The sequence below is a fragment of the Notamacropus eugenii genome, chromosome 3 (assembly GCF_028372415.1).
Source record: "Notamacropus eugenii isolate mMacEug1 chromosome 3, mMacEug1.pri_v2, whole genome shotgun sequence".
In the NCBI taxonomy this organism is placed as follows: domain Eukaryota; kingdom Metazoa; phylum Chordata; class Mammalia; order Diprotodontia; family Macropodidae; genus Notamacropus; species Notamacropus eugenii.
Genome location: NC_092874.1, coordinates 347,119,760 through 347,263,938, shown reverse-complemented (window position 1 = coordinate 347,263,938; position 144,179 = coordinate 347,119,760). Strand labels below are relative to the sequence as shown.

At 37.5% G+C, this 144,179-nt stretch overlaps 2 long non-coding RNA genes and 1 pseudogene across 2 annotated transcripts; 1 reads left to right on the top strand and 2 right to left on the bottom strand.

Annotated features, from left to right (window-relative positions):
- The first annotated feature begins 52,204 nt into the window (after positions 1–52,204).
- On the top strand, positions 52,205–94,945 carry LOC140496866 (uncharacterized). Its single transcript, XR_011964426.1, has 4 exons — positions 52,205–52,709; positions 53,985–54,048; positions 84,726–84,803; positions 93,250–94,945. It is a non-coding gene; the product is annotated as an uncharacterized lncRNA (long non-coding RNA).
- On the bottom strand, positions 93,961–114,052 carry LOC140496867 (uncharacterized). Its single transcript, XR_011964427.1, has 3 exons — positions 113,357–114,052; positions 99,868–99,927; positions 93,961–95,027 (listed from the first exon to the last, which is right to left on the bottom strand). It is a non-coding gene; the product is annotated as an uncharacterized lncRNA (long non-coding RNA).
- A 16,931-nt stretch (positions 114,053–130,983) lies between these two features.
- Positions 130,984–131,840, bottom strand: LOC140531630 (glucosamine-6-phosphate deaminase 1-like; annotated as a pseudogene).
- Between the last annotated feature and the right edge of the window lie 12,339 nt (positions 131,841–144,179).

The following is a 144,179-nucleotide window of genomic DNA, read 5'->3' as shown; positions in this document are numbered from 1 at the left end:
TAGTATTCCTTCTTTGAGTCAATTCTTATTAGAGTAAGATTCAAGCAATACCCATTGCCTACCTTTCCATCCTCCCCTCTAGTACACCTCTTCATGTGAAATAATTCACCTCATTCTACCTCTCCCCTCCTTCTGCACCAAGTGTACTCCTCTTTCTCCTCCTTTAATTACTTTTTTATGTCATTCCTCAAAATCACCTTGTGATTTTGTCTACATATGTTCCTTTTAGCTGTACTGTTAGTGGTACAATTTTCAAGAATTGCAAGCAGTTCAACTTCATTTTTATATTTTATTTTCCTTTTTTGCCTTTTTAAGCTTCTCTTGGGTCTTGATATTAGAGATCAAATTTTGTGTCCAGTTCTAGTTTTCTTCTTATGAAAACCTGAAATCCTTTTATTTCATTGAATGATCATTAAAAATGGTCATTGAAGTATTATGCTTAATTTTGCCAGGTATATGATTCTTGGTTGTAGTGCTTAGTGCTAGCTCCTTTGCCTTCCAGAATATCATGTTCCACAACCTCTGATACTTTAATGTTGTAGCTGCTAAGTACTGCGTAATCCTGACTGTGGCTCCCTGATATTTGAATTGTTTCTTTCTGGTTACTTGGAGTATTTTTTTCCTTGACCTGATAGTTCTGAAATTTGGCTATAATGTTCTTTGGAGTTTTTGTTTTGTGATCTCCTTCCTGAGATGATTAGTGAATTCTTTCAATATCTATTTTGCCATCTGGTTTCAAGTTATCAGGGCAATTTTCCTTGATTTCTTTTTTTAAAAAATCTATCTTAGCTTTTTATTTTTAAAATTTCCCCCACCTAATAGTATTTTATTTTCCCACCAATTATATGTAAAGATAGTTTTCAACCTTCACTTTCATAAGATTTTGAGTTATGAATTCTTTTTCTCCCTCCATGTGCTTTCCCCTACCCAAGACAGCAAGCAATCAGATACAGGCTATACAAGTACATTCATATTGAACATATTTCCACATTATTCATGTTGAGAAAAGAATCAGAACAAAAGGGAAAAGTCACAAGAAAGAAAAAAACAAATAAAACGAAAGAAAATAGTATGTTTCTACCTACATTCAGACTTGATAGTTCTTTCTCTGGATATGCATAGCATTTACCATCATGGGTCTTTTGGAATTTGCTTAGATCATTGTATTGATGAGAAGAGCTAAGTCTATCAAAGTTGATCATCACACAATGTTGCTATTACTGTGTACAATGTTCTCTTGGTTCTGCTTACTTCACTCAGCATCAGTTCATATAAGTCTTTCCAGGTTTTTCTAAAGTCTACCTGCTCATCATTTCTTATAGCATAATAGCATTCCATTACATTCATTTACCACAACTGGTTCAGCCATTCCTCAATTAAATAGACGTGCTCTTAATTTCTAATTCTTTGCCTCCACAAAAAGAGCTGCTGTAAATATTTTTGTACATGTAGGGCCTTTTCCCTTTTTTATGATCTCTTGAATACAGACCTAATAGTGGTATTACTGGAGCAAAGGGTATACGTAATTTTATAGTCCTTCGGCATAGTTTCAAATTGTTCTCCAGAATAGTTGGATCAGTTCACGACTCTACCAACAATGCACCAATGCATTCATGTTCTGATTTTTCCACATCTTCAATATTTATTATTTTCCTTTTTTTGTCATATTAGCCAAAATGGATAGGTGTAAGGTAGTACCTTAGAATGGTTTTAATTTGCATTTCTCTAATCCAGGCCTGCATAGCCTGCCTGTGACCCTCAGGCAGCTTACAGCCAGCGGGTCACTTGCAGCATGCCAAAGGATTTCTTCTACATACAAAAGATGTTTTCCTCTACATTTTTCATGGGCCTCTGGAAATCCTTTGGCATGCAGCAAGTCTGTGAGCTGCAGATTGTACAAGCCTGCCCTAACCAATAGAGATTTAGAGCATTTTTTCATACGACTATGGATAGCTTTAATTTCTTTGTCTGAAAACTGCCTATTCTTATCCACTGATCATTTGTCAGTTGGGGAATAACTTGTAGTCTTATAAATTTGTCTCCATTCTCTATAGATTTTAGAAATGAGGTCTTTCTCAGAAACACTGGTTGTAAAAATTTTTCCCCCAGCTTTCTGATTCTCTTCTAATCTTGGTTGCATTGGCTCTGCTTGTGCAAAACTTTTTAAATTTAATGTAATCCAAATTTCCATTTTGCATTTCTTAATGTTCTCTGTCTCTTGTTTGGTCATAAATTCTTCCCTTCTCCATAGATCTGACAGGTAAGTTATAATTTGCTCTCCTAATTTGTTTATGGTATCACCCCTTATATCTAAATCATGTACCCATTTTGACCTTATCTTGGTATATGGTATTAGATGTTGTTCTATGCCTAGTTTCTGCCATACTGTTTTCCAGTTTTCCCAGCAGTTTTTGTCAAATAGTGAGTTCTTATCCCAGAAGTTGGTCTTTGGGTTTATGAAACAGTAGATTACTATAGTCATTGACTACTGTATCTTGGTACCTAACTTATTCCACTGATTCATCAAATTGTTTTGATGATTGATATTTTATAATATAGTTTTAGATCTGATATGGCTAGGCTACCTTCCCTTTTATTTATTTTCATTAATTCCCTTCATATTCTCTTCCTTTTGTTCTTCCAGATGAATTTTGTTTTTTTTCTAGCTCTATGAAATAATTTTGGGGAGTTTGATTATCATGGCACTGAATAATTAAATTAATTTAGGTAGAATTGCCATTTTTATTATATTAGCTCAGTCTGCCCATGGGGAACTAATATTTTTCCAATTATTTAGATCTGACTTTATTTGTATGAAAAGTATATTGTAATTGTGTCCACTTAGTTCATATAGTTTGTAGCTATATTCATGTAGTTCCTGGGTTGTCTTGGCAGGTAGACTCTCAAATATTTTATATTGTCTACAGTCATTATAAATAGAATTTTTCTTTCTATCTCTTGCTGCTGAATTTTGTTAATAGTATATAGAAATACTGATGACTTATGTGAGTTTGCTTTATATCCTACAGTTTTGCTAAAGTTGTTAATTATTTCGATTAGTTTTTTAGTTGATTCTCTCAGATTCTCTAAGTATACCACCATTATCATCTGCAAAAAGCAATAGCTATGTTTCCTCATTGCATATTCTAATTCCTTCCATTTATTTTTCTTCTCTTATTGCTATAGCTCACATTTCTAGTACAATATTGAATAATAGTGGTTATTATGGACATCCTTGTTTCACCCCTGATCTTATTGAGAATGTTTCTGGCTTATCCTCATTACATATAATGCTTGCTGATGATTTTAGATAGACACTGCTTATCATTTTAAGGAAAACTCCATTTATTTCTGTGATCTGTAGTGTTTTTAATAGCATGTAACAGTAACATACACGGAGGGGGAGCTTCTATCACAGGTTCTTAGATCTGCATTCATAAAAGGAAAGGCAACTTTTGAAGGGTTAACAATCTCTTTAATCAAGCACATGTATCAGTCCTTTAGTCCAGCACATACATCATTCACCTAGTTCAGGGGAGTCAACACCCTGAACCCCAAAGTAAGCAACAGACATAGTTTCCTCTGTCTGACCATAATTCAACAAACAGAAAGCTTTCTGACCATAATCACCAGAGAGGGAAGCATGACATTTGGGTTCTCAAAGACTGGGGGCTCCTTAGCAGCTTCTCAGAGTCCTCCTCTGGCACTCAAACCTTCTTACCAAAACTAAGCTCCAAAGTAAAGCCTCACCCTCAGAGTCTTTATACATTTTTTAGTCAGAGGATATCACATCCCATAAGAACCAGTGCCTCATTAACAAAAAGCTTGGACCTTATTACAAATCCTTCCAGGCCCAACAATGGGTGGGAAAGATCCTCCTCAGTAATATTCAAATAGAGGTATTATACTTCTTGATTATGCTAAAACAAAAACAGCAAAAGATACTACTTTACTTGCCATTACATAAGAATAGTTGCTGTATTTTGTCAAAAGCCTTTTCTGTATCTATTTTGATAATTTTGTTATTGATACAATCAATTATGCTGATAGTTTTTCCTAATATTGAACCAGCCCTACATTCCTGATATAAATCTCACCTGGTCATAGTGTATTGTCCTCATGATAAGTTGCTGTGATCTCTTTGCTAATATTTTATTTAAAATTTTTGCATCAATATTCATTAAGGAAATTGGTCTGTAATTTTCTTCCTCTGTTTTGGCTCTTCCTGGTTTGGGTATCAGCACAATATTTGTATTATAAAAACAACTTAGCTGGACTCTTTTGCCTATTTTTCAAAACAGTTTATATAATACTAGAATTAATTGTTCTTTAAATGTTTGGTAGAATTCACTTGTAAATCCTTCTGAACCTGACGATTTTTTGTTAGAGAGTTCATTGATAGCTTGTTCAATTTTTTTTGTGAAATGGAGTGATCTAAGCATTTTGCTTCCTCTTCTGTTAGTCTGGGCAATTTATATTTTTGTAAAGACTGACCTATTTCCCTTACATTCACATATTTATTGGCATACAATTGGGCAAAATAATTCCTAATTATTGTTTTAATTTTGTATTCATTTCCGCTTTTCATTTTTAATACTGGTAATTTGACATTCTTTTTAATCAAATTAACCAAAGGTTTATCTATTTTATTGTTTTTTTTAACCAGCTCTTAGTTTTATTTATTAGTTCAATAGTCTTCTTAATTTCAACTTTATTAGTCTCTTTTGGCTTTCAGTATTTCTAATTTGATATTTAATTGGGGATTTAGAATTTGTTCTTTTTCTAGTTTTTTTTAGTTGTATACTCAATTCATTGATCACCTCTTTCTATATTTGATACATGTAAGCATTTACAGATATAATTTCCCTATATAAACTGCTTTGGCAGCCTTGCATAACTCTTGATTTGTTGTCTCGTCATTTTCTTTGATGAAGTTATTGATAGTTTCTATGATTTGTTGTTTGACTCAGTCATTTTTTAGGATTAGACTATTTAGTTTCCTATTAATTTTTAATCTGTCATTCCATGGATCTTTATTACAAGTAATATTCATTACATCATGATCTAAAAAGGATGCATTAAGTTTCTGACTTTCTGCACTGGATTGTGAGGTTTTTGTGCCCTAACATATGGTTAATTTTTGTGTAGGTTCCATGTACCACTGAGAAAAAGGTATGTTTCTTTCTATCCCCATTCAGTTTTCTCCAGAGGTCTATGATATCTAGCTTTTCTAAAATTCTATTCACTTCCTTAACCTCTTTCTCATTTATTTTGCAGTTAGATTTATCTAGTTTTGAGAGGGTGAGTTTGAAGTCCCTGATTAGTATAGTTTTGCTATTTCTTCCTGTAACTCACTTAACTTGTCCTCTAAAAATTTGGATGCTACACTACTTGTTGTATATATGTTTAGTATTGATATTACTTCATTGTCTATGGTATCTTTTAGCAAGATCTGGTTTTCTTATCTGTCTCTTTTAATTAGATCTATTTTTTCTTTTGCTTTGTCTGAGATCAGGATTGCCATTTCTGGCAATAATATATTCTGCTTCAGCCTTTTACCTTTACTTTTTATCTACTTCTGTCCTTCAAATGTGCTTCTAGTAAACAGCATGTTGTAGGATTATGGTTTTTAATCCACTCTGCCATATGCTTCTGTTTTATGGGAGAGTTCATCTCATTCATATTCACAGTTATGATTACTAACTCTGTTTTTCTCTCCATCCTATTTTCCATCCTGTTTATACTTTTCTCTTTCCTTTCACCTTTTCCTTCTTCACCATTGTTTTGCTTCTGACAACTGCTCCCATCAACCTGCCCTCTTTTTTAGTATCCCCCCTCCCCTTTTTTCCCTTTCCACTACTAATTCTTCCCTCCCTTCTGCCCTCCCTTGTACCCATCTTCTTCCTTTTTTCCCCTTTCTCCTCCTACTTCCCTCTAGAGTAAGATAAATTTTTATAACCGAGTGTGTATATTATTCCCTCCCATCACAAATCTGATGAGAAAGATTCAAACAATACTCTACCCCCTCCTTTCTTTCCCTCTACTGTATAGGTCTTTGTGCCTTTTAATGTGATATAATTTACCCTATTCTTCTCATTCTTTCCTTTTCTTCCAGTAAAATCCTTTTTTTACCCTTAATTGATTTTTTATCATCACACTAAAGTCAACTTATACCCACACCCTCTGTGTATGTATACCATTTCTAATTGCCCTAATAAAAATGCAGAACTCAATAGTTATAATTATCATCTTCCTGTGTAGGGATATAAAGAGTTCAACCTTATTGAATAACATGATTGTTTTCTTTCATTTATCTTTTTATGCTTCTCTTGAGTCTTATATCTGAAGATCAAATTTTCTGTTCAGTTCAAGAATGATTAAAAATTCCATATTTAATTGAATGTCCATCTTTCCCCCTAAAAGATTATGCTCAATTTTGCTGAGTAGTTGATTCTTGGTTATAATGCAATCTCCTTTTCCTTCCTGGAATATCATTCCAAATCCTCTAATCCTTTAATGTAGAAGCTGTATACACATGTATGCACATCCTGCATAATCCTGACTATCAGTCCATGATATTTAAATTGCTTCTTGCTAGTTACTTGCAATATTTTCTCCATGACTTGATAATTTTGGAATTTGTCTACAATATTCCTTGGAGGTGAGGAGTATTAGCAGTTTCTGCAACAGAAGGAAGGAATTAGCATTAAGAGAAAGAGATTTCTTTCAGAAGGTGGTATTTTAGCTGAGATTTGAAAGAAGCCTGAGAAGTCAAGAAACATATACAAGTAGGGAAGCATTCTATGCATAGGGTAACTAGTAAAAATGCCCCTAAGTTTGGAGATGGAGTGTTATATTCAAGGAATAACAAGGAGGCCAATATCTCAGAATCAAATAGTACAGGGAAGGGAAAAGGTGGAAGATGACTAGAAAAGTAGGAAAAGGTCAGATTATAAAGGATTTAAAAGCCAAACAGAGGATTTTATATTTGATCCTAGAACTAAGGAGTCACTGGTGTTTGTTGAACAGGGGTCAAGGGGGACTTTCAAAGTAGAATAGATGGATATTCAGACACAAGATCCTAAGTGGTAAGAAGACAAAACATATTATCCTGAGAAGTGCTCATCACTACACTCTAGTAACAGAACTATTCTGAAAGAGAACCATTGTTCTGTTTCCCATCACTTTAAAGCAAGATTCATAAAACTGTAGAAAAGAATAGCAGGAAAATGACTAATGAGTCAAAAATTATAATGCACCACTGATTACCAGTAAGTAGATTACTTTCTCATGAGCCTCCCTAGGAAAGGACCAGGGCTAGTTATGTGGTTGGTAAATAAGAATGTCACAGGATTCACCCTAAAAAAAATTTCTATTCCTGATGATTTTGATGTCTATTGACCACTCAAATGAGAGGATCTGTTTGTGGGGGGTGGAAGATGAATTATATATAAGCATATTTTAATCACTGAGGATAATATTAGTGAATGGTAGTTGAAAATAAGTGAGGAACAAAGCTCCTTTGAATTAATTTCAACAAATTTTAAGTGCTTAGTATGTGCCAGTCACTCTACAAGTGGTGGGAATACAGAGACAGAAACAACTTCTGCCTTCTAAGGGCCTTACATTCTACTTGTTTATTTATAACATCAATATACCATTATATATATATGTGTGTATATATATATATACATATATACACACACATATATATATAATTTTGAAGTTACAATTATAAAGTATAAAAGTGAATTTAAAAACCATTGTTTAAAAAAAGTAACACTCTATCTATAAAAGCAAAAGCCTTTGATCTGGAAGATTTGATCAATAGAGGTGCCTTAAGAATCCCAGGCCTCCCTGAAGTACATGACAAGTCAAAAAACAAGAATACCACAATTCAAGAAATAATGCAAGAAACCTGCCCCAAATTTCTGAATACAGACCAGTCAAAAGAATCCATTGACTGCCTCCAGGAAAACAAACAAACAAAATAAACTCAAGACATAGAGAGGTTACATTTAATAACTGTTACTAAGATATGGTCTTGAGCACTTTTCCTGAGGATATCAAATATTAGAGGGTGTAGAAACAACTGACTTTAGCATGTCATTTGCAAGAATATAATAAACAACAAATTTTTCAACTGCCCGGGAGAAAGTCTTTTTTTTTTTTTTTTGGCAAATAGTATTTAATTTTTTTCAATTATATATAAAGATAGTTTTCAGCATTCATTTTTGTAAGATTTTGAATTCCAAAGTTTTCTTCCTCCGTCCCTCTCCTTTCCCTTCCCCAAGAGGGCAATCTGATATAGGTTAAACATATTTCTACGTTAGGCATGCTGTGAAAAAAGAAACAGAAGAAAAAAAAACATGAAAAAAGTCAAGGAGAATGAAAATAGTATGCTTTGATTGACCTTAAGACTCTGCCAGTTCTTTCTCTAGATGTGCACAGTATTTTTCATATGTCTTTTGGAATTGTCTTGGATCATTGCATTGCTGAGAGGAGCTAAAGTCTTTTGTAACTGATCATCGCACAATGTTGCTGTTACTGTGTATAATGTATCCCTGGTTCTGCTCACTTCACTCAGCTTCAGTTCATAAAAGTCTTTCTAGGCTGTTCTGTGCATCTTGTCAGACAATAGCAGCTGGTGGGGGCAGGGTGCTGAGTGAAGGTGTTACGACTTCACATTCTGACTGTTAACTCATAACTTATGTTGGGCTTCTTCCTTTCATGTTCTGTGCATTCAATTGTAATTGCTCTTTCCTCCTACGCTTAGCTTTAACAGGCTAAGTTGTTTTGGTTTTAGGTCTATAGATTTGTCCTCCTGTTTAGTGTAGATACTGAATGATGCCTTGGTGCTTAAATGAATGCTTTCTGGGTTCTTGCTGCATATTTTTCTTTGATGTAGGAGCTCTAGATTTTGTCTATGACATTCCAAGGACTTTTTCTTGGCGGTCTTCTTTTGCAAGATAAAAGGTGAGTTCTTCCTATCTTTATTTTGTCCCCTGATTCTAATAGATAGTTTTCATTTATGACTTTTAGAAATAGTGTTCAGAGAAAAGTGATGCAACAGGAAGAGACAGTTCATTGCTTAGAAGTCTATGAAGAATTGTAACTATGATAAGTTTGCAAAAGTAGGATTCACTTTTATTCAGAACCAGCAACTGCATATGGGTTACTGCAGACATTTCCCTAGAACATATCTATCAGTTGTGCTCAGAGTCCCTCTATGACTGAAACACCAGTATCACCTGTAAAATTGTCATAATTTTCTATTCTGTAGAAATGATAAAAGAAGTGGTTAAAGCAATAATGAATATGCTCATCTAAATGCGTCCCATGTAAGTCCACAGAACCTATTGAAAGCCACAGAAATCTTTGCTTCAAATAGATAAAGGGATAAATAGACAGGAGAGAGAGAGGGGGGAGGAAGGGAGAGAGAGAGAGAAAGAGAGAGAGAGAGAGAGAGAGAGAGAGAGAGAGAGAGAGAGAGAGAGAGAGAATACTAAGTACTTACTCAGTAGCAGACATTACGCACTGAGACTAGAAATATGAGTAAAAAGAAAGTCCCTGCCCTAGAGGAGCTTACATTCTAATGTAGTAGAACTGGGAGAAGAATGACTGTGAGTGACTTGAACTTTTCCTCAATGAATGTTCCTGGGTGGAAATCACCAATAAGAAGTTGGAGCAGAGCATCTTTGATGGTGAAAAGGCTGCAGAAGTGGAAGTGGAGAAGTCTGGAGCAGAAGTGACAAAGGAGTGATTCCATATTCTCAGCTAATCCCATCATCTGTCAGCTGTATCAAAGAATTTTACATGTGGTTTGCAGAAACTCCAACCATGGGCTTATTAATTAAAAATGAAATCCAGAACTGAAAAAATTTAGAAAGAAATTTATTAAATCATCCACCAGAGGGAGAGATCCAAAAAGAAAGGGGTAGCTTCCTCTCTGCAGTGTCAGTAACTTACACATTATTGTGTTTGTCCTTCATTGCCAAATAAGACCATGCCATCAGAGAAATGATGACATGACTTGCACTTGACTTTGTTTTGAGAGAGGGAGGGCTGTGCAGGTCACCAGCCTCACTTCTCCTCCAGAGCCACCTGAATCCAGTGACCAGATATTCATCAGGATGAATGGAGATGACCCAGGATGCGCTGGGAGACCTTGGGTCCTTTAGGCCAAGGTCTTTGCAGGTACTCACTTAGGGTGAGGCAAGGCCCATTTATTGAATAGGCCTATTTAAGAAGGACCCAGGGCATGACCCCTTTGGGAAGGGAAGAGAAGGGAAAGGAAAGGAAGGATTCAAACAAAGGAACACACAACCTGATTGGCCAGTACAGAGGCCAGATGAGACATGTAGGTTACATAAGATGTCAGCTCATATTCCTTGCAACAGTCTCTGAATCTGACCAGTTTTCTGGTCAGTGTAACCTAGGTTCTAAGTTAAATATTAAACATATCTGGTTTCTAAGTAAGTAACAGGTCTGGTTTCTCAGCCGCACCAAGGTAGGTTCAAACAATACCATGAAATTTTCCTATAGAACAAAAGATATGGACCTCAGGGTAAATTTTGGCATGGAAGCTGGCAAAGCTCATGGTTTCTTCAAGAAAGATGATGTGACTGTTCTACCGATCAGCAGACTGATCTACTGCTATTTTGATTTGGGCTTCATCGGCACTATGGTTGTGCTATCATTGCAATAAAAAGGAACTCAGACCTCCTTGTATGTCCAGTACCCTGCCTTCCCTACCCCAGTCTGAATTCACTGGACCATCATCTGCTTATAGCGCTATGCATTCATGGCTGGTAATGGCTTTAGACACCAGAAAAGAAATATTGATATATCTTTTCAAGTATTAGAACTTCCTTTCCTTCCTTCTCCTCTAGTGCTAATATTCTATGATTTGTGTGAAAGGCAGTTTGGCATAGTGAAAAGAGAGAAAGCCTCAGGGTGAGAAAGACCTAGATTTAAGTACAACTTTTGGCATATTTTGGCTTAGTCAGGTCACTTAACATCTCAGTGATCTCAGGTCCATTGAAAGTAGGTTCAGCCCAAGTGGAAAAAAAAAATGAGTCTCCAACAAGTGCAGTGAAAATGAGTGAGAAGAGGGAAATGGAAGTGATGAGGAGAGAGTAGAGAAGTGGGTGGTTGGAAGGTTAAGGAATGAAAGGAGCTAGGAGAAGACTGTCCAGGATTTTCATATAAGATGTGTATTGATGGGAGAAAAATGCCCTACTAGGATACAAATGAGAAAGAGAATAGGAAAAGAAAATGGATTGTTATTACTATTATTTTTGAAATAAAAATTTATAGAACATACAAAAATCTTAAGTAAAAATCATGAATGTCATGTTATTATAATTCTCATTGCAGTTAGTACATAAAATAAAACTTTACAAATTGCAATTTAATTGCAAATTGCAACTAATTGCAAAATATAGCTGCTTTTTGTTTTTTAACAGAATTTAATTTTTAAAATTTTTACAATTTCAGCTTGAGTTCATGTTTATTTAAAAAACTAAGATAATACAGTTGGAAATATTTTTTTAAAAAATAGATTGTGTATTTTGGTAAAAACAAATGTAGGCAATTTATCCTACTGTAATAAAAGAATGACTAAAATGATAACATATTTTATCTTAATCAGATTTTATTCCAAATTATCAATTTTCAACTTTATTCATAAAAAGCAATGATTCTGGAAAGTTGGGTTGGCAGGGAACAAACCAAGAACTGAAAAAATTTACACAGAAGTTTATTAAGTCATTTAGCAGAGAGGAAGAGCTGAAAAAGGTGGCCCATTCTCCCTGAGCCTCTGTAAATTTTGCATTATATAGAGTTCAAACAAAGGAACAAGGAAGCAATAGCTAAATTGAGTCAGTTTCCAGACAAGATATGTGGATTGCTTGAGATGTATAATGGGAGAAAACTCCTCACATCAGTCTTTCAGTCTGGTTTCCTTGGAAGGGTTTTGGGTTCAATATAACCTGGAGTTTGAGTTAAACATTAAACAAATTTGGTTTCTAGCAACAGGTATGGTCTCTCAGCCATGCAGGACTAGGTTCAAACAATGCAATAATGTTTTCCTGGTTTTCCCCCTTTGAAGTTTTCAAAATTCCAGCATTTCTACATTAACTAAAGCACAATTTCAAGAGCAAATTCTAGGCCAAAGTTTCAAAGGAAGTTCAAGAGTTAGTGAAAGCATCTCCTTCATTGTTCATTTTGTCAAGAGAGTGGTAGAATTACTTTAAGGAGTGATAGGGGTCAGATTAGTGGCAAACTTTTCTCAACATCTCATAGTCAGAGGTGTCAAATTGAGTAACCATAAGGGGCTGGAAGTCAGCAGACTTAGACTTTCATTAAGAAACAAATTAACTGGGGGCGGAGCCAAGATGGCGGAGTAGAAAGACGCACATACACATAGCTCCGAACCCACAACGCATAGAAGATCTGTAAAAAGGAACTCACGGCGAATTCTGGAGCAAGAGAGGCCACAGAACAGTGGAGCGAAGGAGATTTCTGTTCCAGAGAGACCTGCAAACCTCTCGCAAAAGGTCCGTCGCGCCACGGACTGGGAGCCAAGCACAGCCCTGCCACGCCCACAGCACCAAGAGGAGCAGATCCGAGCGGGCTTCAGGGACAGGATCTCCAGCGGCTGCGCGGGTCCCTCCACCCACAAGTGATGGGGGTCGGTGAGAGGGTCTCTTTGGTGGGTTGAGAGGGGAGTGGGGTGCCCCCATAACTCAGGCCCCCTTGGGAGGCAGCAGCTGAGGCAGCGGCAGACCAGCGCTCCCCAAGCAGGCAGGAGCTGGGATCCATTGTTGAAGGTCTCTGCATAAACCCCCTGAGGGAACTGAGCCCGAGAGGTGGCCCTGCCCCCACCTGAGCACCTGAACTTAATCTCACCCTGAATAGCAGCCCTGCCCCTGCCCAAAGCCCTGAGGCTGGGGAGCAGCATTTGAGTCTCAGACCCCAAGTGCTGGCTGGGAGGATCCGGAAGGGGAAGTGGGTGTGAAGAGAATATTCAGAAGTCAAGTCACTGGCTGGGAAAATGCCCAGAAAAGGGAAAAGAAATAAGACTATAGAAGGTTACTTTCTTGGTGAACAGGCATTTCCTCCCTTCCTTTCTGATGAGGAAGAACAATGCTTACCATCAGGCAAAGACATAGAAGTCAAGGCTTCTGTATCCCAGCCCACCCAATGGGCTCAGGCCATGGAAGAGCTCAAAAAGAATTTTGGAAATCAAGTTAGAGAGGTGGAGGAAAAACTGGGAAGAGAAATGAGAGACATGCAGTCAAAGCATGAACAGCAGGTCAGCAACCTGCTAAAGGAGACCCAAAAAAATGCTGAAGAAAATAACACCTTGAAAAATAGGCTAACTCAATTGGCAAAAGAGGTTCAAAAAGCCAATGAGGAGAAGAAGGCTTTCAAAAGCAGGATTAGCCAAATGGAAAAGGAGATTCAAAAGCTCACTGAAGAAAATAGTTCTTTCAAAATTAGAATGGAACAGATGGAGGCTAATGACTTTATGAGAAACCAAGAAATCACAAAACAAAACCAAAAGAATGACAAAATGGAAGATAATGTGAAATATCTCATTGGAAAAACAACTGACCTGGAAAATAGATCCAGGAGAGACAATTTAAAAATTATGGGACTACCTGAAAGCCATGATCAAAAAAAGAGCCTAGACATCATCTTTCATGAAATTATCAAGGAAAACTACCCTGAGATTCTAGAACCAGAGGGCAAAATAAATATTCAAGGAATCCACAGATCACCACCTGAAAGAGATCCAAAAAGAGAAACTCCTAGGAACATTGTGGCCAAATTCCAGAGTTCCCTGGTCAAGGAGAAAATATTGCAAGCAGCTAGAAAGAAACAATTCAAGTATTGTGGAAATACAATCAGGATAACACAAGATCTAGCAGCCTCTACATTAAGGGATCGAAAGGCTTGGAATAGGATATTCCAGAAGTCAAAGGAACTAGGACTAAAACCAAGAATCACCTACCCAGCAAAACTGAGTATAATACTTCAGGGGAAAAATTGGTCTTTCAATGAAATTGAGGACTTTCAAGCATTCTTGATGAAAAAACCAGAGCTGAAAAGAAAATTTGACTTTCAAACACAAGAATGAAGAGAAGCATGAAAAAGTGAACAGCAACGAGAAGTCATAAGGGACTTACTAAAGTTGAACTGTTTACATTCCTACATGGAAAGACAATATTTGTAACTCTTGAAACATTTCAGTATCTGGGTAGTGGGTGGGATTACACACACACACATGCACACACGTGCACATACATAGAGACAGAGTGCACAGAGTGAATTGAAGAGGATGGGATCATATCTTAAAAAAATGAAATCAAGCAGTGAGAGAGAAATATTGGGAGGAGAAAGGGAGAAATGGAATGGGGCAAATTATCTCTCATAAAAGAGGCAAGCAAAAGACTTATTAGTGGAGGGATAAAGAGGGGAGGTGAGAGAAAAACATGAAGTTTACTCTCATCACATTCCACTAAAGGAAAGAATAAAATGCACACTCATTTTGGTATGAAAACCTATCTTACAATACAGGAAAGTGGGGGAGAAGGGGATAAGCAGGGTGGGGGGGAGGATGTAAGGGAGGGCAATGGGAGGAGAGAGAAATTTGAAGTCAACACTCTTGGGGAAGGACAGGATCAAAAGAGAGAACAGAAGTAATGGGGGACAGGATAGGATGGAGGGAAATATAGTTAGTCTTATACAACACAACTATTATGGAAGTCATTTGCAAAACTACACAGATTTGGCCTATATTGAATTGATTGCCTTCCAAAGGGAAGGGGTGGAGAGGGAGGGAGGAAGAGAAGTTGGGACTCAAAGTGTTAGGAACAACTGTCGAGTAATGTTCTTGCCACTAGGAAATAAGAAATACAGGTAAAGGGGTATAGAAAGTTATCTGGTCCTACAGGACAAAAGAGAAGATGGAGACAAGGGCAGAGAGGGATGATAGAAGAGAGAGCAGATTGGTCATAGGGGCAATTAGAATGCTTGGTGTTTGGGGGGGAGGAAGGGGATAGAAGGGGAGAAAATTTGGAACCCAAAATTTTGTTAAAAGGAATGTTAAATAAATAAAAAATAAATAAATAAATAAATAAAAGCAAAAAAAAAAAAAAGAAAGAAAGAAAGAAAAGAAAGAAACAAATGAACTATATAATAGAGTGGGATTTCCCAGTTATTGAAAGAACATATATAGCCACAAGTACCCAAAAAGTTTTTTTTAAAGAACAGATTCGTAATCCCATGCTTTCTTCAATGCTATAAAAGTTGAAGAAACTTAGTTAAGTAGAGTCATAATCTCATATATACCCTAAGGAAACAAACCTAATTAAATATGTTCCTTATGTAAACTAAATCAGGTTACAAATTAAACTACATTTAATCAATTAACTTGTTTCACCTTGACCATCCCATGTAGCTGTCTAATATTTGGAAACATTTTCTCTTGGAAATTTGAAATAGATCTGATTTCCAGGATGCATGTTCCTTATAAATTTGATTATCCAGTGACTAGTTCACATAGAAGAAAACCAATTCAAACCTTATGGTATTAACCTAATATTTGTCCTTTTATCATTATTATTAACAGAAACACTTAAAAGTCAATCATATTTATATCCTTGTTCTTAGGAAAACAATCTAATCATGTTGCTTTTTCAAAGTGAAGTTTAGTACTCCACTGAAATTTTAAACATTTACATAAACTTTGAAACTTCAAACTTATACACCTTTACATCTTTATCACATCACATTCTCTCCCTTTGAGAATATATATTATCCTCAAATAATCCATAAGGAATGAAATATTTTAAGAACCTAATCTTGTACATGAATATATAAAATATATAACTATTAGTAATCACAAGTTCAGAATAGAAAAATTAACAACAATAAGATTTTTCATATTATATCCTATTATAGTAACTCAGATATATTTAGTATTGCAACTACAAGATTTATCATATATAAAAACTTTTACAATTTGCCTCTCTTTGTTATAGAAATTTACTATGAGAGGGAAAAGGAGTGTGGTTATAACAATATCAAGACTGTCCCTTCAATGGTACAGATTGACATGACATAACCATAACAGGATAAAGCTTCCTTAGCTCTGTTTAATTCCAGGTAATAGTCAGAGCCAGTCATACAGCAAAGTACCACATTTTTCACAGGGTATCATAGCCAGGCTCAGAATTAACCAACAGAAAAATTTTCTTTTTCAGAAGGAAAAGCACAGTGGGGAAATTGAATCAAGAGGATCCAACCATTGTATTTGTCATCTTCTCAGCCTTCCCAGATACAGACATTCACCTGTAGCAACTGCAGTTCCTCTGAGTAACATATGGCATTTCCCTTAAATGGTAGATTATCGACTTAATGACAGTTCAGATAATCATACCTGAAATCAAAACTCAAAACATTATCAAATTATACTCTCAAGAGATATTTTCTTAAATGACAAATCATAGCTTGGGGCTAAATATGGCTATTTTTTCTAATATTGTTGCAATAGCAGTTCATAATAAATGCATATAATATTATCTTATTAATCCTTTCTAGTTTAAATCCATCTTGGAGCAGAAATCAAACATTAAAAATTAAGAAAATAATCATGTTCTGTGATTACACATATACAGTGAATACATGATAGATAGTTCACTCAAAATCCAGAAAAACATTGACTATTGTTAGCCTTGAGGATGACAAAAATCATATCTTAAGATATTGCATATTAACCCCTAAGGCAAAAAATAAAAATTTTAAGTCTGAGATTTGTCAATACTAAGTTGGCTCAAAGATATGAATTCAATACATACTATTCCATGTATAGTCTCCTAATTTCTATAAGCAGTAACTAAACAATCTATCAAATAAAATTCATTCTTTATAAAATAAACTTGTTAGTCTTCTACATTAGCTATGGGAGACCTTAGCTTCTTATGAAATCACATTATTTTGGAAATTTAGAATATTCTTTCAGCAATTTCTCTCATAGAGTTGATAAGATTTTTGATCTTGAAATAAATGCAAAAGTGGAATAAAGTTTTTCCACAGTTGCAATTGTGCCCAATAAGATGACACTGTAGAGTGGCAAAGCATCATTGTGAATATTTATGTAAAGTACCAATTCTCAGAAATGTTTAAATCATGACATTAAATTAATAATCTATTATTCAGAATTATGTGTGCATTTAACATAAAATATATCTATGTATTTGTTAAGATTTACATTAAAATTTGCACTTACTAGATTCCAAAATGATGGAAGGGGAAAATGACAAATGTTGGATAGAACTGATCTAACAATTTTATAAATCAATTTGGAATTATGCCCAAAGAGATACTAAACTACCTATACCCTTTGATCCAACAATACCACTACTGCGTCAACTTCCAAAGATAATTAGGGAGAAAGGAAAAGTAAATATATATGTTCTAAAATATTGACAGTAGCTCTTTTTGTGGTGGCAAAGAACTGGAATGACTAAACAAGTTGTGTTATATGATTGTGATGGAATATTACTGTGCTGTAAAAAATGATGAACTCAATGATTTTAGAAAAACATGGAAAGACTTACACAAAATAATGAAAAGTGACATGAGCAGAGCCAAGAGAACATTGTGTACAGTAATAGTAACATTGTTTTAAGAACAACTTTGAGTGAATAAATTATTTTGACTATTACAAATGCCCAAATTAATTATAAAGCACTTGTGAAGAAAGATACTATCTGCATCCAGACAACTGATAAATAGAAGTGTTTGTAGAACAAATTTACATATAAATACCTATTTGTGTCTAATGGTAGCCATCTAAAGGGCAGGAACAGGGAAGGGAGAGGGAGGGAAAAAAGAGAAAAAAAGAAATTTACATGGTATTTTGTTGAATATTTGAAAGGGATAGGGAGATGTGGATAGTAGATTTGTGGTTTCATGTGTAATCATCTTTTTCAATTGTACTATGTTACGGAAATACTTATTTTATTCCATAAATTAAAGATACAATATAATTAAATTTTAAAAGATTTACATTAAAATATAATTATATTTTGTTCTTAATATGCAACTAGTAGTTCTGTGGTTGATGAGAATCTATATTGGATGATAACTGACAGAATTTTGTATACCATTATTATTTTCCTTAAAATACACTGATTTTATAATGGATATAAAAAATAATCTATAACAATGCTACCTAAAGAGACAGAAACACACACAACAGAGTAGGGTTCTGGATGCCCTCCCCAATTCCAGGGCCCAGGAAATTTGTATCAGCTTGTTCTCTCAGGCCCTGAATGATGCCAGGCAACTCCCTAAGACTTTAAATTTCAGGAGTTGCTAATCTGCCTTGTTAGAGAGGATTTTAGAAGATTATGGCATCATAGATCTTCAACTGAAAGAAATCTAAGCAGCCACCTAGCCCAACTCTCATTTTATTGATGAGGAATCTGAGACCTAGAAAATTGTAGATTCAGACCAAAAGAAAAAAAAAGGGAAGAAGGATGTCTGGATCTGCAAGCTACCCCAATGTTATGTCTCACAGAAGCATAAAATTACATAGTTGCAGTGACCATCCAATCAAGCCTGTAAAAAGAAAGAATATATTCAGTATCAGTGGTGTCAAACATGAGATCCACTCCAAAATGTGAAACAGATTAAAAAATAATTGGAAAACACTTAATAAAATAAAATTTAACATGCAATAAAACACTGGTAATAAATTAGAATTTGATATGAAGTCAATATATGACCTTCAGGGATCCTTATGTATGGTTTAGTAACCCCCTCTCAGGGTCTGATGTCATTGTTCTGTATCACAGAGTTTCCACAACTTGTGAAGAACATATTGCATCAAGCAGCTACAATGTGGCAAGAATTTACTGAAAATCACTAAATGTATTGACATACAATAAAATTTATAATTTCTTTACATCTTAAAATATATTAAGCAACATTTCATTTCTTTTGCTGCAATTGTTTCACATAATTTGGCATCTGGTTCACAAAATTTTAACATATATTCTTTTATTTTTCAACATTAAATCACATTTTTATCATGTTGGATTATTTAAAAAAAACTTTGATAAAGTAGCTATTTTTTCAAGCCAATTATACCTTATAAGTTAAATCAAATTCCATGGCCACTGAAACATGATAAAAGAAGATAAACATCTTCTTTTCCTAGGTAAATTCCTTAATCTTTCAAGACATGTGGCATTGTATATCTACAGGATTCCCCTTCCATTTGGGAATCTCTTTATTTCTGGAACTATTCTCAGAGTTGGTATGTTCAGGAATGCATTTGGAGCAGAAGAATCTGTTAGTAGAAAGGTAATATGTTCAATGTCCCAGGATCCTGGCTCTTGCAGTAAGTCTAATTGAGGTTAGTGCTAGGAGAGTCAGTTCTACAATGAGAGAAGGGTGGGAATAGACGCCCTTTTCTCACACTCTTTGGTTTGTAAAATCCCCACATTGGCATCCTGGAGACAAATTATTTAAAGCTTAGGTCTATTTTCTTAATAATTTTGCATTGATGTTTTCTATTTCTTATGTCACCATATATCCCTCTCTGTCCTCATTGAGAGCCATCCCAAATGACAAATTGTTTTTAGAGAGAAAAAATTCAGCATAACTGATCAATACATTGAGAAAATCCAGAAACATGTGCAATGGGTAACACATGAGGCCCTCCCACCTCCACAAACAGTAAGTTGGGGGTGTTTTCTCATATCTCTTCATTCAAGTCCCAATTGATCTTTATAATTTTGTTACATTTATTTTTCATTTTTGGTGTGTTATTCTTTCCATTTCCATTGTTATAGTTACTTCATATATTGCTTTCTGTTTTCTGTTTATTTTACTCTGCCTCAGTTTATATAGGTCTTTCATGCTTCTTTACATTCATCAACGTTGCTGCTCTTTTCACTTGTTCCTTCATTCTGAATCTTTGTGATTCCATCGTACCATAACAAGCCAATAATGTCCACGGGGTTTTCTTGGTAAAGATGCAAGAGTAGTTTGCCATTTCCTTCTCCAGTGGATTAAGGAAAATAGAAGTTAAATGACTTGTCCAGTGTCATGCAGATAGCAAGTGTGTGAAGGTGTGTTTGAACTTGGGTCTTCCTGGCTTCAGGCTCATTGCTCTGTCCATACTAAGGGCACTTACCTGATGTGTATTCATCATAAATACAACTTATTAGGGTGTAGTCATACTCCATTACATTCATGTACATTTGTTGAGTTATTTCCTAATTATAGACGTCTACTTTGTTTCTCATGCTTGGCTATCACAAAAAGTGCTGTTATAAATATTTTGATGCATGAGGGGACTTTTTTCTTATCAGTGGCTTTCTTGGGATATAAGTATAGGAATGGAGTCTCTGCTTCAAAGGGTATGGACACTTAAGCAACTTTTTTTGTGTAATTCCAAATTGCTTTCCAAAATGGCTGTACCATTTTACTGCTCCACCAACAATGTGTCTATCTTCCCATAATTCCTCCAGTATTGACTCTAGCTATTTTTTTGTCATTTTTGCCAATATACAGAGTGTGACATGAAACCTCTAGAGTTGTTTTGATGTACATTTCTCTTGTCATTAGTAATTTGGAGCATCCTTTCATGTGGTTGTGAATATTTTACAGTTTTTTTGAGAATTGTTTCTTTCTATCCTTTGACCATTTATCTATTGGGGAATGGCTACTAGTCTTACATTACTTAATTACAATTACATTACTTAATCATTATTTGCATATATTGGATACCATACCTGAGGTGCTATGTATTTTGTTGTTATTTGGAATAGGATTTCCTTTCTATGATTTCTTCTTGTGTTTTGCTATTATACAAAAATGCTGTTGATTTTTGAGGATTTATTTTGTAGCCTGCAACTTTGGTGAAGCTATAAATTGTCTCAATTAGTACCTGCTGATTCTTTAGGGATTTCCAAGTAAACTATCATGTCAGCAGCAAACAGGGATAGTTTTAATCTCCTCTTCACCTGTCTTCCAGACTTTAATTTTTTTCTCTTTTCTTATTGCTATTGATAAAATTTCTATTATTATATCAAAAAATAATGGAAAGTTTGGGCATCCTTACTTTATTTTTGTATCTTGGGGAAAAGGTTCTACTATATTCTCATTGCATATGATGATTGCTTTTGGTTTTGGATAGATACTTTTACAACATTAAAAAAAGGTCTCTATGACTAAACTTTGTAGGATTTTTGGCAAAAAAATAAAAGGGGTGCTGTACTTTGTCAAAGACTTTCAGCATGAATTGATATGATCATGTAGTTTAGAATATTTGGGGTTTTAATATGTTTACTTATGTTGTTTTTCTAATATTGAAACATTCTTGTATCTCTAGTACAAATTCTATTTGATCATAGTAAATGATTTCCCAGATAAATCTTTTTAGACTCTGATAGAACTTTGTTTAAAATTTTTAGTCAACATTCATAAATTATATTGGCCTATAGTTTTCTTTCTGGGCTTCATTTTTCCCCTAGCTTAGGTATTAGGACTATATTTGCTCAAAAAAGGATTCTGGTAAGGTTCTTTCTAAATTTTGAAAATGATATGTGAAGTATAGGTACCAATGGTTCTTTAAAAGTTTGGTAGAAGTCTCCTGTGAATCTATCATGTCCAGGGTTCTCTTCCCCCCACCTTCTGGTAGTTCCTTTTCAACTATAGCTATTTCCTTTTCTGATATTGCATTATTTAAGATTTTTATCTGATCTTCTGAGAGCTTGGGCATTTTATATGTTTGTAAGTTTTATTCTATTTCTTTTGTGTTATTAGTTTTGTTAACACTTAACTATGCATAGTGTGAAAATATAAAAATTAATATTACCTCTTCATTGATTTCATCTGTATTAATACTACAATGTAACTGATTTCAGGCTACATTAATTTTACAGTTAGATCTTAATTCACTTGGTTTGAGTTTAGCTCAGGAATCCAGCTGATTATTCAAAGGTAGTTTAGTTTCAAAGAAAAATTGTTATCTCTTACACTGTTATCCCCTAAGATACTTCATGGACATCTGTTTGTTTCACGGGTGGGGAAGCTGTGGTCTTGAGGCCACATGTTGCCCTCTAGTTCCTCAGGTGTAGCCTTTTGACTGAATCCAAACTTCAGAGAATGAATCCCCTTAATGAAAGGATTTGTTATGCAAAACTTGGACTCAGTCAAAAGATGGCATCCAAGGACCTCAAGGCCACAGGTTCCCCATCCCTGTGCCCCCACAAAATTACCATCCCCAAAAGATATGATCTGTTCTTTCCTGTTTTTGTGTAGTTAAAGGAGTTTCTGTCTGGAAGAGATAAGAAGACAGCAAGTTTTCTATTTGTGATCTCTTAGCAAAGACTACAGGATACAGATGGGCCCCCATAAAATAATTAGCAATCCTTAATTGTCAAAGAAGGTCATGATTAGCCTAACCTGAATGCTGACCCATCTTACCTGAATGCCAGCACACCTTTCCTAGTATGTTCCTTTCCTGACCCTACAACCTATCACTTTTTCTCTATGCCTACCATGATCTCATTTTTGATGTGTGCTAATAAAAAGGACCTCCTCCTTATCTGAAGGTCACTGGCTTTGTTGAAATGGTCAGAGTGACCCACTTTGTTAAGTTGTATGCATCATTGTTAATAAACTGATTTTGCCTAAAAAATATACCTCAGATTACATTTATTGAATTTTACCTGCCACAATTATATGTTCTGATTTTTCTATTTCTTCTTATTTTGTTGTTTTTTAAACTTTATTCATTTGTTATTTTCTTGATTTGATTTTCTTCTCTCTTTTTAAAAATCATATTAGCCAAGGGTTTATCAATTTGTTAGTCCTTTGGGAAAAAAAGTTTTTAGTTTTATTTACCGCTTACATTTTTTGTTTCCAATTTATATATTTCGTCTCTTAATTTTTTGATACCTCCTCTTTTGTGTTTATTTTAGTTTATTTGCTGATTCTCTAATTTTTAATGTGTATTCAGTTCATTAATGTTCTCTTTATTTTGTTAATGATTATAAGGATATGATTTTTCATCTGAGGACTGTGATGTATAAGAAGTTGAAGAGACAGTTTCTGGATAATTAATCATTTTTATTAGTCATTGCTACAATATAATGAATAAAAGGGTCAGTGGCATTGACTGACAAAGATCCCTCATGGAACTCATTCAATACTTATATGCCCTTGGAATAGGTTTATGTCTTATCCAGACTACCGCTGCTTAGGGAGATCTGTATAAAAGAGGGCCCACCTCTGTTCAGACCTGGCTGAATGTAACACAGTGAACTGGAATTTACCTTAGATAAAATTCTCTGTAAGGTTCTCCAGTTGAATGGAGTTTCCCACTCAGGACTGAATGGCATGTACCCCAAAAAGCACGTAGTCAGGGATTTGGGCAATCTTATCCATCAACAGGGTCCTTCAGAGACTGAATAACCTACAGGTTTCTGAAAAAAAATCTTGGTCCTAATTCAATAACTGATTATTAATGTGAGAGAAATAATAATTTCTTTCAACTTCTTTAGCTGCATTTAAGAAATTTGGATATGTTTTTATATATTATGTTTGTAAATTATTTCATCATTACAATTTTTTACATAGTTATTGTTTCTAGGATTTGTTTTTTAGTTCACTCATTACTTAAGCCTTCACTGTTAAGTCTCTATTTGGATCTGTATCTTTTGTTGTGGTCTCTGAACCAATTTCTATTATTATTGCATATTGTAAAAGATGTATTAATTATTTTTGCCTTTTTACATTTGTTTGTAATATCTCTGGGGCTTAGTACCTAGTCAGTTTCTGTGAGAGTTCCATGTGGTACAGAGGAAAATGTATATTCTGATGCTGTGACATTTAGAAGATACCATAAACCTTTTAATTTGAGTTTCTTCAGAGATTTGTTCATTTCCATAATTTCCCTTTTGTTTATCTTTCTGTTAAACATCCACTTCCTGTCACTATTAGGCTACTGTCTATGTCTTCTTGAACTTCAGATAATGTCTTTTTTATGAATTTGGAAGCTAAAGCATTTGGAGCATATAAGTTTATTACTGGTATTTGTTTGCTGTCTATGGTTTCTTTTAGCATTATATAATTTCTTTGTTTATCCATTTTCAGCTTCGAATATTTATATTTATTTTTCCTGATAGCATGAGGGCAACTCCTGCATTTTTGGATTCACTTAATGTATAGTAAATTATTTTCCATCCCCTCAGTTTTATTTTGTACATGTCTTTTTTTTTAAAAAAAAATATGTTTCTTATAAGCAATAGATTGTAAGATTTTGTTTTCTTTACTAATCTATAATTCTTTTCCATTTTATTGAATTGCTTAATACATTCATATTTAAAGTTATCTTAGGTTTATATTTCTTTCATCTAACTCTAAAAGTGAGGGGTTTTTTGAGCTATGATTCCTCCTCTTCTTCTGTTAATACAGTATTATTTTCCTTAAATTATTCCAATCTTTTATTTAAGATGCCTCTGTTCCACTGGTTCTTTTCCCCTAACTGGATTCCCTTTTCTCATTTGTTACTCTTTTCTCTTTAAGGTTTTTCTTATTAGTTTCTTTCTCCTATTCTTATCTTCTTATCTTTTCCTACCCCTTCCTTTTCCCTCTCATTGAGGTAGATATCCCCTTCCTCACTTCAGCTAGTGCTGTTCATTAGTTTTCAAAGTTTCTTTTTTTGCTCTTTTTTTGAAATAAGATTTTTTTTCACTCTCTTCTTCTCTGTCCATTTTCTCTTTTTGTCCACCTCATTGTCCAATTCATGGCCCCCATAATCATCTCTTCTCTCTTTTTTCTCTGTACTCTTTATGCCATCCAAGATTCCAATGCTCTGCCCTCTAGGTGTTTTCTGCCACTGTCTTGTAGGGCTTACTCTACACATTCCTCATTCTGTGATGTCTCATTCCCTGAACAATGTCAATTATTGCAGAAGTCAGACGTGACACTATTGAATGGTAAGTCACCTTTCCTCCCTTACTTCCTTCCCTCATTGATCTATTCTCTCTCTTGCTGACTTTTTTTCCCCTACATTTGTCTATAAATTCCTTCTGTAGGTTCATGCTCTCCTACTCTTCCAGGTATCAGTTACCCTCCTGGGTTCCAACTCCCTTTCCCCCAGGAGAAGTAAACTTTTCAGGTACCAAAACCCTTAAACCTTATCCAGTGTAAAGTTCTCATCTCCTTTCATTATAGGAACATTTATCAGTGGAACCTTCTTCCACTTCCAAAATAAGACCTTTTTCCTTTCCTCCTCTTTTCAGTCCTTCCCCCCTTCTTCTCACCCATTTCCCTGTAGATTCTTTTCTTTCTTAGACCACAGAAATCACCTTCCACTCATTGCTTCCGCTTGATGTGACCCAATACATCATTCACTCCTCTCTATCTCCCTGCTCCCCCTCTCTCCTTTCATGTACTCTCCTATATTGTGATGTAGTCCTACAAAAGCAACATTCATCTGTAGATAGCATGTCACCACCAGGTTCTTTCCATACTGCCACCTCTCTGCCTCTTCACTGACATCTCTCTCTGATTTTTGCCTTCACCCCTATCTCCTTGTGTAAATTTAGAAACAAGTCTCTTACTGGTCTTTCTGTTCTCACTGTTTTCCTGATGATATCTGCATTTGTTCATTCTTCCTGTATTTCTATTGTTTGGACTATCCAATATGCAGATAATCTCTTCAATTCTGGTTTTCTTTTCAAAAATATTTTAAACTTTTTTTTATTACTAAGTATCTATCTTCTGTCTTAGGATCAGATTTGTAGGATAGGTCACTCTGGGCTGCATTCTGAGCTCTCAAGTTCTTTGGAATATGTTATTCCATTTCCTTCTCCTTTTTCTAATGGGTGTAGAATAGGCTTGTATTGTTGGAAAGTATTGTGTTTTAAATTTGAAGGTCCTTCATCTGACAGCTTGCAGAATTTGTTTCAGAATTGGATTGTTAAATTTTATCACTATTAGAGTTTGCAGCCTTGGAGTTGTTTTCTAAAGGTGATCTATGAATTTATTTCAACTGGAATTTCATTTTTTGTGTTCAGAAGATTTGAGCAGTTTTCTTTAATCATTTCTTCATTATGCTATCAAGGTTTTATTTTGTTTTTTGTCCTGGCATGGTGTTCTGGAGATCTATTATCTTCGGTTGTCTCCATGAATCCTCTCTTCAAGACCAGTGTTTGGCATGCATAGTGAGCATGTGTTATTTTAATGTTCTTGTTTTTTGCCTTTTTTCTCGATCATCATTCACTTCTGTGTATTTGCATTCCCAATTTATTGTTCTCTCTCTCTCTCTCTGTCTCTCTCTCTCTCCTTCCTCTCTCTGTCTCTCTGTCTCCGTCTCTGTCTGTCTCTCACTCTCTCTCTCTCTCTCTCTTATTCTTTCTCTCTCTCTCTTTTTCTTTCTCTCTCTGTTTGCCATTGAAGATTTGAGTTCTTCTAAGTGATCATTACTTTTTGTTGTGCAGGAAATAAGTTCTGCTCCCATAATTTTCATTTCTCTTTTCAATCACTCTGGAACAGTGTGAAGTGGATTCCTGTTCTCCTCATACTTCCACAGGGTCCTCTGTCTCAACAAATGTTGGATAATTTTCCTTTGATTTGTAGTATTTATTCATAAATGTTTTGAACCAATTTACTAGATCTGGAGGCCATATTTCTTTATATTGCCATTTTTCCCTATTGATCTATTTATTTAAGTTCAAGGTCTTTGAGATTTTGCCTTTCAGTGTTTTTCTCTCCATTTTTTCCCCTTAGTGCTCATTTTAAACTTCCTCTCTTCTGGTTGTGGTTTCCTTGGGGGTTAGATCTAAAATGTCTCAGCTTCCTTCTACCCTGAGAAATTCAGAGTTCACCAGCCTAGGTCTCTGCCCCAGATGACTTTGGATGGTCAGAACTGGTCCCATTTGGATCCTGTGTTCCTCAGGCTTAGTGGAGTGCTGCACAATGCAGTTTTCTATCCTGGCAATATATTCCATTTCCTCTGTTCCTTAGTTCTTTGGCTCAGTTCTGACAATTCAGAGTTTTGCAGTGTTTGTGCTTCCAGGTTGCAGCTCCCAGTGAACCTTTGCTCCTAAAGAGTTGAGGTCAAGCTGGTTGTGAGGTCCAAAAAAACTTCCACAACCTGGAGCATCTTTGTACTGGAAAGAGGGAGTGTAGGGTTTAGGGGTATGTTTTCATGTAAGTCTGTATTATAGCCTTGGGTCTGCTAGTGTAGTGTCTCTGCTAGTGGCTTGGAAGGTTGGAGAGGGATGCTGAGTGAGCTTGAGGTCAGGGAACATCATTTCTTCATATCCTGAGTTTGGCTTTTTTTTAAAAAAATCAAAGATGTATTTATTTATTTGCTGGCATGTTTTACTGGTTCATTTTCTGGGAGTAAACTATATCTTAAATTATTCATTTTGTCTCACCATCATACAATTCCTTCTAACTAACACCTTTTCCTTCTCAGCTAAAATCTTTGACAAGGTCATCCACAATTGGTGCCTCCATTTCCTCAACACTAACTTTTTCCTAATATCTCTGCAGTCTGGCCTCTGACCTCTTTAGTGAAACTCACTTCTCCAAACTCACCAATAAAGTCTTACTTGACAAAATTTAATGGCCTTTTATCAATCCTCATCCTTTTGAATATATTGGAAGCATTTGACACCTCTGAATAGTCCCAGGTATTCTTTGCTATCTATGTTCTAGGTTCTCTAGGTTCTCCTGGTTCTTCTCCTGCCTGTCTGACCATCCAGTGATCTCCTTTGCTAAAAGTATATCCATTAAAAATAGCTGCCTTCATTCGTAATTTTTTTTCTAAAATGAAGGTCCGGTCATCTCACTCTCATCCTCAAAATACTCAAGTAGGTTTCTATAAACATCTAGGATCAAATATAAAATCCTCTGTTTGTTATTCACTGCCTATACACTTTCTACACTTCCATTATTTTTATAATTTACTGTTCTCCAAGCATTCTACAGTTCAGGTAGGCTGTCATATTTGCCATTCCTAACACATGACACTTCATCACCTGTCTTCATGGTTTTGCCTTTGCTATACTAGACTCCAAATTTGGAATGTTCTCTCTTCTTACCTCTACCTCTTAGTTACTCTTGGCTTCTCCAAGACTGAGCTTTAATCCTGAATTCCTTTTTTTAATTAATTCATTTATTTTTAATTTTCAATATTCACTTTCACAAGATTTTGAGTTCCAAATTTTCTTCCCATCTCTCCCCTTCCCCCACCCTAAAAGGTGTGTATTTTAATTACCCCTTCCCTCAATCTGCTCTCCCTTCTATCACCACCTCTCCCCTTCTCTTATTTCCTTTTCTTCTATTTTTCTGTAGGGCAAGATAAATTTCTATACCCCATTGCCTGTATACCTTATTTCCCAGTTGCATGTAAAAACAATTTTTAACACTCATTTTTAAAACTTTGAGTTCCAAATTCTCTCCCTTCCTCCCTCTCCACCCACCACCATTGAGAAGGCAAGCAATTTGATATAGGTTTTACATGGGTAGTCATGCAAACACTTCCCTAATAATCATGTTGTTGAAAGACTAACTATATTTCCCTCCATTCTATCCCACCCTCCATTTATTCTGTTCTCTCTTTTGACCCTGTCCCTCCTCAAAAGTGTTGCCTTCTGATTACACCTCCCCCAATCTGCCCTTCCTTCTATCATCCCCCCTCTCTTATTCCTTTTCCCTTAGTTTTCTATATGGTAAGATAGATTTCCATACCTAAATGAGGGGGTATGTTATTCCTTCCTTAAGCCAAATCTGATGAGAGTAAGGCTCACTCATTCCTTCTCATTTCCCCCTCTTCACCTCTACTGTAAAAGCTTTTTGTTGTCTCTTTTAAGTGTGATAATTTAACCCACTCTCCCTCTCCCTTTCTCCCATTCCCAGTATATTCCTCTCTCAGCCCTTAATTTTATTTTTTAGATATCATCCCTTCATATTCAATTCACCCTGTGCCCTGTGTGTGTATGTGTATATGCACACATACATACACACACAGACACACACACACATATTCCCTCCAACTACCCTAATAATGAGAAAGGTCTCATGAGTTACAAATATCTTTTTTCCATGTAGGAAAGCAAACAGTTCAACTTTAATAAATCCCTTATGATTTCTCTTTCCTGTTTACATTTTCATGCTTCTCTTGAGTTTTGTATTTGAATGTAAAATTTTCTATTCAGTCTTTCCATCAAGAATGCTTGAAAGTTGAACTTCTTGGAGCCAAGTTGGTGGAGTAAACTGTAAGTGCTCTCACCCTCCCCTTGCTGACCTCAAAATACCCAGAGAATATTGACCTAGGAAAAATCCTGGAATAGTGGAACCAGCAGAAGGGGTAAACAGTTTTTATCTCAGGAGGCTAGGGAGACCACTGGAAAGGGTCCAGTGCATGACTGGAAATCCCAACAAGAACCACTTATGTGGAGCAGAGAAGAGCCTGAGTCCCAGATGTGTGGAGCTGACAAGTTGCAACACCGAGACCCCAAGTGTGCCTTAGCACAGCCAGGGAATTGGACAGACACTAGCGCATATGGAGTTCACCAACCACTGAGCTTGCCTGTACTCTAGCCCAGTCCTAGGGAAGGAGAAGAAATCCCATGGTGAGACCAACACTCCCCCACACCTCATGCCAGGAGCTTCAGTGTAACCCTGGGGAAACTCAGAAAAACTTCACCTGACCTCAGCCTTGGCACACACCAGCCAGATCAGCACCAGGTAAGCTGCAGCATTATATAGCTCCTAGCTGAAAGAACCAGAGACCACAATACACAGAGCTAGAAACCAGATCTGAAGCTCCCAGTAAAAGAAAGGTGGTACAGAACTCCCTATACCCCCAGGAGCAGAGATCCACTTTAAAAGCCAGGAAAAGGGCAATCACCATGGCAAGAAGCAAATTAGAAAAGCAAAGACCATAGAATCTTACAATGGAGACAGAGAAAACCAAAATACAAATACAGAAGAGGACAGCATTAACACTATACTCACATTTGAAACTGCAAAAGGGAATATGAACTCTTCTCAAGTCAAAGAGCCTTCTTAGAAGAGCATGAAAAGGATTTTAAAAGTCAAATTAGAGAGGCAGAAGAAAAGTTGTCTTGTGATTTTAAAAATACAAATGAGAAAATAAAAAAAGAATTCACTGAAGAGAATAGCTCCTTAAAAAGTAAAATTGGCCAAAGGGATAAAGAGGTACAAAACTTAACTGGAAAACTTGGACAAATGGAAAAGGAAGTACAAAACTAAGTGAAGAAAACAATTTTTAAAAATTGGGATTGGGCAAGTAAAAGCTAATGACTGTATGAGACATCAAGAATCAGTCAAGCAAAATTTAAAGAATGAAAAAATAGAAGAAAATGTAAAATATCTCATTGGTAAAACAACTGACCTGGGAAATAGATCCAGGAGAGAAAATCTAAGACTTTGTGGTCTACTAGAAAGTCATGATGAAAAAAAAAAAAGAGCCTGGACAATATCTTCCAAGAAATCACCAAGGAAAACTGCCCTGAAGTCCTAGATTCAGAGGGCAAAATAGGTATTGAAAGCATCCACCAATCACCTCCTGAAAGGGATCCCAAATTGAAAACAGCAAGGAATATTGTTGCCAAATTCCAAAACTATCATGTCTAGGAGAAAATGCTGCAAGCAACCAGAAAGAAACACTTTAAATATTGAAGAACTGCAGTCAGGATCACACAGGTCCTTGCAGCTTCCACATGAAAAGATCAGAGAAATTGGAATATTATATTCTGTAAGGCAAAAGAGCCTGGACTACAACCAAGGATCAACTGCCCAGCAAAATTTAGCATAATCTTTCAAGTAAAGAGATGGGTATTCAATGAAATAAGAAATTTCCAGAACTTCCTGATGAAAAGACCAGAGCTCAATAGAAAATTTGATCTTGAAATATAAGTCTCAAGAGAGGCATAAAAAGGTAAATGGGGGGAAAAGGACAAAAAAACCCCCTATTATTCAGTTTCGGCACCTGTTTACATCCCTCTATGGGAGGATGATACTTATAAATCTTGAGAATTGTATATTTATTATGACATTCAAAAGGGATATACATGGATAGAGGGAGTGGGTGTAAATTAACTGATGTGATGATAAAAAACATCATTAAAGGGTGTGAAGAGATTATATGGAAGAAGGGAAGAGAAAAGGAGCAGGCAGGAAATGGTAAATTACATCATAGAAAGAGGCACAAAAACATATTACATTAGTGGGAAAGAGGAGAGGGAGATGAGCACTGTTTGAACTTTATTCTCATCTAACTTGGTTCAGGGAGGGAACAACATACTCAGTTAAGTGTAGAAATGTAACTTGCGGGGGCGGAGCCAAGATGGCAGAGTAGAAAGACGCACATACACATAGCTCTGAACCCACAACCCATAGAATGGCTACAGGGAAGTAACTCACTGCGAATTCTGCACCCAGAGGCCACGGAACATTGGAGCGAGGGAGATTTCTCTTCCTGAGAGACCTGCAAACCTCTCGCGGGGGGTCCTTCGTGCTGTGGACTGGGCGCCGGGACTGGGAGCTGAGTGCAGCCCTGCCGTGGCCGTGGCACCGAGAGGAAAAGATCTCAGCAGGCTTCAGGGACGGGATCTCCAGTGGCCATGCGGGTCCCTCCACCCACAGAGGGACCTGCAAACCTCTCGCAAAAGGTCCGTCGCGCTGCAGACACGGAGCCCAGCCCAGCCCAGCCGCGGCCGCGGCACTGAGAGATACAGATCCGAGCAGGCTTCAGGGACGGGATCTCCAGCGGCCGCACAAGTCCCTCCACCCACAGGTGACGGGGGTCAGTGAGAGAGTCTCTTGGGTGGGTTGAGAGGGGAGTGGGGTGCCCCCATAACTCAGGCCCCCCCCGGGGAGGTAGAAGCTGAGAGGCTGCTGCAGACAGGGGCTCCCCAAGGGGGCAGGAGCCTGGATCCATTGTGGAAGGTCTGTGCATAAACCCCCTGAGGGAACTGAGCTTGAGAGGCGGCCCTGCCCCCACCTGAGCACCTGAACTTAATCTCACCTTGAATAGCAGCCCTGCCCCCACCAAAAGCCCTAAGACTGGAAGCAGCATTTGAATCTCAGACTCCAAATGCTGGCTGGGAGGATCAGGAGGCGAGGTTGGTGTGAGGAGAATATTCAGAGGTCAAGTCACTGTCTGGGAAAATGCCCAGAAAAGGGAAAAGAAATAAGACTATAGAAGGCTACTTTCTTGGTGAACAGGCATTTCCTCCCTTCCTTTCTGATGAGGAAGAACAATGCTTACCATCAGGGAAAGACACAGAAATCAAGGATTCTGTGTCCCAGCCCACCCAATGGGCTCAGGCCATGGAAGAGCTCAAAAAGAATTTTGAAAATCAAGTTAGAGAGGTAGAGGAAAAGCTGGGAAGAGAAATGAGAGACATGAAGTTAAAGCATGAACAGCAGATCAGCTTCCTGCTAAAGGAGACCCAAAAAAATGTTGAAGAAATTAACACCTTGAAAACTAGCCTAACTTAATTGGCAAAAGAGGTTCAAAAAGCCAATGAGGAGAAGAATGCTTTCAAAAGCAGAATTAGCCAAATGGAAAAGGAGATTCAACAGCTCACTGAAGAAAATAGTTCTTTCAAAATTAGAATGGCACAGATGGAGGCTAATGACTTTATGCAAAACCAAGGAATCACAGAACAAAGAGAGAAGAATGGAAAAAGGGAAGATAATGTGAAATATCTCATTGGAAAAACAACAGACCTGGAAAATAGATCCAGGAGAGACAATTTAAAAATTATGGCACTACCTGAAAGCCATGATCAAAAGAAGAGCCTAGACATCATCTTTCATGAAATTATCAAGGAAAACTGCCCTGAGATTCCAGAACCAGAGGGCAAAATAAATATTCAAGGAATCCACAGAACACCGCCTGAAAGAGATCCAAAAAGAGAAACTCCTAGGAATATTGTGGCCAAATTCCAGAGTTCCCAGGTCAAGGAGAAAATATTGCAAGCAGCTAGAAAGAAACAATTCAAGTATTGTGGAAATACAATCAGGATAACACAAGATCTAGCAGCTTCTACATTAAGGGATCGAAGGGCATGGAATAGGATATTCCAGAAGTCAAAGGAACTAGGACTAAAACCAAGAATCACCTACCCAGCAAAACTGAGTATAATACTTCAGGGGAAAAATTGGTCTTTCAATGAAATAGAGGATTTTCAAGTATTCTTGATGAAAAGACCAGAGCTGAAAAGAAAATTTGACTTTCAAACACAAGAATGAAGAGAACCATGAAAAGGTGAACAGCAAAGATAAGTCATAAGGGACTTACTAAAGCTGAACTGTTTACATTCCTACATGGAAAGACAATATTTGTAACTCTTGAAACTTTTCAGTATCTGGGTACTGGGTGGGATTACACACACACACATGTACACACGCACACATACATAGAGACAGAGTGCACAGAGTGAATTGAAGAGGATGGAATCATATCTTAAAAAAAAATGAAATCAAGCAGTGAGAGAGAAATATATTGGGAGGAGAAAGGGAGAAATTGAATGGGGCAAATTATCTCTCTTAAAAGAGGCAATCAAAAGACTCATTAGTGGAGGGATAAAGAGGGGAGGTAAGAGAAAAACATGAAGTCTACTCTCATCACATTCCACTAAAGGAAAGAATAAAATGCACACTCATTTTGGTAGGAAAACCTATCTCACAGTACAGGAAAGTGGGGGATAAGGGGACAAGCAGGGTGGAGGGGATGATAGAAGGGAGGGCATGGGGAGGAGAGTGCAATTCGAGGTCGACACTCATGGGGAGGGATAGGATCAAAAGAGAATAGAAGTAATGGGGGACAGGATAGGATGGAGGGAAATATAGTTAGTCCTATACAACACAACTATTATGGAAGTCATTTGCAAAACTATACAGATTTGGCCTATATTGAATTGCTTGCCTTCCAAAGGGAAGGGGTGGAGAGGGAGGGAGGTAAAGAAGTTGGAACTCAAAGTGTTAGGATCAACTGTCGAGTAATGTTCTTGCCACTAGGAAATAAGAAATACAGGTAAAGGGGTATAGAAAGTTATCTGGCCCTACAGGACAAAAGAGAAGATGGAGACAAGGGCAGAGAGGGATGATAGAAGAGAGAGCAGATTGGTCATAGGGGCAATTAGAATGCTTGGTGTTTGGGGGGGGGGAGGGGATAAAAGGGGAGAAAATTTGGAACCCAAAATTTTGTGAAAATGAATGTTAAAAGTTAAATAAATAAATTTAATTTAAAAAAATTTAAAAAAAAGAAATAAAACTTGCCCTACAGTCAGAAAGAGGGGAAAGAGGAAAGAAAACAGAGGCTGATTAAAAAGGAGGGAAGAAGTAGTAAGGAAAAAGGAAATATAAGGGAGGGGAGCTCATAGAAGGGAGGGAGGTTTGAGGGACATGGTCATCAAAAGCAAAACTCTTTTGAAGAGGGAGAAGGGAGAAATTAAAGCATAAACAGGGGAGGAGGAAATAAGATGGAGAGAAAGACACAGATAATAATCATAACTGTGAAAGTGAATGGGATGAACTCTCCCATAATAGGGAGGCAAATAGCAGAATGGATTAAAAAGATTAAAATCCATAATCCTACAATATGTTGTTTACAAGAAACACATCTGAAACAGGTGAATGCAAACAGGGTAAAGGTAAAAGATTGGAGCAGAATATATTATACTTCAGTTGATATAAAAAAAGGTGGAGTAACAATCCTAATCTTAGACAAAGCAAAAATAGACCTAATCAAAAGAGTTAAGGAAGGAAACTGCTAAAGTTACCATCAAAAATGAAATAATATCATTACTAAACAATATGCATCAAGTGGTATAGCATCCACATTCTTAAAGGAGAAGTTAAGGGAGTTACAGGAAGAAATAGACTGCAAAGATATACTAGTGGGGGACTTCAATCTCCCCCTCTCTGAATTTGATAAATCTAATCTCAAAATAAACAAAAATAAAGTTAAGGAGTTGAATAGAGTTCCGGAAAAGTAGATATGATTGACCTCTGGAGAATTTTGAATGGGGATCGAAAGGAATATAACTTCTTCTCAGTGGTACATGGAATATACACAAAAATTGACCATGTACTAAGGCATAAAAACCCTGCAATCCAGTGCAGAAAGGCAGAGGTAGTTAATGCATTCTCTTCAGCTCATGATGCAATAAAAATCATACGTAATAAAGGGCAAGAGAAAGATAGACCAAAAATTAATTGGAAACTAAATAATCTAATTCTAAAGAATGAGTGGGTCAAACAATAGATCATAGAAACAGTCAATAATTTCATTCAAGAGAATGACAATAACAAGACAACCTACTAAAACTTTTGGGATGCAATGAAAACAATTCTTGGGGGAAGTTTTATATTTCCGAATGCTTACATGAATAAAATAAAGAAAGAGGAGATCAATGAATTGGGCATGAAACTGAAAAAGCTAGAAAAAAAACAAATTGAAAATCTTCAACTAAATACTGAATTAAAAATACTGAAAACCAAAGGAGAGATTAATAAAAATTGAAATTAAGAGAACTATTGAACTAATAAATAAAACTATGAGTTGGTTTTATGAAAAAACCAATAAAATTGATAAATGTTTGGTCAATTTGATTTAAAAAAAGAAGAAAATAAATTATCTATATAAAAAAATGAAAAAGATTTACTCACCTCTAATGAAGAGGAAAATAAAACAATAACTAGAAATTACTTTACCCAAATGTATGCCCATAAATTTGACAATCTAAGTGAAATGGGTGAATACTTTTAAAAAATATAAATTGACCAGATGTACTTAAACAACCCCATGATAGAAAAAGAAACTGAAGAAGCCATCAACGAACTCCCTAGGAAAAAATCGCCAAGGTCAGATGGATTTACAAGTGAATTTTATCAAACATTTAAGGAACAGTTAATTCCAATACTATATAGACTATTTGGGAAAATAGGTGAAGAAGGAGTCCTACCAAATTCTTTTTGTGATACAAATATGAGTCTGATACCTAAACTGAGGAAGAGCCAAAACAGAGAAAGAAAATTATAGACAAATTTCCCTAATGAATATTGATGCAAAAAGATATTAGCAAAAAGATTACAGTAACTTATCATGAGAATTATACACTATGATCACGTAGGATTTATACTAGGAATGCAGCGCTGGTTCAATATTAGGAAAACTATCAGCACTATCAGAAAGTATCAGATCATATCAACAATAAAACTAACAGAAATCATATAATTATTTCAATAGATGCAGAAAAAGCTTTTGACAAAATGCAATACCCATTCCTATTAAAAACACTGGAGAGCCTAAGAATAAATGGAGCCTTCCTTAAAATAATAAGTTTTATCTACCTAAAACCATCAACAAGCATTATATGTAATAGGGATAAGCTAGATGCATTTCCAATAAAATTGGGGGTGAAATAAGGTTGTCCATTATCACCACTGTTATTCAATATGGTACTAGAAATGTTAGCTTTAGCAATAAGAGAAGAAAAAGAAATAGAAGGAATCAGAATAGGTAAAAAAAAAAAAAACAAAGTTATCACTCTTTGCAGATGATATGATGATATACTTAGAGAATTCTAGAGAATCAAGTAAAAAACTACTTGAAGTAATAAACAACGTTGGCAAAGTTGCAGCATACAAAATAAACCTACATAAATCATCTTCACTTCTATATATTACTAACAAAGCCCAACAGCAAGAGATAGAAAGAGAAATTCCGTTTGAAGATATGATATGCAGTACAAAATATTTGGGAATCTACCTGCCAAAACAAAACCAGGGGACTATAGGAACATGATTACAAAATACTTTTTGCATGAATAAAATCAAATCTAAGTAATCAGAAAAACATCAGTTGCTCATGGGTAGGCTGAGCTAATATAATAAAAATGACAATTCTTCGTAAATCAATTTACTTATTCAGTGCCATACCAATCAAACTACCAGAAAATTATTTTCTTGAGCTAGAAAAAATAATATCAAAATTCATCTGAAAAAACAAAAGGTCCAGAACATCAAGAGAATTAAGGAAAAAAAATGCTAGGGAAGGTGGGCTAGTCATATCAGACCTCAACTTTCATTTTAAAGCAGCAATTATCAAAACCACTTGGGACTGGCTAAGAAATAGAGGGCAGACACAATGGTCAATGATTATAGCAGTCTACTGTTTGATAAATCCAAGGGCTCTAGCTACCAGGACAAGAACTTACTGTTTGACTAAAATTGCTGAGAAAACTGGAAAGTGTGTTGGAAAATGGGCATAGACCAATGCCTGACAACGTACATCAGAATAATGTTCAAATGGGTACATGATCTAGGTATAAAGGTTGATACTATAAACAAATTAAGGGAACAAGAAATAGTTTATTTGTCAGATATATGGAGAAAGGAGACATTTTATGATCAAACAAGAAATACAGATTATTATGAACATTTGCATGATGAAATGCAAAATGGATCATTTTGATTATATTAAATTGAAATATTTTTGTGCAAAAATGCCCATGCAACCATGATTAGGAAGGAAGCAGAATTTTTCCATCTAGTGTCTGCGCTAAAGGCCTCATTTCTCACATATATAGAGATATGAGTCAAATTTACAAGAATACATATCATTCCCCAATTGATAAATGGTCAAAGTATATGAATAGACAGTTTTCAGAGGAAGGAATTAAAGATATCTATAGTCATATAAAAAAGGTCTAAATTACTATTGATCTGAGAGATGCAAATCAAAACAACTCTGGGTATCACATCACACCTCTCAGATTGGATAACATGAGAAAACTGAATGATGATAAATGCTGGAGAAGATATGGAAGAATTGGAATAATAATTCATTGTTGGAGCTGTGAGCTGATCCAACCATTCTGGAGAGCAATTTGGTATGATGCACAAAGGGCTATAAAAATGTGTATACCCTTTAACCCTGCAATGTCGCTTCTAGGACTGTATCCCAAAGAAATCATAAAAATGGGAAAAGGTCACACGTACAAAAATGTTTATAACAGCTCTTTTTGTGGTGACCAAGAACTGGAAATCAAGGGAATGCCCATTAATTAGGGAATGGCTGAACAAGTTGTGGTATAAGAATTTAATGGAATAATATTGTGCTATAAGAAATGATGAACAGGGATTTCCAGATCCAGGAGTGAAGATGGTGGAGTGATTGGTAATTGCTCTCTCCCTCCCCTTGTTGACCTTCAAGAGCCCAGAGAATATCTCCCTGGGTAAAACCCTGGAACAGTGGGAGCAGCAGAAGGGGTAAACAGTCTCTTAGCCCATGAGGTTAGGAACATCGCTAAGGAGGGTCCCTCTTGCTGTGGCTGAAGGAACCAGTGCAGGATCAGAGCTGTCCCAGACGGCCCCACCTCAGCAAACGGGGAGAAGATCTTGAGCCCCAGGGGGGTGAAGCCCACAACCACCAACACCAGGACCCCAGACATGCCTCAGTACCTTAGGGGAATGGAGAAGACACTAGGGCAGACAGGAACACCAACTGCTGAGCTTGACTATGCTGTAGCTGAACAGAACACCCCTCCCCCACACAATACAGCTAGCTCCAGGGTAATCCTGGGGAAACCCAAAAAGACTTTACCTGGCTTCTGCATTCCAACACCAGCCAGCTCAGCACCAGGTAAACTGCAGCATTTTAGCTTCTAGCTGAAAGAACCAGAGGCCACAAAGCACAAAGCCTCAAGGTTTAGACACAAGAACTGTGGGAAAGAGAATGCAGAGATCTACTTTAAAAGCCAGGAAAAGGGTGATCATCATGAGTAAAAAGTAAAGCAGAAAAGACCACAGAATCTTTCTATGGGGAAAAGGGCCAAAACACGAATACCAAAGAGGTTATCATTGAGACTGTACTCCCATCTGAAACTTCAGAATGTAATATGAACTGGTCTAAAACACAAAGAACATACTTGGAAGAACTCAGAAAGTATTTCAAAAGCCAAATTAGAGAAATAGAAGAAAAACTGACCAATGATTTTAAAAATATGAGAAAAGAAATCACAGAAGAATTTAAAAGGAAAATTGGACAAATGGAAAAGGAAGTACAAAATAATGTACTTAGAGAAAATAATTCCTTAAAGGAAAAATTAGAAAAATGGAAAAGGAGATGCAAAAGTTAACTGAAAAAAACAATTTGATAAAAATTAGAATCAGGTAAGTGGAAGCTAATTATTCTATGAGACATGAAGAATCAGTCAAACAGAATCTAAAGAATGAAAAGATAGAAGAAAATGTAAAATATCTAATTGGAAAAACAAGTGACCTGGAAAATAGATCCAGGAGAGAAAAGCTAAGGATGCTTGGTCTATCAGAAAGTCATAATGAGAAAAAGAGCCTGGACAATATCATCCAAGAAATCATCAAGGATAATTGCCCATAAGTCCTAGATCCAGAGGGCAAAATAGTCATTGAAAGAATCCACCATTCTCCCCAAAGGGATCCCAAACTAAAACCACCAAGAAACATTGTTGCCAAGTTCCAGAACTATCAAGTGAAGGAGAAAATGCAACAGGCATCCAGAAAGAAACCATTCAAACATCGAGGAGCTACAGTCAGGATCACACAGGACCTTGCAGCTTCTACATTAAAAGAACAAGGAATTGGAATATGATATTCCATAAGGCAAAGGAGCTGGAACTACAACCAAGGATCAATTACCCAGCAAAGTTCAGCATAACATTTCAGGCAAGGAGATGGACGTTCAATGAAATAAGGGATTTCCAGACCTTCCTGACTGAAGATCAGAACTGAAGAGAAAATCTGATCTTCAAGTGCAGGTCTCAAGAGAGGAATAAAAAGGTAAACAGGGGAAAAGAAAAGCTTGTTACTCAATTTGGGCAAACTGTTTCCATCCCTATAAGGGAAGATGATACATGTTAATCTTGAGAATTGTACATCTATTATGAAATATAAAAAGGATATACATAGATAGAGGGAAGAGGTATAAAGTAAATGATGTGATAATAAAAATGTGATTCAAGCATGTGAAGGCATTGGAACAGGAGATGTAAAAAGGAGAGAGCACAAAATGATAAATTACATCACAGGAAGATGTACAAAATTATATTATACCAGAGGGAAAGAGTGGAGGGAGAGGGGCATTGTCTGAGAGATACTCTCATCTGATTTGGTTCAAGGAGGGGACAATAAACTTAATTAAGAGTATAAATCTAACTAGCTCTATAGGCAGTAGGAGGGCAAGGGGGAAGAAAGGGGAGGAGGAGCTAAAAGGGGGGAGGAAGTAGTTAAGGGTAAAGGGGAGTAAAAAGGAGAGGGGCTGAAAGAAGGAAGGGAAGACTATGGGAGGTGGTGGTTAAAAGTGAAAGCTCTATTGAGGAGGGGAAGGGAGATGGGAGAATTAAAAGCACAAACAGTGGGAAAGAGGATGGAGGGAAAGACAGAGATTGTTATCATAACTGTGAATGTGAATGGAATGAACTCTCCCATAAAATGGAGATGGATAGCAGAATGGATTAAAAGCTCTAATCCAACAATATGTTGTTTACAAGAAACACATTTGAAAAGGGGGGATACACACAGGGCAAAGGTAAAAGGTTGGAGCAGAATATATTGTGCTTCAGCTGATGTAAGAAAAGCAGGGGTAGCAATCCTAATCTCAGACAAAACAAAAGCAGAAATAGATCTAATCAAAAGAGATGAGGAAGGAAACTATATGCTGCTAAAAGGCACCATAAGCAATGAATCAATATCACTACTAAACATGTACACTGCAAGCGGTATAGCATCCAGATTCTTAGAGGAGAGGTTGGGGGAGTTGCAAGAAGAAAGAGATGGCAAAACTATACTGGTGGGGGACCTCAACCTTCCCCTCTCTGAACTTGATAAATCTAAGCTTAAAATAAACAAGAAAGAAGATGAGGAGGTGAATAAAATTCTGTATAAGATAGGCATGACAGATCTCTGGAGAAAACTGAATGAGGATCCTTCTCAGATCATAATGCGATAAAAATTATATATGATAAAAGGCCATGGAAAGATAAACCAAAAATTAACTGGAAACTAAATAATCTAATTTTAAAGAATGATTGGGTAAAACAACAAATCATAGAAACAATCAACAACTTCATTCAAGAGAATGACAATAATGAGACAACCTACCAAATCTTATGGGATACTGCAAAAGCAGTTCTTAGGGGAAGTTTTATATCTTTGAATGCCTACATAAATAAAATAGAGAAAGAGCAGATCAATGACTTGGGCATGTAGCTGAAAAAGCTAGAAAAAGAACAAATTGAAAATCTCCAATGCCAAATTAGAAATACTGAAAACCAGAGGAGAGATCAATACAATTGAAAGTAAGAAAACTATTGAACTAATAAATAAAACTAAGAGTTGGTTTTATGAAAAAAACTAATAAAATTGAAAAACTTTTGGTCAATTTGATTAAAAAAACGAAAGAAGAAAACCATATTACCAACATAGAAAATGAAAGAGGTGAACTCACCTCCAATGAGGAGGAAATTAAAACAATAATTAGAAATTACTTTGCCCAACTTTATGCACATAAATTTGACAATCTAAATGAGATGAATATTTTAAAAAATATAAATTGCCCAGATTAACAGAAGAGGAAGTTGAATACTTGCACAACCCCATCTCAGAAAAACAAATTAAACAAGCCATCAATGAACTACCTAGGAAAAAATCCCCAGGGCCAGATGGATTTATAAGTGAATTCTATCAAACATTTAAAGAACAGATGATTCCAATGTTATACAAACTATTTGGGAAAATTGGGGAAGAAGGAGTACTCCCAAATTTTTTCTATGATACAAATATGGTTTTGATACCTAAACTAGGAAGAGACAAAACAGAGAAAGGAAATTATAGACCAATTTCTCTAATGAACATAGATGCAAAAATTTTAAATAAGATTTTAGCAAAAAGAATATAGCAACTTATCCCCAGAATAATACATTATGATCAGGTAGGATTCATACCAGTAATGCAAGATTGGTTCAATATTAGGAAACTTATTAGCATTATAGATCATATTGACAACAAAACTAAAAGAAACCACATGATTGTCTCAATAGATGCAGAAAAAGCTTTCGACAAAATACAAAACAGGATCTGGCAGCTTCTACATTAAGGGATCAAAGAACTTGGAATACAATGTTCCAGAAGTCAAAGGAATTAGGATTAAAACCAAAAATCACCTACTCAGCAAAAATGAGTATAATACTTCAGGGGAGAAAACGGGCATTCAATGAAATAGAGGACTTTCAAGCATTCTTGATGAAAAGATCAGAGCTGAAAAGAAAATTTGACTTTCAGACACAAGAATCAAGAGCAGCATGAAAAGGTAAACAGGAAAGAGAAATCATAAGGGACTTAATAAAGTTGAACTGTTTATATTCTTACATGGAAAGATAATATTTAGGACCTAAAACATTTCCAAAGGATTTTTGATGCAAAATGCCATCCACATCCAGAGAAAGAACTATAGATTAAGAACTCAGAGTGAAGCACACTGTTTTCTATTTTGTTATGTTTTGGTTTTTTCTCATGGTTTATCCCATTCATTCTATTTCTCCTATGAAACATGGCTAATTTGAAAATGTGTTTAGGGAGGAGCCAAGATGGCAGAGTAGAAAGACACACATATGCTAGCTCCAAACCCACAGCCCATAAAATATCTGTAAAGAAGAACTCCAAAAAAATTCTGGAGCAGCAGAAGCCACAGAACAATGGAGGAGACAAGATTTCTGTTCCAGAGAGACTGGAAAACCTGATGCGAAAGGTCCATCATGCACTGGACCCAGAGCAGAGCCCAGCCCTGCCTTGGCAACGCAGCAACAAGAGAAGCAGATCTGAAAGGGCTTCAGGGACAGAATCTCCAGGAGCTGCACAGATCCCTCCACCCACAGGTGATAAGGGTCGGTGAGAGGGTCTCTTTGCTTGGTCGAGAGGGGAGTGGGGTGTCCCCATAACTCAGGCCCCCTCGGGAGGCAGCAGCGCAGGCCGTAGCAGACAGGGGCTCCCAGAGCAGGTAGGAGCTCCGATCCATTGTTGAAGGTCTCCACATAAACTCCTGAGGGAACTGAGCCCCTGTGAGGTGGCCCTGCCCCCACCTGAGCACCTGAACTTAATCTCAACTGAATAGCAGCCCCACCCCCGCCCCTGCCCTGAGGCTAGGAAGCAGCATTTGAATCTCAGACCCCAAGCACTGGTTGGGCAGATCTGGAGGTGTCATGGGTGTGGAAAGAAAACTCAGAAGTCAAGTCACTGGCTGGGAAAATGCCCAGAAAAGGGAAAAAAAAATAAGACTATAGAAGATTACTTTCTTGGTGAACAGATAATTCCTCCCTTCATTTCTGATGAGGAAGAATAATGCTTACCATCAGGGAAAGACACAGAAGTCAAGGCTTCTGTATCCCACACATCCAAAATAAATATACCATGGGCTCAGGTCATGGAAGAGCTCAAAAAGGATTTTCAAAATCAAGTAAGAGAGGTGGAGGAAAAACTGGGAAGAGACATGAGAGAGATGAAAGAAAAGCATGAACAGCAGGTCAACACCTTGATAAGGAGACCCAAAAAAATGCTGAAGAAAATAACACCTTGAAAAATAGGCTAACTCAATTGGTAAAAGAGGTTCAAAAAGCCAATGAGGAGAAGAATGCTTTCAAAAGCAGAATTAGCCAAATGGAAATGGAGGTTCAAAAGCTCACTGAAGAAAATACTTCTTTCAAAATTAGAGTGGAACAGATGGAGGCTGATGACTTTATGAGAAACCAAGAAATCACAAAACAAAACCAAAAGAATGGCAAAATGGAAGATAATGTGAAATATCTCATTGGAAAAACAACTGACCTGGAAAATAGATCCAGGAGAGATAATTTAAAAATTATGATACTACCTGAAAGCCAGGATCAAAAAAAAGAGCCTAGACATGATCTTTCATGAAATTATCAAGGAAAACTGCCCTGAGATTCTAGAACAAGAGGGCAAAATAAATATTCAAGGAATCCACGAATCACCGCCTGAAAGATCCAAAAAGAGAAACTCCTAGGAACATTGTGGCCAAATTCCAGAGTTCCCAGGTCAAGGAGAAAATACTGCAAGCAGCTAGAAAGAAACAATTCAAGTATTGTGGGAATACAATCAGGATAACACAAGATCTAGCAGCTTCTACGTTAAGAGATCGAAGGGCATTGAATGTGATATTCCAGAAGTCAAAGGAACTAAGACTAAAACCAAGCATCACCCACCCAGCAAAACTGAGTATAATACTTCAGGGGAAAAAAATGATCTTTCAATGAAACAGAGGACTTTCAAGCATTCTTGATGAAAAGACCAGAGCTGAAAAGAAAATTTGACTTTCAAACACAAGAATGACGAGAAGCATGAAAAGGTAAACAGCAAAGAGAAGTCATAAGGGATTTACTAAAGTTGACCTGTTTACATTCCAACATGGAAAGACAATATTTGTAACTCTTGAAACTTTTCAGTATCTGGGTACTGGGTGGGGTTACACACACACACACACACACACACACACACACACACACACACACAGAGAGAGAGAGAGAGAGAGAGAGAGAGAGAGAGAGAGAGAGAGAGAGACAAAGAGCACAGAGTGAATTGAATAGGATGGGATCATATCTTAAAAATGAAATTAAGTGGTGAGAGAGAAATATATTGGGAAGAGAAAGGGAGAAATGGAATGGGACAAATTATCTCTCATAAAAGAGGCAAGCATAAGACTTTTTAGTGGAGGGAAGAAGAAGGGAGGTGAAAGAAAAACATGAAGTTTGCTCTCATCACATTCCACTAAAGGAAGGAATAAAATGCACACTCATTTTGGTATGAAATCCTATCTTACAATACAGGAAAGTGGGGGAGAAGGGGATAAGCAGGGTGGGGGGGGAGGATGGAAGGGAGGGCAATGGGAGGAGGGAGCAATTTGAAGTCAACACTCTTGGAGAGGGACAGGATCAAAAGAGAGAATAGAAGCAATGAGGGGCAGGATAGGATGGAGGGAAATATAGTTAGTCTTACACAACATGACTATTATGGAAGTCATTTGCAAAACTACACAGATATGGCCTATACTGAATTGCTTGCCTTCCAAAGGGAATGAGTGGGGAGGGAGGGATGAAGAGAAGTTGGAACTCAAAGTTTTAGGAACAACTGTTGAGTAGTGTTCTTGTATACACCTAGGAAATAAGAAATACAGGTAAAGGGGTATAGAAAGTTATCTGGTCCTACAGGATAAAAGAGAAGATGGGGACAAGGGGAGGGAGGGATGATAGAAGAGAGGGCAGATTGGTGATAGGGGCAATTAGAATGCTCGGTGTTTTGGGGTGGGAGGAGGGGACAAATGCGGAGAAAATTTGGAACCCAAAATTTTGTGAAAATGAATGGTAAAAGTTAAATAAATTAATTAATTTAAAAAAAGAAAGAAATTAACAAAAGGCATGGGCCTCCTCTAATCAAACTTTCCTTAATGGTCAGGCCCATTAATGGGTGAGGAAGATCTTTAATTCTCTGATTAACATTACACTATGCTGCAAGTAGCATATTCTGCCTCCAGACTTTTCCTGAAGGAGGTTCAGGGACAGCTTATGTTCTTTCCCTGACCCTAAATATTCTCAGGTGCAATGTGGACTGAACTAGGCAAGCTTGTCCCTCACCCTATCTTCCTCTTTTGCTTTATTTTTCCTCTCTTGAATAGGCAATTAAACATTGTTCTTGTAGTGAGTATGTGCAGACGTTCAGGTGGTTTTATGAATTTGAGTTTTTAAGAAGTGTTGGGTTCAATAAGTGGAGTTAACTGGTGGGAAGGGAAGGAGATCCCAACAATAACTGCAGTGGTCATGGAGAAGAGGGCCGCCACCCAGTGGATTGGCCCAAACCTGGCTCATTTTACAAGGAGACTTGAATGAAGAGTAATTTAAACAGTATAGCTCTGAGGTAAAATGTAAAATGCTTAATTAACAATCTGCAGATTGCTGTATGTTCTGATGAAGTTTCAACATCAACCTCCCTAGAGGTGAGTAGTGCTAAGTTTTCAAATCGTGTTGTAAGTTCCCCTATAAAGGTGCACTATGAGTTTTTTGTGTCCATTGGCATTTTTTTATGTAAAGGAAATAAATACCTGTCCTGTACTTGATTCATTTTGTACATTGAGCCTTATATGAATCAAGCAAGATCTAAGCTTTAGACTTCCAAATTACATGAGAAACAGGATGAGAGGTTAGACATTTCCTCCAATCTCCATAACCTCTCAAATCTCCCCAAAACAGAAATTATGTGCCAAAGATAAAGCACCTTCAACTATTTCTGTGTTCTTTTTTTGAAAGTTTTAAAAGAATTTTATTTTTAAAATTAATTTGTTTTCAGTTTTCAGCAATCACTTCCATGTGTTTTAAATTTTCTCTCCCTCCCCCTGCCTTTCTAAGACAGTATGTAATCCTATATAGGCTCTATACATATGTTCTTATTAAACATATTTTCTTTCTTTCTTTTTTTTCTTAGAACTTTTTTTTATTTAATTAATTTATTTAACTTTTACCATTCATTTTCACAAAATTTTGGGTTCCAAATTTTCTCCGCATTTGTCCCCTCTTCCCACCCCAAAACACCGAGCATTCTAATTGCCCCTATCACCAATCTGCCCTCTCTTCTATCATCCCTCCCTCCCCTTGTCCCCATCTTCTCTTTTATCCTGTAGGACCAGATAACTTTCTATACCCCTTTACCTGTATTTCTTATTTCCTAGGTGTATACAAGAACACTACTCAACAGTTGTTCCTAAAACTTTGAGTTCCAACTTCTCTTCATCCCTCCCTCCCCACTCATTCCCTTTGGAAGGCAAGCAATTCAGTATAGGCCATATCTGTGTAGTTTTGCAAATGACTTCCATAATAGTCATGTTGTGTAAGACTAACTATATTTCCCTCCATCCTATCCTGCCCCTCATTGCTTCTATTCTCTCTTTTGATCCTGTCCCTCTCCAAGAGTGTTGACTTCAAATTGCTCCCTCCTCCCATTGCCCTCCCTTCCATCCTCCCCCCCCCACCCTGCTTATCCCCTTCTCCCCCACTTTCCTGTATTGTAAGATAGGATTTCATACCAAAATGAGTGTGCATTTTATTCCTTCCTTTAGTGGAATGTGATGAGAGCAAACTTCATGTTTTTCTCTCACCTCCCCTCTTTTTCCCTCCACTAAAAAGTCTTATGCTTGCCTCTTTTATGAGAGATAATTTGTCCCATTCCATTTCTCCCTTTCTCTTCCCAATATAGTTCTCTCTCACCCCTTAATTTCATTTTTTAAAGATATTCATCCTATTCAATTAACTCTGTGCTGTGTGTGTGTGTGTGTGTGTGTGTGTGTGTGTGTGTGTGTGTGTAATCTCACCCAGTACCCAGATACTGAAAAGTTTCAAGAGTTACAAATATTGTCTTTCCATGTTGGAATGTAAACAGGTCAACTTTAGTAAATCCCTTATGACTTCTCTTTGCTGTTTACCTTTTCATGCTTCTCTTCATTCTTGTGTTTGAAAGTCAAATTTTCTTTTCAGCTCTGGTCTTTTCATCAAGAATGCTTGAAAGTCCCCTATTTCATTGAAAAACCTTTTTGCCCCCTGAAGTATTATACTCAGTTTTGCTGGGTGGGTGATGCTTGGTTTTAGTCTTAGTTCCTTTGACTTCTGGAATATCACATTCAATGCCCTTCGATCTCTTAACGTAGAAGCTGCTAGATCTTGTGTTATCCTGATTGTATTCCCACAATACTTGAATTGTTCCTTTCTAGCTGCTTGCAGTATTTTCTCCTTGACCAGGGAACTCTGGAATTTGGCCACAATATTCCTAGGAGTTTCTCTTTTTGGATCTTTCAGGCGGTGATTGGTGGATTCCTTGAATACTTATTTTGCCCTCTTGTTCTAGAATCTCAGGGCAGTTTTCCTTGATAATTTCATGAAAGATCATGTCTAGGCTCTTTTTTTTGATCATGGCTTTCAGGTAGTGCCATAATTTTTAAATTGTCTCTCCTGGATCTATTTTCCAGGTCAGTTGTTTTTCCAATGAGATATTTCACATTATCTTCCATTTTGCCATTCTTTTTGTTTTGTTTTGTGATTTCTTGGTTTCTCATAAAGTCATCAGCCTCCATCTGTTCCACTCTAATTTTGAAAGAAGTATTTTCTTCAGTGAGCTTTTGAACCTCCTTTTCCATTTGGCTAATTCTGCTTTTGAAAGCATTCTTCTCCTCATTGGCTTTTTGAACCTCTTTTACCAATTGAGTTAGCCTATTTTTCAAGGTGTTATTTCCTTCAGCATTTTTTTGGGTCTACTTTAGCAAGGTGTTGACCTGGTTTACATGCTTTTCTTGCATCTCTTTCATTTCTGTTCATTTGTTAATTTCTAATGCACTGGTTCTCAAGGGTTGTGATGCCATATGGCTCCGAAAAATGTACACATTCTCTGAGGTGAGGTTTTACTCTGAGACTTTGTCATTGGAGGTGTTTGCTTGGCCCGAGGAGGCTCTGGTTAGCCACTAGGGAGCCCCCCCACTTTGAAAATCCAGATCCAAATCTCTGGTAATTATGTATGTGGTGATCACATCGTTATGTTTGTCTGTTGATCTGTGATGTATGTATTGCTTACCATCACAAAGTTGGAATCCCTGTCTGCTGAGTATTATTTCTTTGTATTTTTTCTGAAGTTCAGGGTGCTGAATTTTTCCCCTGAATTAAGTGAATGATATATATGCTTTATTAAAATGATTGTTGACCCCTCAAAAGTTGTCTTTCCTTTTAGAAAAGCAGATCAAAGAACCTGTACAGCAGGCCCTCCTGTGTATGTTGGGGTGCTTGTTTTTACACATGGGAGACTGAAAGAAAAGACACTGAGTAGGAAGCTATCTTTTCTTTTAGTTGACACAGAACCTTGTCATTCCTGCTGCTATCATGAGGCAGGGTGAGACCTAATGACCATGGGAGATTTGTCATGTCAAACTTTTTGAGTCTTTTAAGTCCCAGGTCACCAAATAGTTGGAAGCAGTCAAGGAGTCTGTCATTTTTACCCAGTTGCTAAGTCACACTTGTGACTAACTGGAAGCAGATAGTGACTATTTGTGCATACTCTGTACAACCCATATTATACACACACACACACACACACACACACACACACACACTTTTTTTTGGTTGGGGCAGAAGTAAATGTTCCAGTTTTATATTTTCTTTCTAAGATTAGATAAAGACTGTATTATTTTTTATATGATATGTCCTCCAAGGGAGTGTTCACTTCTTACACCCAGTGGCATAAAAATGTGTATTTGCTGCTGCTGATTTTGTTGTGTTAAAGATTATTTATAACTCCTTGATGAACGCATTACTATGAATTCAATTTCTTTCATTAGTGCAGCATATACTCTGGGTTTATTCTATCAAATCTCCCAGATCAAGGATTTTTTCTCCCCTCAAAGTTCTAGGAGTAATCTTTTCAGGCTATGGGGTGTTGTGTGTTTTTTTTTCTTTAAGTAATTTAGCTCTAAACAAGTTCATAGGCCCCCATCAGTGTGCTTCCTCTATTAGTTATATATTGATATCCCTTAGCCAGTCAGACTTAGTTTTTCAAAAGGGTATTTACTAAGAAAGCATAATAAGACATGGAGGAACACTTTCCCAGAAATACACAGAGAATCCAGCGGGAAAGTAGGCTCAGGCTTAGAGTACATGAAGTAGCAAAGAGGGTAGCTATTGGAAATTCTTTAACTACAAGTCTTTATTTTTCCTCCCATGGTGCCTTTGTGTGAGATGGCAAGACCCCTACTCAAATTGACTGCTCAGAGGCGTCTCAAAGTATAAACAGAAAGTCTTTCATTCAGTTCTTGCAAGAAGCAGGCATCACCCTCCCCTAGGAAGTCTAGAGGAGGGGAGGCACAGTACAGAAGTAAAAACATGGTTATATAGCTAAAAACCACAAACCATCCTCCCCCCCGCCCCTTACCCTTTTGGTCAAGAACCTGAGTAAGCAACTTATTTTCAGAAATTTCCCCAAGATACAAGAAATAAGGAAATGGAAGTCAAGGGCCTGAGCAAGCAACTTATTTTCAGAAATTTGATTAGGAAATGGGTTAAGCAAATCTGGGGAGAGGGGCGACAGGTGGTTTCACAACTTCAAGTTTCCCCGTATCATATGATTTCTGAGAAATTGAAGCTCAGGCCTAGAGTTTGATCTACTTCAGAATTAAATTCTTGAGAAGTTTTCACTAGCCATCACACTCACTTTCATGAAGTTTCCCTTATATATGGTGTAGTTTTACTGCTGGACTCTTTAAAGAGGCTTTTCTAAATGGGTCTGGTTTGTCCTCAGTACCTGAAGGAAACTCTGCTACCAGATATTGACATTTCCAGGAAGCAGATGAGAAGCCCAAATCCTCTGCTCTTTTCAAAGTTCTGAAAGTCTTCCTCTGGTCAAGAGGGGAGCCAGGAGACAGAGGCCCTTTTCCTCCCTGGACCTCTCAAGTGATTCTCTGTCAGGGGCTTGGCTGGAATTGCTCTCCTTTGACCCATGACTAGAATGCCTCGGTTCAAAACTAGCTTGTTGTTTTGTACCACCCCATCCCCAGGGTTGCGAAAGAGTCTTCTTAGCCAATTCCAACACACTTTCTATTCAGCTTCACTTCATGTCATCCAATGATTTTCACTTCTTCTAAATTGATCAAGGATTACTCACAACCAAGGTGATTGATTGGACTGATTGATTGAATGAATCAATCTTCAGGTCTTTAGACCTTATTTACACTTAATTAATACTTGTGATTTATCCAGTTGAAAATTAGTAATTACTGAAGTAGGCATGGGGAACAAGTAGCGTAACATATAATCATGAATGTAAAATACTGACTTTTAAAGCTTTCCCTTCCCCTGTACTCCAGTGTACTCAAATCTGAGAAAATAAATGTAATTTTAAGAGCTTATATAAATTCCTTTTCCCATCCCTTTATTTTGTGAGGTGAGAATAATGAAAAAGATCTTTCAATGATTAAAGGTCAACCTTTCAAACAGCTGGAAGGAAGTTTTCAAAGAAATGATAATCATCTTGCCAAAGCAACTTAATTAATGAATAATCTTTCCTTTTAACATCTTTTCAGTTGCTGCAACAGTGTAACACTGTATTTAGCAACAAATCAGTTTGTAGCACATTTAGAGTAACTATATTAACCAAAAAAACCTGCTGCATTTTTAAAATAAATTTGTTTTTGTAAGCCTGAAAAAGCAAATATTTTGAAGCAATTCCCCAAAATAAAAGTGCTATTTTGGGCTGTGTGTGTTTGGAGGTGACAGACTATATACGGTTCATGTAAAAGACAGTATCAAAGCAGCGCAAAAAGAAAAAGAGGACTGGTCTGGTGGGAAGTTTACACTGTAACAATTTCCAGAAATCACTACGTCGTGCATTTATTAAGAACGCCTGTCCATCCTCCCACTCTCCCGGGGACTGTTTTCTTCTATTTTTGGGAAAAGGAGAGGCCAAGCAGAGAGAGTGGTCCCAGCACGGATTCCACGCGTGTCTGGGGTGACAAACGCCAGGGAGCCCCGCTGCACGAGGGCCTGCCGCCGGGTGTGTGCACTATTTCTGCTTCGCTCCGAGACAGGCACATAAAAGGCAAGGCGGCTGCTGCCCGTCTCGGCTGCTCTCCCCTCAGATGCCCTCTGCCGCAGGTTTATGATTACAGTACGGCGCTGCTCCTCCCTTCCCCCGCTTTGGCCCGCGGCAGCGTCTGTGCTGGGCTTCGAGCGCGGCTCGCGCCTGGCTCCCCCCCCAAGCCGCCTCCTCCTTATTTGTCCGAAGGCAGCCCCAGATGGAGGAGGAGAGGCTGGGCGGGGCCGCTCCCGGGTGACGGACACGTGGGCCATCCAATCGGCTGCTCGGAGATGGTTCAAACTGGGAGCTCCAGTAAACGGGCGGCCGCGGCCGAGGACGGCAACAGAAAAGAATGAGGCGGGGGGGGAGTTGGGACGGAGGCGGGGCCGTGTGGGAGCCCTCCGCGCAGGGGTCGCGGGCATTGGCGGAGCCGCGGAGCCGGAGGGCGGGGCTTGGAGGGGATTGGTGGGGCTCGCTGGTGAGGCGGGGCTTGGTGAGGCGGGGCTTGGAGGGCCGGGTTAGTGCCGACTAAGCAGTCTGGCTGCGCCGCGCCAGGGGCCGGGCGGGCGGAGGGGGTTGGCGCGGGGCCAGGCAGCCTCAGAATTAGCTCATTGTTCACAGAATCGGCTCAGGCCACCCAAGCCCAGCCTGGGGGAGGAAGGGGAAGGGGAAAGGGCCGGAGACAGAGTGACAGAAGCAGCCCCGAAGGCAGACAGACGTACGCGCGCACACACACGCACACGCGCACGGGGAGGAGAGAGAGACAGTGGGAGAGACAGACCCCCCTTTTTTCTAAGGCTGCTCCCCTTCTTGGGAGTGGGGTCGGGTCACAGCCCTCCCCCTCCTCTCCCTCCTCTCCCTCCTCCTCCTCCCTCGCCCCCTCCCGCTGCCTTTCTAGCGTGGTGCCCCTTTTCCTCCACATTTGTGTTTCAGGTGTAGAGAGGACAGAGAGTGGCCAGGGAGCGGGGCTTTTGTCTGTAAGTATTTGCCATTGCAATCTCCAGCCTTCGAGCTTTTCTCTGTGTCGATCTCTTTCTTGTGGACTCTCCAGCCCTGCAGCATTCCGAGATTTTCCTATAAAATCCGAAAGCAGAAGTCTACTTTTTTTTTTTAAATCTATCATTTTGGTCCTGCTGCTTTAAGGCTGCAATTTGACTTGGGATTTTTCAAAAATGCGCAAATAAAAGGGGGAAGAATTGAATTGGGGGGGGGGAAGGGCTGGGTGTTTTTTTCCGTGGTTTTTTTTTCTTTCTTATTTTGGTGGTGGTGGTGGTACTCCTAAAGCAGTAACAAAGAATGATTTTTAAAAATAATGAAATGCACTTTGGGTATGTCCAGGCTCCAGGAATTTTCTTTTTTATCAAATGATTTACACCCACCCTTTCCCCATAGATTGGATTGCTTCCCAGGGTATTTTTAGAGCATTCATTTTTTCATCAGGTTTCTTCTTTTTCTTGTGCAGCCCGGAAACTTTGGAGGTGCTTAAAAAATGGGATTGCTTTTTTCCCCCTCCCGTTGACAAAAGTAGTAACTGATCTGCGTTTGCACATGTACTGTACCTAGATGTATTCTGTGAATGTGACACCTTTTCAGAGAACTTTTATTGCCATTAACTATCATTTTTACCACAATTAGTGCTAACAAAAGAACTGTATTGTTATGCCGTATATAATAAGTTGAAGGGGAAGATAGCTGTAGCATTTAAATGCGTGTATATCTGGTTTAATTAAAAGGATATAATGGTGAATATGACTGATTTTTTTATTATGTAGGGTTTTTTTTTTTTGAAATGGAAGGTTATGTAATGCAGTGCCATTTCCAAAAATATCCATTCTCAGGCATTACATGCTAGAAGGGTGATTCCTCCCTTGCTCTTTTGATTGCAAAAATGTATCCAGTAGCTACTGGAAACAATGAATAATTTTCAACCACGAGCAAATGATTTTTTTTATTGTCTCGTTTTTAAGTGGGTAAAAAAAAAAAGTAAATTTAGTGTAACTTAGAGAGTGCTAAGAATAGTCCAGGACTCTGAAAACCCAGGTGTCCGGAATTCCTTTGTCCTCTATTTAAGCCTCTACACTGTTGAGGCACTTATAAGTGTATTCCAATAACCATGTGTGGCCAGAACGATTTGCATGTATCTATTTATGAACACTAAAGATTATTTACAGCTTGATTTTACCTATCCAAACGCATTTTTATTTGCTGCCAGTGTAGTGAGGTTATTTGTCTACTTTAAAAATATTTTGCAGATTGGCTTTCCTGGACTAAAGAGGAAAGGAGTGCAGTCCCAAGACTGTTAAGATTCTCAAAATGGTAAGATTCTTAAAATGGTCATTAGAGCAGAAGTACCATAGTTTCCTATAACAGAAATATTAACATCCATTCACCCCTCCTAGCCCTAGTCTTTCTTCTGTTCATGCCCCCTATCCTCATTCTCTTACACTTGGCAGGCTGACCTGATAACAGTTTATCCTTCATCGTTCTGGGGATTTACCATATGGCAACTGTGAATTATAATTAATTTTCATTCATTTTAAATAAAAACCTGAAATCCTCTTCAAGAGGCAAGATTTATTTAACTGAATGACAGAAACTGTTTTGTTCATCAAGGAGGGAGACACATTATGGCATGTATATAGAGGGGACTTTGGTGCCAGAATTCAAACAAAGCAGTGTGTCACTTACTAGATAGCCTGTCCACAAAAATTAGGTCGATGGATGTAATTGGTGAAAAAGCTGCTGACCTTATGTTATTCTTGGGCATTGGCACTTAAGGGCAAAAAGCTATGTATGATTTCTCTGTTGTGCTTTTAGTCTTATTACTGAGAAGTGTTAGTGTCAATTTTTATGCTGATTAAATTGATTTATGCCTTGTCATTTGTCAAGCATGCTGACCTCACATATATAAAGATATAGATATATAGATATATAGATATGGCTTTGGTAACAGCCATATAAGGTTTTTGATCCACAAGAAAATGTGATAATTTAGTCTCCAAATACTGATTAAAGAAATGTAGAACAGTTCATTAAGGACTTATAAAGTGCAAACTTTAGAAGTGTCATAAAACTTTTTGGTTAAAACCAGCATGTCCTATCATGTGTTTTCATATACTTTAAAACATGCCTTTCCTCCTCAGAATATGTGATTTCCTTGTAGAGTTCTTTGGATGGGTGGTTTGTAATGAATCAGGACAAAGGCCAATATTTTTGATGCTTTCTTGGAGAATAATCCAGGCTTAAACTTCCATAGGGAAAAAATGAATCAGAGGCAATTACATGAATTCAATATGAATTTTTATCTCAAGCTTTTCACTTAGTTTTTGCTCTGCATTGTAGGGCCACTCAATATGTGATAAGAAATATGGAACTTAAAAGATAAGGAATCCACTTAGTAATTAAATATTACATTCTGTTTCATAAAAATAAGAAATTTGAGTTGAGGTTGAAAGAAAGGAACACAGAATAATCCTCTGTCATTATGATAATATTTTCAATCTCAGCTTTTAAGTATCTATCCTAAAATGGAATAGCATAGTAAGAATTGTACCAAAAATTAATAATCCCCAAATAACTTTTAATTAACTCTAGACAGAATTAAGTAATCTCAGAAACATATACCTGAGGCCTACCCTTTTCCTCTCTTGGCTCAACAACTAAGGACCCAACCACCTTGAGGTCCTCTGGATAATCTCTGTAAGTTCACATACTGTCTTGTCTGAATTGCATTTTTTAGGCATGCGTTTAACAAAGCAGGTCACCAACTTTTTCAGGCATGATATAACCATTGATCCTGCCAGCAGATGGTCCTATAAAATCAGCAACAGCAAATATCAGGTTTCAGTAGGATACTCTTTGTAGAAAGCTGTATACAGCAAATCCAAGAATAACATTTGGAACTTTGGACACAGGCAAATGTGATTTATAACTACATGTTGTTAATTTCTTGCTTTTGTCAATTTTGTATGAAGGCAGAACTATAAATTACAGTTTGTTGTTCTTGGGGGGATTTTTATTTGTGAAAAATCCACAACTTTTTGGTATTCTTTTCATCAAGATATCCTTTTTGACACTAGCCCATTGTCTGAAATAAAAACATTGTGTGTGATTCCAAGTAACTTTCTAATAATTCTTGTATCTTGGGAGGTCTGGTCTCTGAAATTATTTTCACAGTTCAGTATATAAAAGATGGAAATAAAATTTAAAAACATGATTTTTGGAATTACAGTGCATCTTTTTGTTTTACTCCTCGACAAAAATTAAATTGCACCATTTTTCTTGGTATTATTAATATAAATTTTCAGATCTTTGTGGCTAAATTAGGGAGTGGGTTGAAGATTTGGTCCACTTTTAATCAATTACTAGTAAATCAGTGTATATGCATAGTTTGGGAAACTGACTCTGCTTATTCTATTAAAGTTTGCTTTTCAGGTTGCATAATTTAAAAACATTAAAGAATATTTAATTTGAGTGTATTTATCCTGCTTAATAAAGGGTTTTCTTAAATACACTTTTGTAATTAGATCATTTGAGGGTAACAAATATTTTTCTGTACATAATGATACAACTGGCTCTTTTTTTTTCAGATTCCATACCAGGGTGCTTTTTATTCCTAGAGGTTTTATTACAGTACTGTCAGTGGTAATTCATCTTTATAATAATGACCCTGAGGTACTGCAGATTCTTAATCTATCTTCTGAGTCATCACAAAACATTATATTATGTTCAGTATCTTTTCAGTGGTAAATGTCTCTTATTGCCTTCTACAGATTTGAAAATTGGTTGCCCAAATATGAATTTACTGTATGTGATTTTTGTTATTTCAACATGTATAGTGGAAGTAAGTGGAGTAAGTGGAGTAGAGTAAGTGGAAAAGTAAGTGGAAAAATAGACATTATATTCTTAATTTTTTACATACTTTGTGCTTAATTTTAATTTCAAGAGTTCCAATGTTTATTTTGCAGCACTTGCTGCAAATTCTTCTATTTGTTCTGGGGTGTGGAAAGTATCATTAAGAAGAAAACAAAGATTCAGCTATGAACCTCTGTAAAAATATGAGAAAATAAAACATTGCCTTTAAAGTGTTATTTATTAAGCAAATCAAATTACTGATTTAGGGGTCAGAGTAGGATTTTTAATGTGACTTACTCTAGCAATAGTAGATTTGCTTCAGAATGTATTTTGCTGTGGAAGCGTGGTATGGGATCATTATGATTTGGTGGATAGATCTAGAGTTGGGAACCATTTATAGTTCTCCCCAAAAGCTGAGGTTGAGTTCTTCAAAGAGATGAGTTGATCTCATTAAGCTGCTCATGGAGCTTTTTTTCCTGAACATTCTATAGAAAAGTATTCATAGTTTTACAAGGAGACTCAGTAACTTTTCCTTTGACATAACATTAGCTTATTAAAAAGAAAAAGACAAGAATTTGAGCAAGAAGCAGTCTAATTGGTAGCCATGCTCTTGCATGTTGGAATGTAAATTTGCAAGTTGCCATGAGACTTCTTATTATAGAATTAAGGCAACTTTGGAAGGATATTACTCCCTATGTATTTTAGCACAAAGTGAAAGGGTGACTTCACAATTGTCTGGAGAATTAGGGAGGCTGAGATAGCATGGGGATTATATGCCTTAGCTCCACTTTCTTCCTCTTCAAACATGTAGTAATTAAGGCAAAAGCAAGTTCTTTCAACTGAATTATTAAGATTATAGCAGCTGTGCTGATCAGCATTAAAGGATGAAACATATCACTACACCTCTCATTTCACAAAAGATATAGTTATTTCAGCCTCAGCTTCCCAAATATTTATATATCCTGTTATATTAAATGCTCTAAAGGAACTCCCTACTTTAAAAATCTTCTTAATGAAGCCATTTAAAATTGAAGGGCACTTCCGTATTAGCGAATATGAATTCCCTAACTGATGTGTTTAATAAACTTAGGTTTTTACATAGAAAAAGGTAGCCCTTTACTCATATTAGAATGCATACCATGTGGAGAAAGACGTTAATAACTTCCAAGGTGTTCTGCATTTTACTCAGAATGATTATTGAATAGAAAGTTCCCATAAGGCCATGTCTTTGAAGCTGAGGGAAATGGAAAGTTGAAATGATCATCTGGGTAACTGAGGTTAAAACTTGGTTTTGAATCATTTGAGTGATTCAACTTTATGCAAGAGTGGTCATGGGTGCTTTGTCTTAATTATTTGTAGAATTGCACCAGTTCTGTTATATAGTGCCTGGTAGTACTTTTACTAACACTGGTATATACAGGAAAAGTGTCAGGTCAAGCAGATTCCATTATAAAGACTGGACATTAAAACCTATCTGAACATAATGGAGGGGGAAAGTCTAACCTGTTTAAGCTTAGAAAATACGCTATATTGTTATTCATCACTAAACAAGATATATATGGAAGATTTGAATTTTAAAGTGTTCTGTCTCTCATTTAAAGAAAATAGGTTAATCCTAAGGCCCAGGACACGTCCATACAAGTTATGATCACTAAAAATATAACACGTGGTCTAAATTTAACTCTAATGGCTATTTTTGTACTCACTTCTAGGAACAGCTCCTTGCAGTTCTTTTTCCTTAGTGAGAGAGTCATACTGAGTAGGAACTCTAATTCTGATCAGGCATTATTAGCAGGCTTAGTCGTTTGGGGACTTAAACATTATTATGCCCCAGGTTAGTGAAGGGCACTTATTAGGAGGTTACCTAACAAAATCTTAAGTATGAGGAACTAGAAAAATTAATGACAGTGGCAGTGATATCTCTCTTTATATATATATCTACATTGATACATATATAGAGAGCTAAATGTAAAACGTGCTATTGTATAGTAAATTAGAGATTTTGCATTGATTTTTTAAAATAATTTTCTGTTACATATTTGATGTCTCTGAATTGTAGATAGCTTTCTCACAAATGAGCAAGTAGTTTGAAGTAAACTCAGATTCACTTTATATATTTAATTATTTAATCTTATTCATTAGAAAGATCTCATTGATGAGGAAGGTGGACCTTGACATTAGCTAGCCAGCTCTCAGAAAAGGTCATATTGGCTGCTTTTTTGACAGTCATATGACTGAGGCTCTGGTGAACTCTTGACATTCTTTATAACAACTCTGAGCTGCATTGGTGAGGTGGTGGCACTCTGAATTTGGGTAGCCAAGAGAACTCCTTGTTGATCATAGCTAAATTTGCACCTACACAGAGCTCAAGGAAATTGATCACTAAAGATATGGTTCATTTGCAAATATTTTGACTCACTTATTCTATGGCAGTGACCCCAGGTATACAATATTAACATACTCTCAAATAGAAATGTACTGAATAATTCAAATTACAGAGAACAATTGTGCTCATTTCACATGTCAGAAAGGTTATGCTTAAGATTCTGCAAGCAAGGCTTCAGCAGTATGTGAACCAAGAATTACCAGAAGAGCAGGCTACTTTTCAAAGGGGCAGAGGAACTAGAGACCAAATTGCTAACATTGGCTAGATCATGGAGAAAGCATGGCAGTTACAGAAAAAAATATCTACTTCTGCATTATTGACTACATTAAAGCCTTTGACTGTGTGACTCACAACAAAATGTGACAAGTTCTCAAAGAGATGGAAATACAAGATCATCTATATGTGGGCCAAGAAGCAACAGTTGGAACTGAACATGGAATAACTGATTGGTTTAAGATTGGAAAAGGAATGTGGTAAGGCTGTACATTGTCACCTTATTTATTTAACTTACATGCTGAGTATATCATGTGAAATGCCAGATTGGATGAATCAAAGCTGGAATTAAGGTTGCTAAGAGAAATATCAATAATCTTAGATATAGAGTTGATACCACCCTGATGGCAGAAAGTAAAGAAGAATTAAGAAGCTTTTTGATGAGGGTGAAAGAGGAGCATGTAAAAACTTGAAGCTTAACATCACAAAAAACTAAGATCATAGCTACTGGTCCCATCACGTCCTGATAAATTGAGAAAAAATGGAAGCAGTGTCAAATTCTACGTTCTTGGACTCAGAGATCAATGTGGATGGCAACTGTAGTCATGCAATTAAAAGATGTTTGCGTCTTTAAAGGAAAGCCATGACAAATCTGTACAAGATACCAAAAAGTAGAGATTTTACTTTGTCAATGAGGGTTCTTATAGTTCTGGTTTTTCAGTAGCAACATATGACTGTGAGAGCTGGATATAGAGAAAGCCAGGCATCGCAGAACTGACACTTTCAAATTGTTGCCCTTGAGAAGACTTTTCAGAGTCCCTTGGATAGCAAGGAGATCAAATCAATCAATACTTAAAGAAATTAATTCAGACTATTCATTGGCAGGTCAAATACTGAAGCTGAAGTTGAAGCTAAAGTACTTTGGCCATGTGATGAGAAGACAAGGATGCATTGGAAAAGAACCTGATGTTTGGAAGGATTGAAGGCAAAAGGAGAAGAGGATTGTGGAGGAAGAGATATATAGATAGTGTCACAGAAGCAAAAAACATGAGCTTGGACGGACTTTGGGGGATAGGAGAAGATAAGACGGCCTAGCATGCTATGGTTCATGAGGTCATGAAAAGTTGGATATGATAGAATAATTAAACAGAAACAACCAAATAGAAAATTGGTCCAAGAAAGAATTTTCACAATAAGGAATGAGTGTATGAGACTGTGGCCAATAGGTGTAAGACAGAAAATGGGACCTTTATACTTAAAACAGGGGAGCAGTTAGTGTAATCTTAATAAAAACTGATGGGCCTCTCTCTACTTCTCTGTTCCTGTCTCAGGTGATGAAGCAGATCTTGTTGACAAAGGCAGTCTTTTTCATACACCTTTGATCCCCTTCCCTCCCATCTCCAGAATAATCACCTGTGCTATAGTCTTCACTCTTATTTTTTAAATATTTCTCTATCTACTGGCTCCTTCCTATTTGCCAACATCTTGCCCTTCCCAACCCTTAAAAAATGCTCGCTTGGTCCTAACATTGCTGCTGTCATCTGATATCTCTACTTCGTTTCTTAACTCATGTCGAGAAAATCAACTATACTAGGTATTGCTACTTCTTCAGTCTTGACTCTTTTAAGCTCCTAGTAATCTTGCCTCCCACCTTATCATTCAGCTTTAATTTCCCTCTATAAAGTTACCAGTCATCTTGTAATTGTCAAATTTAATGACCTTTTCTCAATTCTCAACCTTCTTGACCTCTTTGCATTTGACACTTGATCACTTCCTCATGAATACCTTCTACAATCTAAGTTTTTGTGACACTGTTCTCTCAAGAGACTTGAGGGAGATGGTGGTGTCCTAAGTAGTAGTAGTGAAGTTTGTATGAGGGGTAGATTTAGGTAGAAAGAGAATGGATTTTGGGGGACATGCCAAGTGTGAGATGCCCAAGGGCCAACCAGTTCACGTTGTTCAAAAGACGTGGAAATGTTGAGGCAGAGAAAATAAAGCTGGATATAGAGAACTGGGAATCATAGAGATGATAGTTGAACACATGGGAGCTGATGAGTTCACCAAGTGAGATAGTATATAGGATAGATGGAAAGTAGATGGCCCAGAACAGAACCTTGGGGGACACAGCAGAATTAGTTGGCAAGTGATGGATTTAGAACCAACAAAGGATACTGAGGAGTAGTCAGATAAGTAGAAAGGGAACCAAGAGAGAACACTGTCACAAAAATCTCCCCAAGAGGAGAAGGTAATCAAAAGTGCTGCAGAGAGGTCAAGAAGGAAGGTTGAGAAAAGACCATTGAATTTGGAAATTATGAGATCATTTAATAATTGTGTGAAGGGTAGTCTCAGTTGAATGATGTATGTGGAAGTCAGATTGCAGAGGGTTTAGTTGAGAACTTTTTCAGGAAGGTTAGATGAGGGAGTGAGAAGAAAGCTATTGAGGATGTTAGGGTCAAGGGAAGATTTTTCTTTTTTAAAGGACGTAGGCTTCTTTTGCAGATAGCACACAAGGCAGAAGATAGAGATTTAAGATTAGCATGTGAGTGGGGAATTAAATGGGGGCCATCTTCTGGAGAAGATGGAAGGGGATAGGATTAGTGATACATATAGGGAGGTTGGCCCTGTTTAGAAGGGCCCCATTTTCCTTTCTTCCATTTTCTGGCACCCTCTGAGGCATGACTTCCTCTTTACAAAGCATGAAAATACTTTGTAAAACATTTGTAGTATTACAAATGTTACCCTTTCCAGTATAGGCTACACTTTGGCTTATAACCTCCCATTTACTGGTCATGGTAAAGATGTCAGAATCTTCCTTCTCCTGTGCCATTTTCAGCCTCTCCCTCTGGTACCAATACTCAGCAGCATCTCCTCTGAGGTTCATTCAATCCACATTTATTTTTCATAGACCCTGGTGGCTATTTATCTACTGATCTCTGGGATGTTCTCCATTCTTTCTTATTAACCGTCTGGTTGACAGTCTTCCTTTCCTTGTCAGTTCTCTCTAAGTGACTTCAAAATCTATATTAACATTCCTTCAGATACCCACTTGACAGTTTCTCAATTTAGTAAATTCCTATTTTTTCCACACACAGCCCTTCACATTGAGATTGCAATCACAACTATTTTTTTCCTTATTCATAAACTCCAAAATCTCTTTATCTGATCTTAATCTTTTTTAGGTTACACTATAGCACTTTGAAGTTTGTAAAGCACTTTACAAATATGTTATACTCACAGCCATCCTTTGGGCTAGGTACTTATTATCATCTCCATTTTATAGATGAGGAAGTTGAGGCAGTTAAGTGACTTTCCTAGATCACATTGTGAGATGGGATTTAAATTTGGTTCTTTCTGACTATGGGTTCAATCCTCCATCTACTGCTCCACTACACTATATAATTATCTTTGTCATTCCATCTCTCCCCATTTCTTTTCCTTGATAATTTCATGAAAGATGATGTCTAGGCTCTTTTTTTGATCATGGCTTTTCAGATAGTCCCATAATTTTTAAATTGTCTCTCCTGGATCTATTTTGCAGGTCAGTTGTTTTTCCACTGAGATATTTCACATTATCTTCCATTTTGTCATTCTTTTGGTTTTGTTTTGTGATTTCTTGGTTTCCCATAAAGTCATTAGCCTCCATCTGTTATATTCTAATTTTTAAAGAACTATTTTCTTCAGTGAGCTTTTGGACCTCCTTTTCCATTTGGCTAATTCTGCTTTTTAAAGCATTCTGCTCCTCATTGGCTTTTGAACCTCTTTTGCCAGTTGAGTTATCCTATTTTTCAAGGTGTTATTGTCTTCAGCATTTTTGGGGGTCTCCTTTAGCAGGGTGTTGACCTGCTTTTCATGCATCTCCCTCATTTCTCTTCCCAGTTTTTCCTCCACCTCTCTAACTTGATTTTCAAAATCCTTTTTCAGCTCTTCTATGGCCTGAGCCCATTGAATATTTATTTTGGATGTTTGAGATACAGAAGCCTTGACTTTTATGTCTTTCCCTGATCGTGAGCATTGTTCTTCCTCATCTGGAAGGAAGGGAGGAGATATCTGTTCACCAAGAAAGTAACCTTCTATGGTCTTATTTTTTTCCCCTTTTTTGGGCATTTTCCCAGTCAGTTGCTTGACTTTTGGGTCCTTTGTCAAGAGTAGGGTATACTCTGGGAATCTGTGAGATCTCAGTTCCTCCAAGGTGGCACAATCAAGTGTGTGGACGAAGAGAGGGATTTTTATGCCCAGAATTTTAGCAGTTACCTTTCCACAGCCACCTGGCCTCCAGTTCTGCCAAGTCAGCACTGGGGGCTGATTTTCAGATAAGCTGGATGGGCAGGGCTGCCATTCAGTGTGAGACAAAGACCAACTCCCCCAGGGCCTCCACACAGGGAGGAGGCAAGACTCAGCTCTTCAGTGCCCTTAGGGGTTTTTACACTCCGACAACAGAGCTTCCATAAGGGCTGTTGTGCAGGCTCTGTGGCTGCTTCCTGCTGCTGGAGCTATGGGAAGGCACTTCTCCCTTCCTGGCTTGCTGATAAAACCCTGTCACTGACCTTTGGTTCTGTGGGCTGAGGGATCTGAGGACCTGACTGGAGATTCTGCCCCCGAGGTGTCCTCTTCCCAGAGTCTCGTCGCACCGGTTGGCCAAGGCTGGGCTGGGCTCTGTGGTCCGCGTCCAGTGCAACCAACGTTTCCGTAGGCCTTTCAGGCTGAAAATCTCCTCTGCTCTGTTGTTCTCCACTTCTGCTGCTCCAAAATTTGTTGAGAGTCCCTCTCTACAGGTATTTTATGGGCTGTGGGGAGGACCCTACATAAATGTGTCTTTCTAGTCTGCCATCTTGGCTCCGCCCCCCCCCCCCCCATCTCTCCCCATTTCTTATAGCCCCTAACACTTTTCTTTGTCTTCATCATGACTTCCATTCCTTACACTTCTCAGTTGGTCCTCAGGCTATCACTTCTGCATTGGTTATACTTTTTTTTAAAATTCAACTTTATTTTATTTTTTATTTGAAATTTTCTCCCTTCCCTTTCCTCTTCCCTCCCCACTGAGAAAGAAAAACAAAACCCATTACAAATATGTATAGTCATGCAAAATAATTTTTTTGCATTAGTCATATTCTCTCCCTCCTCCCTTCTCCCCACAGAAAAGCAAGAAAGAGAAGAAAATATACTTCAGTCTACACTCTTGAGTCCATCATCTCTCTATCTAGATAGCATGTTTTATCATGAGCCCTTTGGAACTGTGGTTGTCATCGTGTTGATCAGAATTATTAAGTTATCAAGCCTTTTAAAATATTGATTATACAATATTCTGTTATTGTATAAATTTTTATTCTGGTTCAGTTCACTTCTCTTTACATTGGTTCATATAAGTCTTCCCAGATTTTTTAGAAAACCATCTTCATTATTTCTTGTTGCACAGTAGTATTCCATTCCATTCATATACTATAACTTTTTCAGCCATTCCCCAATTGATGAGTTTCCTCACAATTTCTAGTTCTTTGCCACCACAAAAAGAGCCATTGTAAGTATTTTTGTACATATGGGTCCTTTTTCTTTTTATTTGATTTCTTTCTTTTCTCTCTCTAGGGAGAACCAGTAGTGGTATTGTTGGGTACTTTTTGGGCATAGTTCCAAATGGTTTTTGAGAATGAAAGACTGGTTCGTAGCTCTACCAACAGTACGTTAGTTTACCTACTCGTTTTCCACATCACTTCCAACTTTTCTCATTGTCTTTTTAAAGTCATTTTAGCTAATCTGAGGAATGGAACCACTGAGTTGTTTTAATAGATATTTCACTAATTATTAGAGATTTAGAGCATTTTTATGTAGCTATTGATAATTTTAATTTCTTCCTCTGAAAATTGCTTGTTCATATCCTTTGACCACTTATCAGTTGGAGAATGACTGTTATTTTTGTAAACTCAATTTACTTCCCTATGTTTCAGAAATGAAACCTTTATTGAAAAAACTTGCTATAAAGATTTTTTCCTGTTTTTCTGCTTTTCTTCTAATTTTAGCTATATTGTTTTTGCTTCTGCACAAACTTTTTAAAACTTAATGTTTTTTTTGCCAATTACATGTAAAAACAGTTTTTTACTTTCATTTTAAAAAATTTTGAGTTTCAGATTCTCTCCCTCCCTACTTCTTAAGAAGGCAAGCAGTTTGATACAGGTACAGTCATGTAAAACATTTCCATGTTAGTCATGTTCTGAAAGAAAACATAACCTCCCACTTCCCAAAAAATAAAAACTGTATGCTTCAATGTTCATTCAAACTCCATCAGTCTTTTCTCTGGAAGTGGATAGCATTTTTCATATATATCCTGGCACTGTCTTGGATCATTGTATTGCTGAGAAAAGCTAAGTCATTCACAGTTGAACATTATACAGTATTGTTCTTTCTGTGTGCAGTACTCCTGATTCTGCTAATTTCACTTTGCATCCATTCATATAAGTCTTCTCAGGTTTTTGTGAGATCCTCCTGCTTGTCATTTCTTATAGCACAATAGTATTCCATCACAATCATATACCATAGCTTATTCAGCCATTCCCCCATTGATGTGCCTCCCCTCACTTTCCATTTCTTTGTTAACACTAAAAGAGCTGCTATAAATATTTTTATACATAGAAGTCCTTTTCCTTTTTTAAAAAAAAATTCTTTGGGATACAGACCTAATATAGGTTTTACTAGTTCAAAGGATACACATGATTTTATAGCACCTTGGGTGCTATAAACAGTGCATTAAAGTCTCAATTTGGCCACATCCCCTTCAACATTTTCCTTTTCCTTTTTATGTCATATTGGTCAATCTGATAGGTGTGGGGTGGTACCTCAGAATTTTATTTTTCATTCCTCTAATCGATAGTGATTTAGAGCATTTTTCCATATGACTAGAGATTGCTTTAATTTCTTTGTTGGAAAGCTGCCTATTCATATCCTTTGAGAATTTATCAATTGGGGAAAACATTTCTTCCAAATTTGACTTAGTTCTCTATGTATTTGAGAAGTTAGACCTTTATCAAAGAAACTTGGGGGTAACAATCTTTTCGCAGTTATGCTTATTGTTTTTTCCCCTCCATCCTATTTTCCTCCACTTATCTTACTCTATCTCCTTTCACCCTGTCCCTCCTCAAAAGTATTTTACTCCTGACCACCACCAATCTGACTTTCCTTCTTTCAGTCCCCCCCACCCTCTTTTTATCCCATTCCTCTCCTACTTTCCCGTAGGGTAGGATAGATTTCTGTACCCAACCAAGGGTGTACATTATTCTCTCTTTGAGCCAGTTCTGATGAGAATAAGGTTCAGGTACTGTTCGCTATCCCCCACATCTTGTCCTACACCGGACAAGTCCTTTCACTCCTCTTTTAAGTGAGATAATTACCCCCTTTTGACTTCCGCTTTTTCTCATTGCATCCCTTTTTCTGATCTATTAATTTTATTTTTTTGGAAGTCATCCCATCCTAATCAAGTCACATCCATGCCTTCAGTCCATGTATCTTTCTAATTGCCCTAATGGTGATAACATTCTTAGGAGTTACAAGTATCATCTTCGCATGTCAGAAAATAATGTTTAACCTTATTGAATCTCGTGATTTTTCTTTCCTGTTAACATTTTTATGCTTCTCTTGAGTCTTGTATTTGAAAGTTATATTTTCTATTTAGCTCTGGACTTTTCATCAGAATACTGGAAAACTCTCTATTTCATTAAATGTTTATTTTTCCCCCCTAATGATTATACTCAGTTTTGCTGAATAGGTTGTCCTTGGTTGTAATCCTATCTCCTTTGCCTTCCAGAATATCATGCCAAGCCCTTTGAGCCTTTCGTATGGAAGCTTCTAAATCTGGTATTATCCTGACTGTGCCTTCACAGTATCGGAATTGTTTCTTTCTGGCTGCTTGTAGTGTTTTATCCTTGACCTGTGAGCTCTGGAATTTAACTGTAATATTCCTGGGGGCTTTCATTTTGGGAGGTAATTGGTAGATTCTTTCAATTTCTGTTTTATCTTTTGGAATCTAAAATCATCTCTCTTGTCTTGTGGGGCAAGATAAATTTCTATACCCTATTACCTGTATTTCTTATTGCCCAGTTGTATGCAAAAACAATTCTCAACATTTGTTCCTAAAACTTTGAATTCCAACTTCTCTCCCTTCCTCCCTTCCCATCTATTGCTACTGAGAAGGCAAGCAATTCAATATAGGCCATATATGTGTAGTTTTGCAAATGACTTCCATAATAGTCATGCTGTGTAAGACTAACTGTATTTCCCTCCTTTTTATTATGTTGGTTTGACCTACCCATGAACAGTTCTTTAGTTATTTCCTTAGTTATTTAGATGTGTGTTTCTTTACGTGAAGAATATTATGTAATTCTGTTCATATAATTCCTATGTGTGTGTTGGCAAGTAGTTTCCTAAATATTTTATGCCATCTGTAACAATTTTAAATGGAATTTCTCTTTGTCTTCTAGCTAGTTAGTTAGAGTTTTTTTGTTTGTTTTGGTAATATACAAAATGCTAATGATTTATGAGAATTTGTATTCTGCAACAGTCCCCTCTCCCAGTTTTTCACGTGTTGCCCTAAGAGTCCAGATCCCCTCCCAGGCCCTCTGTCATACCTGTTATAACTCTTAAAGTTATTAAGGTTCTAAGAAGACTTTTGTTTCTTTGTCTTATTTATTGAGTAGATTATCTTTGTAAACCTTTATTTGCTTTTTGAGGGCACCTAATTGTCCAGTGGATACATTGCTGGGCCTGGAGTCAGGAAGACCTGAATTCAAATCTGGCCGCAGACACTTACTATTTTGTGACCTTGTACAAGTCACTTAACCTTTATTTGCCTTAATCCACTAGAGAAAGAAATGGAAAAGCACTTCATTAGCTTTTCCAATAAAACTACATGGACAGTATGGTCCATCAGAGTGACAAAAAAATTGAACGCAACTGAACTACAACCACAGTGAGATATTATCCTTTACTTAATTTCTGTCAGAATGCATTCCAGTTTCCTTTCAGTTCTTGTCAAATAGAGCATCCTTGTCACAGTAGTTAATGTCTTTGTGCTTATTGTGTACTGTGTTATTATATTTATTTTCTTCTATATGTTGTATACCTATATATAATATGTTCCACATATTGATTAGACTTCTTTATTTTTTAACCAGCGCTGAATAGTTTTGACTTTTACTGTATTGTAATATATTTTGAGGTCTGGCACATGTAGGCCTCTTTCTTTCATGTCCCTGAGATATTTGAATTTTTATTCTTACATTAATTTCATTATTTTTTCTAGCTCTTTAAATAATCCTTTGGCAGTTTGACTGGTATGGCAATGGACAGGTCAGTTAATTTAGATGCTGCTGCCATTTTTATTATATTGACATGGCCTACCTATGAGCAGTTATTCCTATAAAGAAATGTTATACTTACATTCATGTAGCACCTCAGGGTGTCTTGGTAGATCAATTTCCACATATTTTAGATATTCTCTAACTATTTTGAATGGACAATTTGCCTTTCTATATCTTCCTGCTGAGTTTTGTTGGTTACATACAGAAATGCTAATGTTATTTGCATATTTATTTAATATCCTGTAGTTTTCCTGATGTTATTGTTTCGGCTGATTTCGGCTGACCCCCAAGTAAACTAAAGTTTCCTCTGTGTTGCTTATTTTTATTCCTTTGATTTCTTTTCCTCGTTATTACTATAACTAACATTTCTAGCAGTATATTAAGTAGGAATGGTGACAGTGGGCATCTTTCCTTTACCCTGGTTTTATTGGAAAGGACTCTAACATTTCTGCATTGCACATAATGCTGACTCTAGATTTTAGATAAATACTACTTATCATATTATAGAAAAGTTTATTTATCCCTATGCATTGTAGTGTTTTTGACAGAAATGGGCTTTGGATTTTTCAAGTCCCTTTGGCATGTTAATATAAACATTTTAAAAATTATTTTTGCTATTAATGTTGGTGATATTCCATATGATGATTAAGGAGGGGATGTTTCAGAGAAGCTAAGTGCTACTATGTCCTTGTTGCTTTGTTAGGGCTAAGTAAATCTTTTATTAATTGTTGACTTATTTGGAAATGCTTTATTTTGTCCCAGTATTGAATTTCTACTGAGTGCTGGCATTAAGCTCACCTCTAATGCTAGCATTCTAAGAATTATATAAAATAATTGTAGGAGGAATATGTATCCTTTCTTTATTCCTACATTTACTGGGAAAATTTCTAGTGGCTCTCAAATATATGTAGTACTTGCTTTTTGGGTTTTGATGGATACTTTAAAAATTGTATTTAAAATGTCTCTTTTTGCCTTTACTTTTTATGATTTCTAGAAAAAAGGACTATGATACTTTCTCAAAGGATTTTTAAGTATCTATTGAGAAAATTATGTGGTTTGGGATGTTTTCATTTTTAATATGATTATATTGATTGTTTTCCTAATATTAAACTATTCTTACCTCCCTGATATAAATCCATCTTGTTCATAATGACTTCTTTGATGAATTGCTATTGTCTGTTTCATAGGATTCATTTAAAATTTTTTGAATTGATACTTTTTAAAGTGGAGTTCAGTAGTTTCTGTTGTTGCTTTATCTTATTCTGGATTGGTTATTAGGACTATATTTCTCTCATAGAAGGAGTCTATACTTTATTAATTTTTCAAGATAATTTGTGTAGTATTGATAACTAATAATTTTTTAAAAGCTTGTGAATCAGGAGGTGGAGCCAAGATGGTAGAGCAAAAGCAGGAGCATGCTTGAGCTCTCTGCCAAACCCTACCAAATACCTGTAAAAAAATTAAACAAGTGCTGGAGCTGCAGAAGCTATGGAATGACAGTATGAAGCAAATCTCCAACCCCAAACAGCCTGGAAGATTGACAGAAAGCATCTATCGCACCAGACTGGGAGCAGAACGCAGTGCAGCATGGGCTGCACAGGCACAGATGGGGCCTGAAAAGGCTCGGGGGAACTGAATCACTGGCAGCTGTAACAGTTTCTAGATTTCTCAACCCCAAGGACAACTTGGAAGAGTCAGTGGGAAAAGACTGTCAAGACTGCGTGAGAGAGTAGCACAGTCTGGCTCCAGCCCCTGGGGAATTGGAGCAGGTAGAGGAACCCACAGCAGCCTCAGCATAGGCAGCAGTAGCAGTGGTACCAGCTGTTTCTGGAGCTCTAGGTCCACAGATTGTGGGGGAATCAAGCAGCTGATAGTGTGCTCCGCTCCCCCCTCCCCCCCACTACAAACAGAGAACTACCTTGACAAAGAGTTTAAAAGTCAAGTAATTGGCTGGCGAAATGAGCAAAAACTGGAAAAAAAAATCAAACCATAGAATCTTCCTTTGGTGACAAGGAAGATCAAAACATATAACTGGGAGAAGACAACAAAGTCGAAACTCCTGAAACCAAAGCCTCCAAGAAAAATATGAATTGGTCTCAGGCCATGGGAGAGCTCAAAAAGGATTTTGAAAATCAAATAAGAGAAGTAGAGGAAAAATTGGGAAGAGAAATGAGAGTGATACAAGAAAATCATGAAAAATGTATCAGTTGCTTCCTAAAGGGGACCCAAAAATACTGAAGAAAATAACACCTAAAAATAGACTAACCTAAATGGCAAAAGAGATCCAAAAAGCCAATGAGGAGAAGAATGCCTTAAAAAGCATAATTGACCAAATGGAAAAGGAGGTCCAAAAGTTCACCGAAGAAAAAATTTTTTTATTAAATTATTTTATCTGTTTTCAGTGTTCTACAATCACTTCCATATATCTTAGATTTTTTTCCCCTTCCTCTTCCTCCTTTCCCACTCCAACCCCACGCCCTCCTTGAGACGGCATACAATTTTATATAGGTTCTACACATAACATTCCTATTAAATACATTTTCACCTTAGTCATGTTGCATAGAAGAATTAAAGTGAATGGGAGAAATCAGAAAACAAAACAAAATATAATACAAAAGAAAATGGTCTGCTTCATTGTGCAATCAAATTCCATAGTTCTTTCTCTGAATGTGGAAGGCATTTTGCCTCAAGAATCCATTGGGAATTTTTTAAGTCCTTGCATTGCAATGAAGTACTAAGTCTACCAGAAAAATTCCTTGCACACTGTGGTTGTTGCTGTGCACAAAGTTCTCCTGGTTCTGCTCCTTTCACTCAGAATCAGTTCATATAAGTCTTTCCAGGCCTCTCTGGAATCTTCCTGTTCATCATTTCTTATAGCACAATAGTATTCCATTACGTTCATATACCCCAGTTTATTCAGCTTTTCCCCAATTGATGGGTATCCCCTTGATTTCCTGTTTTTGGCCACCACAAAGAGAGCTGCTATAAATATTTTGTGCATGTGGGACCCTTTACTATTTTTATGATCTCTTTGAAATAAAGTCCTAGATGTGGTATTGCTGGGTGACAGAGTATGCACATTTTTGTAGGCCTTTGGGCATAGTTCCAAATTGCTCTCCAGAATGGTTGGATAAGCTCACAGCTCCACTAACAATGAATTACTGTTCCAACTCTCCCACATCTTCTCCAACATTTATCATCTTCCCCAACATTTATCATCTTCCTGTTTTGTCATGTTAGCCAGTGTCATAGATGTGATGTACCTCAGAGTTGTTTTGATTTGCACCTCTCTAATCAATAGTGATTTAGAGCATTTTTTCATATGACTATAGATAGCTTTAATTTCTTCCTTTGAAAACTGCCTGTTCATATCCTTTGACCATTTATCAATTGGGGAAAAAAATTCTTTAAAAATTAGAATGGAACAGATAGAAGCTAATGACTTTATGAAAAATCAAGCAATTATAGAACAAAACCAAAAGAATGAAAAAAATAGAAGGCAACTTGAAATATCTCAGTGGAAAAAAAACTGACCTCAAAAATACATCTAGGAGAAGTCATTTAAAAATTATTGGACTACCTGAAAGCCATGATCAAAAAAAAAAAAAAAAGAGCCTAGACATCATCTTTCAAGAAATTATCAAGGAGAAGTGCCCTGATATTCTAGAACTAGAGGGTAAAATAGACATTGAAAGAATCCACCAGTTACCACATGCAAGAGATTCCAGAAGGAAAACTCCCAGAAATATTGTAGCCAAATTCCAGAGTTCCCAAGTCAAGGAGAAAATATTGCGAGTAGCCAGAAGGAAACAATTCAAGTATTGTGGAAACACAATCAGGATAACACAAGATAGAATTAAAACCAAGAATCACCTACTCAGCAAAACTGAGTATAATACTTCAGGGGAAAAAATAGTCAATGAAATAGAGGACTTTCAAGCATTCTTGTTGAAATGACTATGGCTGCATAAAAAATTCGACTTCAAAATACAAGAATCAAGAGAAGCATGAAAAGATAAACAGGAAAGAGAAATCATAAGGCACTTACTAAAGTTAAACTGTTTACTTTCCTACGTGGAAAGATATTTGTATTCCTTGAGAGTTTTCTGAGTATTAGGGTATTTGGAGGGATTATATATATAGATGGAGGGCACAAGTTCAGTTGAATATGTAGGGGTGATACCTAAAAAATAGTAAAATTAAGGAGTGAGAGAAGAATATATTGGGAGGAGAAAGGGAAAAAAAGAATGGCACAAATTATCTCTCACATAAAAGAGGCAAGAAAAAGCTATTACAATGGAGGGGAAGGAGGGGAGGTGAAAGGGAAAGAGTGAACCTTACTTTCATCGCTTTTGGCTTAAGGAGGGAATAACATGTACACTCAGTTTGATATGAAAATCTATCTTACCGAACAGGAAAGTGGGGAAGGGAATAAGAAGAGGGGATAGGGGAGGTGTTGGATGTTAGAAGGGAGGGCAAATGGGAGGAGGGAGTAAACACTTTTGAGGAAGGACAGGGTCAAAAGAGAGAACAGAATAAATGGGGGGCAGGATAGGACAGAGGGAAATATAGTTAGTCTTTCATAACATGACTGTTATCGAAGTGTTTTGCATGACTCCACATGTATAACCTATGTTGAATTGCTTGCCTTCTCAGTGGGAATGGGTGGGGAGGGAGGAAGGAAGACAAGCTGTAACTCAAAGTTTTAAAAATGAATGTTAAAAATTGTTTTTACAAGCAACTGGGAAATAAGATAGATGCACAGGCAATGGGGTATAGAAATATATCTTACCCTACAAGAAAATAAAGAGAAAAGGGATAAGAGAAGAGAGAGGGGTGTGATAGAAAGGAGGACAAATCAGGGGAAGGGGCAATCAGAATGCATGCAGTCTTGGATGGGAGGAGGAAAGAGATGGGGAGAAAATTGGAAATCAAAATCTTGTAGAAGTGTATGTTGAAAACTAAAAATAATTTTTTTTTTTGAAAAAAGCTTGTGAATCCATCAGGACAAAGAAGGTTGTTCCTCTGCTTTAGTAGTTCCTTTATAGCTAATTCCCTGAAGTTTGTTGAGATTGGATTATTTAAAATCATTTTTGGTTTTCTATTAGTTTTGGCATTTTATGCTTTTGAAAATATTCTTTTATGTTCTCAGTTATCTTAGAATATAACTGTACAAATAGGTTCTGAGAATTTTAAAAAAACGTTTTATGGATTTGTTTTGACTTCACCTTGTTTATTTGCCATTTTGTTGATTTGATTTTTTTATCTCTTTTTATTTTGGTTAGCTAACGTTATAATTTTGTTAGCCTTTTCAAAGAAACAGCTTTTTATAATTGATTATTTCTTTAGTCTGTTTGGTTTCTAGTTTATCTAGTTCTTTGATTTTCAGTCTCCCTTTCTATGAAGTTCTTATTTTTTTTTTTGTCTAACTTTGAAGATACTGTTAGTCTTTTAGTTTTAATTTCTCCTGTAATATTTTTTCTTTTATCTTTGTTAGATTTCTTCACAATTGAGAGATTCATGAAACTTTCCTACTACTATTATTATATTAGCTTTTGTGAATGCTTATCTTTTTAAATAATGCTAATTAATTTTTAATAGTCTTTTGTTTTTATATTTTGAGTTCCTCATTCTCTCCCAACTCTCCCTTACCCACTGAGAAAGCAAACAATATGATATCAGTTATATATATGAAAACATGCAAACAATATTTCCATATTAGCCATATTGCAGAATAAAGCAAATTAAAGGAAGAAAACTACATTTCAATTTGAACTCATAAATCATCATTTTCCCCTCAGGAGTTGGATAGCATTCATTCATCATGAATCCTTTGGGATTGTCTTGGAGCCTTGCATCAGGTCATATAGATCTTGCCATTCTTTAAATTAATTTTTTCCTGAAACCACCACCATCCTCATTTCTTATAGGACAATAATATTCTATATGCCACAACTTGTTCAGGCATTCCCCAATTTCTGAATGTCCCATGACTTTCCACTTCTTTGCCACCACAAGAAAGGGCAGCTATAAATATATTTTTTTACATATAATCCCTTTTTCTTTTTCTTTGATCTCTTCGTGATATAGATCGAGTAATGGTATTGCTGGGTCAAAAGGTATGCACAGTTTTATACCCCTTTGGGCATAGTTTATGATTGTTTTCTAGAATGGTTGGACCAGTTCACTACTCCACCACCAATGACTAAGTCACCTATTTTCCTTCATCATGTCTTCTAGAATTTGTCACTTTTGATGGGTATGAGTTGGTATCTCAGTTGTTTCAGTGTGCTGTTCTCTAATCCATTGTGATTTGAGCATTTTCTCATATGACTTCAGATAGCTTTGATTTCTTCTGAAAACTGCCTGTTTGTATGCTTTGACCATTTATCAATTTTTATAAATTTGACTCAGTTCCCTATATATTTGAGGAATGAGTCCTTTATCAGAGAAACTTGCTGTATATAAACATTTTGATATTATTCATTACCTATGGTACCTTTTTAGCAAAATGTAGTTTTCCTCATCTGTTTTAATTAAGTCTGGTTTTGCTTGCTTGTCTGACAAATATTAGTTTGTTTTCTGTTTTGTTTTTCAACATGAGGTAGTTGTCTACCTCTTTTTATGTTGGATATTTTTGTTTTGACTTTGATAAGATGATAGTAAATCCTTTTTTTGGTTATTTATTTTTTGTATTTACATGTTATACAATAAATTTTTTTGACTTAGCATTCCTCATTTTATTTTGTACTTATGTTTGGATTTTAGGGGTTTTTTCGGTAAGCACAAGTTTGTGGGGTTTTTATTTTCTTTCATTTTGGGTGGGGATTCAGTGCGTTTACATTTAAAGTTATGAGAGTTAGATTTAGGGAGCCAAGATGATGGAGTAAAAGCAGGGACTTCCTTGAGCTCTCCCCCTAAACTCCTCCAAAAATCTGTAAAAAATGACTCAAACAAATTCTAAAGCTTCAGAACCCACAAAGTGGAGTGAAACAAATTTCAAGCCTAAGACAGCCTGGCAGGTTGACAGGAAGTGTCTATCCCACCAGGCTGTGGGCAGCACAGAGCCCAGTCTGACATGGGCCATACCAGCACTGACAGGGTCGGAGCAGGACTCGGGGGACTAGATCGCTGGCAACTGTGGCAATTTCCAGACTTCTTAATCCACAATGCCAAAGATAGCATAGAAAGTCAGTGGGAAAACTCTGTGGGACCTGGTCTTGTTGAGGTCCGGCTCAAGCCCTGGGGTAGAGGAGGAAGTGGTGCCAATGGAGACAGCAGTGATGAGGGCTGCAGCACCAGTGGCTGCCACTGCTGGAGCTCTGGGCCCACAAATGGGGTGGGGGAATTAAGTGGCTGATACAAAATCCCTGAAGCCTGGGACAGTACACTTTCTCCCACCCCTGCGCTCCCTGGAAACGGAGTCCTACCTTAATAAAGAATTAGAAAGCCAAGTATTTGGCTGGGAAAATGAGTAACCAGTGTGAAAAGAAAACTCAGACTATAAAAACTTACTTTGATGACAAAGATGATCCAAACATACAACCAGATGAAGACCATAAAGTCAAAATTCTTACATCAGAAGTCTCCAGGAAAAATATGAATTGATTATAGGCCGTGAAAGAACTCAAAAAGGATTTTGAAAATGAAGTGAGAGAAGTAGAGGAAAAACTGGGAAGAGAAATGAGAATGATGCAAGAGAATTAGATTTATAATGTTCTTCATTTGTCTTGAATATTGTTTTTTCTTTCCGAATTAGGATTTTTATTGTTATTTTTCCTTTGTGAAGACCATCCTTTTTTCTAAAGTCACTTTTATTAATTTACTTATGGCCTCCTTGTTGCCACAGGATCTTCCCCTTCCCCTCCACCCATGCCCCTTTTGCACAGCTTTCCCTAGTTTGGGAATTTTGCTTTTGAAATTTTTTATTTCTTTATTTTATCTGGTTATCTAACTCTTCCCCTCTTGTTTCCTCTCAGTTGCTGAGTAAAACTCTCCATTCTCTTCTCCCCTCGTCTTCCTTTATTTGCTCATTTTTTTCTATTTCTGCACAACTTTCTAAAAAAGATTTCCTTTCTTCCTTTGTTTTATTAATTCTTTGCCCTTTCTTTCTCTTCTGACTTTTACTCATTTCATGGTCCTTTTGCTTATTTTTCCCTCTTTAGTTTCTTTATTCCTCATGGAAGTAAATCTTCCAAAATACCTATTTTGAATTCCCTCTTCTACCTTGTTTCCATGTGATTGCCTTGTATATCTTACCCCCTCCTCCTATTTTCTCTTGTGCCTCAATCTTAGCAGTATCCATTCCCCCACAAAATAGAGAGAATAGAAATATTACACCCTGGAAGGCTTTTATTCTTATTTGGGACAACCTGTATAAAACCTGTTGCAAGGAGCCACAAAGAGGTCTATATTACTGGACTGCAGAGTACCTTGGTTGGATAGGGATGATGGAGGGGAGATGTAAGATTTACAAAGACAGAGGATTTTATATTTAATCCTGAAGGTAATCAGTGAGCCAGTGGAATTGATTGAATGAAGTGGGGGCAGGTGACATGATCTGACTTAGTCTTTAAGATCAATTTCACATCTAAATGGAGGATGGACTAGGATAGATCTGGGGAAGAAAAACCAACAAGCAAGTTATTGCAGCAGTTTCAGATGTGTGAAGTAATGAGGAACTAAGCCAGAGTGGCACAAAGAGTCCATGTGAACATTTGGGGTGGATTCTCCAAATCTGCACATCTCATGTTTCTTCTGAGCTACTTCAGTTCTGCTTTGTGTGTAGAACACAGCACCTTCCCTGATGAGGGCACACCAGGCTGGATGGTCCTGGGCCAAGGTCTCCCATGTCGTACAATCAATCCCAGAGTTCTTGAGAGAGACCTTGAGAGTGTCCTCGTATTGTTTCTTCTGACCACCATGAGAACACTTGTCCTGTATGAGTTCTCCATAAAATAGTCTTTTAGGCAAGTGTATGTTTGACATTTAAATAACATGACCGGCCCATCATGGTTGTGCTCACTGCTCACTCTACTGAGTCTAAATGCTTGGCAGGTGAGTTCCAGAAAGAACCTGTGTCAGAATTTTCCTAAGACAATTCAAATGGAAGCGATTCAGTTTTCTGGCATGGCACTGGTATACTGTCCAGGTTCCATAGGCATACAACAATGATGTCAGCACAATGGCTCTGTTGTTGCATTGGTCCTTCGTTCCCAAAGAGCACCATGACATCAGGATGGTGATGTGACTTGCAGTTGACTTTGATTTCAGTGAGGGAGGGCCATGCAAGGTCGCCAACCTCACTTTCTTCTGAGCTATCTGGGTCCAGTGGCCTGATATTCATCAGGACGGCTGGAGAGAGCCCAGGATGCAGTGAGTCCATAGAGAAGTTTTGAATGCTCTGGATAAGTTTGAATACCTTGGCAATATGCTTTCTAGGGATGTACATGTTGATAATGAGGTTGACGCACACATTGCTAGCTCGTTGTTTGGGAGGCTCCAAAGAAAAGTGTGGGGGAGAAGAGTGTTACACAGACTACCATCTAATCACTGTAATGATAAACAAAGCATCCAAAACAATGGAAATGAAATACACTAAAAGAAAGTGATGAACTTAAAATGGAGAGTCATACTTTTTCTGACATAGTCAATCTCATAATTTGTTTTACAGAGGCCTTTATATATGCACAAATGTATGTATAGAATAGCTATGTATGTAATATTTAAAATTTGTAATTTTTAAAAATTTACATTTAGATCTAGCCTCAGACACTTACTAGCTGTGTGATCCTGGGCAAGTCACTTAACCCTGTTTGTCTCAGTTTCCTCATTTATAAAATGAACTGGAGAAGGAAATGACAAATGACTCTTGTATCTTTGCCAAGAAAATGCTGAATGGGGTTACAAAGCGTCAGACACAACTGAAAAACTATTGAAAAACTAAACAAAATACAAATGCTGTACTAATTACATGTAATTTATATACTCATATTGGAGTTGAGGTGGCAGGGACAGATGAAAAGAAATGAAAAATAAACCAAAAGCTATTTATTCTACGATATACCATATTTATTCAAATATGATTTATTATCATGCAATGGTGTTGCTTCAAATTAAAATGCAGACACTGACCTATATGTACAAATAGGAATGATGGAAACATACTGTACCATTTTTATAGATGTATATATATATTACAAAAACAAACATTGAAAAATGTCCTTCCTTAAAGGGGTAATAGTGTTATTGATATCACTCTATTGGGAAATGAGAGGCATTTGTGATATTAAATGCACGTAACTTAATGTAGACAACATTTGTATTTTTAAATGATGATACTGCCAAGATGCATGTTGTGAATAAAATAAAAAATAAATCTGCAGTATTTGGCAATGTTTGCTTCATCGTCAATCAAGCAGTATGGAATCATGCCAAAGAAATTGAATTTACATCACTCACATCCATTATTTGATTAATGTTATGAAGGTACAGCGCTGTCACTTGTTCTTAAATAAAACAATGTGACATATGGAGGAATATTTGCAATGGGAAAAAATAGGTTTATATATAAAGAACCTTGTTTTATGATGCTTTTGTTAGGTCAACCCTATACAGCACAAAGATAAAACACTAGCAATTATCTGGTGAATCTAGTAATGAAGACAGATAATCTAGATTTGGCCTCTCAATTACTTTTAAATGTACCTACTCATCATTACTTTATATTGTCTGTATTTGACCATCAGTTTATCAGTTTACATCATTATAGACATTTTACTAATACTGCACAATCTTCTCTCCCTTTATTTAGGTTTTTCCTCGGGAATATCCGACAGATCTGTAACTAGGCAGAAACATTTATTTGTTTGTTTGTTTAAGGTAGAAAAGTTTCTTCCTGATATTCATACCCTTATAAGGGAAAGGTCTGTTTCATTACAAGCGTAATCTTCAAGTATTTCTGCAGCAGGCTATCAGTGCCAAGCATTTATTTAGCACCTACTATGCTGAGTACTAACATGGATGATACCTATTTCTGAAAAATCACTGGAAAATTCAGGCTTTTTAGTATAATTAATCCAGACATGCTTTTCTCCAAGGTGGAAGGGAAAGAGCAGACAGTGCAGCAAAATCAAAAGAAAGAAGAAAATTTGCCTGAAAATGTAATGTTAGTATTGTACAATGGCACAAGATTGTGCTCTGTATGACTATTCATATACCATGTAGTCTCTTCTGCATTTATTGATGATTATAAAGGAATGCAGTTCAACTGGATGAAACACTAGTAGAATGGGGATTCTGTTATTTCTTATGAACTCAATGTTACCATGTTAGAGCATCCTTAAGTACCCAATTCTTAAAGACAAAGGTTAACTACTTTTTAATGAAAGAAGCAATCCTAAAAGATACACAGACTTGCAGAACTAGGAAAATAATTATGTATTTAATCAACCCTTGAGGAAAAATAACTTTGAAAGACTTTAGAACTCTGACCAACACAATGATAAATCATATTCCAAAAGAATGAAGATGAAACCATTTGCGTCCACTAGAAAGATAATGAATTTAATTAGAATCCAGAAAGTTGCCTATATTTTTGGACATAATCAATGTAGGCATTTTTTTTTGAAACTAAGGGCTTTATTTTTCATTTTTACTCCCTCAGTAGAGGAAGGGGAGTTAGTGGACAGGAGAGAAATAAGCCAATCTTGTGTGATCTTTACTGGCTCTTTGGTACTTGAATTCTTGCTTTCTACTTGTGGTATTTTTTTCTTTAACCTGGTAGATTAATTTGGGGTTGTTTTTTTCAGTAGGTGAGCTGTATCCCTGGTAATGTAAGGCTCCTAGAGGTTGATTCTTGTCTAGACTTACTCCTCGGTGCCTGAAGACCTTTGTCTATCTCTCTTTCTTGACCAGTGCTAGAAAATTGACTCACTGTTATTTTTTTCCCCTTCAGTTTTCCTGAACAGGTGCTTTTCTATGTCTTTCTGGAGTACTTATGAGGTAGGGTGCTGGGCCATATAGCTTCCTTTTACTCTGACATCTTGTCTGGTCTCCAAAATAAATATGTGGAAATAATTATCAAATAGATACAGATAAATGTGTACATACATGTATATGTATGTATATATGTACGCTGAAGGTATACATATATGTGTATATATACATATATATTTTTGCACACACACATAGACTAAGGGACCTCAGCTTAAAACCTTTGAATGGAAATCAACTTAGTTGCTTTCTAAGGTACCTTATAGCACTCTAAAGAACTATGTTTTTGTTTTGTCTTTTAATTTTTTCATAATATGTAAAGTGAATTTAGAGTACTATTAGCATGTAGCTTATTTCAATGTATAATTCACGTAGAACTTTTCATTGCTTTTTATTTAACTTTGACATGTACTGATAAACTCTGTATACATGTTGGTATAGAAAAGCGTTTGTTGCAACCTTCATGGTTGTTGTTCAGTCATTTCAGACATGCCTGATTCTTTATGACCTCATCTGGGGTTTTCATGGCAAAGATACTGGAGCGGTTTGCTATTTCCTTCTTCAGCTCATTTTATAAATGAGGAAACTGAGGCCAACTTGCCCAGGATCACACAGCTAGTAAGTGTCTGAGATTGGATTTAACTCAGGTTCTCCAGATTCCAGACCAGGCACAATATATGCTGTACCTCCTAGCTGTTCCTCACTGTCATAGACTTGTGTAAAGTAACAAAAGGTGAGAGAGAGAGGACAGAGACAGAGAGAGAGAGAGAGAAAATTTTCATTTTTAGGTAAAAATACATTTTTACATTTTAGAGCATGTGATCACTTTGGTACTCTTAGCAAGTGCTATATAATAAAATGGAAAAGGCCCTTGATTTCAAGGAGTAGGTTGACATTTATAGTTGTATGATAATCAGGTGAAGTGAAGAAGGCTCCATAGGAACAATAGAATGGAATGGTTCTTTGTAATTGCTTATTTTTGGTGTTGCTGTCTCCCTCTCTTTTCTCTCGCTTTGATCTCCTTCATCCCCCTTTCTCTTACTTTTAGTAGCTCAGTATTCACAACAGTTAGCCTGGAATATATTTTCAATGAAATATTTACCTGCTGCCACAAAGTATTATAAAATATAATTTGCCATTTAAAAGTGTCTCCATTTCTCTCCCTCTAGAGTTGAGGTGCTGCTTGAGATTTCTGAATGACAGAATGCTCCTGTGGCATTTTGCTTGTCTTACAGCAGCTGAGCTTTTCCTCCTCCTGTGTGATTTTATCCTGGGTCTCATTCACAGGACATGGTAAAACACTAGAGGTATCTTCCTTTTAAACATTTCAAGCTTAAATCCTGGTCCCCAGAAGGAGAGTACTGCTACATCATCTTTCAGAACCTATCTGCCATATGATTTAATGCTGCTGGAAGAAAATGATCCTTGTAACCCATTTAGAGTTTAAGTTTACATTCCTCATATGACCAGCAACACCTGGGAATCAACTAGCCTTAATTATAGCACTCTGACAGCTTTGCCAAAAAGCATGTGTGTGTGTGCGCGCGTGCATCTGTGTGTGTGTGTGTATACACGCATTGGTTTTCCTTGTGTGTTAAAGAGTACATTTCCCTACTTTTCTGCCAGTTAAGTAGTAAATTCTAGTTTTACAAATGCACATGTACACTGCTTAACTGGTGGTGGTGGTGGTTATTCAGTTGTTTAAGTCATGTCCGACTCCTTGGACCACAGAGTGCCAATCCTTTCTGTCCTACGCTATCTCCTGAAGTCTATCCAAGTTCGTGTTTGTTGTTTCTGTGACACGATCAATCCATTTCATCTTTGCCATGCTCTTTTTCTTTTGCCTTCAGTTTTTCTCAAAATCAAGGTTTTTATTTATGTGGCCAAAGTATATAAGTTTCAGCTTTAGTATTTGACCTTCCACTGAATAGTCTGAATTAATTTCTTTCAGTTTTGACTGATTTGATTTCCTTGCCGTCCAAGGGACTCTCAGAAGGCTTCTCCAGCAGCGCGATTTTAAAGCGTCAATTCTGCGGCGCTCAGCTTTTCTTATAGCACAGTTCTCACAGGCATACATTGCTACTTTGACCATAGCTTTGACTTTATGGACCATTGTCAGCAAGGTGACATCTGTTTTTAAGTGCGCTGTCCAGATTTGCCATATCTTTCCTTTCAGGGAGCAAGTGTCTTTTAATTTAATGACTGCAGTTGCCATCTATAATGATCTTTGAGCCCAAAAATATAAAATCTGACATGGCTTCCACTTCTTGTTCCTATTTGGCAGGAAGTGATGGAGCCAGCTGCCATGATCTTCGGTTTTTGTTTTTTATGTTAAACTTCAAGCTAGCTTTTACTCTCTCCTATTTCACCCTCATCAAGAGGCTTCTTAATTCCTTTCTGCTATCAGAGTGGTATCATTTGCATATCTGAGGCTGTTGATATTTCAGCAACCTTCATTCCAGTTTTTGATTCTTTCCGCCTAGCATTTTACATGGTGTACTCCGCATATAAGTTAAATAAATAAGTATGCAGTCTTGTACTCCTGTGCCCAGAAGGGCCGAAGAATCACCAAAATTTTTTAAATGACATTTACTTGATTTCAGTTAAAAGGTGTTCATGTGTGTAAGATAATTTAATCATTATTTATGACCATATTATTTCTTATGCATATATTTGAAGATCCAAGATCATGAGAGTAGAAATAAACCAATGCAATCATTTTGTAAATTATTGCTCGTACTTATGTTAAGTATGTATTCAGTCATTTTTTGAATACTCTAGAGCTAAAGTTTAACTGTATTTGTGAGTCTCTAGATTCACTTTACCTCTCCATTCCATAAGTTTTGAGAAAATATTTGTAGATTAGTATAGTTTAGGGATATAAGTAGTGAGTAATTTGGTGTTGGACATCATAGGATATAAGATTTGGAATGGGCCAAGCGCTGCAGACAAGAGAGAAGACAGTGATCCATAGCTTCCCATGTAGTAAGACCCCTTGGCAAGTGGGGAACTCAGATATTATAAAATAGAGTGGGAGGAAAAAATGGTTACAGTTATTCTAGTGATCAGATTAATTTAACCTCTACTTCAGGGGGCAAAAATACCAACTATATCTATGTATTTAAGTGTGTTGTGGTGAAGTATTAGGATTTTTAAAATGAGACATCCTAAATTAAATCTTAAAGGGGAAAATATGTCCTTCCTACAACTAAGTAAACTTAGTTGACAATAATTTAGCTCTGAAGGGTGGTTTTCAAAATGTTTTTCCAGAATATTTCACAGCTTCCCTTAATAACCATTTATATTTAACAATTCTTATTGCCAAGAAATTCTTTAATATATCTAACTGGAATCTATTGCTGAAATTTAAGCTTTTTCCCCCTGTCCTTAGTGAATGTAGAGAATGACTGATTAACAAGATTTTTGTAAGAATCTTTTGTATATTTAGAAAAGAGAATTATTCATTCAATCCATTCACGTGTCCATGTCCCTCACTTCTTACGCCTGATTCCATTAGGTATTCTTGAAGTCATTCTTGGCCACTGCTGCCTTCCTACCCACTCTCAGACCACTCAGGACTTTTATTTCATTGCTTTTTATTGTCATGAGAAAATTATCTTTTTGGTGACCATATAAATGTATCAGGAATTCATACTCAAAAGGAAATAAGTAGAAAAAAGTATTTTCCCTATGCACTTGTGTCAGTACATTACTTGGGTTTTGTCCTATTTAAACGAGGGAATTTTGTCCAAAAAGCAGCTCATTGGTCTTCTTTTTTCCTCCTAGAATACAAACAAATTTGCTTTTCAGTTAATTTCAGTTGTTTCATTTACTTTGTTGTTTAATTTACTTAGATCTCATGAATTTTGAGTTTTTGCAAAGCCTTCAGTTGTACATGACTTTAAAAAGGGGACTTTCTCAGAGTCTGAATTTGTTTAATGGTAATGAAGCACTATCATTAAATTACCTGAAAGTTATATTGTTTGATAAGATCTATTTTAACAGATGTATCCATTGAACTAGATGTGCCTAAGTTCCTATGGGTCCTTTATAAACTAAATAGTAACCCAGGTATCTGAAAGATTTAAATAGGACTTGGATATTGAATGAGGTATAAGTGAACTGGCTCTTCAGGGGAATTGGGGGTGATATGTGGTTTCAGAGTATATCTTTTTAATAAAACTTTGTATGTACTTGTTCTACAGATCTGTCACCCAAAACTAACAGTTTGGGTTGGTCTGGAGTCATTTCCAGCCAATCAAGAGGATGGAAGATTTCCCAAGGTAATAAAGCTCTGCCATTTTCCATATTCTTTTCTCAAAAATTAAAATTATAGTTTAATAATGAAATTATTTACTTTTAATTATCATAGCTTATGTGATTCACCATAAAAATTTAATATTCAAATGGATCTGTGATCTCATTGATTTAGGGTTTCCTTCCAACGTAGATCACAAACTATCCATGCCTACCCATCCTACATACCACTTCTTCATGGCCTCCTCTAGGTTCTTCCATTTCTCCTGGATGGCTACTTGTCATCCCTTGCCTTCATCATTTGACACGCTCATCTTTTCTTCCTGTAAACCGTGTACCTAATGACGTCCTTTACTCCTTTTCTCCTTCAAAGCTCCTGAGTTTTTATATGTTGCAGCTTATAACTAAAATGTGACTCTCCATTTTCTTCTATGCAATGCTCATTTTAAATTCTTTGGGGGGGCGGAGCCAAGATGGCGGAGTAGAAAGACGCACATACACATAACTCCGAACCCACAACCACAGAACGGCTAGAGGGGACCAACTCACGGTGAATTCTGCACCCAGAGGCCACGGAATATTGGAGCAAGGGAGATTTCTGTTCCGGAGAGACCTGCAAACCTCTCGCGGGGGGTCCTTCGCGCAGTGGACTGGGCGCCGGGACTGGGAGCTGAGTGCAGCCCTGCAGCGGCTGTGACACCGTGAGGAAAAGATCCGAACGGGCTACGGGGACGAGATATCCTGCGGCCACGAGGGTCCCTCCACCCACAGAGGGACCTGCAAACCTCTCGCAAAAGATCCGTCGCGCTGCAGACACGGAGCCCAGCCCGGACCTGCGGCGGCTGCGGCTCCGAGAGGTACAGATCCGAGCAGGCTTTAGGGACGGGATCTCCAGCGGCGGCACAAGCCCCCCCACCCACAGGTGACGAAGGTCGGTGAGAGAGTCTCTTTGGCGGGTCGAGAGGGGAGTGGGGTGCCCCCATGGCTCGGGCCCCCCCGGGAGATAGAAGCTGAGAGGCGGCTGCAGACAGGGTCTCCCCAAGCGGTCGGGAGCCTGGATCCATTGTGGAAGGTCTGTGCATAAACCCCCTGAGGGAACTGGGCCTGAGAGGCGGCTCTGCCCCGACCTGACCGTCTGAACTTAATTCTCACACTGAATAGCAGCCCTGCCCCCGCCAAAAGCCCTAAGGCGGGAAGCAGCATTTGAATCTCAGTCCCCAAAGGCTGGCTGGGAGGACCAGGAGGCGAGGTGGGTGTGAGGAGAATATTCAGAGGTCAAGCCACTGGCTGGGGAGAATGCCCAGAAAAGGGAAAAGAAATAAAACTATTGAAGGGTACTTTCTCGGAGAAAAGACACCTCCTCCCTTCCTTTCTGACAAGGAAGAACAATGCTTACCATCAGGCAAAGAGAGAGAAATCAAGGATTCTGTGTCCCAGCCCACCCAATGGGCTCAGGCCATGGAAGAACTCAAAAAGAATTTTGAAAGTCAAGTTGGAGAGGTGGAGGAAAAACTGGGAAGAGAAATGAGAGGGATGAAAGAGAAGCATGAAAGGCAGATCAGCTCCCTGCTAAAGGAGAACCAAAAAAATGTTGAAGAAATTAACACCTTGAAAACTAGCCTAACTCAATTGGCAAAAGAGGTTCAAAAGGCCAATGAGGAGAAGAATGCTTTCAAAAGCAGAATTAGCCAAATGGAAAAGGAGATTCAAAAGCTCACTGAAGAAAATAGATCTTTCAAAACTGGAATGGTACAGATGGACGCTAAGGACTTTATGAGAAAGACAGATATCACAGAACATAGCGTGAAGATTTGAAAAATGGAAGATAATGTGAAATATCTTATTGGAAAAGCAACTGACCTGGAAAATAGAATCAGGAGAGACAATGTAAAAATTCTGGGACTACCTGAAAACCATGATCAAGAGAAGAGCCTAGACATCATCTTCCATGAAATTATCAAGGAAAACTGCCCTGAGATTCTAGAACCAGAGGGCAAAATAAATATTCAAGGAATCCGCAGAACACCGCATGAAAGAGATCCAAAAAGAGAAACTCCTAGGAACATTGTGGCCAAATTCCAGAACTCCCAGATGAAAGAGAAAATATTGCAAGCAGCTAGAAAGAAACAATTCAAGTATTGTGGAAATATAATCAGGATAACACAAGATCTAGCAGCCTCTACATTAAGGGATCGAAGGGAATGGAATAGGATATTCCAGAAGTCGAAGGAACTAGGACTAAAACCAAGAATCACCTACCCAGCAAAACTGAGTATAATACTTCAGGAGAAAAAATGGTCTTTCAGTGAAATAGAGGATTTTCAAATTTTCTTGATGAAAAGACCAGAGCTGAAAAGAAAATTTGACTTTCTAACACAAGAATGAAGAGAACCATGAAAAGGTGAACAGCAAAGAGAAGTCATAAGGGACTTACTAAAGTTGAACTGTTTACATTCCTACATGGAAAGACAATATTTGTAACTCTTGAAACATTTCAGTATCTGGGTACTGGGTGGGAGTACACACACACACACATGCACACACGCACACATACATAGAGACAGAGTGCACAGAGTGAATTGAAGAGGATGGGATCATATCTTAAAAAAAAAAAATGAAATCAAGCAGTGAGAGAGAAATATTGGGAGGAGAAAGGGAGAAGTTGAATGGGGCAAATTATCTCTCATAAAAGAGGCAAGCAAAAGACTTATTAGTGGAGGGATAAAGAGGGGAGGCAAGAGAAAAACATGAGGTCTACTCTCATCACATTCCACTAAAGGAAAGAATAAAATGAACACTCATTTTGATAGGAAAACCTATCTCATAATACAGGAGAGTTGGGGATAGGGGCACAAGCAGGGTTGGGGGGAGGATGGAGGGGAGGGCATGGGGAAGAGAATGCAATCCGAGGTCGACACTCATGGGGAGGGAAAGGATCATAAGAGAATAGAAGTAATGGGGGTCAGGATAGGATGGAGGGAAATATAATTAGTCCTATACAACACAACTAGTATGGAAATCTTTTGCAAAACTACACAGATTTGGCCTATATTGAATTGCTTGCCTTCCAAAGGGAAGGGGTGGGGAGGGAGGGAGCTAAAGAAGTTGGAACTCAAAGTGTTAGGATCAACTGTAATGTTCTTACCACTAGGAAATAAGAAATACAGGTTAAGGGGGCAAGAAAGCTATCTGGCCCTACAGGACAAAAGAGAAGACGGAGACAAGGGCAGAGAGGGAGGATAGAAGAGAGAGCAGATTGGTCACAGGGACAATTAGAATGCTTGGGTTTTGGGGGGGAGGGGATAAAAGGGGAGAAAGTTTGTAACCCAAAATGTTGTGAAAATAAATGTTAAAAGTAAAATAAATAAATAAATAAATTCTTTGGAGACATTTTCCATACATACAAAAATTTTATCCCCCATTTGTACTTCATAAATTTGATAATATTGTGACTTGAGTAATAGCATATATTGAAAGGCAAAGAGAAACTGAAATTTTGAGGCTCTTAAATAAAATTCGTGTGTTATCTTGACCATTGGCAGGAATGTTATAAAGTAGTTTCATGCATTAGGCTAGAAGTAATGGTGAACTAGAGAATATCGAGTCATGTCAGCTTGGACCTTGGAACTTGCTTCTTTAGGAGGAAGAGATCATCTAATCATTTGAACCTCAGTTTCCTCATCTGTTAGATGAAGGAGTTGGGCTTGATATCCCCAGGGGCATCCATAAGCTCTGAATCTGTGATCCTGCGATGTTCTTAGCTACCCTGTCTACTAATGATTGCATTCTGCAGTAGGATTAGCCGGTAAATAAAATGGAAAGTGGAAAAAAAGAAAGTGGAAAAAGGTTTTTTTATGTGTTGCTATTTCTACCTGGCTGAGTCTAGAGTAATTACAGTAAAATTGTCCTGGCTGAATTTCTCTCTCTCTCTCTGTCTCTCTGTCTCTCTCTGTCTTTCTCTGTCTCTGTCTCTCTGTCTCCCTCTGTCCCTCTTTGTCTGTCTGTCTCTCTTTCTCTCTCTCTCCCTCCCTCTCATCATACATATTTAGGTCTCAGTTGTAACCCCTGAGCACATGCTCAGAATTTATGCTGATTTGTCCCATAAACAACAAGCAAAAAAAAAAATGAAAAGTTAGAAAGGTTAGAATTTTCCACCCTTCTTTGTAGATTCTTAGGCATTATTCTGTTTTGTTTTTTTTTTAAAGTATCTGGACCTATTGGCCAGTCCTGATTTTCAGGTTTTTCTCCAAAGCCTCCAGAGGAAGAGATGCTATAAAGATTATAGCTAACATTTATATAGTAATAAGAACTTTCATTTTTATAGTTCTTCATAGTTTGCAAAGTTAATCCAGGTGTAGCAAAGACTCCTATTTTTCCTTCCCCTTACTTAGACCCTGGTTCTAAGGGTTGTGTTGTGTTTATCCTTCATTGCCAAAGAAGACCATGCCATCAGAGAAATGATGACATGACTGGCACTTGACTTTGTTTTGAGGGAGGGAGGGCTCTGTAGGGTCACCAGCCTCACTTCTCCTCCAGAGCCATCTGCAGCCAGTGACCATATTTATCAGGATGACTGCAGACAGCCCAGGATGCAATGGGAGACCTTGGCCTTTTGAGTTAAGGCCCTTTCAGGTACTCACTTAAAGTGAGATCATGCCTATTCAGTGAATAGGCTTCTTTAAAAAGTTGTCAGGGGATGGCCCCTTTAATAGAAAAGAGAAAAAAAATAGATAAATCAAGGTGGGAGGGGCAGGAGCCTCCAGATTGTTGTTTTGAAGAGAAACTCTTACTATTGTCTTTCACTAGAAGCCAGGAAGATCCAAAACCAGGCAGGAGGTTGGGCAGGGAGCCAGTATTGTTCAATCCATGGGCTTGAGAGTGCCCTGGGTCTAAGATTTTAAGGGAGGAAAACCCGAAGTTAACTGGGCAGCCTTTGACCATCCAAATATAACTTCCTTTGGAGAAAAGAAGGGAGGAGAGAGGAAGACAGAAGGGAGAGGGTGAGCAGAGTTGCAGCTCAATCTACTCACAGTTTGTGTTTGTCCTTCGTTTTCGAAGAAGACCATGCCATCAGAGAAATGATGACTTCCACTTGTCTTTGTTTTGAGTGAGGGAGGGCTGTGCAAGGTCACCAGCCTTATTTTCCCCTCCTGAGCCATCTGGATCCAGTGACCAGGTATTCATCCAGAATGAGGGGTTGGAGATGGTTTTCAAATGCTAACTCAAAAGCCTCCACTGAGGTATTAACTCTAGTGATTATCAGCTTTTTTCAATTTGTCAGTGAGACAATTAGCTTTTAGAAAGGGATATTTATTATGTTGGTGTAATAAGGACAGTTAGTATAAAATCTCTCTCCCCCTCCCAAAGTGTGACATACTCTTCCACCAGTATATCCAGAGTAAAGTGAGTTCAAGCTTAAAAAACCCATGTGGCACAGAGGTAAGTCACAGCTCCTTGTTTCTGGAAGTATCTTTCTCTCTTTGGTTAAGTTCCCTTTAGTCATACTATAGCTTTCCACTAGGTTCATGGTGGAGTCTTGAGGCTGCCTGTCTTCAGTGAATCTATCTTGTCCAGCTCCGGACATATACTGTGCTTCTGGTCCCTGCTGTCCCAGGAACAGTGCTAGGACATCAGTAAGTTCAAATTATCTGACCCTGCAAGTTCACAAAGTCCTCCTATGGTCAAGGGGGGCGCAAAGAGACCAAAGCTCATCTCTTTCCTCTCAGAGCAGTTTCCTCTCAGGGGATTGGCTGAAGCTTCTCTTCCCTTTCTGCTGTTAGGCACATGAATGCTTACATTTTGAACTGGCTTGCTATTTTTATAGAAGACTTATGGAGGTATGACCTTGTCTTCTTAAGTAAAACCAATATATTTCTGGCTTTCCGAGATTTCTCATACCTAGTTTAGTGTCCTTGATTCATTGAGTGATTCCATAGAGATGTTATCATCTGACTAAGCTAGTTTTCTTTAAGTGGAGTAGGCTGAGTAGATGATTGATTCAATGAACATCACCCCCCATCCTTAAACATCTTAACAAAAATTTTGTTAAGAAACTACTATTTTGCATAAAGCATGAGAGGCAATATGGCAAAGGAATAGCTTTGGAGTGAGGAAGTATTGGGTTCAAATCTTGTCTTAATATACTGGCGATGTGACCATAACCAAGTCACTGAACTTAGTCTGCCTGGCAATATTTTAAGACTATAATTCATAGGTGATTTGCTAATTTACACTGGTGGAAGGAGTAGGTCTGAATGATAGCTGGATAGACAGACAGACAGACAGACAGAAAGACAGACAGACAGACAGACAGACAGACAGATAGATAGATAGATAGATAGATAGATAGATAGATAGATAGATAGATAGATAGATAGATAGCTCTGTTCTAGGTACTGGTGATAGAAAAAAATGATGAAAAATGATGAAGTCCCTGCCTTCAGGGAACTCTTGTTGGAATAGGGGGATAATGTATACAAATAAATATGACTGAGTCTCAGAAGTGAAAAGGGCAAAGGGAGAAATCTAAACATGCCCTAGGAAAATTTGAGAGGGAGATAACAATTTTTGTTGAGGGAAAACTTCATGGAAGGGGTGGCATCTGAGTTAAACCTTGAAAAAAGGGATGGGAATCCTCAGATAGAGCTCTGGAAGAAATACATTTCCAGGCACGTGAGATGAGCTGCATATCTACAGAGAGGCAGTAGAGGGCAGGACAACATCAGGGAAATGGACAATGTTCCAGTTTGGCTAAATTAGAACATAAAGAGTGTTTGTAAGGGACTTATTTGAATAAGGTTAATAGATTGGAAACAGGTTGTAGAGGGCCTCAAATGTTAGGTTCAGGAGTTTGTATTTTTTTTTTTTTACATGCAATAAGGAGTTCTGTGAGCCAAACTCCATTTGATGGAGATTGAATGGGGATATATTGGAAGAAAAAAAATAGTTTTGTCTAGGGTTGGTGTTTATGAATTCATCAGACACTTAACCAACTCTGTTTCATTCTGTGTGTCCTGTATCTTATGTTATGAGGAAGGAGAGTGCTCCCATGGAAAAGAAGTTGATGATTATTAAGAATGGGGTCCAGAAAAATTCTGCAAATTTTATTTCCTGGATTTTAGGAGAATATGAATTACTTTTGTAGGTTATTGGTCTGACCCCCCAAAAGAGAAGATTGGTGTTTTTCCAACCATATGAAAGGTTTAATTATTGAGTGAAACATCTTTTATTTTCTTCCTTGCCCATCCAAGGCTATAATACTGATGAAACTCACAGGTTCTGCTATTTAACTAGCTCATGCTATGATCCATACAAACTGGGTGGCTGAAAAAGAAAGTTGTTTTAAAACTACAGGAGCCACAGCAGGTTTCTTTATCTTATGATCACATGACAGAATTATTTTCACAGCTGAAAGGAACTGCCCAATATACTACAGTTGGGAATCTGCTTAGATCAGCAAAAATGTCTGTATTTTCATTTTAAGTTTCTGTACTCTAATGAATAAAAGGTAAGAGCACTTGGAGTTCATACTGCACTTTTCATTGAATTTATGGAAATTCTATTTATTGGGACTTCTTACATACCGTCCAAGAATGAGTATGGATATAACTAGAATTTACATATGAAGAAACCAGATAATTCACCAAACATAAAACAGATGGAGCTGATATTTAATATGGGACACATGGTAGGAATAGTGATTTTTTTTTTACTAGTTCAACTATATGTTAAATTTGGTTCATTATGATCCTACTCTGTTATTGTTTGTTTGGTTTTAGCATCTGTGCTTTGTTATTTATCACAGAGATAACATGAATCAGGGTCGGGGGGAGGGACATGATGTCTGAGTTCCAAGCCTGTAACTAAAATAGAAAAGGACCAGGGAAACTGGTAACAGTAACAGTAACTGACGTTTATATGGCTTTTTAGACTTTCACAAAACAGAATCTCATTTGAGCCTTACAAAAATCCTTTGAAGGATGTACTACAAGCATTATTACGTCCATTTTAAAGGTGAGAAAACTGAGGCTCAGAGGCAAGAAATGGCTTGCTTCAGGGTCATAGAGCTAGTAAGTCAGTAGGTAGCTAGGGTGGTATTATAATCCAGGTCCAATATATACTATATATATATATATATCTATATATATATATATATATAATTTCCTAACAGTATTAATTCATAAGACCAATTTTCTAGTTTAATCTAGCCAAGGTTATCCTGCATATAAGATGAAAAGCTCAGAAAACAATATTTTTTCAAAATTACCTTTGTCATGCTAAACATTTACATGTGTCTCTAATGTTTATATAGAAACTAACTATTTGATATGCAAACATTATAAGTTCAAAACTGTCATGGGATAGTGGGAGGCAAATTGATAATTATTAAAGAAATGCTGCTAACTTTCTGTGTGTGTGTGTGTGTGTACATGTGTGTGCGTGTCTGCTTGTGCGTGTGTGCTCACTTTTCAGGAGAATGCCCCTGTTCCCAGGGAAGTTAATCGAAAAAAGCAAGATGAGATTGCAGCCGCATCCGTGATGCTACGCAGTGGTGACGGACGTGGCTCCACAAGGATCAATGACCTCTACATTTTTTAATCATCATTCCTCCATTTGTATTACATATGATGTATGGGTAATGATGAAGTCATAGTGTCATATATGGAAATTATTTCTGTGTAAATCATCAAGTATAAGAAGAAACTATGGGACTCTGAGCCTTCCTTTAGAGAATTACAGTGGACAAATATGTATCATAAAATCAGTTTTTAATCATTCTGACTTCAGTGAAAACTCAGAATTTCACACTGTGAATCCACGTTTACAAACATTACAGGTGGGCCTTCAGGCCTGGTTCTCCTACAACATTGTCTTCCACTATTCACACTCTTAACTGCTCATATGCAACTGGTAAATTTTCACTTTCCACTCACATAGCTCCCAACTGCTCCTTGCAGAGGCTGAGAGTCCCCATTTTTTTTTTCATTTAGATGTAACAAGCCTAGTAGTTTATGTTCATCAATTGTCTGTATATCTCTATATTTTATCCATGTACTCTTGATGTATAGAAGTAGTTTGAAACTCATTGTTTCCTTGTGGTAAGTGATTGAGATGCTGCCACAGGATTTGAGACACTGATGAATGGTGCTATTTTGGACTTTAAACATGCTCCTTGGCAAGGTAGCTCTGATGGAGTTATTTTTTTTCCATGTCCTAAGAAGGTGTTGGTACTTTGTTTTTTTGAATGTTGTTCCGTAGACTGGACTGACATGTTTTCTTGTGTCTTCAGTGTGGCTTTCCTATTCAGTGTTGTAGGGTGAGTGAATACTCCTGAAGCCCGTGAAGCACCGATGTTACAGCAGCGTGTGCTCACAATATGCAGTTGTAGCGGGAGCAACCACAAAATGTAATTGACTTATAAATCTCCTCTCTGTACCCTTGCCTGCCTAACTGAGAGAAAGGAAAAGCAATAACTTGGCAAGGGTTTTTACGAAATTCTTTTAAAAGACTACTCTGTCTGGAAGACATTTGGAGAAGGGGACAAGTTTTTAAACGAACTCTTTAAAATCCATAAGAATATGACAATTACTCCTTCCTTTAAGAATTAAAATGGAACATTTGATTTGTTTAAATGGCAGAGCAGGGATTGGCAATCCTTAGATTTTACGTTTTTGTTCTTGTTCCCAGTGAAACTGACCCAAAGTAAACCAGACAATACCATCTACTCATGAAATGTTGTGTTAGCCACGGTCTGAAAGCCCACCTTAATTTTTTTATATAACTCTGTCTTTTTAGCTCCTCCTTTGACAGGGCAGGCCTTGTTCTGAACTGTTTAGCTTCTGACTGTTAAACACCACTGCATGCACTTCATTTCCTTCTCTGCCTTCTCACAGTACCCTTGCATCTCCTTCCCACCTCCCCATTGTGTCCCCTTTCTTGTGCATTTCCCCAACTCTCCTTTTGTTAGTTTAGTTTATGCCAGCTGTACTGTATATAGAGCAAGAAACCGTATTTAGCAGTTGTGGCATTTATGAATTGTTGCAGTTGTGTATTGCTGAAAAAGCAGGCTTTTGTAATGATGTGATCTTTAATAATGCACTACAAGTACGCATTGTATTTTAGCTATTTTAGTAGGGTTTGTTCAATAAATATGAAAATATGAGGGTAACTAAGTTGACTTTGCTTGTCATTGAGAAGACCTGCCACTGTATCTTGGTACATCCATGTTACTTCGTATGTGCCAGATCAGTCTGTGGACATAAAAACACCAAACAACTAATCTCAAAGATATTGAATAGAGTCTGCTTCTTTTTCATTTCCTTTTTTCTTTCTTTGTTGTTGAGTATCTATATGGGTGGCAAAAGAAATCTCAAGATTTAATTTGCTTTGGATAGTTACATATAAGATCAATCCTATTCAAAGACCCTACAGACCATTTTCTGATTCCTTTGTCCCTTTGGTTACAAATACTCTTTCTCCACCTTCCCCTCTAGCTCTAGTCCACCTGGATTCCTCATGCCCTCAGGCTCTTTTCATCTCTCTCTTTTATGAAAGTAAACTCTCAGAACCTTCATTCCACGATATATGAAGAATAACAGCTCCATTTTGGTACTGATACATTTTGTTTTTATGTCTTAATTTCCCAATATATTCCATTCCTTTCCCCTCTTCTAACAATGAAAGAGAAATTGAAAAAAAATTCCATAAAATGAATACATCAACTAAGTCCATCAGTATATGATTTATTCTACCTCTGTAGTCTCCTACTTTTTCAGAGAAAGGAGAGAGGTACATTTTCATCTATCTTCTGTATCTGTATAGATACATTTTCATGCCTCTATAATGGCCAAGCTTGGTCATTATAATTACAGAGTTTTAGATACTAATTTTTTTGTTATTGCTGTTTTCGTTTACATTGTGGTAGTCATATATATTGTTTTCATGGCTCTGCTTTACATCTTTTCATATCTGTCTTCCTGTGTCTCTCTGTATTCTTCATAGTTATCATTTTTTATGACTTAATTACCCTGTGAGTGATGGGTAATATTCCAGTATATTCAACTACCATCATTTGCTTAGATTTTCTGCAATCGAGTGTGCATCTGCTTTGTTTCTAGTTATTTGTTGCCACAGAAACTGCTGTTATACATGTTTTGGTGTATGTTGGACTTTATCTCTGACAATGACCTATATAGAATTTATGTTTTGCAGTGTCAGCATTTTAAAAATAATAACAACCTTGTGAGGTGGGTAGTATAAACAGTCCTACCCCCATATTATAGATGAAGAAACAGGCTCTAAAAGATTAGGTCCCTTGTCCAGAATCATACAGTTGGTAAATGTCAGAGCTGAGACTCAAAACCAATTGTCCTTTTAGAATCAGCATTGTTCTCAAGGGATGAAGGGATCTTAAGTGTTCAAAGCAGGCAAAGATAGAGTGTGGGGGCATTTGGGACTTGCTGACACCTCCAAATGCCTCTGAAATTATAGGACCTGGCCCTTGTCTGTATTGTCTTAGATCATGAGAAACAGTAGAAATGGATAGATCTGGCTTAAATAACGTTAGTCACTTTTCCATTATGGATTTAATGAGGAATCTGCAGATTGTCCTAAAATTCTATTTTTGCCAATGATTTAGATCACATATTCTCAGATCAAGAAGCCATCTAGGCCAATCTGTACCTCATTAGAAACTACTTACCTTTTGCTTTGTTTGATTATCTTTAGTATGAGGGTTTTCACTACTTTTTGAGGCAGACTCTTCCTCTTTTGGACAGTTCTTTCAGGGAATTCTTTTCATTGAAATGCTTTTGTCCCTTTCACCCATTGCTTTTAATTCTGTTTCCTCAGAATTTAATTCTGTTTGCCAATTAAAATAATCCAATCCCTTTTATACATGGCAACCCTTCATATACTTTTCAAGATGGCATCATGGCCCTCACTTGTCTTCTTCTCTCTAGGCTAAACATAGTTCCTTCAATTAATTCCTGTGTGGTATGGACTCTTCTACCTTCCTCAGGTTGTATTCTAGTTTGTCAGTGTTTGTGAAATGTGCCCAGAACGAATGAACAAATGAAAAAAAAAGCACTTGTTGAAAACTTCCTGTATGCAAATCACTGTACGAAGTCATGAACATGCAAATAGAAAAGATAGTCTTCACATTCTAATGATGGTGGAGACTACACATATGGAAAGTTTCAGCTATAAGTCACATGGAAAAGTCCCATGATCCTTATGGGGTAGCAACAAAACAAATGGTAATGCTTATTAATTGTCATTTTCACTGACAAAAATCACATCAGTTTCTGACATTGAATCCTTTGACAATGCATGTGACTTTGCTGACAAGAACTCTTTCTTCCAGGCCCTGAGCAGCTATAGCACCTGTAATAAGGAGTTGACAAGCTAAGGTGTTGCTTCTAAGGATGATAGCTTTGGGCATCATGATGGAAGTATTGCTATTTTGATGACTCCTGGGTTCAGGGTCCTGGTCTTATCTCAATCAGGCTCTTAGTGGGTATGATGGTGGTTTAACTTACCTAACACATGCTTCCTCATCTCCCTCCCTAGGGATACCTTGCTACTTCAGCTAGACTAGCCTACTTGCCATCTGGGTGGGAAGTGGTTGGCAGTTGGTGGGGATGACTGACCCTTCACAAGAGTTAATTCCTAAATTCTGGCTGTAAGAGCTGGCCAGAAAGCACAGGTGGTCTGGGGCTTATCTGCCTGTTGGTGGTGATTTATATACAGTTGCTGTTGGTAGTCAAGAAGGTGGATCACTTCTTCACAATTATTTCTCCCTTCAGTGAGGACTATGAAGACTGAGCTGAACTTAACACAAACACTTGTGTCTGATGACAGGACTATCACCACCCTTCATCTGAATATCATACATTTCAGTGAAGCCTAAGACTACATTAGCTTGCTTGGCTGCCATGATTTGCTTCCTCCATTGAAGCTTTTACTTGTTTGTTGTGCTGAGGGGAGGGAAAATTACAAAACTTTTCGTCCAAATCTTAACAATATTCAACATCTGAGGAGTTCACAAAATATACCTCACAGCTGAATTTCCTGTCTCCCATAGTTTAGTGTCTACTATTACCTTCACGTTAAAATCTTTGTCAGATTTGTCAGGTTCATTTTATTGCCAGCCAGACCAGGTTGAATTTATAGTGCTTTGCAGCTTACAAAACCCTTTTCTTACAGCTTCTTTATTTTACATGTAGCAGTGGTATGATATGGGGTTGTGCTAGTGAATGAAGTTTTGGAGATATCGATTTGACTCCAAAGACATAAATGGATCAGGTGTACTCCCAGTTATTCCTTGGTTGCCTTTCCCTACCAGAGAAATGGTCTTCCTCTGAAACCATGCCCCAGGAAACATTGAGGAAAAAACATATTGTGAAGGCTTCCTTTCCATTATTCACAGTTCCACTCACCGTCTCTCCAGATTGCCAAGCTTACTCCTAGAGAAAACTTCCAGTTTCTGAGTCTCCAGCCATAGAACTATTCTGTCAAATGCCATAATTTTAAAACTATCTCTTGTACATGATTTCTCTCTGCTGATTTGAGCAAGGCTACATGTAAATAAGCAATGCCATGGTTAACTATGTTTATGATACTTAAGTGAAAAAGTAAACAGAAAAATAAGCACATTAAAAAAAAAACATTTTAAGAAGTAGACCCTCAACCTTTTGGGGTCTATATGGAGGTAGAGAGGGAGGGCAGTCATTCTGTTCAATGATACTGAATCCATTTTGATACCTTTCCTGCAAGAGCTCCATTCCTAGAATCTGGTGTTAGGGATCACAGAGACGACCCTGCTTCCTCCATTGCTTTTACCTTCCCAATCAGAGCAACTGCTTGTTCTCACTTCTCTGTGTTGCCCTTGCGCTGGCACTTGGCTTCAACTACTCACTATCCCTCAGGGTTATCAACATTTAAAGAGGATCTGTTCCTCCACCCTTCGTAAGATGTTCCAACTTGAAACAACTGGTCCTAAGGAAAATTTTCCTTAAATATGAGAGTATCATGTAGTAGATAAGAGAACCAAACCCTGAGTCAGAATTATCTGGATTCAAGTCCTTCTGCCACATGGTGTGTGACTAGAGACAAGTTATTTTAATTTCTTAGTGCCCCAGGTAACTATAAGATTAGTAAATGGTGGAACAACTGATATTCATGGGCAAATGGAATTTCTTCATTTCAGAGTTCCCTGGTTTTTATCAGTGAAATCAAGGGTCTGAACAATAACCAAAAATATTAGCATTGCTATACCTTAAAATCATTTTTCCAGTAATTTTTGCCATCTAGGTCTCCATTATTTATTTTGAGTACTCTCTGATTTAATATCTATAGAATTTAAGCAGGGAGGGACCTTAGAAGTGATCTAATATAAATTTTGTAGATTAGTAAACCAAAGTCCAGAGAGGTGAAGCAACTTGTCTTGGATGATTTACTGCAAAAGCAACCTTGAGCAACATCTAATTCAATTCCCTCAACAAGTAGGCATCTCATATAAATGGCTTGGCTGCTATTTAACTCAAGTCGTTGGCCATAGGCCACAAAAGGGAAAATCTGCGATTCTACCTGTTAGAATCCTTATCAGAAGATTAATTGTTTAGGGTTTTCATAACTACTTACCTTAAACAAAAATTATACTTCAATTATCTATGATTTCATCCCTCTAGAGATGTAGACCACAAAGCCTCCATACCTTATTACATGGTTTACTGATTTGTTATGGCAAAAAAACAAAACAAAACAAAATAGAATGCCCCAAAATCGCCAAGTGATCGCCAACCTCAAGACAAAAGAACAGCCACATTAATTTGAAGGTGGCAGGGCAAGATGGTTCTGCAGTACAGTTTAAGATTTAGAGGCATATACCACTTAGTAAAGTAATGGACGTCTAGTGTGAATGACAGGGTTTGTCAAAGAGGTAGATCAGATTCCAATTTGATGGGCAGCCAATCAATGAAACAGATATTCCTGCACAGTTAGAAATGGGGGATGAATATACAATTGATGTATTCTATCAGCAGACAGGAGATGTTTACTAATTTTAGAGAACCTATTTCTAGCACCTACCTTGGTTTCCTCTTTATTGAGCATAAAGTCCTCAGGGAGAAAACTTGACTTGCTAGCATCCTGAAATCAAATATCAATGGGAAGGAAACATTTAAAGCAAATAACATCCATTTAATATCTTTCTTAATGTTTACTTTATGAACTGTAAAATATACCAATCAGTTGCAGAAAGATTAAGCTTTTTTTGTCAGAAAAGAAGAGGGTGATACGTATTCTCAGAATACATGAAACCTAAAGAAATACTTTTGAAACAAGTAATCATTTCACCAACCAAAGACTAACAATTTGAATCGGATTTTTCAAAAAGTGTTTTACCTACAAATAGAGCCTGTAAAACAACCAAAATCCAAAAGACAATCCAAATAAACCGAACCAAAAATAAGTGGATGAGGAATCTCTGAATCATGCAGATTTGTTTGTGGAAATGGAGGAATTTATGAAGGCAATTTACAACCTAGTCACTCTCATCAGAAATTTCAAAAGGACTTTCCTAAAAAAGCGTAGGCTTTGTGATCAAGGGAGATAATGCAAGGAAATGATAGAAACTGCAATGTACCAAGTTCCACAAATTTAGAATCTTCTAGACATCTAACAATATATGATCTAATGGCTAGAATTAACATCAGAAGCTCACCATCTTTTATGAACTGATAGATGACAAGTCCGCATACTATTAGTGCACCTCAAGATATTTTTAAGAACTCAACCAATGAACTATTTTATAAAATTTTCATAGAATTATTACCCAAAGTTGCCACAATACAACAAAGATCCATAAAAGCTGAAGAACAACAGTTTAAAAAGATGTTGCCGGATTATTATACTCATAATCTCTAAATAATATGGAATAAATGTAGAGACCTGGCAGAGGAATCTAAATCACATGAGAACAAGATCAAGCAAATATCATCCCTGTTGTCCTACTAAAGTTGTGATAAGGGTGTTTTCAATGAGCCTACAGAGAATACTTTTTTCAACTCTTGAACAAGCTTGTTTTATTCACTTCTGCTATTTCATAGTATAAAGGAGAATAGCTACTTGTCCTAGGATGGAGTCTCTCTGAACTCCATTAGATAAGATGAGAAAAAATGAAATAATGTCAATTCACTTTTATGTATTCCTTTAAGATCTACAAAGCTCTTTACTTTCAGCAGGAGGTATTTCTCTCTTACTTGCATGGCCATTTTAGAGAGGCTGTAAGGACTATGGTAAGATTCCAGGTAAGGAGAAACAAAGGCAAAGGGGCAGCAAATAGGGATTGGGGATAAGGGGAAGAAAGCCAGTGAGAATAGAGCCACCTTAAAAAAAAAAAAGATTAAAGTAAGGAAAGAGACATAGTTCTGTGTTTTTAGCCAAAGAGAGCGAGGGGTACAGTGAGGGAAGTCACAGCATCAAAACAAAACAGTATTAGAGACACATGGAGGAAAATACAAACCTAATTCTCACAACTTTAAATGTGGATGAATTAAACAACCCAATAAAATGAAACAATGACAGATTGAATAAGAAAGCATATCGCTACAATCTGTAGTTTACAAAACAAGGACATACACAAAATAAAGCTGAGGGGGTGGAAAAAAAATCTACTATGAAGCAGTTGAATCCCCAAAAACAAGAGTTGTAATCATACTATCTGACAAAGCTAAAAACAAACATTCAGAAATAAAAAGGAATAATGAGGAAAACTATATTATGCTGAAAGGAACCTGAGACAACAAACCATCACCAGTATTAAACACATATGCTCCAAATGCCTTAGTATCCAAATTCATAAAAGAAACATCGATTGAGCTATAAGAACATGTAAACAGCAACGCAATAGGGATGAGACTTCAGCATCTCTATCTCAATTTTAGATGAGTTTAGCAGAAAGATAAAATGGAAAATATAGAACTGAATAAATTGCTGGAGAAACTAGAGCTAAAAGACTTATGGCATCTAAATGGGACTGCAAAAGTAGTAAGTATCAGCACTCTCACACTTGGAACTTATTTTAAAAATCAACTATATATCGCAGCATAGGGATATTGCAGACAATGTAAAAAGGCAGATATAGCAGATACAATCTTTGTCGATTATAATACCACAAAAGAAGTCATTGGTTCAAGGACCACAAAAGACACAAACTTGAATGGAAACTTAATGATGAAATTCTAAACATTTAGTGGATCAAAGAACAAATCATAGCAATAATAATTATGTAAAAGGATATGATGAAGATGAAAGAAATTATGAAATAAGCTACTCAAACTTCTGGGGTGCAACTAAAGCAGTCCTCAGGGGAAAAATCATATCCCTAAAACTATAAAAGAATTACTGAACTTGATATACATCTAAAAAAGTAGAAAGCCTAAACCTAAAATAAGCACAAAAGAGGAGATATTAAAAACCAGAGGAAAAATAGATAAATTGAAAAACAAACCCCATAAGAATCGTCAATAAAATTAAAAACTGATTCATTGAGAAGACTAGTAAAATTGATAAACTAATTGTTGATCTATCTGATGAAAAAGAAGAGGGCAAGGTAAAACCCATTTATGCTAAGAAAAAGCCTATGAAGCATAGTTATAGAGGGACATTTTAATATCAAAATCAATAAAAGAGCAAATAAGAAGGTAAAATCGCAACAAATTCAGAATAAATAAAAAGAGTAATCAGAACCTGTGCACAAGCACAGGTAAATGCTTAGAAAATTTAGAATGAAAAAGAAATAGAGGAATACTTTCAAAAACAAAATACTCATGCTGTTAGAAGACTAGATGGAGATCTTAAATATCCCAATCTCAGAAGAAAAAAAAAATAGGATTAGCAATAAAAGCACTGCCAAAGAAAAATCTCTTATGGGATTGACAGGAGAATTCTGTCCAACTTTTGGTGAAAAATTATACATTACAATTCACAAATTAGTTCCCCAAATTGGGAAATAATGTTCCCTCCCAGAATGCTTTTTTTTTGAGACAAATGTAGTGCTCATATCAAAACTAGAGAAGGATAAAACACAGAAAGAAAACTATAGACCAAGATCATTAATGAATATTGAGTCCAAATTTTTAAATAAAATCCTGTGAAACACACTACAATGATTTATCCATGAAATAAATTATTATGACCAAGGGGGATTTATACTCATGGATACGAGGATGGTTACATTAAGTAAAAATGTAAACATAATTATCATAAAAACCAAAACATCTAAAACCATGTGATTATCTCAATAGATAGAAAAAAATCCTTTGTACAACAACATTCATTTATGCCAAGAACCCTATAAAGTAAAGGCATAGAGGGACCTTTTAAAATATAAAATATAAAAGGCATCTGCTTAAAATAAAAAAAAAAACCAACACCCAAGCATCATACACATTCAATGGGGATACACTAGACTCCTTCTCAATAAAAATAGGAGTAAAGGAAAGATGCTCACTTTCCCCATTATTGATTTATATAGTTCTGGAAATGTTAGCAATAGCAATGGCAAGAGAACAAAGTTAAAGATATAGAATAAGAGTGGGAAAAAACTATCCCTCTGTGCTGATGATATAATGGTTTCCTTGGAAAATTCTAGGGAAATAGCAACAACATTAATTGAGACAATAACTTCAATCGAGTTGCAAGTTACAAAATAAACCCTCAAAAATCAGCTACATTTTTATATAATAATATAATAAAAATCTGAGAAGTAGTAACAAAAAGGGAGATCCTATTCCAAATAGCTACAAAATAATAAAAAAAGAAATGATAGAAATGAGGGCAGAAGAGAGGGGGCAAATAAAAGGAAAAGAGGGGAAGAAAAGAGAGGGGGAGATGATAAAAAGGGAGGCCAGATTGAGAGAGGGGTACCCAGAAGCAAAACATTGGTAAGAAGGGAAAGAGTAAAAGGTGAGAGGAAAGTATAAAGAGGGGGAAAATAGGATGGAGGGAAATGCACAGTTAGCAATCATAACAGTGAATGTTAATAGGATGAAGTCTCCCATAAATAGGAAGCAGGTAGCCAAGTGGATTAAAAATCAGAATCCTATGATATGTTGTTTACAAGAAACACTTTTGAAGCAGAGAGATACAGACAGAATACAGGTAAAAGGCTGGAATAGAATATATTATATAAAAAGCAGGGATAGCAATCCTGATCTCAGACAAAGCAAAAGTAAAAGGAGAATTCATTAAAAGAGATAGAGAAGGAAACTACATCTTGCTAAAAGATACCATAGACAATGAAGTAATATCAATACTAAAAATATGTGCAGCAAGTGCTGTAGCATCTAAATTCTTAGAGAAGTTAACGGAATTACAGGAAGAAATAGAGAGTAAAACTATACTAGTTGAGGCATACTATTATACCTCCCCTCTCAAAACTAGATAAATCTAACCACAAAATAAACAAGGAAGAGACTAAGGAGGTGAATAGGATTTTAGAACAGTTAAATGTGATAGACCTTTGGAGAAAACTGAATGGGGATATGTAACAGGAGGGATAACAGGATATGTAACACAGGAGGGTCTGCTGTACAGGTTCTTAGATATGCTTTTCTAAAAGGAAAGCAACTTTTGAGGGGTCAACAATCTACTTTAATCAAGTTATATATATATATATATAATTCACTTAGTTCAAAGGAAAAAAACCAACAGACAGAGCTCCCAACTGTCTGACCATAAGCAATACATACATCACAGATCAACAGACAGATCCAACTGTTGGATCATACATACATAGTTACCAGAGAGAGAAGGAGCAACATCTGGGTTTTCAAAGCTGTGGGGGGGGAGGGGAGAGGGCTCCTTAGTGGTCACCCAGAGGGTCATCTGGCCAACCAAACACTTCCAAGGACTAAGCCCCAAAACAAAACCTCATCTCAGAGTATATATATATACTTCTCAGAGCCAGAGGGCATCATAACCCTTGAGAACCAATGCCTCATTAGAAATTAAGGAAAGGTGTGACCTTCCTAAAAAAACAGATCTCCCCTAATCAAACTTCCCTTAATGGGAAGGCTCATTAATGGGTGGGGAAGATCTTTAACTTTCATTAACATAATTAACATTACAGGATAGAAAGGAATATACCTTTTTCTCAGTGGTACATGGTGCCAACACAAAGATTGACCATGTATTAAGGCACAAAAACCTCATAATCCAGAGCAGAAAGACAGAAATAGTCAGTGCATCCTTTTCAGATCATGAGCTATAAAAATTACATGTAATAAATGGCCATGGAAAGATAGTCTAAAAATTAGTTGAAAACTAAGTAATCTAATCCTAAAGAATAAGTGGGTCAAACAATAAATCATAGAGAGGATCAATCATTTCATCAAAGAGAATGACAATAATGAGACGGCATACCAAAATTGATGAGATGCAGCCAAAATAGTTCTTAGGGGAAATTTTGTATCTCTAAATGATCACATGAATAAAATACAGAAGAAGTAGATCAATGAATTGGGCATGCAACTAAAAAAGCTAGGAAAAGAACAAATTAAAAATCCCTAATTAAATACCAAATTAGAAATTCAAAAAATCAAAGGAGAGATTAATAAAATTGAAATTAAGAAAACTATTGAACTAAAAAATAAAACTAAGAGCTGGCTTTATGAAAAAAAAGAATGAAACAGATAATTATTTTTTTAAAAAAGAAAGGGAAAAAAACCAAATTATCAGTATAAAAATGAAAAGGATGAATGCACCACCAGTGAAGAGGAAATTAAACCAATAATTAAGAGCTATCTTGCCCAACTGTATGCCAATAAATCTGACAATCTCAGTGAAATGGATGAATATTTGCAAAAATATACATTGCTCAGATTAACAGAAGAGGAAAAAATGTCTAAATAAGCTCATTTTAGAAAAATAAATTGAATAAGCCATCAATGAACTCCCTAAGAAAAAAATCTCCAGGGTCAGATGAGTTTACAAGTGAATTCTAACAAACATTTGAATAATTAATTCTAATACTATATAAGCTATTTAGAAAAACAGGCAAAGAAAGAGTCCTACCAAATTCCTTTTATGACACAAATATGGTGCTGATACCTACACCAGAAAGAGCCAAAACAGAGAAAGAAAATTGTAGACAAATTTCCCTAATAAATATTGATGCAAAGATTTTAAATAAAATATTAGCAAAGAGATTAAAGTAACATGTCACTAGGATAGCACACTATGACCAGGTGAGATTTACCAGGAATACAGGGCTGGTTCAATTTTAGGAAGACCATCATTGTAATTTATCAATAAAAATAATTTATCAATAAAAAAGCTAACAGAAATCATATGACTGTATCAATAGATGCAGAAAAGGCTGTTGACAAAATAGAACAGCCATTCCTATTAAATACATTAGAGAGCATAGGAAAAAAAATGGAACTTTCCAAAATGATATTTAGTATCTATCTAAAACCATCAGCAAGCATTATCTGCAATGTGGATAACTTAGAAACTTTCCCAATAAGATCAGGAGTGAAACAAAGATGCTCATTACCACCACTATATTCAATATTGTACTAGAAATGCTGACTTTAGCAATAAGAGAAGTAAAAGAAATGAAAGGAATTGGAATAGGCAATGAGGAAACAGAACTATCACTCTTTGGAGATGATGTGTTGAATCAACTAAAAACCTATTTGAAAAAATTAATAACATTAGCAGAGTTGAAGGGTATTAAAAACCCACATAAGTCATCAGCATTTCTATATATTACCAACAAAGCCTAGTAGCAAGAGGTAAAAAGAAAAGTTTTATTGAAAATAACTGTAGTCAATATAAAATATTTGGGAGTCTACTTGCCAAGAAAAACCCAAGAATTATATGAAAATAATTATAAAACACCTTTCACACTAATAAAGTCATATCTAAACAGTTAGAAAAGTATTAATTGCTCATGGGTAGGCCAAGCTAATATAATAAAAAATGACAATTCTACCTAAATTAATTGATTTATTCAGTGCCATACCAATCAAACTACCAAAAATATTTTATAGAGCTTGAAAAAATAATAAGAGAATTCACCTAGAAGAACAACAGGGCAAGAATATCAAGGGAATTAATTTTAAAAAAATGTAAAATGTCCTAGCCAAGCCAAATTTGAAAGTGTGTGATAAAGTGGTTTGGTACTGGCTAAAAAACAGAGTGGTGGATCAGTAGAATGAGTTAGGCACAAAAGACATAGTAGTATATGACTGTAGCACTCTATTATTTGATAAACCCAAAGACTCCAGTTTCTGGGATAAAAACTCACTATTTGACAAAAACTACGAGAATAGTATGGCAGAAATTAGGTATAGATCATCACTTTACACTGTAGACCAAGATAAGATCAAAATGAGTACATGATTTAGACATAAAGGGTGATAACCAGAAGAAAATCAGGAGAGCAAGGAATAGTTTACCTATCAGATCTATAAAGAATGGAAGAGTTTATAACCAAATGAAATGCAAAGTAGATCATTTTGATTACATTAAATTAAAAAGCATTTGCACAAACAAAATCATTGCAACCAAGATTAGATGGAAATCGGAAAGCTAGGAAACAATTTTTATAGCAAGTATTTCTGATAAAGGCCTCATTTTTGAAATATATAGAAATGTGATTCAAATTTATATGAATACAAGTCATTCTCCAATTGATAAATGATCAAAGGATATGAACAGGCATTTTTCAGATAAAGAAACCAAAGCTATCTATAGTAACATGAAAAAATGCTCTAAATCACTATCGAATAGAGAAATGCAAATTATAACAACTCTGAGGTACCACCTTATACCTATCAGTTTGACTAATATGACAAAAAGGGGAAATGATTCATGTTGGAGAGGATGTGGGAAAATTGAGACAATAATGCACTGTTGTTGGAGTTGTGAACTGATCCAATCATTTTGGAGAACAATTTGGAATTATTCCCAAAGGGCAACTAAGCTATGCATACCCTTTGATCCAACAATACCAGTACTAGGCCTGTATCCCAAAAAGATCATAAAAAAAGGGAAGAGGACCCACTTGTACAAAAATATTTATAAGAGGTCTTTCTGTGGTGGCAAAAAGTTGGAAATTAAGGGGATGTCCATCAATTGGAGAATGGCTGAACAAGTTGTGGTATAGGAATTAATGAAATACTATTGTGGTATATGAAATGATGAGCAGGTAAATTTCAGAAATACTTGTACAAATTCATACAAAGTGAAATGAGCAGAACCAGGAGAATATTGCACATAGTAATAACAATATTGTATGGTGATCAACTACAATAAAGTTATCTCTTCTCAGCAATACAATAATCCAAGACAATTCCAAAAGATTCATGATGGATAACATGATGGATTAATATTTTCTACATCCACAGAAAGAACTATAGAATCTGAATGCAGATTGAAGCATGTTATTTTCACTTGTTTTGTTTCTCTTGGTTTTTCCCTTCTGTTCTGATTCTTCTTTCACCACATAACTAATGTGGAAATATGTTTAACCTGACTGTACGTGTATATCCTATATCAAATTGCTTGCTGTCTTAGGGAGGTGAGAAGGAAGGAAGGGAGAAAAATTTGGAACTCAAAAATCACATAAAATAAATGTTGAAATTACTTTACATGTAATTTGAAAAATAAAATAAATAAATAAAAATTCACTGAAGAAAATTCTTTAAAAAATAGAGTTGGTCAAACAGAAAAGGAAGTACAAAAGTACATTAAAGAAAATCATTTCTTAAAAATTAGATGTGGGCAAGCAGATAGGGACTTTATGAGACAAGTCTTTAAAAAAATCAAAAGAACGAAAAAAATAGAAGAAAAAAATATGAAATATCACATTGGAAAAACAACTGACCTGGAAATTAGATCCAGGAGAGATAATTATTGATTACCTGAAATCCATGATCAAGAAAAGAGCCTACACTACCCTGATAATCCTAGAATCAGAGGGTAGAATAGAAAGGGAAAGAATCCACTGATTACCTCCTGAAAGAGATTCCAAAATGAAAACTTAGCTTAATTCCAGATCTCACAAGTCAAGGAGAAAATACTGCAAGTAGCCAGAATGAAACAATTCAAACATTGTGGATTCACAGTCAGGATTACACAGAATTTAGTAGCCTCTATATTAAAGAATCAGAGGATTTAGAATATGATATTCCAGAAATCAAAGGAGCGAGAATCACAACCAAGGATCATCTCTCCAGCAAAACTGAGTATAGTCTTTCAGGGGGAAAATTCGATATTCAGTGAAATAGAAGACTTTAAAACATTGCTGATGAAAAGACAAGAACTGTACAGAAAGTTTGACTTTCAAATAGAAGGTTCAAGAGAAATAAAAAAAGACAAACAGGAGGGGGGAGGAGCCACAATGGCAGAGTAGAAAGATACACATATGCTAGCTCCGAACCCACAGCCCATGAAATATCTGTAAAGAAGACCTCCCAACAAATTCTGGAGCAGCAGAAGCCACAGAATAACAGAGTGGATGAGATTTCTGTTCCAGAGAGACCTGAAAAACTGACCCGAAAGGTCTGTTGCACCCTGGATCCAGAGCAGAGCCCAGCCCTGACTCGGCCTCGTGGCACCTAGGGGAGCAGATCCGAGCAGGCTTCAGGGACAGACTCTCCAGCAGCCACGCAGGTCCCTCCACCCCCAGGGCCAAAGGTCAGTGAGAGGGTCTTTTCAGCTTGCTGAGAGGGTAGCAGGGTGTCCCCATAACTCAGGCACCCTCAGGAGGCAGCAACAGACAGGGGCTCCCAAAGCAGGCAGGAGCTTGGATCCATTGTTGAAGGTCTCTGCATAAACCCCTGAGGGAACTGAGTTTTGTGTGTGTCGGCACTGCCCCCACCTGAGCACCTGAACTTAATCTCACGCTGAATAGTAGCCCTGCCCCCACCCAAAGCCCTGAGGCTGGCAAACAGCATTTGAATCTCAGACCCCAAGTGCTGGCTGTGTGGAGGCTGGGTGGATCTGGAGGCCAGGTGGGTGTGGAGAGGACACTCAGAAGTCAAGTAACCAACTGGGAAAATGCCCAGAAAAAGGGGGAAAAAAATAAGACCATAGAAGGTTACTTTCTTGGTGAACAGATATTTCCTCCTTCCTTTCAGATGAGGAAGAACAGTGCTTACCATCAGGGAAAGACATAGAAGTCAAGGCTTCTGTATCCCAAACATTCAGAATAAATATTCAACGTGCTCAAGCCATGGAAGAGCTCCAAAAGGATTTTGAAAATCAAGTTAGAGAGGTGGAGGAAAAACTAGGAAGACAAATGAGAGACATGCAAGAAAAGCATGAAAAGCAGGTCAACACCTTGCTAAAGGAGACCCAAAAAAATGCTGAAGAAAATAACAACTTGAAAAATAGGTTAACTCAATTGGCAAAAGAGGTTCAAAAAGCCAATGAGGAGAAGAAGGCTTTCAAAAGCAGAATTAGCCAAATGGAAAAGGAGGTTCAAAAGCTCACTGAAGAAAATACTTCTTTCAAAATTAGAATGGAACAGATGGAGGCTAATGACTTTATGAGAAACCAAGAAATCACAAAACAAAACCAAAAGAATGAAACAATGGAAGACAATGTGAAATATCTCATTGGAAAAACAACTGACCTGGAAAATAGATCCAGGAGAGACAATTTAAAAATTATGGGACTAGCTGAAAGCCATGATCAAAAAAAGAGCCTAGACATGATCTTTCATGAAATTATCAAGGAAAACTGCCCTGAGATTCTAGAACCAGAGGGCAAAATAAGTATTCAAGGAATCCACCAATCACCTCCTGAAAGAGATCCAAAAAGAGAAACTCCTAGGAACATTGTGGCCAAATTCCAGAGTTCCCTGGTCAAGGAGAAAATATTGCAAGCAGCTAGAAAGAAACAGTTCAAGTATTGTGGAAATACAATCAGGATAACACAAGATCTAGCAGCTTCTACATTAAGGGATCAAAAGGCTTGGAATAGGATATTCCAGAAGTCAAAGGAACTAGGACTAAAACCAAGAATCACCTACCCAGCAAAACTGAGTATAATACTTCAGGGGAAAAAAATGATCTTTCAATGAAACAGAGGACTTTCAAGCATTCTTGATGAAAAGACCAGAGCTGAAAAGAAAATTTGACTTTCAAACACAAGAATGACGAGAAGCATGAAAAGGTAAACAACAAAGAGAAGTCATAAGAGACTTACTAAAGTTGAACTGTTTACATTCCTACATGGAAAGACAATATTTGTAACTCTTGAAACTTTTCAGTATCTGGGTAGTGGGTGGGATTACACACACACACACACACACACACACACACACACACACACAGAGAGAGAGAGAGAGAGAGAGAGAGAGAGAGAGACAAAGAGCACAGAGTGAATTGAATAGGATGGGATCATATCTGAAAAAAAGAAATAAGGGGTGAGAGAGAAATATATTGGGAAGAGAAAGGGAGAAATGGAATGGGACAAATTATCTCTCATAAAAGAGGCAAGCAAAAGACTTTTCAGTGGAGGGAAGAAGAAGGGAGGTGAGAGAAAAACATGAAGTTTACTCTCATCATATTCGACTGAAGGAAGGAATAAAATGCACACTCATTTTGGTATGAAAACCTATCTTACAATACAGGAAAGTGGGGGAGAAGGGGATAAGCAGGGTGGGGGGGAGGATGGAAGGGAGGGCAATGGGAGGAGGGAGCAATTTGAAGTCAACACTCTTGGGGAGGGACAGGGTCAAAAGAGAGAATAGAAGCAATGAGGGGCAGGATAGGATGCAGGGAAATATAGTTAGTCTTACACATGACTATTATGGAAGTCATTTGCAAAACTACACAGATATGGCCTATATTGAATTGCTTGCCTTCCAAAGGGAATGGGTGGTGAGGGAGGGATGAAGAGAAGTTGGAACTCAAAGTTTTAGGAACAACTGTCGAGTACTGTTCTTGCTACTAGGAAATAAGAAATACAGGCAATGGGGTATAGAAAGTTATCTGGCCCTACAGGACAAAAGAGAAGATGGGGACAAGGGAAGGGAGGGATGATAGAAGAGAGGGCAGATTGGTGATAGGGGCAATTAGAATGCTCAGTGTTTTGGGGTGGGAGGAGGGGACAAATGGGGAGAAAATTTGGAACCCAAAATTTTGTGAAAATGAATGTTAAAAGTTAAATAAATTAGTAAAAAAAAATTTTAATTTCTTCTAATCCAAACTGTTTCATCTTCCACATACCTTCTACTTTTTCCAAGCTTTTGAGAAGTGAATTTTGTTTATTTATGATAGCTTGGCTCAGGAAAAATTATATCATGCCATTTACTTTTCCAAACCTCTTTATTACATGAAAAATCCATCAGCACTTTCCCTTTTCTTCAATCATTTTCCAGACTACTATCATGTTTACCCGTATAAACTCCTTCAGTTCTTATAGACTCATTTTATTCATATCCTGAGATGCTGTTAAAATTCTCTCTCTTCATCATCCTTCTTGTATATAGAAATGGGTTTGTACCCTTAAATGATAGTTTTATTCCATATTTTTTGAAAGAGGGGAGAATTTATCCTTCATTCATTCAACATTGTATTCAACAACCATTTACTTAGCCTATAATGTGCAAAGCATTATCCTAAGGGCTCAAAGAATTAAAAAAGAGAGGCCTATCTTTATAAAACTCACATTACAATTGAGTTAGGTGGTGTTTGCTAGGGGAGGGAAGGAGGGCAAAATGAATATACAGTAATATGTACTAACAAACTATAATAATTAAACAGTATTAACATTCATAATACACTCTAATAAGGGCACTAGACAGGTAGAAAGTACTAAATAAAATAAGTAGGTTGAAGCAGACAAAATAATTTCTGACTTCGGCAATCAGGGTTAACTTCATGGAGGGAGTGGTTTAATCTGTATCTTAAAAGTATAGATAGGATTTCAATTTGTGGAGATGGAAGGGAAGGTTTTCATTATGTAACGAAAGGAATAAGCAAAAGTGAGAAAACATGATGTATTGTATGAGAGGCATTAAATTGTCCAATTTGTACACTGAACCAGAAAGAAATCCTGGAAATCCTTGTGGAATAAGTCAATGACTTGCAGAGAACCTTGAATGTCAGGCTAAGGAATATGAAATTCAGTAGGAAACTGAAGTAAATTTTATGCATAAGGAAGAATAATCTGACAGTTGTATGAAAAATGGATTTGGGGTGGGTAAAGAGTAGGGACACCAAGAAGGAGCCTTTGTAATAGTGTAGGAAATGGGAATTATGATTTCTACTAGACTTGTGACAATGGCAATAGAAAAAGAAATATATAATCAAACCAACATTACCATGATACACCCCATTCATGGATATAAATGTAACCCAGAGGGTGCATGTGTGTGTATGTGTACGTGTATGTATATACACGTACACATACATGTATCTATGTATATTTGTAAATACACAATGTATTTTTAAAATCCCATCCCTTTATACAATATTCCCCCCCAATACTTATTCCCTTTATACAAATATACCCATTCCCTTTATACAAATAAATTTTTCTCATCTTATTTAACCTTGTTTTGCATGCTATACTGCATCCAGAGTCTCTTCTTTTAAATCCCCTTAGGCTGTATCTCTATACTTGGACATTCTTGTGCTACTTGTATGACATGTTCCTATTTTAAGCTGTATCTCCCCCACACTTAGTTGATTTTATTTAGTTAGTCCTTCAAGGCTCTGTTTGAACATACTCTTTTCTCCTCCTCTTTTCCTCCTCTTCTTATACATCTTCCTCTTTTCACAAGCTCTATGTGACACTCCCTCCTTTCTATCTTCTTCTTCTGGGGTTGAGTTCTAACAAAATGAATCTTTTAGTCTGGTTTTATTTCTTTGGGTTTTTTTATTCCAGTAATTTCTCTGAATGCTTCCCCTCCTCTTCTTTCACTCCATTGCATACTTCAGACAAAGCAGTCCATTTTGAGTTAAATGTTTGATGTCTTCTTCCCTCTGTAAGAACCCATTTTTCTCTGGAATCTTCTTCCATGGATTCTTGTTCTTCCCTACCTATTTTATCTATTTTTCTTTTTTTTGCTGCCACCACTTGAAATCCATCTTCTATGTCTTCCTTGAGTCTTCTCTTGTTGCCACATTCTCCTCTTACGCTTCCAGGAGGCATTCCTGTATTCATTTGGGCAGGTGTTACCAGCTTCATTATTCCTCTTCCCCTTTCATACTGGGCTCTTGAAACTGGCCCAGCTACACTTGATCTCCCTTCATTGTGACACGGTCCTCAGACAGCTTGCCTGGATATGACCCTTTTCATCACAAAGGTTACACACAATCCTTTTTTTTTAACATGAAGATTTGCTGTGTCCTTGCTCTCCACACCTAAAAACCTTTCCATGCTACATATTATACTCCGATGATATTTACACAATGTGTTATTAATGCCTTTTGATTTTTCATGGCAGTCATTTCCTCTTTTTAAAATATTAGTTAACATTTATGAAGTTCTCAAAGAAACTATTTCATCTTATTTGATCCTGAAAACAACACTGTGAGTTAGGGGCTATGATTGCTCCTGTTTTGCAGATGAGAAAGTTGAGGCTGAAAGCAGTAAAGAGACCTGCCTGTTGTCACACAATTAGTAAGTTTGAGTCAGGATTAAAAGTTCTATCTCCCTAATTCCAAGTCTACTATACTATCCATTGCACCTTCTAGTTACCCAATTGCTTGAGTATGCTAATCCCTTTTTGAATCAAATCAGAAGAGAAAAAGGCTCAGGTGATGTTTCCCTCCCATATTTCCTTCCACTATAATAGGTCTTTTGTGCCTCTTTCTGTGAGATAATTTGCCCCATTTTACTCCTCCCTTCCCTCTTCTCCCAGTACATTCCTCCTTATCCCTTAATTTTTTTTTCTTTTGGATATCATTCCATCATAGTCAATTCATACTCATGCCCTCTTGTCTATGAATTGCCCTTTTAAAGTGCCCTAATAGTATTAAAGTTCTTTTTTTTTTTATTTTATTTTTCATTTTTAACAGTTTATAGCAGATAAAACAATTCCAACTTTTGGTCAGGTGATACTTCTTTTTAAAGTATTTATAATATGGACCACAAGAGAATTTTTTTTTAAACATTAATCAACTGAGACACAAATAATATTTATGTTGCTAAGTTCACAAGCTCTTGACCTAATTGTCTCCACAGTATTACTAAGAATTAAAGGACCCTAACTTATTGTTGTTGGTCTAAAGTCCTAAGCCTAATAGCTTAATTTTAGACTTAACCTCAGATGTTCCCCTACCAATTATCTATAATTTAATAGATCTGGTATTAAGCTTACAAACTTTTTGACTACAGGAAATAGCCACCAAGAGTAGGGACATTGCAGTGATACAATATCTCCCCAACTTCATGTCAATTCCAGGCAGGAATAGATTGTCAACTTGCATTCAGTCAGACAACGTTTGCCAGGTGTCAGCGGGGAAAGTGAGTCAGGAGAATCCTACCTCAGCCCAGGCTGAACAGCCGCTCTCCCACCTTTCCCATGAGATCACCTTTTTCAGTTCATACCAGCATCTCACAGGCTTGCTGGCATCATGCATTGGAGGCTAAGATTGCCTTTCTTGCTATCCGTACCTGGAGTTAGACTCAGAAGAACAGTCACTTAATAGTCCTATAGCATAAAAATGGCAAGTTCCAATAACCAGGTTTCAAATATGATTATAATTTCACTTTGGCTAAGGAACACCTTTTGAAGCAAGTCTTAAGTGGCTTACATGCCTTTCTATACATGTTCTAGTTCCTGATTAAATAGCAATCATAAAATCAAATTTACCATTGAAACCTTAACTTTTCCATCAAAGTCAAATTTCACCCGAGGTTACCTTCCTCTAGGAAATTTAGACTAAAATTTTTTTCTAGTATTAAAGTTCTTAACAATGACAAGAATCTCTCTTCCTATGTAGGAATGTAAACAGTTTAACATTGTTGATTGCCTTACATTTTCTTTTTCCTGTTTGTCTTTTTTTTTAAATTTATTTATTTAACTTTTAACATTCATTTTCACAAAATTTTGGGTTCCAAATTTTCTCCCCATTTGTCCCCTCCTCCCACCCCAAAACACTGAGCATTCTAATTGCCCCTATCACCAATCTGCCCTCTCTTCTATCATCCCTCCCTTCCCTTGTCCCCATCTTCTCTTTTGTCCTGTAGGGCCAGATAACTTTCTATACCCCATTGCCTGTATTTCTTATTTCCTAGTAGCAAGAACAGTACTCGACAGTTGTTCCTAAAACTTTGAGTTCCAACTTCTCTTCATCCCTCCCTCACCACCCATTCCCTTTGGAAGGCAAGCAATTCAATATAGGCCATATCTGTGTAGTTTTGCAAATGACTTCCATAATAGTCATGTGTAAGACTAACTATATTTCCCTGCATCCTATCCTGCCCCTCATTGCTTCTATTCTCTCTTTTGACCCTGTCCCTCCCCAAGAGTGTTGACTTCAAATTGCTCCCTCCTCCCATTGCCCTCCCTTCCATCCTCCCCCCCACCCTGCTTATCCCCTTCTCCCCCACTTTCCTGTATTGTAAGATAGGTTTTCATACCAAAATGAGTGTGCATTTTATTCCTTCCTTCAGTCGAATATGATGAGAGTAAACTTCATGTTTTTCTCTCACCTCCCTTCTTCTTCCCTCCACTGAAAAGTCTTTTGCTTGCCTCTTTTATGAGAGATAATTTGTCCCATTCCATTTCTCCCTTTCTCTTCCCAATATATTTCTCTCTCACCCCTTATTTCTTTTTTTCAGATATGATCCCATCCTATTCAATTCACTCTGTGCTCTTTGTCTCTCTCTCTCTCTCTCTCTCTCTCTCTCTCTCTCTCTCTCTCTCTCTCTCTCTCTCTCTCTCTCTGTGTGTGTGTGTGTGTGTGTGTGTGTGTGTGTGTGTGTGTGTAATCCCACCCACTACCCAGATACTGAAAAGTTTCAAGAGTTACAAATATTGTCTTTCCATGTAGGAATGTAAACAGTTCAACTTTAGTAAGTCTCTTATGACTTCTCTTTGTTGTTTACCTTTTCATGCTTCTCGTCATTCTTGTGTTTGAAAGTCAAATTTTCTTTTCAGCTCTGGTCTTTTCATCAAGAATGCTTGAAAGTCCTCTGTTTCATTGAAAGATCATTTTTTTCCCCTGAAGTATTATACTCAGTTTTGCTGGGTAGGTGATTCTTGGTTTTAGTCCTAGTTCCTTTGACTTCTGGAATATCCTATTCCAAGCCTTTTGATCCCTTAATGTAGAAGCTGCTAGATCTTGTGTTATCCTGATTGTATTTCCACAATACTTGAACTGTTTCTTTCTAGCTGCTTGCAATATTTTCTCCTTGACCAGGGAACTCTGGAATTTGGCCACAATGTTCCTAGGAGTTTCTCTTTTTGGATCTCTTTCAGGAGGTGATTGGTGGATTCCTTGAATACTTATTTTGCCCTCTGGTTCTAGAATCTCAGGGCAGTTTTCCTTGATAATTTCATGAAAGATCATGTCTAGGCTCTTTTTTTGATCATGGCTTTCAGCTAGTCCCATAATTTTTAAATTGTCTCTCCTGGATCTATTTTCCAGGTCAGTTGTTTTTCCAATGAGATATTTCACATTGTCTTCCATTGTTTCATTCTTTTGGTTTTGTTTTGTGATTTCTTGGTTTCTCATAAAGTCATTAGCCTCCATCTGTTCCATTCTAATTTTGAAAGAAGTATTTTCTTCAGTGAGCTTTTGAACCTCCTTTTCCATTTGGCTAATTCTGCTTTTGAAAGCCTTCTTCTCCTCATTGGCTTTTTGAACCTCTTTTGCCAATTGAGTTAACCTATTTTTCAAGTTGTTATTTTCTTCAGCATTTTTTTGGGTCTCCTTTAGCAAGGTGTTGACCTGCTTTTCATGCTTTTCTTGCATGTCTCTCATTTGTCTTCCTAGTTTTTCCTCCACCTCTCTAACTTGATTTTCAAAATCCTTTTGGAGCTCTTCCATGGCTTGAGCACGTTGAATATTTATTCTGAATGTTTGGGATACAGAAGCCTTGACTTCTATGTCTTTCCCTGATGGTAAGCACTGTTCTTCCTCATCTGAAAGGAAGGAGGAAATATCTGTTCACCAAGAAAGTAACCTTCTATGGTCTTATTTTTTTCCCCCTTTTTCTGGGCATTTTCCCAGTTGGTTACTTGACTTCTGAGTGTCCTCTCCACACCCACCTGGCCTCCAGATCTGCCCAGCCAAGGCTTGGTGTCTGAGATTCAAATGCTGCTTCCCAGCCTCAGGGCTTTGGGTGGGGGCAGGGCTGCTATTCAGTGTGAGATTAAGTTCAGTTGCTCAGGTGGGGGCAGGGCCGCCACACAGGACTTAGTTCCCCCAGAGAGTTTATGCAGAGACCTTCAACAATGGATCCAGGCTCCTGTCTGCTTTGGGAGCCCCTGTCCGCCACCCCTGCTGCTGCCTCCCAAGGGGGTATGAGCCATGGGGACACCCCACTTCCCTGTCAGCCACCTAAAAAGACTCTCTCATTGACCCTTGTCACCTGTGGGTGGAGGGACCTGCGTGGCTGCTGGAGATTCTGTCCCTGAAGCCTGCTGGGATCTGTTCCTCTTGGCGCTGCATGGCCAAGGCAGGGCTAGGCTCCACTCTGGGTCTGGTGTGTGAGGGACCTTTTGCTGTCAGGTTTTCAGGTCTCTCTGGAACAGAAATCTCGTCCCCTGCATTGTTCTGTGGCTTCTGCTGCTCCAGTATTTGTTGGGACTTCTTCTTTACAGATATTTTATGGGCTGTGGGTTTGGAGTTAGCATATGTGTGTTTTTCTACTCCGCCATCTTGGGTCTTCCCCCTGAAATTAAAATTTTTTAAAGGAATATTGAAGGAAATCAAAGCACTACTCTCAAGTTGTCAAAAGTGGTATGATATGTTAAAATTATAGGGGCTCTTTACCTGGGGTCTCTCACCATTTTAAAAAAATATTTTGATAACTATTGCAGTGTAATACCTTCCATTATAATCTTGTATATTTCTTCTTATTCATTTAAAAACATTATTCTGAGATGGACTGCATATACTTCACCAGATTGTCAAAGTGGTCCATGACATACGAAAGGATTAGAACCCTGATTTATAGAGGAAGATCTTAAAGAGTACTAAATCTATAGACTTCAAGAAATAAAATGGAGCTTATGGATAGAAAAACTAAGAGGGAGGAAGATGATAAGCACTTAGTGCCAGGCACTGTGCTGAGCACTTTACAAATATCTTATTTGATCCCAACAGCAACCCTGAATGATAGATTCTGTTATTTTGCGGTTGAAGAAACTAAAACCAACAAGTTAACTGATTTGTCTAGAGTCACACCGCTAGTAAGTGTCTGGGGCTGGATTTAAATTCAGGTCCTTCTGATTCTAGGTCTAGCAATCTAGCTTCTGCATCGCTCAGCTGCCTCAAAAGTGAAAAAATTGAAAATCGAAAAACAAATGAAAAAATTTGTATAAACAGAGGGTACAAGGACACCTAAAAGGAGATCAAGCAACAGTAAAAGTACTACAAAACTCAGATTAATTGAAATGAACAATCTTGGTTCTGGAGAACAGATAATTATACACACATTCCTTATTAGAGAAGTAGAGGGGCAGAATGTGGTACATGTTGATCGTGGTAATTTAGTTATTACAGTTTGCTTAACTGTTCTTTGTTACTTGTTACAAGGGAAGGTTCCATGGGAGGTGGTTTATATTCAAAATAGTAATTGACATAGAGTACTCTTAAAATTTACAAATCAATTCTTGTGCTATAACCTCACCTCAGATACTTATTATCAGCACTTTCCAAATGAGGTAATTGATGTTTAGGGATGTTAGGCAACTTGAGTAACAGACCTAATGAATGTCTAAGGTAAGATCTGAATACAGATCTTTATTAACCCTTAGTCTAGCACTTTAGCCACAAATATATCTCTTACTGACCACAAGTTATTAAAATCATATTCAGCAAAAGTCTTTTGAAGACGGTATTAAGAATTAATTGTAGACTAAATTATTTAATCCTAAATAATAACATGAAAGAATATGAATTATTATCTGCTTTGCCACTACAACTTAAGGGCCATGGGACCTTTCCATCTGACCTTGTTGGAACTTCATATATTTTGTTTTCCCCGTTAGAATATGAATTCCATGAGAGCAGGAATTGCCTTATTTTTATATTTGTATTCTAACTCTCAGCAAGTTGCTTTGCACATAGTAAAATCTTAATAATTGCATTTTCATTCATTCATTCACTTATTGATTCATTCAGTTAGTGGATCAAAGAACAAATCACAGAAATAATATAAAATTTCCTCAAATAAAATAATAATGAGGCAATATGCCAAAAAAATGAAATACGGCTAAAGAAGTCTGAAAGGGAAAAATTAGGGTTTGTAAAACCCTAATTACAAATATTAACTTATTTGATCCTCAGAACCATTATGGAGGAGGTAAGTTATTATCCCTGTTTTACAGGTGATGAAACTAAGGTTGAGTGACTTGTAGAAACTGACAACTTGTAGAAGTTGGGCAGATAAATGGTGAATTGGATCGAGTTCCTGGACTTAGGTCAGGAAGACTCATTTTCTGGAGTTCAAATCTGATCTCAGAAGTGGTGCAACCCTGGGCAGGTCACTTAACCCTGTTGGCCTCAATTTCCTCATCTGTAAAATGAGCTGGAGAAGGGAATGGCAAACTGCTTCAGTACAACAACAACAGCCAAAAAGTTGTCATAGTTCATAAGTGTCTGAAGCCAGTTTGGAACTCTTTTGAATGTTTCATCAACAAAAGACAACAAGAGATCAACTGAAATAAAACTAAAAAAAGAAAAAGGAACAAACCAAAATGGAAACAAAAACCTAAACACCATGTTAGAAGTTCAAAAAATCAAAGATAAGATTATCAACAGAACTGGAAGTGGGAAAAACCCCATTAAATTGATAAATAAAATTAATATTTCTTTTTATACTAATAAAATAAAACATTAGGATAAAAATAAAACAATCGGATTTTCTAAAAAGAGATGAAAAATTAAATTGTTTATAACAAAAATGAAAAGGGGATATTCACAATTGAGGATGAAGTAAAACTACCAGAAACCATTTTGTCTAACTATATGACAACAAAACTGATTGCTTAGATGGGTAAGAAGGTTGCATAGTGGAGTCAGGAAGACCTGCCACAGACTTAATAGCTGTTTGATGCCAGGCAAGTCACTTAACATCTCTCTGCCTCAGTTTCCTTTTGTTTTAAATGGGGAAAATAATAGCACATATCTCATAGGCTCAAATCAAATTTGAGGATCAAATGAGATAATATGTATTAAGTGCTTTGCAAACCTTAAGGTGATATATAAATGCTAGTTATTTCACGCAAATATGAAACACTTAGAAAACAAAATATTTTAATAATTCAAATCAGCACCAAAAAAAAAAACCAAAACCAAACCATTGCAATTAAACTCATGAGGGAAACAGTGAACTGGGAAGAAAAGCTTTGCAGCAAGTATTTTGAATAATGGTCTTATATCTAAGACACAGAAGGAACTGATTCAAATTTATAAGAACAACAGCTATTTCCCAATTGATAAATTATTAAAGCATATGAACATGCAGTTTTTAAGGGAGGAAATCCAGGTTATCAAAAATCATATGAAAATTTTTCCCCAAATCTTTAGTAATTAGAGAAGTGGAATTGAATCTGGGGTTCCACCTCATACTTCTAAGTTTAATAAGGATGACGAAAAAGGGAAAAAGACAATTTTTCGAGGCACTACAGATGAACAGCCACCCTAATGCACTGCCAGTGGGACTCTGAATTTGTCTAGCTATTTTGGAAAGCAATTTAGACCTACACCCAAATATTCACTAATCTGTGAATACCTGTTAGGGGCAAACCTGATGATATCCTGTTAGTGCAGGTTCAATGTGGGAATGAAATGAAGCATCCATTAAGTCACCGAATAGTTAACAAAAGGAGGCTTACTTAGCCCTAAATAGTAAAGATTGCCCAAAGTATACAGTGGCACTTATCTTTTATCAATTGTAGCTCTTATCTTCTGCAAATGGAATGATGTCTGATCAGCGGGACAGGTTGTGATGACTTGCTTGGCCTAAGGATATCTACCCAAATCAGAAGGGCCTAGACCTTACAGTGGTGAAATCTTTGATTCCCCTCAGTGACCAGGAACCCACATCAACAGTCAGAAGCCACCAGAGGCCTCAAAGAGGGACAACTTGGTCTTTGTCCCACTCACAGGCCTGGCTTTGTCACCATGTTGTCACCCTATGGTAACAAGGTCCTAAGATCTTCTAGAGGATGGTCCACAATTTAAATACTTTTCAGAGTTTTTATTAGACATTCTTTCTTAGACTTAGAAAATATGTAAGAAGAAAAGAGAAAGCAAAAAATGTTACACCAACCTCCTCAAAGGGTTATTGTAGAGAAAAAGGGGAAAAAGGTAGACAAGAACCAAAGCCAGAAATCTGAAGCTTTTCCTTCCCTTTTTGAAAGGACTGAGTCTCAGATTTCGACAGTCTGGTCCATGTACTGTGAGACATTGAATATTTGCAATTCACAGTGAGTCTCCTAATGAAAAGCAGTGATGGTGAGTCAATGAACCAGAATAGCACCAGAAATGTCAGGAACCCATGTAGATGATGACACTAATGGCACAGTGAACCATTTTCCATCATGTATCAAGTCATCTGTATTAAAGTAGCTAAGAGGTCATGTACTTCTTATATACAACCTATCTTAGTTGATGCTGAAGTTTTTGCAAAAGCACCACCACCTGCTCAGTGTTTCCTGGCTCACCCATCAAAACTTCCCATTGCCTAAGAGCCACATCAGAATATTGAAACGAAATTTTTGTCCCCATACAGCCTCTGTGGAGGGGCTATCTTTTGTCCACAGAGGCTAAATAAGCCCTCTCCTTCACCTACAGCTAGGGACTCAGAATTACCACCAGGTTAGCCAGCAGATCACCTTTCCTCCAAGTAAATATATATTCATCATGGCTGCATAACTACAATTTTCTTTTCCCCATGGTATTAGAAAGCAAGGCCCTACAGGGTGGGGGGGTGGGAACCCTGCGGCCTCAAGGCTACATATGGCCTTCTGGGTCCTTGGGTACACAGCCTTTTGACTGAGTCCAAGTTTTACAGAACAAATCCTTCTTTAAGGGGATTTGTTCTGTGAAGTTTGGTCTGATAAGTCCTTTGTGGGGTACAGATGTCCAAACCAATCCAAAAAAAAAAAAGCTAGTCTAACAATGTAGAGAAAGTTGAGCTATTTCTCTAGACCATTTGGAATTCTGTAAGGGGAGCAAAGACTTTAAGGTCAAGGAGACTTAGCTGTATTCCTCAGGAGTCAAGTACCTATATGTAGGGCCCGTTAGGTTAGCAGAGGAAGCAAAGCTCCCATCTCTGGTATAGCTTCACCTGATTGTAAGAGCACCAATACCAGAGGACCTAGGCAAGTATTATTTTAAAGTATCGATTCCATTTAGCAAAAGAAGCCATCGATGCTTTGCTCATCTTCTTAGAGAAACCATCTTGCATCAGGCAAGTCATAAGAGGTAATTCTGGAGGAAGGATGATTGTATGACTGTGTCATTTGTTCAGTAGCTAATAGGTCCCAGGAAGATATGAAGTCACCTCTTCGACCTTGCCAATGGCTCACTCACTCAGTCTGGTCTTTATGGATAAAGATCTCCCTAAACTTGGGCTACAGAGGAATAGAAGGCCTCAGAAGGAGAGACTGTTAGATAACCAGCTTTAGATCTTCCAGGGCTGAAAGAGATGGACCTTCAGATGACTCAGTAAATGGGAGCCATCAAAATACTCACCTGAGAAATGTGAGTTTTCCAAAACCTGAAGAATGTGCCCCCAAAATGTCCAATGTGCAAGAAAAACCATTGAGGCAGAGCTCTGAACCAATAGCCACTTATTAAAGGGACCTATCCTCCTTTAATGAATAGGACTCCAGATTTTTCTTAAGATCTGAGATGCCCCTTTCCTCCAGGGCCTTAGTTTTATAGTGTGTTTGATACCCAGACAATACAAGTGGAGCAAACTAAAAATACAGAATCTCATTGGTTGTTACACCTTGCTCTTGATCCTCCAGGAGGGTCTACACAAAATACAGAATACTATTGGCTGACAAATGAGCCAATGAGCAGACCTATCCTGAACTTTCAGGAGGTCCTACCAGGCAGATGAGCAAACTCATTTTTGCTCACAGACCTGAAATAATTACAGTGGAGCGCTGAGTTACAGCAGAGGTATCCTGAGCAAGAACATCTAGTTCAGTGCATAGGTTTCTAGCAGAGTCTGTCACTGCAGTCATTGCTTTTGTGTTCGTCCTTCATTGCCGAAGAAGACCCTGCCATCAGAGAAATGATGACGTGACTTACACTTAACTTTGTTTTGAGTGAGGGAGGGCTGTGCAGGTCACCAGCCTCACTTCTCCTCCAGAGCCATCTGAATCCAGTGACCAGATATTAGGATGCACTGGGAGACCTTGGCCCCTTTAGGCCAAGGTCTATTCAGGGCCTCACTTAGGGTAAGGCAATGCCCGTTCGGTGCAGTCATACCTAAACTAGGAATGAAAGCCCACAAGAAATGATACCCTGCACCATACTTTGCTACAGGGTTGCAATCTTCCACGAAACTATTCCATTTTCGACAATACCATCATGTTCTCATGTTTCTGGTTGTTCTTATTCTTATAAATCCTACAGAAAAATTAGTCACTGGTTGGATCAAATTGGCTCTCCTACAAGTTCCATACCTTCCAGAACAGACAAAAGAACTGACCTGCAGTTACTAAACCCCAGGGTAACTCAAGAATTTTGGAAGTTTCATTAGTAAAGTTACATCCACTATAGGGGACTACTGTAAAGGAAAGATTATGGTAGCCCTGTAAGTTCTTTGTGAGGGCACATAAAAAAATAAGGAAACATTATTAGGTTCAGGAATAGTAAAATTAAAATTACATCTCACTGAATTGCCCACATTTATTCCAGAACTTACAGTCTTACTTTTGTTTACAAAAAGTGTGAAATTTGGCAAAGGGTAAACTGGTGTCAATGAAGGAAGCTTAGCTTTAAAACTAATTTGGATCATGTTGTTATAGGTTAAGATATGAAACTTCACCTTAAAAAACAAGAGGCCTAATTCTCATAGAAGTGGGAACATGCCATTTGGCATTTCAATCACCTCAGCATGATGAAATTAATGACCTGTTTGGCTAAGCATCCCAGTTTTGGATATATAAGCATCCTCAATCAAACCTGAGGCATTCAAATTGTGGGCACAATTGAGCCCTACTTCTCGGAAGTAGAATTCAACCACCAAACAACTCCTATTCTGTTCGGACTTTTTGTCTAATACCAGCACAAATAAGGCTATGAGCATTTTTAAAGGCACAAATGTGTGTGAAAGATTTTGCTCAGCAATGGACTCTTCATATTTATCAGTTTCTCTCCTCCCTAAAAAAGGAGGCAACTTCTTTATGCCTAAAAATAGACCACTTATGTTATATTTTTGAGAAGGCCATGAATTCACTACTTCCTAGAGCAAAGGGTAAAAATAATAAGAAAAACAGTCCAATATAACAGCGATTGAAATGCCAAACAACGTCAACAGCCCCCTCTGGAGGAAGTTCCTCCATCCTACAAAGCTCCCGTGCTTTTATAGTTTTCAGCTCATCAGTTTTTTCAGTGTAATCTATATCTCCAGTTTCCTTTTGGATTTCAGGGCTTAGAGGATGTTTGATGACACCTGCCTGTACATCCTCTGAAGTTTTTGTCCCAAAGTCTATTTCACTTATTATAGAAGAGTTTTCACTAGACTTTCACTATTTGATAAGAACACCGTGGGGGTGTGTCGGATCTTGACACATCTGACTCTTAGCTGAATCATGTCTCAAGCAACAAAACATTTACAGCAGTGATAAATTCCCACACCATGTAAGTCAGTAACTACCACTAATCCCAGTAACACAAAAACTCAATAGGAAGAGGCTTAGCTTCTCTATCTTCCGAAAGAACAATTTGAAGAGTGGGGATTTTTATTTCCTTTGACAGTTAGAGCAAAAATAAGTTATTAAATTTGTAGGATCACTTGTAAAATTATCACAGGATGCACTAGCAGAATTATCATAGGCAGAGTTACTAGGTGTCCAGTTATAGAAAGTCAATGGATCATAAAAAATTCCAAATTGTGTAGTAGGTTGAAGAATCATCATAGGAATGTCACTGCTGGTTTCATTTTCGATGTTTATGTTCAGACCAAGTAGATGTCTAAATACGCTCTTTAATGAGGAGGTGCTGCCATTAGGATTCTGTGTAGGCTTAGGCATGGATTTGATAGGCTCATCTGTAGAAGGCAGTTTATTGAAAGGAGGAAACTTGGTGCCTGTTTTGCATGTGCTAATCCCCTCTTGGAAGAACTTGCACTTCCACATAGTGACTGCACTTTACTTGCTAAGGGAAGAAGGCTTTCTAGGGTAGCAAAAGAGAGATCTGTCACTCAACTTCCAACATATCATGTTAGGACTGCTGGTAACACTTCCTTCTGCCTACCTTTGCAGTTAATAGTTTAGACACCTGAATAGAACAGGACACGGTCGTCACAATTAGCTTCAAATTGTATAATAATGATGACCTATGTCTTCCCCACATCATAATAGCACTCAGTAGAAATGTTGGAATTGTTAGAGAGTAGTTTCCAGCCATTTCCTTAATCAGTTTTGGGGTGATGGGGAAATACGTTCTATTAGACACGAGAGACAAAAGAAATCTTCAGTCTCTTTGCTCCCAGAGAAAATAACGCTAACATCTGGAATACAGTCACCATAGCAGGCACCAGGAAGCAACATTAGAAGTATAGCTTTGTCCATCTAACATCATTGTGATCCAAAGAAGTCAAAGGCTGATGAGAGAAAGTTCAGATGAAAGTTACCCACACTCATAAAGGCAAAGGTGGTTCCTTTTTGTCTAAAAGAGTACTATTAAGAAATCCCTCTGGGGAATCTCCAAAGAATATTGATCAGAAATGGCGCAGGTTTTATGTGTGAGCAGTGAATCCATGAGCCCTTTTTCTATCTTGATAGCTATTGGAGTAGTCAGTAGGACTTGCAATGGTCCCTCCCAGGCAGGCTCAATTCCACTGACCCAGTGAAAATTCTTAATATAGATGTGGTCATCCAGGTGGTAGTCATGCAGAGAGAAGTCCAGAGGTCCAATTTGTATAACAGCTTCTATTTGTTGGAGTTTTTGAACATAGGAGGCAACAGAAACATCCCCACCAAGAATGATGTGTACACTGAAGAAAAAGTTTTGATTTTATAGGAGAGTGTCCAAAAAGCATTTCATAAAGAGATGTATAACATCCTGCCTACTCCCACCCCCCAACCTTGGTCAACTTCTGAGATAAAATAGAGTCAAAGGGGACCATTTCAGATGTATTTCAGAACAAAATTTACTAAGAAGAGTCTTGAAGAGATGGGATGAATAATGAGTTTACCAATAACCTTAATTTGTGTGAGCTCCCTTATTATCCAGGAAAGGCTGGAATAACTTGGGAATCAGAATTCTCCAGTCAGGAGTCAGAATGGGTGTTGTTCAAGCTTAACATACCAGTGATCCTTTTGGTGTCCACTGTATGTACCTGGAACACCTTTGCTTCCAGCAGTCACAAGGCCAGCTCAAATTGGTTCACATCAGCCCCAAATGGACAGGACTGCACAAATATCCTGGTTCCAAGTACTCTGCAATCCTCCTATTCTGCACCCAATTCCTGGAACTCTCCTCCCCAAAAGGCCCCCATAACACTCATAGGACACCCCCAACACCTCCTTCCTTTACTGCAAAACCATATAAAGCACTCCTAAACCCCAAATCTTCAGAGCAGCTATGTTCCTGCTGTTCTCCCCAGGGGGATGTGTGCTGAACTTGCCCAATAAATACTTCCAGCTTTGCACTTGAACTGTGCCTTCATTCCCTTTGCTCAGGTGGACACTGTGCCTCAGTTCATCAAATTTCCAGTTAATCAGTTTTGCGCTCACCATTCATGTGTTGTCTTCAACCTGGCCAGAACTCTGGGAATGATAGGGAATATGGACCTTGGGAGAAACCTCAAGATGGGAATATACGTGGGGAAGGACAATCAGTAAAGTAAGACCCTCTATGGGAGTCAATGCAGGTGAGGTCTGGGAGCAGTCTCTTCAATGAACTTCTTAGCCACAATGACAGCAGTGAATTTTGGAGCAGGGAAAGCTTCAATCCAGCAAGTTTATTGATCAACCACAACCAGATAATGTTTAAAATGCCCTGTCTTGGGCGTATTTATAAAATCAATCTGCAAGTGTTTTAAAGGAATGTAAGCAGGAGAATGGTCACCAAAAGCTGCAGCCTTGAAGGCATGTGGATTAAAGGCTAAACAGGTGGGGACAGTTTGAAGTTATACAGGTGGCAATTGAGGTGATACCTGGAGCAACCTACCCTCACCTGATTGGATCAGTTATTCTCTATGTGCCGTAATGTCTCCCAGAATGGACTGAAAGATATACCTAATGAGGAAAAGTGGAGGAGTCACTTACCTTCTGGAGTGCCCCAGACCCCAGGTACCTGTTTTCATTGTATTGCTACTTTCATGTTTCTTTTCCAACATCATCATAGGGAAAAGGATGCTACTGGGTGTCATCAGGGTTGGCAGGAAGCTTGTCTGGAGGTGAGAAAGAATCTTGAAGGTGGAGAATGAAAGAAGGGGCAGAATTGTTAATAATTTTACCAGAGGAGCTAAAAAATCCTTGCTGTAACCATAACATCCCAATTACATGGCACACTTAATGAGAATCAGTATATGTGTGTATGTGTAAATATACACACGTAATATGTATATAATATGTAATATACATATATGTATGTACATATATTTATATGTGTGTATATATGTACATATGCATAAAGAATATATGTGTGTATATATGCATGTATATACGTGTGTGTGTGTGTATATGTATATATATAAAATGACTTCCTTATCAGTAGCAGAGACAATTAGACAATTAGAACAAATCTTCTCAGGAGCCTGAGCACTGAGGTAAGAAGGGAGTGAAACTGCCCAAACTACATTATGATCAGAGATCACATGGGCTTCTATGTAACGCTGACCATCCTTCCTAAACGGGAAGTCATCAGTATAGAAGATCAAATCTGGATTTTCTAGTGGAACATCAATAAGGTCACTATGAGGTTTCTCAGCTAAATCAACAACAGAGGTGCAATTATACAGGGGGCTCACCTGAAACAGGGAGATCAGGGAGCAGTGTTGCAGGGTTAAGGACAGAATAGTAATATTTTAATAGTAATATGTACTTAATAGTAATATTTTCCCTACCAGGTAGAGTTGCTTCAGATCTAGCAAGCCTTTGATCAGAAAAGGCCTGAGTGCCATGACATAGCCATAAAACTTCAATTTCATGAGGACACTAAATGGTTAATGAATTTCCCAGTACAAGGCCATAAGTTTTCTCCACTAAGAGGATGGCTACAGTCCACAGGCAGGCCAAGCACCAGCAGCTACATTATCCAATGGAGCTGAATAATGAGCCAAGGGGCACAATGTAGATCACTGTGACTGTGTGAGAATACCAGAAGCCATCCACCTTCATTCATGCACAAAAAGAGTGAAGGGCTAACTACAGTCTGAGAGTTCTAGGGCTGGAGCAGACCTCAATGTTCTTTTCAGTTCCATGAGATGTTCAGCTCAACATGTAGAGGTTCGAGAATTTATTCTTTTTTTCCATTTGAAAATATCCAATTTAATAGAAAATATCACATTAGAAATAAGTCCATTTATCCATCAGCTTATAACAGAATTTTACTAATCACATACTTAATAGAAAATATCACATGGTAAACAAGTCCATTTATCCATCAGTTTAAAACAGAATCTTAGTAATCACATAAAAGCTAAAATTGAAGTACAAGTAGAAAACACAGTATTCAAAAGTTCCGTCAGAGGTACCTGAATCACACTTGCAAAGATTTCTCCCCCCCAAAATGGAGCCAGCAGCAGCTTGTCATAGGCACATAAAATATTAGATAGTAAAAAGGCTACAGAGTGGAATGAGCGTGGCCATTCTAAACGTAGTGGAATGAGCTACAATGGAAGTTCCCATTGTCTAGAAGAGGGACAACAGAATGAAATGTCACACCTTCAGCAAAATCTTTCTGGGGTACATGACTGACTAATCATCCTTAATGGAGAAAGGTTCTCTGATCTAGCTTAGTAATCATCCTCAGTGCCTAGTACATCATCCATAATGGGTGAGGGTAAATGTTTATTGAATGAATATTACATGATGGCAAAGTGCATAGGCATTTTAAATAGGGGTGAGCAAACTTTACTAGGTAGACTTTCCGACATGGTATAGCCTTGAACTCACAAATTTTGAGAATGAAGCATTGTATTAAACCCAACCCTAAATAGTAAGGGGTCCTGCTGTGAAAGAGACAGAAGACAAGGGGAAAAAAAGAAAAGTAGATACTCCTCCCCACCCTCACCTACACCTGTCATTAATCTTGTTCAGGTCCAAAGTGTCCACTTTCCCCAGGACTACTCTTCCTTCCATATGTTACCAAAGAGACCAGAACAGCAGCCCTCGCTCACTCAAAACAAAGTCAAGTGCAAGTCATGTCATCATTTCTTTGATGGCATAGCCTTCTTCGGCAATGAAGGACAAACACACACTGAAGAGACCTCTTCTAAACAAAGTATCCATTCACACTTTGTGTCTCCCGGCGCTTTGGGGGCATTTGTAAAAAAATGTTCTTGTTGGACATTTCTACATCCACTTTCCCTTAGTTAGCAGGTAGAACATGGCAACAGAAAACAAGAAATAATATACTTCAGAGAAAATCAAGTTACAGCACAGAACACTAATTTCTGTAAGCTTCAACCTTTACAGCTGAGTGCAAAATACCCACCTACACCCATTTTCATCAAAGCCAGAGAAAACATTGTTTGGAGTGGGCATATAAATATTTAATCAATGAAACTTTTTTCCCTAAAGACCTGTTCCCTCAAAGTCTGTATATCTCTTTGGGGGATTAGACAGCTGGCTCCGAGGGTGAGTTACTTTCTTGGAAGATTGGATTTTCTTTCTTTCATACTGTATAGTGGTTCCACTTAGCTTGTTATGAGCTTTCATCAACCCTTTGAAATATTTAACAGTTTTGACTTTAAGCTCCAGTGTGGCATCTTCATCACATACAAATACTATACGCGGGTGCTGCTAGAAGGCAGACACAGTCCACATATGGCTTACCCCCACCTCAATGGCCTTGTGCAGTGCAAATGCCTTGTGGGCACCCGTAATTAAGATCATGACCTCTCTGCCATCCATGTCTGTGCCCACACCCACAGTCAGAGCCGTCGTGGGGACTTTTGAAAGATCTCCATTGAAGAACCAAGAATTGGCCATGATGGCATCCACGGCCAGAGTCTTCACTGGGGTCCTAGACACCATACTTGAACCAGGTTCATTGAAGGCGATGTGCCCATCAGAAGCAATACCTCCAACAAAAAGCTCAATGCCTCCAGACTCTTTGATCTTCTTTTCAAAAGCGTCACATTCTGCCTACAGATCAGCTGCATTCCCATCCAGGGTAAAGACTTTTTGAGGGGAAATGTCAATGTGCTTGAAGAAGTTGTTCCACATGAAGGAGTGGTAGCTCTCAGGGTGGTTATGTGGGAGGCCCACATACTCATCCATGTTAAATGTCTTCACGTAAGTGAAGGAGAGGTCCCCGTTCTTATAATATTCAATCAGCTTCTTGTAGCACTGAAGAGAAGTGCTCCCTGTAGGAAGCCCCAGGGTGAAACACCTGTCGGGGCCTGGTTGAAACTGGATGATTCTGTTTCTGATGTATTTGGCAGCCCATTCACTGGCCTGAAGGAAATCATCTAGGATTATAAGTTTCATTGTGTCTCTTCCCAAGCTCCCGAGCTCCTGTCACACTGGAGACTGAGAGAGGGCCAAGAATTTATTCTTTGGTTAGAGCAACAAGAGGTTTAATAATTTCACCAAATGATGGAATCTGCTGACGGTAACATCTTGCAGCTCCCAAAATGGCAAATATCTGCCTTCTGTTGTAGGAATTGACAGCTATTGGATGACCTGTATCTGTTTCTGAGAAGTAGAACATGCTCCAGTTGATCAAACACAGCCAAGATTCTCTACTTGAAGCTTGTACCACTGTACCTTTGATCTACAGACTTTGTACCCACAGTGGTAGAACTGAAGGAGGAGATGATGCCTTTCCCTTTGGCAGATGTTGGTGGCAGGTGAGGCTGATAGGAGGTCATCAATATGTTGGACTATGTGAAGACAAAAAAGGCTAAGTCTTGCTAAAAATTTGAGAGAATAAAGTGGGAGACTCATCCAAACCTTGTGGCAAACAAATCCATGTCCACTCGTGATTATTCCAAGTAAATGCAAATCAATGTCTGGATTCAGGGCTTATACTTAAAAATGTAGCACACAGATCTATGACCATAAAACAGGAAGCATTATGAGGGATAGAAAACAGTGGTGGTGGGTTTAAGTACCATAGAATGCCTTGATATAACATATGCATTAATAGCACACAAATCTTGCACAAAATGGTAAATAAATCTCCTGTCAGGACCTGGTTTGGGTTTCTTAATAGGTAATATAAGTGTATTGCAGGAAAACATGCATGGGATCACAATCCCTTGTTCTATCAATGAAGTAATGATGGGTACAATACTTTCAATGGCTTCTCTAGACAGAGGGTGTTGAGGTACAAACGGTGGCAGCTCTCCTTTGGTAGTTGTGGTGACTAGGACTGCTGATTTCAGTGGAAGATGTAGCCCACAAAGAGCTAGGAATATCATAGGAGATTCCAAGGCCATTATCACAAATGTCTGAAGTAGATGACACAGGAAATAGTGAAAGACGTTCATCATCAGAAAAATCATTAAGAGAGTCAATCAAAAAAGGAAATAAGGAAATTGACTTGCCTGCAAATGTAAGATTAAGGTATTATCTGTAAGACAAGAAATGATGGAATTGAATTTACACAGGAAATTCCCTTCCCAACTGATTAGCAGGTGCATTATACATCCATAAGAAGGAATGCAAAACAGACAAAGAGCCCTCTGTCACCTCTTGTGGGGATAAGAGAGGTACCTACCATGTCTATTCCCACTATCTTTATAGACTGAATAATGATACAAACAGAGCTGTTTTTTTAATTAAGATAGAATGAGTACCTCCAATGTCAATAAGGAAAATATATGGGATATCTGTAACTTTAAAAGGAATGCTTAGTTCTCCAGTTAGGGGAGAGGGTAAGGCAGGGATTACAGGGGCAAAGGTGTCAGAAGTAAAAAATACCTGCCTCTCCCCTGCCCTTCATGCATGGAGTTTTCTGTTGTTCATACTCTCTCACTTTGCTCCTGGATCCTTCTATACCCATTATTTCTTTCCATTTAATTTAAGGGCTGTCTGAATCTATTCTCTTTATAGGTCATAATTCTGCCTATAAGGCCAATTTATATTTAGCCACTGGGTTCTAGGAAATCCTGGTTTTACTTTTTTATCATGCAGTCCCAGGCATGTGCCTTCTCCTCCCACAATAATGACAATCTTTATTGGTATGTTGAATGTTAATAGAGGCTGGAAAGGGATGGCCAGAAAGCTGGAATGGCACAAGGAGAGATTTAGGCTGAGTTTTTTTGTTTTATACTTCTCTCCTGTGTCTGCTTTATCTTTCATTACTTCTTTTCCCCTATAGATATATTGTGAAATTGTCTTAAGTTCCTCTATGACTTTCTCATGCCAGTCTGGACAGTTTTAATGACTGATTAACAAAGGCTGCATTAATAATCCTTGCACCTGGAGATTTAAGGGATCTAATCTAGCAAAATGCATTCCATTCACACAGTCTATCATAAAACTAAATGGGGTTCTCACCCTCAGCCTGAATGATCTCCTGAAATTTACTAAAATTATCCGGCGGCTCTGCAAAAAGTTCCATGTCCCTAAGTAAGGTACCCTTAGTCTGTTGTAATTGAACAAATTGTGCAGGTTGGTTAGATTTCCAGTGAGATCTTGCACTGGCCAAGTTCCCTGTCCTCCTGGGCCCACAATTTGTCTATTTGTTACTGCAATAACTCCTGCTATTTCTCCTTGGGATAGCAGGATTCCCATGAGATGAGTCACATCTCCCCAGATGGGAGTATAGCTATGAAAGTTGGCCTTAAATTTATCTATAAGTGCAACAGAATCTTCATCAAACTTTCCTCTGATTAAAGATGTGTGATGGACAAAGAGGATGACTTTTTAAAATATGTACAAGACCTCCTCCTCCTGCATCCTGATGCACTTTATCTATGAGGAAAAACAGCAGCAGGCTGTTCTGTTTTCTGAAATTTTGTTGAAGAAGGGGAAGTTTGAGAGAAAGGTACATAAACACAAGAGAAGGAAAGGAAACGTTTGGCAGAGCTGGACAGAAAGGTGAGGACTGGCTGACTTCCAGTACTGCTTCCCAGTAATACTAATAGCTTATTTGTTCTAAAGTAGCTTTAGGAGACTGCTTAATGAAATTTCATAACTTTCTAAAAGAAAAATAATCAAAAGTACCATGTGTTGTCCAATTCCTCTGAATGTTTTGTATCCTCAAACCAGATCTTACAGTTTGACAGCTCTGTCCTTGATCATCTTCTGGTAGACGGGATCCACCCATGTTCCAGATTATCAAATACTTGCTCAATGGGGATCTTGTAGGAATGCTTATGCCTGATCCCATCTCATCCCACCCAGGAGTGGGAACTCTTGGAACAACTTCTCCTGAGAGAATTGGATTAAATTCCTCAGGAACAGCTTCTTTGCTTCCTCCTGAGAAGTTCCCCACTTAAGATGTCTAAAAACTGTTTATAAATTGTCAGAGATTGTCTTCATGGGAGTCTTTTCCTACAGTTGACACTCAAATATTCAGGGATCTGTTTGGGCAAGTTCTCCAATTCTTCCAATTTTAATTTTAAAGCCTAACCTCTTAGGTCCCAAGACTGATCAACTAAGAACCAAAGGTTGTTTATGAGTGAATATTTATAAAAATTTGTACCAGTTTTCCTAAAAGCTACAAAAACTTGCCTACAGGGTATAGCTTCACCAGGAGGTGCCAGACCAAAGACCAAGTGATGACTTTTTATCCTCAAAATAGCCTTATTTACTAACTGAAGAAGAGTTTTCTTAAATAAAAGAAGGGCAAAAATTGCTCACAGAGTGGTTACATGCCATGACAGCTGACCATTTAGGGGGGAATCCTGAGATTCCAGGGAAAATCTCCCCCAATTTTCCCAGGGACTGGTTGGTAGAGTCCTTGAGACAGATTCCTCACCCTGTTGTGAGCCAAAGAAAGTCCCACCCATTCCAACCAATTTAAGAGATCTACTAATGACAAAAATGATTTAATTACTCTTTCTTAAAATAATTTAAAGTAAAAAAAAATCTATTTCAACTCTGCCAAAAGGAAGTTTTTAAATTATCTAGGTAGGTAGTTGACTGAAAATGAGGAAACAGCAATTTCAGTATAGGATCTCCCTCATCTTAACAAATGAAGGTGAAGAAAAATGGAGGGCAACTGAACATTGATCTCTATTTTAAAAAATAAAATTATAGTCATACAATTTTAAAAAATGATAAAATTTAAATGATGATAGATCTCAAGCAGATTATATATTTAAATAGTTTCTGTTGACCCAACTGGGGAACTTCTTTAAAAGGAAAACAATTAGAGGTATAATAAGGCAGGATCCTCAATCTGCAGCTTGGAGAGAGTTACCTCAGGTTTGGAGAATTTGGGTGCAATGAGTGAGGGGAGTCCAATCTTCTAGGGTCCATATCCATGTGGGAGCCAATGGCAAAATTTCATCCAAGTGTGCTCTTCTTCTTGGTACCTTGTAGAATCAGACAAAGGAGACAGGGTCAACACCATGTCCTTCTAGCTGGCTCACCAGAAAAGTCCAATCTGTAAGGGAAGCCACTGAAAGACTTCTAGGAACCAAGATGGCAGAGTAACCAATAAATCTTCATAACTCTCCTATAATCACCTCCAAACAACCACAAAATAGCACCCCAAAACAAATCTTGGAGCAGCAGAACTAACAAACAACAAGGTGAAACAATCCTTTAGCACAAGTAATTTGGAAGATTGGTAGGAAAGGTCTGTTTCACTCAGGTAAAAGGTGAGCACTGTCCAAGACAGGAAGCATCCCAGCAAACCTCACCTCAGAAAACCAGTGGTAGATCCTAAGCTCTAGTGTGGTGGAGCGGGAAAACACCAACACCAGGACCCCCCAAGACCTTCACTATAGCCAGGGTAATGGGCAGACTCCAGGTCGTAGAACTGCCACATGCACCAACATAGCCCTGGACAAGCAAGTAGAAACCAGTCCTACAGGGGCCTAAGCAAACAGGCAGCCTCCACTGCTGGTCCCCACTACCTGCTTCAGTGTAGCCCTGGGCAAACCAGTCTCTTCAATCAGTCCCACTGCCAAATGCTTCAATGCAGCCCCAGGGAAACACAGAAGCATCCCCCCAACCCGAACACATGCCAGTTACCAGCAGTAGGAACCCAGCTCAGCACCAGCTAAGTTGCCAGATCCCTACAATCTCCAGAAGCAAAAGCCATCCCTACCCCACCCTTTCAGTGCAGTATCAGACATGAGAGTCCCCTGTGGGCCTCAGGGCAACATCAGTGCAGCACCAGATAAACATCCAGGGCCTATCGTCTCTGACACAAGAAGTCTGAGACAGTGCCCCTTCTACTCCAGGAGCAGAGCTCAAATTTAAAAGAAAGGAAAAAGGCCAAAAAAGATGAGCAAAAACCAACAACAAAATAATTTGACCATAGAAAATTATTGTGCTGACAGGGTAGATCAAGGCACAAACTTAAAAGAGAACAATAACGTTAAAGTACTTATGGGCAAAGCCCCAAAGAGAAATAGGAAGGGGTCTCAAGCCCAGAAAGAATCCACGGAAGAGCTCAAAAAGAAGCTTAAAAGGCATATGAAAGAAGTAGAAGGAAATTTTGGAAAAGAAATGAGAGTGGTGCAAGACAATTACTAAAAGAGTCAGCAGTATGGAAAAAGAAAACAACTGCTTAAAAGGCAGAATTGGCCAAATGCAAAAGGAGACACAAAAATCTACTGAAGAAAAGTACAATTAGAAAAATGTAAAAGGAAATACAAAAGTTAGCTGAGGAAAAGAAGTCCTTAAAAACTAGAACTGAGCAAGTGGAAGCCAATTACTCTATGAGACATCAAGAATCAATCAAATTTTTAAACAATAAAAAAATAGAATAAAATGTAAAATGCCTCATTGGTAAAACAACTGACCTGAGAAATAGATCCAAGAGAGACAACATCAGAATCATGGGACTATCTGTAAGTCATAATAAAAAAGAGCACCAGGACATCATCTTTCAAGAGATTGTTAAGGAAAATTGCCCTGATAATTTACCTGTCAGATTTATATAAAATGGAAGAATTTATGACCAAACGAGACAGAGAACATGATGAAATGCAAAATGGATAATTTTTATTACATTAAATTGAAAAGGTTTTTGCACAAACAACACCAATGCAACCAAGATTAGAAGGGAAACAGAAAACTGGGAAACAATCTTTACAGCCAGTGTCTCTGATAAAGGCCTCATTTCTAAAATATATAGAGAACTGAATCAAATTCATAAGAATACTAATCATTTCCCAATTGATAAATGGTCAAAGGATAGGAATAGGCAGTTTTCATATGAAAAAATTAAAGCTACTTTTAGTCCTGTCCTGTGAAAAAATCTTCTAAATCTCTATTAACTAGAGAAATACACATCAAAATACCTCTGAGGTAGCACATCCTACCTACCAGATTGGCTAACATGATAATACAAGAAAATAATAAATATTGGAGAAGATGTGGGACAATTGGAACATATAAATGTTGCATTGTTGATGGAGTTGTGAACTTATCCATTCTGGAGAGCAATTTAGAACTATGCCCAAGGGGCAACCAAACTGTGCATACCCTTTGATCCAACAATGCAGCTTCTAGGTCTGTATCCCAAAGAGATCATAAAACAGGGAAATGGACTTACATGTATAAAAATATTTATAGCAACCCTTTTCTAAAATATTGGAAATTAAGGGGATACCAGAAATTGGGGAATGACTAAACAAGTTGTACTACATGTGGTATATGTAATAGAATACAATTGTGCAATAAAGAACAATGAACAGGCAGATTTCAGAAAAACCTGGAAAGACTTGTACAGACTGATGCAAAATGAAATGAACAGAACCAGGAAAATGTTGTACACAATATCAGCAACATTGTGTGATGATCAAGTATGATTGACTCAGCTCTTTTCAGCAACACAATGGTCTAAGACAAGTACAAAGAATTTATGAAGGAAAATGCTATCCACATTCAGATAAAGAACTGATGGACTCTGAATGAAAATTGAAGTATACTTTTATTATCATTTAAGTTTATTCTTTTTCTTTTCTTTTCTTTTTTTTTGCTCTATTTCTTCTTTCAGAACTGTGACTACTATGGAAATATATTTTACATGATAGCACATATATAACCTATGTCAAATTACCTACCAATTTAGGAGAAGGAGAGGGATAAACGTTTAAAACTCATAATCTTATAAAAATGAATACTAAAAATTGGCTGGACATGTAATTGAGGAAAAAATAAAATATAGTTTTAAGAAAACATAGTAGGATGACATTGAATGGTGAAAAACCCAACCACTGAGGCAGAGCTACAAGTCAAGAGTCATTTATTGAAGGGACCTGGCCTCCTTTATCTAATAGAACCTCAGATGTTCTTCATGATCTGAGATGCCTCCATCCTTCAGGGCCTTTATTTTACAGTGCTTGAAAATCAGGCAATACAGATGAAGCAAACTAAAAACACAGAATCCCATTGGTTGATAAACCTTGCCCTTGACTCTCCAAGAAATCTAAAAAAATGCGCAATCCCATTGATTGACAAATAAGCAAATGAGCAGACCTATCTTGATCTTTCAGGAGGTGCTACAGAGCTCATGAGAAGATCCATGGGTTGGGCTGATAAACAGATACCAAAGCATCTACATGGGCCAATGGACCCATAGAAAGGTAGGTCACAGGCTGGCAAGCAGAGTCCATTCATTGACCAAATGGTCATAGACATCTCCCTATGTTGGGCAATAGGGGGATGATGAAGGGGAAAGGGGCAATGAAATAACTTGGGGACTTTCCATATCATTCACCTTAGTCACACTGGGTTTGGTTCCCCACTCAGCAGGAAGAAAGGACTGAAATCTTCTAGTTAGTTTCCTATGAGTACGCAAGTAAACTTCATAGTAAGTAAATGAACTTATAGTGAACTTATGATTTTGTAATTTACAGTTTGGGGTCTTTTATAAGAACTTAATCTATTTAATTATTCCTGAATGAGCATGTATTAGTTGATTAGCTAAATATATGTTAATAAATAAGTATAATGTTAAGAATTACTAGCAATCACTACCCTTATGAAATCACTAGATCTTTAATGCTGATTGGGATAAAATAGGGATCTAATCATCTATTTCAAGAGTCAAGTGTCTCTAAACTTCTTTTGTAGAGAGTAAAATAAGTAGTTTATTCTATACAGTGTCTAGAATCCTCTGGTTTTTGGCCCATCTATATTCCCCAAAACCTATCTGAGTGGGCTGAATTTAAAGCTGATTTCCTACATAATCTCTTCAAATATCCTTCAAATGAACCATCTGATCCAAGACCTGCTTCAGTACGACACTGGGTTGGGGGGTAGGGTGTGCAGGGCATGTTCAGGGAAGACTAGTACCTCTGGTGTGAAGGCTTTGAGTAGTTTTCAGGGCTACTTTCTGCTTTTGGTGTACACTTGATCTACCCAACTCTCACCTGTGGCTTCAAGAAGCTGTAGCATGCACAGTGGCCATATTCTAGTAAACCATTTCAGTACAGGAGCTAAACCAGAAAGACAGTGACTGAGAGATATCAAACCCTTTGGTGAATTAGGGAAGTGCCTATCCCAAGCATGTGAAGTCATCCCTTAGTGGAATGGGTAGATGAGAACAATTTATTCCAGTGGCCATGAAGTTGACTGAAGTAGGTGCTGTGGAGCACTTAGTGCTTGGTGAGACATCGAAGATGCCAAGGTCATCCACTGCATCCTGAGCCATCACCAGTTATTACGACTTTGTCTTGCCACTGGACTCTGATGATTCTGGAAGAGAGAGTGAGGCTGACAACTTCATGGATACATGTTTTTCTGCAGTGACCACAATGAAGGAAAGTGAGGGAAACTAGTGTAACTTCTGCAATCAAAATTAATCTATTCAAAAAGCTATTATGCCTACCAAAAGGAGTAAATACAGGCTCATGACAATTCAATTTCCACTTGCAGGAAAGTGTCATGCCACCCTCATAAGTGAATATGCTCCCCCCATGATGAACCCTAATGAAGTCAAAGAAAAATTTTATGAAGACCTAGAGACTCTCATCATCAATGTGCCAAAAGATGGCAAGCTTATAATTCTGGATGACTTTAAAGCAAGAATAGGCACAGACTTCCAGACATGGCAGGGAGCCCTTGGGATAACTGAAGTCAGTAACAGAAATAGAAATGGTCACTTACTACTGAAGACACCCATCTCATGACCTTCTCATCAACAACACTGATGTCTGTTTACCTAAATGCAATAAAACTTCATGGATGCACCCTTGAAGCAATATATTGGCAAATACAGATCATGTCATTATAAGGAGAAGAGACAGACAAGATGTGAGAGTGACGAAGGCAATATGTAGCACAGAGTGATGGACTGATCATAGACTTATCCTCTCCAAACTAAATGTTTGCATTCAATAAAAGCAGTGGCCCCAAGGCAAGACAACTTTCAGAAGAATTAATGTAATTAGATTGGAGCATTACTCTGAGCAGAATAGTGTTGCTAACTTGAAGGGAAAACTGAACCAACACATGGCTGGTAACAGTGGAGGAGAAAAGGAGTGGGCATCTTTCAGAGATTTGATATACAGAACTTCGTTTGATGAAAATGATGGGAAAATTCAGAAAGTCCTAAACAAAAACAAAAGCAAAAAAACAAGAGAGAACTGCACAGGGTTTACCTGTAGGATAGTGTAACAGTAAGTACCCCGACATACATGGCAGGGAGGAGGGGCTGCTATCACAGGTTCTTTGATCTGCTTTTCTAAAAGGAAAGGCAACTTTTGAGGAGTTAACAGTCTCCTTTAATCAAGCACATAAATCATTCACCAACAGAGAAAAATATAAGAAAAGAAATAATGACGAACACACAGGCTTCCAATTGTCTGACCATTATATACATAATAGTTACCAGAGTGGAAGCACCAACATCTGGGTTTTCAAAGCCAAGGGACTGCTTAGAGGCTTCCCAGAGTCTCATCTAGCACACAAACCTTCTTCCCAAAACTAAGCCCCAAAGTAAAACCTCATTTCAGAGTCTTTATACACGCTTTAGAGCCAGAGGGCATCACAATCAGTGCCTCATTAGAAAATTAACAAAAAGTGAGGGCCTTCCTACAAATTTTCCCAGGCCCATTAATGGGTGAGGAAGATTTTCCCTAATGTCATTATTCAATCAGAGGCACTTTATACTAAAACAAAAACAGCAAAAGATCCTACTTTGGTTACCATCACAGATAATTCATCCATCTCTAAGAAGGTAGTATTTAATTTCCCCAAAAGTAAAGTACAAGCAAAGCTTAGAGAGACGCAGGATTCTTGGCTCAGTGAAAAGGTAGGAGAAATTCAGTTTTATGTTGATCATAATAATTGAAAGTACATTTAAGATGCCCTGAAGACTATTTATGGGCCAAAGACCTATGGTGCATCTCAACTACTTATTACTCATGGAGCCACATTGATTAGTGATAAGTACACGGTCCTAGAAAAATGGGCTGAACATTTCCATACTATTCTCAACAGACCAATGCTGAAGCCACTGAATGTATACTCCAGGTGGAAGTTAATCTCTAGTGAGTTGAACTTCCAACTGAAGAAGAGGTTTTAAATGCCATTAGGCTCTTCTCATGTGGCTAAGTGACTGATGCTGATTATATTCCAACTGAGATTTACAAGGCAGGGATCCTTTGCTCATACAAAAGCTGACTGAAATTTTTTCAAGGTTATATACCAAGAGGCTATCCCCTAGGAGTTCAAGAGAACTCCATTGTCCACTTCTATAAAGGCAAAGGAAATAGATTATCCTGTGACAATCACAGAAGCATCTCTCTCTTAGTCATTGATGGCAAGATTCTTGCCAGAGTCCTCCTTAATAGAATGATCCTTCACCTGGAAGATGGTCATGTGCTTGAGAGCCAATGTGGCTTCAGAAAGGGCTGAGGGATTTTTGGCATGGTATTTGCACCTCAACAACTCCAGGAAAAATGATAGCAGCAGAACAGAGGTCTGTACAGAGCATTTGTTGATCTGACCACGACCTTTGATACTGTTAGTTGTGAGGGCTTATGGAAAATCATGTCAAATTTTGGCTGGCCTCAGAAGGTTATTAATATTACATGTTAATTTCATGATGGCATTCTTGCCTGGGTTCTGGATAATGGATGATGGTTTCATGCTTTCTCCAGCCACCAATGGATTGAAGCAAGGCTGTGTGCATGATGTTTTCAGCAGTGTTGTCAAATGCTCTCATCTTGATGAATATCTAGTCACTGGACACAGATGACTCGGGAGGAGAAACTGAGGCTGGTAACCTTGCACAACCTTCACTCACTCAAAACAAAGTCAAGTGCAAGTCATGTCATCATTTCTCTGATGTCATGATCTTTGAAAACAAAGGACGACAACACAACAACAAATGCTTTCAACAAGGACAAAAATGATATCAAGGCCAGCTATCACACTGATGGCCAATTATTGAACTTGAAAATGCTAGGCCAAAACGAAAGTGGCAGGAGAAGTGGTGCGTGCTTTTTTATTGTTGTTGTTTGCAGGTGACTTTTGCAACTTATGAAACTGAGGTACAACAAAATGTGGATTGATTCTCTGCTGCTTGTGCTAACTTTGGCCTAAGTATTAACACCAAGAAAACACAGGTTCTCTACCAGCCAGCACCACACTATTCATACATAGAACTATTGGTTACAGCAAATAGAGAACTTTTGAATACTGTGGATAAGTTCATTTACCTTGTCAGTACACTTTCCAGGGATGTACACATAGATGATGAGGTTGAAGCACATGTTGCCAGAGCTGGCCCAGTGTTTGGGAAACTCCAAAGGAAAGTATGGGAAAGAAAAAATATTAGTGCCTACCAAACTGAAGGTCTACAGAACCATTGTACTGACTTCATTGTCATATGCCTATGACACCTGGACAGTAAACCAATGCTATGCCAGGAAATGGAATTGTTCTATTTGAACTGTCTTGGGAAAGACTTATATGAACTGATGCAAAGTGAAATGAACAGAACCAGGAAAACATTGTACACAGTAATGGCAACATTGTGTGATGATAAACTATGAGTGACTTAGCTCTTCTCAGCAGCACAATGATCTAAGATAATTACAAGGGACTCATGTTGGAAAATGCTATCCACATCCAGATAAAGAAGTGATGGACTCTGAATGCAGATCAATGCATACTTTTTTCACTTAATTTTTTTCGTGTTTTTTTTCTTTTGGTCTGTTTCTTCTTTCACCACTGTGACTAGTATGGAAATATGTTATAAGATTGTGCACATATAACCCACATCATGTTGCTTACCATTTTAGGAAGAGATGAAAGGAGGGAGGGAGGAAAAAATTTTGGAATTCAAAATCTTGTAAAAATGAATGAAAAAAATTGTCTTTGCATAAAATTGGGCAAAAAAGTATAAAAAATAAACAACAAGAAAAGCTAGATTTATATGACAGGACAAAGATGGCACTCAGATATATAACAATGTGTATAGTAATTAGGTAAAAAGAGTTCAATCTGCAATACATGCCAAAAATTCCCAAGCAGAAAAATCTCAAGAAGGAAGGAGATTATTTTCCGAGTTCTCTATTCTCAAGTCCTCCTAAGAGGAGTTGACTGGAGAGGAAAGAGTAATAAAGAGAAAAAACACATCAGAATCAAAACAATACTGCCAGGATGACCAAAACCATTTGGTACAGTCAAAATAATAACAAATATGAAGTATAGAGCAAGTGGAAAAAATAGAAAGCACCCATCTTCCTGA